At 52.8% G+C, this 140,339-nt stretch overlaps 2 protein-coding genes across 2 annotated transcripts; one reads left to right on the forward strand and one right to left on the reverse strand.

Annotated features, from left to right (window-relative positions):
* Positions 1 to 43,143: 43,143 nt before the first annotated feature.
* On the reverse strand, positions 43,144 to 55,058 carry LOC134154723 (transmembrane protein 209-like). Its single transcript, XM_062601402.1, has 14 exons — positions 54,922 to 55,058; positions 54,747 to 54,805; positions 53,875 to 54,006; positions 52,651 to 52,889; positions 52,031 to 52,239; positions 51,387 to 51,558; positions 50,362 to 50,433; positions 49,129 to 49,225; positions 47,441 to 47,566; positions 46,918 to 47,015; positions 44,882 to 44,996; positions 44,684 to 44,781; positions 43,790 to 43,863; positions 43,144 to 43,198 (listed from the first exon to the last, which is right to left on the reverse strand). Exons 1-14 carry the CDS (start codon positions 55,056 to 55,058, stop codon positions 43,144 to 43,146), a joined length of 1,683 nt encoding a protein of 560 aa, XP_062457386.1.
* Positions 55,059 to 56,734: 1,676 nt separating this feature from the next.
* LOC134154724 (transmembrane protein 209-like) lies at positions 56,735 to 107,468 on the forward strand. The gene is made up of 15 exons (XM_062601403.1): positions 56,735 to 56,894; positions 95,482 to 95,608; positions 95,725 to 95,783; positions 96,524 to 96,655; positions 97,641 to 97,879; positions 98,291 to 98,499; positions 98,972 to 99,143; positions 100,096 to 100,167; positions 101,305 to 101,401; positions 102,961 to 103,086; positions 103,523 to 103,620; positions 105,616 to 105,730; positions 105,831 to 105,928; positions 106,749 to 106,822; positions 107,414 to 107,468. Exons 1-15 carry the CDS (start codon positions 56,735 to 56,737, stop codon positions 107,466 to 107,468), a joined length of 1,833 nt encoding a protein of 610 aa, XP_062457387.1.
* Positions 107,469 to 140,339: the final 32,871 nt, after the last annotated feature.

Genomic DNA, 140,339 nt, shown 5'->3' on the forward strand with positions numbered 1-140,339 from the left:
GCAGGACCTCGGCAATCACCAGGCCCCTGGCTCTGGCTTGGCCTGGGCCCCCCGCTGGACAACGGCTGCTGCAGGCAGGGACTCTGCAGCCCCAGCTGCAGAAGAGCAAGGGGCTCCACAACATTCCCCAGCTACATCACAGCCTGAGCAGGGTTCCCTGCCTTTCCCATGGGATCAGTCTCCGATGTCTCCTGCTGCCAAATAAATTGTGGAGGGCATTGTCACTTCCAGGAGCAGCAAGTGCGGGCTTCAACATGGTGGTTTTCTTGAAGGGAAGGTTACTTACACTCTCCTTTGAACCTTGTTTTGAACCTTCCTGTCAGCATCCTTTTGCCCCAAAGGAAAGCTGAACAAGGCTGAATATCCCTTTCTTGTTTGCACCAAGCATCTCAATAATCACACAGCTAAGCAGAAACTGCCCATCTTCTATCACAGAAAGAACCAGAAATTCCACTGCCACCAGAAAGAGGACCCCAGTGGCTCTACAGGCGTGTTCATGGAGAGTGCAGCACGGAGAGATGCATTGTAAAACTAGAGCACCGCCTTTGAACTCAAAGCCCTGGACAAAGTCAGCCAGGGCTCAAAGAAGGGCACTGGAAGGGCTCTTGTACAACCAGCAACCACAGGACAATGCATTTGCAGAATGCAGGCTAGCACAAGAAGGACCCCAGTCAGGAACACTTACCACTCCTGTGTTCTGATGGCCTACATTCACAGGCTGTGTAGCACGTACCCTAGCTTCTGGACGTGGTTTCTTTCCACCTGCTGCTGCATTCTGTGCAGAGCACTGTGAGGAGACTGGGAATGGACTGCAAATATACACACGGGGAGGTGGTATGAGCACAGGGGGAGTAGGATCTCCACTCCCCCCTCACAAGCTGGGCACCTGCTTCTGCAGCAGAAGGCAGTGCTGCAGCAGAAGCACAGGGGTTCCACTGACTGCAGGTACATCAACAGCTGTGAAGACTACCCCCAAATAAAACACTCAGGGCTGCACATCATGCCCGAAAGAGAGCTCTAAGCTCGCCCACAGCATGACTTTCTCTCCATGCAGTGAGGATAGAAGCAGGGTCATCTACAGGACAGGCTTCAACTCATACCACTACCCCTGTCCTGCCACATGCATTAGCCACTGCTCCATGGCCCCAAAGACTCTGTGTTCAGGGATGGGCAATGGATGGTTGCTGGGCTCCCAGTGTCAAAGAAGGAGAAAGGCATCAAGGCAGTCAAGCACAAAGCTCTGAGCAGGTGGGAGCCAGCACAGAGCTCTGAAGAACCCTTCCCCACAGACAGAGCCCATATGAAGGCGGAGCATGCGTGCAGGTCACTGGGACTCAGCCGCTGGGAAGCCTTGCTCCCAAAGCACTTTCAGAGCAGCCTGCCCCAGCCCTGGCAATGCAGCCCTAACCAACCTGTGCTGGGTGGCTGCTCCCTTCATCAGGCAGGGGGAAAGAAGCAAGGCAAAGTACTCACGTTGGAAAAATACTTGGAAGAGGAGTAGAGGACAAAAAAGGAGCCGCTCTAGTGGCTGTGAACATTGATTCCCTCATCACCTTCATCTGCAAAGGTGAGAAAGAGAGGTGAGATGCTGCCAAGGAAAGGATCTTGCTGCTCACAAGGGCAGCCCATGTTTCCATGCTTCAGAGAAGAAGCTGCCTCTCAGAATTGCAGAAACAAGCCTTGCTCTTGCTCTGCAGCCCCTCCATTCTACACAACAACAGCTGTGGGGGAATAGGGGAGAATGGCTAAAAGCTCTGGCAGGCTTTTGTCGAGGGCAAGAGCCGAGAGTCTGAGTTAAGAGAGCAGTTCCTGCCTATAGAGAATTCAAGGGAGGGAAGCCCAGGGGAAGGCAGCTCACTAAACTCTAGGGAAATGTGTCGGTCAGCCTGCTAGGGAGGATGAGAGAGAGCAGTGGGGGCTGCAATACATCTGTTTTACCAGGAGGAAACGTTTTTCTCAGTCCCTGCGCTCATCCTTTCCCTAAACCTTCCTGTCAGCACCCTTTTGCTCTGAAAGGCAGTTGAGCAAGGCTGAACATCCCTTTCTTGTTCAGACCAAGCATCTGAATAATCACACAGCTGAGCAAAAACTCTCCATCTCGTATTACAGAAAGGCTCAGTGCTTCCATGGCCACCAGAAAGAGCAGTGTGTTCATGGAGAGTGCAGGAGTTACAGATATATTGTAAAACTAGTGCACAAGTGGCATTTCTGAAAGCAAAGCCCCAGGGAAAGTCCGACAAGGCTAAGCAGAACCCATGGGAAGGGCCCTTCTACAGCCAGTGCCCAGAGCACAATGCTTTGGCAGAAAGCAAGCTGGCAAAAGAAGGACCTCCATCAGGAGCACCTACCTCTGTTGACTTCTGATGGCCATGTACAGGCCACGCAGCTGCTGCTCGAGCTTCTGGCACTTGCGTCCTCCTGCCCAGTAATTCCTTCTTCGCAGAATGTGAGTGAATTCCTGGAAGCATGCTGCAAATACACACCGCGGGGATGTGTGCCACAGGACACTCAGGACTGCACAACATGCCCAAAAGAAAACTCGAGGAGCCCACAGTTGAGACTTTTTCTCCAGGCACCAAGGAGAGCAGCAGCGTCAGCTCCAAGGACAGGCTCCAGGACACACCATTACCCACTGTCCTGAGCACTCCAGTAGCCACTGCTGTGTAGCCCCCAAGGACAAGCTTTCTTGGAAGCTTCAGAAATGGAACCGGGAATAACTGCTCCGTCCCTTGCAGTCCTTCTCTCTTCAGGCACTTATGTCCCTCCTTCCCATCCTCTTCAAAGAGCCCAAACAACCTGTCCTTGCCTCTAAGGGCTGCCTGAGCCAAGGGCACATCCTCTCGAGCCTGCTGCTCACCACCCCTGACTGCTGCCTGGAAATGACCTTCCTTCCTCCTTGCTGCTGGCAGTCAAAGGAAGGGCATTGCCCAAGGGGAAACACCACAGCTTTGGGGAGATATTCACCCAAGGCATCCTCCCCTCCAGCAGCATTCCTTGCAGCCCTCTCTTCCACCTCACTCCTCTCTACTAGGCTGCTCACCACAGCTCTACATGCCTGGAGACATTGTTGGCAAAGGATTCTGTGGCAGCAGGCACAGAGGCTCTCTCTCACCTGAAACAGGGCCCTCCTGCCTCTTCCAGGCCCTGCATGTATGTGCACACACATAGACTCCCCTTTGCATTCACATCCACCAACTCTGCACAAGTGTGTGTCATGCTTCAGTGACACACAGAGATGCCAGCCAGTGGGGTGTAGTCACACTCTGTTGGTGCCAGCCACCAGAGGGGACTTCAAAGGAAGAAAAGGGCTCCTAGCTCCCAAAATTCATCCACAACGCTGCAAACAGCCTCTGCTCCTTGGCCTTGCTGCCAGCAGGGCTCCGATTTCACTTTGACATACAAAGCTCGATCCTGTCCTGGCCACAAAAGACATCCTCCGCCTTTCCTCCTGCCTAACTGCATACTCACAGGTCTGAGCAAACAACGCACACCCTGCGGCAAAGCTCACACCAACACCTCCCTCTTCACAAGGCTTGACAAGAGCATGCAGACTTTTCCTCAGCCTCCAAAATTGCCCTGAGACACCCAGCACTGCTCTCCGCAAATGAGCAGCATCCACATTTATTTCACCTACGCGCTAGGAGAAAAGGCCCTCCTCTTCCAAAAGGACCACTTACATTGACTTTCCCAAAGGTCTGGAAGCTGAAAGCAGAAGCAGCAGCGGAAAGAAGCCAAGAGCAGGCTCTGACAGGCACTTGCTCCGGGCTGCCCAGCCAGCAAGAGAGGCCTAGTCCTCATGGCAGAGTTTAAAAGGCATTCAGGCGGCACGGCTCCCTTCTGCCGGGGAGGGCGGCAGGGCTGTGTGAGCAGGGTGTGCGTGCAGCCAGGTGTGCCCAGGGCTGTGCCTGAGAGCAGTATCCTGGGAGGTCAGGGTGCCCAGGGCCATGCCTCTGCCACCTGCGATGGTCAGCACTCAGCCCGCCTGGGCAACTGCCTGCAGGGCTGCGGGGAGAAGCCGTGGGGGGAAGGAGCAGCCCACAAAAGGGCAGGATCACAGTGCCCCAGAGCGGGGGCTGCGTGGGGCAAGGCTGCTCAGAGCTGCTGCTCAGCCCCAGGAGCTTGCCCGGAGGAAAGTCAAGGCAGGGACGACTCCACAGGGAAAGAGGTTTCCCCAGTGTTTTCCCAGAGGTTTCCCCAGATAGGCACCAGCTCCACTCGGTGCCTATCAACAAAGTGTTCCCCTGGGGAGGCCAGAAGCAAAGGGTTAGTCATCTGTGGACACACTGGTGCTCCTTCAGCTGCTTCACAGGTCATGGAGCAGCAGCCACTTCACAGCAGGGTTTGCCTGAGCTAGCACGACCCAAGGAGGAAATGAACGGCACCACGGAGCACCCAGTCCTCTCTGCTATTAGTGGGTGATAGTGGCACCGTCTAGCCGAAAGCCGAAAGCATTCTAGTGTGAATGTCTAATTCAAACTGGGTCTGTGCCGGGGCCAATGCTGTGTTTTAGAGTGGATGTTTGAGCCGCAGCCCCTGGTTTTGAGGCGTTTCGCCCCCAAAAGTCTCACCTGTCACTGCAACATTTGAGCAGATTTGGGGATTTGTTCTCTGCCCCTAAAGCCTGTGGGACAGCAAAACAGAAAAGAAATGAGAGGGGAAGCAATGGGAGGGAGCTCCAATCTTGCACAGTCGACGGGGCGCTGCAGAAGGGAGGGACAGAGCAGACACCTTTCCAAAGGAGGCTCCTTCCCTTAGGGGACCAGGACTCCCAGGCCACCTCCCAGCCTTGCTGGTGACCCTTTCTCACGGCTGCTCCCATCCCCATCGAGTCAGTGCCATCAAGTGACAGCACAGCTAACTGCAGCCCTATCAGAGACCACCACCGCGCGGTGTGAACTGGCCATGGGAAATGCTGGAGCTACGGATGATGTTCCATGAGCACCTCTGACAGGGAGGAGACATACCATCACCTGGTTCAACCCATATGTCTTGCTGGGAACTCACTGCATTGGAGTTTTAAGCTAATTTCAGACAGTGTCATGGCAAAAACAGTCAATCGAGCTCATCACCCTTGGTTTGTTCTGCAGCAACCACACACATGCCAACATGGCTGCCCCAATAACACGCCAATGACACACACACGCCAACGACACGGCTGCCCCTTTCACAGGCAAAGACATGGACACGGCAGCCCCACGCACACGGCAGCCCCACGCACACCCATGTGCAGGGCAATTGGGACCAGTGGGACAACATCCCCCCTGCCCCCCTTACACCCCGGCGGCCCAGGTGTCCAGGCACCCCTCAGCCCCCCACCCTGGGGGGCATCCAAGACCCCGCTGGGCCCCACCACCCCAGGGACCCAGCATCCGGACACCCCACTGCCTCCCCCCACACCAGGCGTCCAGGCCTCCCGACACCCCTCTGCCCCCCTCACACGAGGGGTCCAGGCGTCCGGGCCCCTCCTTCCACGTGCCCAGGAAATCCCCATCCCTTCCCACGACAGGGGCCCAGGCGTCCGAGCACCCCCCCTTCCCCCCGCCCCCTGTTACCCGAGCGCCGTCTCGGACGCCTGGGCCCCTCGCCGCGCCCCCTTCCCTCCCCCAGGCCCAGCGATGCTGCTGCCGCCCCGCGCCGGGAACTGCAATCCCAGCAGGCAGCGCGGCCGCCGAGCCCCGCCCCCTCCCTGGCGCCTCCTCGAGCCCTGACAGAGGGGACGAGAGAGACACGGAGCTGCTGGAGAGAGGGCGGCGTGGGGCTGCGAAGGTGGTCGGGGGCTGGAGTAGCTGCCCTCCGAGGAACGGCTGCGAGAGCTGGGCCTGTTTAGCCTGGGGAGGAGAAGCCTGAGGAGGATCTTATCAGTGTGTCTAAGTACCTGAAGGGAGGGTGTCAAGGGGACGGGGCCAAACTCTTTTCAGTAGTGCCGTGCGACAGGACTAGAGGCAGCGGGCACAAACTGAACCAGCGGACGCTCCGCCTCAATATGAGGAGGAATTTCTTCACAGTGACAGTGACCGAGCACTGGGAGAGGTTACCCAGAGAGGTGGAGGAGTCTCCTTCCCTGGAGAGATTCAAGGCCTCTCTGGATGCAGTCCTGTCTACGATGGTCTAGGTGACCCTGCCTGAGCAGGGAGGTTGGACTAGATGATCTCCACAGGTCCCTTCCAACCTTCCTGATTCTGTGATTCTGCTGAGCCTCCTCGCCTCAAGGCCAGCTCTGGGCTCTGCTGCTCTCCTTCCTACCTGCCCTCGGTCTCTGCAACTCCACTAGTTCCCGGGTGCTACAGCCCAGGTGGCCATGGACTCTGCTGGCACCAAGCCTCCGGGGTGGCCGCTTCCCCTTCTGGCCCTGGGCACCCGCCTTCTTCCCCTCATGCCCGCAAAAGCCCAGCACTCAAGGGCACCCAAGACACACACAAGAGCTGGCAGTTCCCTCCCACCACGCAGCCAGCACTGGGCCCCAGCAAGGGGGGCCCAGGCTCAAGCACTTCCTCCCCTCAGAGGCGTACAGCAGCTTTTTCCTCCTCTCCCCACAGGCCCCCTGGCCCCAGGACATGCGTTGGCCATGGCAGGGCCCTCTCCACGCCTCTCCCCAGCACCAACAAGACGCAGCACACCCCTAGGCCACAGCCACCGCAGCTGCAGCCAAAGAGCCACAGCAGGACCGTGGCGGAGAGCTGCCCTGGCAGCAGCCCCCAAGCCCTGACTCCTCAGCTCTGCTCTTCAGGCCTCTCCAAAGTTCCCATGCTGCAAACAGATGATCTCACTGCACACCCAGCCAAGAGCCACCCGACTTGGGGCAGTTGGTTTAATTCAGCATCAGAGAACTTCCTGTGTGCTCGCATGGCTCACAAGCAGTGCTGCTGCTGCTGTTGCCGCCGTTGTCAGGCAGTTGCGCCGTTGGCGGTCAGCGCCACTGCTGGAGAGGGCCACTCTCCAGGCTCACAGCACTTGCTGCCCATTAAAACTCCAGCGAGCAGAAGAGGTTTGGGTGCAGGTAGATGGGTACCATGTCATGGTGAGCTAGTGGTAAATAGGTACCTTGCAAAGTCTTCCCCAAGACCTGGTCCCCTCCCACCTCTGCAACACTGAATATGGTGCAGTTCAAGTGTTGAAGACAGAATTAAGAAACTATGACAGAGGGAGAAAGCAGCCAGACATGTGCCCTGGCAACAGAGTGAGAACCTAACACCTTTCCTCTCTGCTTTGATCCTGCCTTAACACAACAGCGGTGTGGCTGTATTCCAGCTTAGGCTGTCCCTTGTAGGATGACCTCGTAAGGCCACCGGACCAAGGAAGACAGGCAGCAAACCATTGCCCATCCTGGAACAGAGTACCTGGGGCCACAGAGCAGTGGCTAATGTAGCTGGCAGCACAGTGCGTAATGCTGTGCCTCGGAGCCTGTCCTGCCAGATGACCCTGCTGCTCGCCTTCCTGCATGGAGAGAAATTTTCACTGTGGTTGTTTCTAGACCTCTCCTTCGGGCATGATCTGCAGCCCTGGGTGTTTTGTTAGGGGGTGATCCCCGTTCCTGTGGATTTGACCCCAGTCAGTGGGACCCATGTGCTTCTGCTACAGAACTGCCTTCTGTGGCAGAAGCAGGTGCCCAACTTGTCAGGCTGAAATGGGGACCCTACTCCCCCTGTGCTCATGCCACCTCCCCGCGGTGTGTATTTGCAGTCCATTCCTAGGCACCCCAGAGTGCTCTGCCCAGAAGGCAGTGCCAGGCGGGAGGAAGCCATCTTCAGAAGCTGGAGCACCTACTGAGTGGCTTGGGAATGAAGTGGACGAGAATGCCAGAGCAGTAAGTGTCACTGTTGGAGGCCCTTCTTCTGCCGGTGTGCATCCTGCAAAAGCCTTGTGCTATGGGTGCTGGCTCACAAGAGCCCTTCCCATGGGTTCACTGAGCCCTGCCCGACATCGCCCAGTCCTGCCTTCAAAGGCAGCAGTGGTGAATGTAGTTTTGGAATGCACACGCTGTTGCACCTTGCTCTCCGTGAACACACCAGCAGAGCCTCTGGGGCCCTCCTGCTGGTGGCACTGGAAGTGCTGGGCCTTTCTGTGATAGAAAGTGAAGAGTTTCTGCTCAGCTCTGTCATAATTCAGATGCCTGGTTCAAAGAGAATGGGATGTTCAGCCTTGCTGGGCTTCCCTTCAGGGTAAAAGGGTGCTGACAGGAAGGCTCCCGGGAAGGCTCAGAGCAGAGGCTGGGGAAGAACCTTCCCTTCTGCAAAATGGAGCTGCCATAGCCCCCCCCTACCCCCTCCTGTCCTCCCTAGCAGGACTGCCCTGCACATTGCCCTAGAGTTTAGTGAGCTGCCTTCCCCTGTGCTTGCCTCCCTTGACTCCATGCTCTTCTGGATCAGCCTTTTGGCTCTTCCCTTGACAAAAGCCTGCCAGAACATTTAGCTCTTTGCCCATATTCCCCTGCAGCTGCTCTTGTGTGGAATGGAGGGGCTGCTGTGAGCAAAAGCAATGGGTGTTTCTGCAGTTCTGAGAGGCAGCTTCTTCTCCGGAGCATGGAAACACGGGCTGCCCTTGCCAGGAGCAAGAGCCTTTACTTGGCAGCATCTCACCTCTCTTTCTCACCTTTGCAGATGAAAATACGCACGGATTCAATCCCGACAGCCACTAAAGCAGCTTCGATTGTGTCCCTTGAACCTCTTCCAAGTATTTTTCCAACGTGAGTACTTTCCCTTCCTTCTTTCCCCCTGCCTCAGAAAGGCAGCAGCCTCTCCGCACAGGTTTGTTAGGGCTGCAGTGCCAGGGCTGGGGGAGGCTGCTCTGAAAGTGCTTTGGGAACAAGTCTTCCCAGCGGCTGGGTCCCTCTTATAGTTAGATTCCCGGGGGCCATATGCCCAGGTTGGCAAGCCGGCACAAACTCACTCACACACACACACACACAAACACTCTTTAGGAGCAAGCAGTTTATTAGTAGATACTTACGAACAGACCGACCCAATGGTAATCTCGAGGACCACCTCAATGCTTGTCCCAATCATCTGCATGATGAGAGAGCGAGAATCGGCAGGTACAATCTTTTCGGATGTCCCCGAGGAGGCAACGTGGTCCTCTGTTGCGTAGCAGCCTCTCTCTCCTTCAGAAAAACTCCGGTATTTATGATTACTTGTGGTAGGCGGGAGTCCCGGCCCCTGGGGCCAGCAAGTGCAGGGAGTCTAGCCCAACTCCACCCCGGTTGCATAACCAGGCTATGATACTGCGCACGCGTGCAGACTTATTTCGGGGGCCACATTTGGCTTTGGGGGTCGCTATTTCACTACTCTTCAGCTTCTGACCTTCATGTTGACTGCTTCTCATGGTGATTCTGTAGCTGGAAGCCACCGAATCTACATGTAACCAACTACTGTTCTTTCTCACAGATTCCCAAGACCTTGTCAGTTACTTATTTGTATCCCGCTTAACACAGCGGTATTGTTCAGGCACTGAAAAGTTACAACACTAGACTATTCCCACCAAGTATCAGGTAGTACAGATACAAAAAGTTACAACACGGACCATTCCCATCAAGTGTCAGGTAGCAGGGATACAGTCGCAGTGACCTGCATGCATGCTCTGCCTACATCTGGGCTCTGAGGGTGGGGAGAGGGTTCTGCAGATGTCGTCCACCTGCTAAGGGCTTTGTGTGTAAATGCTTGATGCCTTTCTCCTTCTTTGACACTGGGTGCCCAGCAACAACCTATTGCCCACCCCTGAACACAGAGTCTTTGGGGCCACAGAGCAGTCTTGTGTAGTTGGCAGGACAGCAGGTAATGGTGTGCTTCAGAGCCTGTCCTGGCAGATGACCCTGCTGCTCTCCTCACTGCCTGGAGAGAGTCTCCCTTGGGCTCCTGGAGCTCTCCTTCAGGCATGACGTGCAGCCCCAGGTGTTTTGATGGGAGGTGATGCTCTGATGTGGCCCCAGTCAGTGGAAGCCCTGTGCTTCTGCTGCAGAATTGCCTTCTGCTGCAGGAGCAGGTGTGAAGCTGGTGAGGGCCAGGTGGGGACCCTACTCTCCCTGTGCTCATATCACCTCTCTGCGGTGTGTATTTGCAGGCCGGTGCCAGTCACCTCAGAGTGCTCTGCACAGAGTGCAGCAGCGGGCAGGAAGAAGGAACGGAGAGAAGCCCGAGCACTAGCTGCATGTCCTCTGAGCGAGGACCGTCAGAGGTCTGGAGTGGTAAGTGCTCCTCATTGAGGCCCTTCATGTGCCAGCCTGCTCTCTGCCCAGGCCTTGTGCTATGGGTGCTGGTTGTACAAGAGCCCTGCTGGGCCCTGGAAGGCTTTGCGCAGGGCTTTGTTTTCAGAGATGCCAGCTGTGCTCTACTTCTGCAATGTATCTGCCTCTCCAGCGCTCTCTGTGAGCAACCCAACAAAGCCTCTGGGGCTCTCTGCTTGGTGGCTGTTGAACTGCAGGGCGTTTCCACGCTAGAAGATGGAGAGTTTCTCTTCAGCTGTGTGATGAGTAAGATCTTTGGTGTGAACAAGCAAGGGATGTTCAGCCTTGCTGGGCTTCCCTTCAGGGCAGAAGGGTGCTGACAGGAAGGCTCACAGGAAGAGTTAGGGAACAGGCCTTTCCCTTGCGGGAAAAGAGACCGGCTCTGGCCCCCACTGCGCACCCCTGTCCTCCCTAGCAGGACGGCCTTGGCCTTTCTGCCGCAGGAGGGCACAGCCTGTTCCTTTCTGCCTCCTTCTCCAGGGGGAAGAAGAGCCATGGGAAGAGACAGGGACAAGCAGGAGAAAGAGCAGCAGCAGTGGCAGTGTCAGCGGCAGACCCGGTGGCAACAGAAGACAGAGCAGCAGTGGCAGGGGCAGTGGCAGCATCAGTGGCAGCCACAGTGCCGGCAGCAGCCCCACTGGCAGTGGCAGTGGGAGCCCCAGTGGCAGACACAGCGGCAGCCCCACCGGGAGCCCCAGTGGCACTGGGAAACCCACTGTCAGACAGAGCGACAGCCCCAGTGTCAGCAGCAGCCTCACTGGCAGTGGCAGTGGAAGCTCCAGCTGCAGGCACAGCGGCAGCTCCAGTGCCAGTGTCAGACAGAGTGGCAGCGGCAGTGGAAGCTCCAGTGGCGGGGACAGCAGCAGATCCACTGGCGGTGGCAGCAGCAGTGGAAGCCCCGGTGGCGGGCACAGCGGCAGCCCCAGGGGCAGGCGCAGTCGAAGACCACATGTCAGACAGAGGGGAAGCGGCAGTGGGAGCCCCGGGGGCAGCGGCGGTGGCCACAGCAGCAGCCACAACGGCGGCAGCGGCGGCAGCAGCAGCAGCAGCTCTGCTTGTGAGCCGCGCGAGCACCCAGGAAGTTCTTGTGTGCTGAATTAAACCAGCTGCCCCAGGCCGGGTGGCTCTTGGCGGGGTGTGCAGCGCGCTCGCCCGCCTGCAGCGCGGCAGCTCTGGGGAGGCCTGAGGAGCGGAGCGGAGCAGCCGGGGCTCGGGGCCAGGAAGGCTCCTCCTCACAGCGGCTGCTCCCGCGAGGCGCCAGGGAGGGGGCGGGGCTCGGCGGCCGCGCTGCCTGCTGGGATTGCAGTTCCCGGCGCGGGGCGGCAGCAGCATCGCTGGGCCTGGGGGAGGGAAGGGGGCGCGGCGAGGGGCCCAGGCGTCCGAGCCGGCGCTCAGGTAACGGGGGTGGGGGGAGGGTGCTCGGACGCCTGGGCCCCTGACGTGGGAAGGGATGGGGACTTCCTGGGCACGTGGAAGGAGGGGCCCAGACGCCTGGGCCCCTGGGGTAGGGGGAGGCAATGGGGTGTCCGGATGCCTGGACCCTGGAGTCAGGGCGGGGCAGAGGGATGCCCGTACGCCTGGGCCGCTCGCGTAGTGGGCAGAAGAGAGGTGCCCGGACACCTGGGCCCCTCGGGTAGAGGCGGGCAGGAGAATGCCCAGATGCCTGGGCCCCTGGGGTGCAGGGGGGCTGAGGGGTGCCTGGACCCCTGGGGTGGGGGGGAGCAGGGGGGATGTTGCCCCAGTGGTCCCCATTGCGCTGCATATGTGTGTGCGTGGGGCTGCCGTGTGTGTGTCTTTGCCTGTGAAAGGCCCAGCTGTGTCGTTGGCATGTGCGTGTCGGCGTGTTTGTGGGGCAGCCATGTTGACGTGTGCATGGTTGCTGCAGAACAAACCAAGGGTGATGAGCTCGATTGAACGTATTTGCCATGACACTGTCTGAAATTAGCTTAAAACTCCAATGCAGTGAGTTCCCAGCAAGACATACAGGTTGAACCAGGTGATGGTATGTCTCCTCCCTGTCAGAGGTGCTCATCGTACATCATCCATAGCTCCAGCATTTCCCATGGCCAGTTCACACTGCGCAGCTGTGGTGGTCTCTGATAGGGCTGTAATTAGCTGTGCTGTCACTTGATGGCACTGGCTCAGTGGAGATGGGAGCAGCCATGAGAAAGGGTCACCAGCAAGGCTGGGAGGTGGCCTGGGAGTCCTAGTCTCCTAAGGGAAGGAGCCTGCTTTGGAAAGGTGTCTGCTCTGTCCTTCCCTTCTGCAGCGCCCCATTGACCATTCAAGATTGGAGCTCCCTCCCATTGCTTCCCCTCTCATTTCTTTTCTGTTTTGCTGTCCCACAGGCTTTAGGGGCAGAGAACAAATCCCCAAAGAATCTGTTCAAATGTTGGCAGTGACAGGTGAGACTTTTGGGGGAAAATGCCTCAAAACCAGGGGCTGCGGCTCAAACACCCACTCTAAAACACAGCATTGGCCCCGGCACAGCCCCAGTTTGAATTAGACATTCACACGAGCCTCTGCTTTCGGCTAGATGCTGCCATCACCCACTAACAACAGAGAGGACTGGGTGCTCCGTGGTGCCGTTCATTTCCTCCTTGGGTCGTGCTAGCTCAGGCAAACCCCTCTCTGAAGTGGCTGCTGCTCCATGACCTGTGAAGCAGCTGAAAGAGCACCAGTGTGTCCACAGATGACTAACCCTTTGCTTCTGGCCTCCCCAGGGGAACACTTTGTTGATAGGCACCGAGTGGAGCTGACTGAACGCGTTGTAGAAGTGAAAGGTGTCCTGGACCTCCTGCTCGGGGACATTCTGGACTTTGAGCAATACCAAAGAATTCTGGCGGAGAAACCATCCCACACCATGATGCGTGAGCTGTTCAGGCTGATGCCGAGCTGGACTCCCTGGTGCAAGGATCGCCTGTACGAGGCCCTGAAGAAAAAGCCCCCACCCCTCGTTGAAGTCCTTGAGAAGTAATTTGCCGAGGCACTGACTGCTCTGTGATACAGAGGAGTTCTTCCATGGAGAAGCAAAGTTCCTCTAGGCAGCTCACAAGTGACTTCACAAATGGCAGCATCACCAAATCACTGAATCAACGCATTGCTGAAGTTGGAAAGCACCCCTGGAGAACATCTGCCTCCACCCTCTTTTCTTTTATACCTGGAGGTATACCTGGAGCATGCTGACTGAGACCGTGTCCAGTTGGGTTTTGAGCAGCAGCAAGGATGGAGACTCATAGTCCTGCTGAGCAACTTCGTCCAGTCTTCCATCGCTCTTGCAGTAGAAAGACTTTTCTTATATTTCAATGGAATTTCTTGTATTTCTACATGTGCCTGTTGCCTCCCATCCTGCCACTGGCTGTCACAGAAGAATCTGTCTCTGTCTTCTTTATGCCATGTCCCCATCAGGTACTTCTGTACATTCAAATTGCCCTGAGCCTTCTCCCCTTACACACTGAACAGGCCCAGCTATCTCTGTCTCTCCTCATACAGGAGATGCTCCAGGCCCTTAGTCTTCTTTGTGGTTGGACTCACTCCAGTAGGTCCATGTTTCTCTTGTGCTGGTGGACCAAGCTCTCCAGGTGCGGCCTCACCAGTGCTGAGCAGAGGGGAAGGATCACCTGCCTCCACCTGCTGGCAATGCTCTTCCTGATGCAGCCCAGGATACCATGGCTGCTCTTTGCCACCAGAGCACGTTGCTGGTTCATGGTCAGCTTGGTGCCCACCACAACCCCCAGGTCCTTCTCTGAAAAGCTCCTCTCCAGCACAGCCAGGTATCAGCACCCCTCCCTGGTTACTCACCAAGTCCCTGCTTCATCAGGACATTGATGAAGAAGCAATGGGAGACAGCGTGGAGCCCTCCTGGAGGCAGCTGCACAACACCTGCTGCTCTCCCCTCCGGCACTGAGCTTGCCAACACCCCTGCTGCCTCCGCAGGGTGGTTGCTCCTTCCCAGGCACTAACAGCAGCCTTGTGGCCACTGGTGGCCTCTCAGGTCTTGAGGCGCAAGTGAGCTCACTAGCAGAAGCAGCAGCAAGGTTCCTCCTCCTGGCTTCCAACTGGGTGTGGCTGGAATCACCTCCCTGTCAGCACTGACACCATTTTCCTGCTGCGAGGCTCCCGGGTGCAAGGCACAAGTGCCCTCACACTCAGCATCAAAGCCTTGTGCCTGCCAGTGGCCATGCTGGGCTGCACTGGAGGGTTTTCCAGTGCATGAGGACTGAAGTAGGGGACACAGAACAGATCCAGGAGCAATGTGCTCAGTGCTAAGAGAACGCTGAAAATGCTACATGTCTGTAGCAGGAAGAGAATGGAAGGGAGCAGAGGGACTGCTTTGGCTAAAAGGCAGCACCTGACTTGAGCAAGACCACACGTGTGCTTCCATACAAAATACTTAGGCAGCTCCATCAAGCTGCAGAAGAAAGGTTAGCCAGTTGGTTACTCGCACGAGAAGGGACATGGACTTTACTGTGCCAGACATGCTCCGTATCCCTGCAGGCTTGTTAGAGGGAAGTGCAGTGTGCCTGGCAGTTTTTGAAACCCCTTGGAGTTTAGGTTCAGACTGCTGCAAGGATTTCTCACAGCCAGACCACTTAGTGGGAAACCATTACCGTGCTGTGTAAAGCAAATATTTTTCACCAGCATTGCATTGTATTTTGTGCCGGTCACATCCTTTCTGCTCAGAATATCACAATGCCTCTGTATTGCCCTGGAAAGTGGCATTTGCTGCAGATCCTTCAGTAGATGCATGGAAGCCAACACATGTACTTCCAACTTCACCTGCACCTGGGAGAGGGGGAAAAAAAAACCCCAGTGTTAGTTTTTCAGCACACGTAGCCCAAAGCGTTTGTGGAAATAAATAGTACATGGGAGTGGACGGTGCAAAAATGTAGAGAGATGTAAAGCCCTCAGAGGAAATCAAAATGAAAGGGGCCCACACAGAGGAAGACATTTGATTTTTTGTGTTTGATTATCACTCAACATGCTCTTGAAAGAGAGTGAAGGAAATTCCACTGGATATCCCCATCAAAGGGATGGGGCCGAACTCTTTTCACTAGTGCCATGCAACAGGACAAGAGGCAACGGGCACAAACTGAACCAGCGGAAGCTCCGCCTCAATATGAGGAGGAATTTCTTCCCTGTGAGAGTGACCGAGCACTGGGAGAGGTTTCCCAGAGACATTGTGGAGTCTCCTCCTCTGGAGAGATTCAGACCCTGCCCAGATGCAACCCTGTCTAACATGATCGAGGTGACCCTGCTTGAGCAGGGAGGTTGGACTAGATGATCCCCTGAGGTCCCTTCCAACCTTACCCATTCTGTGATTCTGTGATATGCCCCACACGTTTTCAGAAAACCCACTGACCATATCTACTTACACCATTGGCCAACCTAGACCCCTGCAGGTCTCTCTGTCTCCAAGCGTCCCATCTTCCTTCACAGCTCAGAAAGGCAGTTTTATGGAGGACAAATCTTTTAGCCGCTTTCTGCTGAGCCTTCTCGATGGAGATGTATATGCATACACAAACACACACACGGGTACCACTTGCCCTGTCGAAACTTCCTTTTTTTCCAGGGAAACTCCTCTACAGGACTATGTAAACCAACCAAGAAGACCCTCAGTGTCTTCCTGCATCGAGCACAGTCAGATAAAGTCTCAGAAGCCAATAAATGACATTGCTGCCAGTCAGCATGGGATGACATTCAAAAATGCTAGTGTTAGGCAATAGGTTTGTGGACACGCCAGCAAATGTTGAAAGCTGTAGAGAAACAAATCACAGTGCTGGGTGAGGAAAAGATCCTGGAGCAAAAAGGACCTCTCTGATGATCTCCGTGCTTTGAAATAGGTCCTGTCACAAAGCAGGGACTCCAGAGGAACCAGTTTGCCCTCCTCCTCCGCCCATACCTTTCCTTTGTCAGAGCCTGGGAAGCACACTGCATACACGAGTGGAAGGCCCACATCTCCAGTGGATCTGAGGAGCTTTCCTTCTCTGACAATACCTATGCAGACTCTTCCTGGGCCCTTCTGCGAATGGAGCCATTAGGAGCCACAGTCATCTCAGTGTGGCCGGGGACACTGCTGGGGAGTTCTTGTTTTCTTCTTGAAATTGTATGAGTAAAGAGAAAAGCAAGAACTCAGCCCGTCCAGGAGAGCTCCTGCTGAAGGTGGCAGCCCAGCATGCCAAGAGGCCCAGTTGCCTTCTGAGGCCGTACTTGAAGACCAGGCTGAGAAAATTGTGGGTTTACCTGAGGACTTTGGCTCCCCAGTATGGCTTAAGGCCTTTGTGATGAGGAGTTCCCGTACCCTTTTCCGATCCAAATCATGCTCCCATACGGGCAGCTGACTCTCTGCTGTGACAAACGTGGTCTGGAGGAAAAAGCCAGCCCAAGATGTCTTTCTGCCTTGCTTGCTTCTGGTAGGGATCAATCTTTTCAAACAAACCAAAACCAGAACCACTCATTCCTCTCCATGTTTTAGGCTCCCCAAATAAGAGCTACAGAAGGACCAAAGCACAGGGAATGGCTGGGCAATAAAGTGCCAGAGGGTATTTGCTGCAGGAGGAGTAAGGCCTCTTGGGGAGTAAATGACCACATCTGAACTTTGCATGCACCGGGGCAGGCTGTGAGCTAACAGCTCTTGGTCAGGAAGGAGAGGCAAGAGAGAGGTCGCTGAAAGCCACATCTCCTTGCCCTGTGGAGGTGAGAAGAAGGCCAGCAGAAGTGCTTTGAAGAGGAAGAGAGAAGCCAAGCAAGGAGCCGCATCTGGCCCTGCCACAGGTTGGCGGTGTGCTTTCAGCCCAAGGTGGGGGTGCGCTTCTGGAAGGACCAAGCGGACAAAGGCTTTGTGGCTCCTGCCTCTGGCTGAGGAAGCTCCCAGGCCCCAGGCTGCTGGAAGAAGACCCTGTTGGGGCAATCAGTGCATTTTTGGCTGTTCTGCACCTACTTGCTGCTGTTCCAGCCTGTGCTAGAAAGACTGTGCTGAAGCACCAGCAGCTCTCAGAACACTGACCTCAAGCACTTAGTGAGCTGCAGTTTGCAAGCAGAACCTCTGTGTACTTGCTGCTGCTCCAGCCTTTGCAAGAGAGGCCTAGGCTGGAGTAACATCTCGTTGGAATCGGACTCTCTCCTAAGCCAGAGGTCTGTCTGCAGAGAAGGCAGTGCCTGGCCCGGCCCTGGGGCCTGTGGGGCAGAGGCTCTGCGGGCTGGCAGAGGCCATGTGGGGTTTTCTGGGAGGAAAACATCTGCACTGGAGGAGAAGAGAGCTAAATTCCCTAATTCTCCCTCCCACCGCACTTCTGTTCTGCCTTCCTCCCCTTCTCGCACCATGGCTCCACCGCCTGCTGCTTTTCCTGCCAGCACCAAATGCCCTCTCCCATGTCTATTGCCTGCCTTAGCCAACACACACCAGCCCACTTCTGGGGCACTTGGCTGTGCCCCAGAGAGCCCTCCCGGCAGCAGGGCACTGCCTTGGGGCACCCACCTCTTGGCAGGTGCCAAGGAGCAGCTGCCACAAAGGCTCCTGGGGCCAGCAGAGCTGCTGCTGCTGCTGCTGCTGTGCGTGGGCAGAGCAGGGGCAAAAGCACTTTCTGAGCTTCCCCACAGACCTGCTGACCCCTCAGCAGCCTCCCCAGTCTCCAGCTCTTCTCCAGCCTTGGCACCTCCTTTTCCCTTCCCCCAAAACAACAGCGTGGAACAGAAAGCCAACACTCAGGAAACCTCCTTCCCTGTGGAGTGGTCCCTGCCTTGACTTTCCTCCAGGCAAGCTCCTGGGGCTGAGCAGCAGCTCTGAGCAGCCTTGCCCCACACAGCCTCTGATCTGGGACAGCAAGATCCTGCCCTTCTGTGGGCTGCTACTTCCCACCATGGCTTCTCCACGCAGCGCTGCAGGCAGTTGCCCAGGCGGGCTGAGTGCTGACCAAGGCAGGTGGCAGAGGCATGGCCCTGGGCACCCTGACCTCCCAGGACACTGCTCTCAGCCACAGCCCTGGGCACACCTGGCTGCACGCACGCCCTGCTCGCACAGCCCTACACCCTCCCCGGCAGAAGGAAGCCGTGCCGCCCTGTCCCTCGGACACTGTGGCAGCAAGTCCCTGCCCTAAAGCACCAGCTGCTCCACCGAGAGAGCTCTCTGGAAAGATGGCCTCAACCATCACCTGCGCGAGGTCTCCAGGACCCCGCGAGCAGCTCAGCAGCACTGCCCTGCAGCCAGAGACTTCCCACTGGAAGGGCTCTGCCCATTTCTGCCAGAAGGAGCTCTCAGCTGCTGCCTCCCTCCTGAGCGTCCGGAGCTTCCCTCCGTTTTGTCTCAGCTCAGCTCAGCACGGGCAGGCAGTGCCCTCAGCACTGCGGCTCCTGGCAGAGGAGCTGCTCCTGCACCCAGCAGGGAAGTCATTTCCCCAGGCTTCTAGCAGTGAGTGAGCTGAGTCAGCCTGGGCCCCTCATTTCTTTGGGGAGAAGCCCTCCAGGTGGTGGGGCAGACACCTCCATCCCATGCACGCCACCAACCCCCAGGACGGTTGTGGGATTCATCCTGCTTAAGCTGCCGTGTGCCCAAAAGAGGTGCACAGAAGTGTGCGAGCTCCTTGTCCCCCCTCCCATTTCCAGTCCAAGGTGGTGGAAGGTGGGAGTCAGCTGCTGCCGTGGAAACACTGGGTGACACCAGAGGTGCCAGAGGTGATCCAGGGCATGCGCAAGCGCCTGCGAGCTCTCCCTGGGCAATGTGGAGAGACACAGACCCGTGTGTGGCATCATCTGGGGGCTCTGGGGGACATTCCCAGAGGCAGGATGCACCAGCTGCCCACGCCTGGCAGGAGGAAACTTCTGCTTCAGCACTGAGCCAGGGCTTTGCTGCCTGCCAAGGCCTTGCTGGAGGTTTCCCTGCCATCGGTCCGTTCTCAGCACTTCCTTGCACTGGGGGCAGCAGGAGCCGCAGCCTGTGCTGTGTCGCCATGGGTGGAGGCTGGTGCAGTGCCCCACTGCCCCCCTCCCCTCGCAGCCAGGTTTCCCGCATGGGGCCATGGCCTGGCTGAGTGCAGCCGCAGCACCCAGCCCAGCCGGTCCCCCGGTGGGGTTATCCCTGCCCCAGGACCTCCCCAGTGCAGGGGTCACGGCAGCCCCACAAGTGCCCCGTGCAGCCCCTCCCCACTGCAGGGCCAGCCCTGGCCGGGGGCCTCGGGGGTCCCGGTCCCCTCTGTGACATGGGCTGGCGTCACAGGGGACATCCCTGCCGGGTCACAGCCACCGCTGCCCTCTCCCGCCCGCCCACGCACCCTCCCCACTCGTCCCGCACAGCCCGCCGCAGCGCAGGCGCTGGGGCTGCTCTGGGCACCACTGTGCTGCCAGGAGCCGACGAGCCCCAGCGGGAGCTGGCGACGGGAGCCCGGGGCAGCGCGGGGCTGCGCTGAAGGGCGCAGCAGGAGTGTGGTAGGCGACACGGGGCGCTGCGGAAGATCACGGGATGTGACGTCCTGACGAGGCAGGGCTAAGACAGGAAAAGACAGTGCGAGCGCGTATATAAAGAATTATAACGACGCAATAAACGCCATTTGCCGCATCCTCCCTAGGGAGTCAGTGTGGTGTGGCCCAGGGGCGGGCGGGGTTGCGGGCTCCTGACCTCATCCTAACTCTGGGTATTGTTGCGACGGCAACAAAGTGGTGACCCCGACGTGATAGGGTGAGGGTGGTCGCCAGGGCGACGGGGGTGGCGCCAGACAGACGATGGAAGCAGTGATTAAGGTAATTCAAATGTGCGCGAAGGAATGGGGAACTTCTGTGAAGTCGAGCGCAATTTCGGCGTGTGTTGAACGCCTAATCCAGGAGGGTGCTGTGCAGCGCCCTGCTGACATTCTTATCTCATCAAATTGGCCTCGGTGCTCCGAGGTGTTAGCAGAGCGGACTATGTCCGGCCACTCGGGAAAAGACCTTAAGGCTTGGGGTGTTGTGCTTACCCTGCTTCGCCGAGCGCGGGAGGAGCAGGAGGCTTGGCAGGCAGCACGGGGCTTGCTGTATGACTCGCAGCCGCAGGGCACCCAAACGGGGGACCCATCGAACTCGCCGGGGGTATCCAAATCGGTGACGCGAGCGGCTGACAGCTCCAATGAGGACCATTTGTCCCCATTGGAGCCGCAAGTTCTGCCGGTGCAGCCCGTGTCGGCTGCAGCGCTGCAAACACGTAATCCTACATCTCCTGGTTATCCTTGGGGGGAGTTGCGAGCCGCCCATTACACTCCGAGCGAGGGAGGATTGCCTCCTGTCCGGGAAGAGCCTGAGAGTGAGGCAGACGCCTCGCGTCCATCGGCCCCCATCGACAGGCGTCCGGTGGTGCCTGCCGACGACTGGTTGCCGGGATGCTTGATTAAATATAATTGGGGAGCTGAGGGAGCACCGGGGGGAGAGAGGAGCAGGACAGAAGCTGATGCAGACATGCAGAAATTAACGGAGCAGTTACAGCGTATGCGCGGTCCATCAGCGGCTGCGCACTCGCCAGAGCGACAGGATGTGGGCACAACGAGGGCGGGGGGTGAAGGAAAATGGAAAGAACAACAGGACGTGGGGAGAGGTGGTAGTCAAGACAACCCAGGCAGTCAAGGCCACTCAGAACTTAGCTCAGACTTGCGCAAGGTGCTCAAGGTGCTGCAACGATTGGAGGAAGAAGTTGTGAGGCAGAAACGTATAGTGCAGCAAGGGGGTGGGAAGCGAAGCAGTGACACAATCCAGCTGCCCAATTGGGACCTTGTTGCTAAAGATGTGTTGCTATCTGGTTTGGCCATCCGCCCGGGAGCAGCAGTACAGATGTTCCCTGTGACTATAACTGCAGCGGGGATGGAGTGGCGGCCTTGGGATGCTAAAGTGATTGCACAATTGATTAAAACAAAGGCAGAACACGGCCTGAATCACCCGCTCACGCAGGCAATGCTTGATAACCTGTTGGGTGCAGGCCCAGCCACCCCGGCGGACTGTCGCCAATTAGCGCAGATGATTTTAACACCGACGGAGAATGTCCTGTGGAAAGAGCAGTGGGCGAGTAGGCTACATCAAACGTTGATACAGGCAACGCAAGATCCGCAGAGCCCCCTCAGGCACTCCACTTTGGGGCGCTTGAAAGGGTCTGATGCAGGGCTAACCGCCCAACAGCAAGCGGCCGGTCTACGGACTGCAGAATTGAACGCCACAGCGCGGGCAGCCCGTGAAGCGTTCAATGATCTGCAGCGTTATGTGAAACCCCCCGAACCATGGACACAGGTGAAGCAAGGACTAACGGAAAATTTTGCCGATTTTTGCAGCCGTTTGCAGGCCTCCCTAGAATCGGCAGCAACCTTGCCGGGGGAGGCCAAGAACGCAATTATGCTGGAGTGTATTCATCAGCAGGGCAATGAGCAGACTAAGAGCGCACTGCTCACGGCGCCAAAAGGAGCGTCGATAGGGGCAACCATAAAGCATGTCTTGGAGCATGCCCAGAATGTGCCGTCTGGAGTAACTTTTCCTCGCAAATGCATAGTGCATTTGTGCCCCACTCTAGTGTGCTAGCGGCCATGATAACGAAGATGCGGACGGCCGCTCTGCGTATGTTCGGTACCGAACCCTCCACTCTCTGGCTCCCGTATAAAACCCAGATTTTTGCTGGGAGGAGCAATTATGCAACCCAAAAAAAAAAAAAAAAAAAAAAAAAAAATAGTGCTAGCTTTAGAAGGATACCCTGGGAAGATACGATTTGGGCCAGCGCTCCAAGGTTGGACTCACTTGCGCATTATTCACCCATCCGCGTCAGTCCGAGTACTGACGCGACCTCAACCAGGCCTGACAGTCTTTACAGACGCCTCGTCACAAACGGGCCGAGCGGTAGTAGTATGGCAAGACAAGGGTGAATGGCAGTCTGTTTCTGCCCAAGATACCGCTCAATCAGTACAATTTTTGGAGGCAAAAGCCGTGTGCCTGGCTCTCGACTTACCGTATGAGGGCCATGTAAACATTGTCACAGATTCTATGTTTGTCTTTAAGCTCCTGGCCTCCATGGCCACGCCCGGCTGGGCGGGCACGGATATTGCCTGTATGCTTGAGAGCCATCTACAGGATCGCGGAAGTACTGTGTCCATATTACATGTAAAGAGCCATACCAATGTCCCTGGATACTACCAAAGGGGTAACGCAGTGGCAGACCAAGCCGCGACGCGGGTGTACACCCTTCAGGACGCGCGCGCACTCCATGACCACTTTCACATAGGTGCACGTGGACTAGCCAAATCGTGCAACATTTCCATCTCAGACGCAAGAGCAGTGGTAGCCACCTGCCCATACTGTCAACATAGCCCTTTGTGGGGGGCGGGAGTTAACCCTCGAGGTCTACAGCCTAACCAGATCTGGCAGACTGACTTTACCTGGTATGCGCCCTTCCAACCGCAAGCGTGGCTTGCCGTCACCATTGATACGGCCAGCACGTACCTTGTAGCTACCTGTCACCGTAAAGCAACCGCCAAAGCCGCACAATCTCATTGGGAAACAACAATCGCTGTCTTGGGACTTCCTGAGGTCATCAAAACAGACAATGGAGCCGCATTTGTTGCTCATAGTTCCCGGGAGTGGGCCAACAAATGGGGCATCCAATTAAAACAGGGAATTCCATGACAGCCAAGGTCAGGCCATAGTCGAACGTACCCATCAAGTTCTGAAGCAACGCTTACGGGCGCTTGGGGAGGGGGACGGATTGGGCATAGGTGGGAAGCGTGTCCCCTTACCCCTCCAGGCCAACCTTTTAGCTCGCGCAGTATTTGGCCTGAATCATTTTGTGCGCGGGGAAAATCGAAATGCTCCGGTCGACAAACATTGGGCCAAAGCAGCGGTGGAAGACGGCCCTCCAGTCAGGGTTCGAGATCCTGAGTCAGGGGTCTGGGAGGATGGTTGGACCTTTATAACAGGAGGAAGAGGATACGCGGCGATCCGCAAGGGAGAGGCAATACGCTGGGTACCAGCGCGGTGGATACGTCCTGATGTCCATCAATAATACTCACCTTAGTTCTCAAGTGTCTTTTGCAGGTTCCGTAAGGAGGAAATACGTTCTTGTGACCGGCTGATATCATGAGAGCAGCGTTGCGGGAAAGAGAATGATGCCGAGTTCACAAGGATTGGGAGTTGCTATGCACGCTTAGCTTTGCTTTAGGGCTTTCACACTGGCTTGAGAATTACAAGGCTGCAGCCCGCTTACAGCACTGGCATCCCTGGCTTTGCCGCATGTGTACGCAGCTTGCAGCATACAATTAATGAGTTACGGCGTCCTCACTCTGGGTATGAACGTCTCCTGATGATTCAAGAAACAACAACTGTATTGTAGCATGGAGAGGGGGACTTGTGGTAGGCGACACGGGGCGCTGCGGAAGATCACGGGATGTGACGTCCTGACGAGGCAGGGCTAAGACAGGAAAAGACAGTGCGAGCGCGTATATAAAGAATTATAACGACGCAATAAACGCCATTTGCCGCATCCTCCCTAGGGAGTCAGTGTGGTGTGGCCCAGGGGCGGGCGGGGTTGCGGGCTCCTGACCTCACCCTAACTCTGGGTATTGTTGCGACGGCAACACAGGAGCAGCCGAGCGGCCAGGAAGCCTTTGCAGGGACCCTCCCGCTGCGCGGCCAAGCCAGAGCACCCGGCACGGACATGGAGCTCCGGGACGCTGGCCGCGCCACGCAGCATGAGCAGCGGGTGCCCGTCATCCCCCCGCGGGGTAAGGCCTTCGCGACCTCCTTGCCCAGGATCGCTGTCGAGAGGCTGAGGACCAAGATGGGCTGTAGATGCCCGGGGGCTGTGGGGAGCCTGGGCAGTCTGGGGGTGCCCCAAGGGTCCTCCGCTGATGGTGCCTTGTAGTGCAGGGGGCATGACGTTTCTTTGCCTTGCTTTGCAGTGGCCGTGCCCATCTGGGAGGGTGTCTCCAACTACATCCAGGAGAAGCTGGTGCTGAACAAGGTGGATGTGCCATCCTCTCCCTCCCCTCCCATACCCATGCTGGCAGCAGCACTGACCCCTTGGGGCCATGGGCCACAATAGTCCTGCCCCTCCTCTCCAAGCAGAAGCAACCCCCCTGCAGAAGCATGCTGCAAATGACAGCTGTGCCCCAGACCGACTTCTCCCAAAAGAGAGGTGCCCAATGTGCAGTGCAGCTGTGGTTGCTGGAAGGGTGGGAGGCTTTCTGGGCCCTCTCTGGAGATCCTGGCAGAGTGCAAAGCCAGAAAGGGAGCCGTTCTGGGAAAGCCTTTTCTTCGTGTGCTGGAGGGGCAGCAACGTTGCCTTTGGAGGCTGAGGAGGAGGGGGAGGAAACTATGGGGAATGGCCTTCTCAGGGAGTTCTCCAGGGCTTCCGCCAAGCTTTCCACAAGGCTCTGTCTTGCCCCTTTGCATGCCAGCCATGGGCAGGGCACCTAGCACTGTGGCTATGCTTGGAGAACAACTCTCTCTTTGTCTGTCTCCCATGCTTCTAAGGCTTCTCTCTACTTCTCTGGCTGCAGGATGTGAGAATTATTCCCCTTGGCACCTTCAGTGTTGTTACAAAACAAGTCGTTGCTGGCAAGAACGGTCCTCTGACTGTTCAGAGACCCGCATTTCGCCTCTCAAGCAACCTTGTGGATGTTCATGGCCTCAGCCATGAGGAGGCCTCTGTTGCTGGTAAGAAGGCAGACTGAAACCTCGGCTTCCCCTGGGGACATCGCGGGGCTGTGGCTCTCTGCTGTTTCCCAGGGGCTGTTAGAAATTGAGACTTGCTGCCCCGGGTGCTGAGCAGAGCTTCAGGGTGTTTTGATTGTCACAACATTATAATGCAGAATCCAACGAGAGTCTCTCGGTGTGTCTCTCTCTTGCACTGGCTTGAACGCGTGGCTCCATAGTGGGGCTTTTGTGGCTGCTGCTTCCAGTGCCGTGTAGTTGCCACTGTTGTTCCCCGTTGATGCCACAGCAGCCGTCTGCTCAAAAGGACAAGTCCTTCCTATTGCTTCCTAACACCGATGGATTAAGAGGCAGCGTGGAAGGCTGTTGTGCAGCCCATGTGTTTTCCTCCTCCTTTGGAGCCAGCGTGACATGGCACAGCTAAGGCTCGTCAAAGCTGGCATGGCCTGAGTGCCGGCACCATTCCTCTGTGCACTGCCTTCTGCTGGCAGCTGGCCCCCTTGCTGCTCTGCTCGGCCTGCCCTCCTGCCTCCCGCTCCCAGGAGGTGGCCAGGGCTCGCTCTTGGTGTCTGTGCAGGGAAGGAAGCCCTGTGGTAGCCTTGGCCCAGGAGGCTGCAGAGTGCTTTGAATTTGGGCCAGGGAGGGCTGACAGGAGCCTCCTGTGGGGGCTTTTGTGGGGGTTAAAGCAGAGAGCTCTGCAGCTCCGTGCTGCCGCAAGACCTTCAGGCGCCCAGCACTGTGTGGGAGCCTGCTGAAGGGCTCTGTCCGTGACTGGGCTGCTCTTTGCTTGTTGCCTAGGGCGCAGGAAAGCTGAGACCCTCAAGTATCCTCACGTAGCCGTGGCCATCTCCGTGCCTTGGAAAACAGTGGCGGCCTGCGTGGAGGAGACCGTGTACCTTCTGTCTTGCTGCCTGGCCAATGGGAAGAACGTGGCCCTTCTTTTCAAGGGCATTGGTGTGCTTCTCATTGAAGGCAAAGAGGTGACAATGTGGTTTTACAGAGGCTTTCTGCGCAGGCTGAATGCCTCCCCACAGCTGCTCAAAGCTCTTCTGGATGTAAGTCTGCCTTTTTCCACAGCTCTCCTTCTCACCCCTTTGCAAGCCTGGCCAAGTCCAAAGCAACCGCTTTCCCCCCACTGCCGGGTCCTGGGAGTTCTTTCCTGCTAGGCTTCCTCCAGAAGTCTTCCAGAAAGTCAGCCTTTCCTTGGGGTCTTTGTGTTAGGATCCCATTTGTCTCCAGGCCTCCTCTGGCCATGTTTGGGATTGTGGGGCAGTGCGTCCAACAGCTGCTCCTCAAGTTGCAGAAGACTCTCGGAGTTTGTCACAGACAAAGTCATTGCAAGCCAGGGCCTTTTCCCAGGTCTCCAGTGCAGCCGTGTCATTCAGCCTGGGCTTTCTGGTGCAGAAGACCTCTGCTTGCCTCCCTTGACTTCTCCACTACGCAACAACTGCTCTCCTGCATCAGCCTCTTGGCTCTTGCCCTTGACAGAAGCCTGCCAGTGTTTCTGGCCATCTGCCTGTATTATTCCGCACCTGCTGGTCTGTAGAATGGAGGTGGGGGTGGCTGTGAGCAAGAGCGAGGGGTGTTTCCCTCTTTCTGAGTGGCAGCTTCTTCTCTGATTAGTGGAAACATGGTCTGCCCTTGTGGGCAGCAAGGTCCTTTTCTTCGTAGCATCTCACCCATGTCTCTGCCCTTTGCAGATGCCAGAGATGAGGCATTCAGTTCTCGCAAGCACCCAAACAGCGGCTTCCCTGATCCATTCTGGCTCTCTCATTGTCTTTCCAACGTGAGTACTTTGGTTTGCTCCTTTCCACCTGAGTTCCGGGCTCACCCAAAGAGCAGCTCCTCACTGCAGGTTTGGTCGAGGTGTGTTGCCAGAGCTAGTGAAGGCTGCTCAGGATGTGCTTGCAGAGCAAGTCTTCCGAGGAGTTGGATCCCCGTGTGCTGCAGCCATGCCCTGGCTTTGTTTGGGCTCTGTGTGGGGGTTCTGCTGAGCTCTGTGCTGGCTCCCACCTTGGGAAGGCCTTTGTTCCACTAGTGGCCCAGGAATGGAGGCTGTTCTTTGCAGATGCTCTGCCCTGAGCTTGGGAGGGATTGCAAGGGCTGTGGAGGTCTAGATTAGAATTTCCTAAGAGGGTGGAAAGCTGGAGGAAAGGGGCCTTGTCTGATGTGCCTGCACAGGAGCCTGCTCAGGAGCTGTCAGACAGGCTGCAGTGTTGACCTGGAGGGTTTGCTTTGGAAAGCTGAGAAGGAGCTCTCTCCCCAGGGGTAGAGGGAAGGCCTGGAGCAGTGTGAGGAGGAAGCTTGTGGCCCTGCAGGCAGGCATGCTGGGTCCCTGCACTTCCTGAGGGAGTCTTCCAGGAGATGAGACCTGTCCTGCATATTCCCCTTTGGGAAAGGCTGCTCTTCCTAGCAGCTGGGCCATGTGTCTGTGTGCCCAGAATTCACAGAAGCAGCAAAGGAAATGCGGGGCCCTTCCTTGCGAGTGGTGTCTTTTTCTGGTTTACAGGTATGTGCTTGAGAGTGCCCCTCCAAGACCATCTGTGGGAGCTGTGCAGCCCACGTGGGAAGAAGAGAAGGGACTAGATGTTGCCAGCAGCAAGGAAGGTAATGGAGTGGCTGATGCCTGGCTGGGCTTTGCACCTTCTCCTTTGTTGGTCCTTGGCAGGGCATTGGAGCCAAGGCTGCAGCACCGTGGCTCGCCTAGCATGAGGCACTAGAGGCAAGGCAGCTCAGCCCTGATGGGGAGTCGACAATCTGCTCACTTGTGCCAAGACTTCCTTCCACCTTCAAAGCAATTCGTTCTGCCCTTGCCTTCTGTGTTTCTCCTACACATTCCCAAAGCACAGCCTTTGGCTTGACTGTGTTTTCTTCCCTTCTGATTGCAGAGCATGTATCTGGCCAGCGCCTCCTCCAGCGAGAGAGGCAGCCTGAATCCAAAGTGGTGGCTACCAATGTGGAGGAAGGCACGGTGGAGGAAAAGCCTCGAGGCAGGTGAGACAATTGGGGGAATGGCAGAGGGTGACCCTGTAGCCTTGTGTGTCTTGGAGGGTGATGTTTCCCTTGGACACAAGGTCCCAACAAGCTCTGAATGCCTTTTAAGCTCTGCCACGAGGACTAGGCCTCCGTTGCTGGCTGGGCAGACAAGAGCAAGTGCCTGGCAGAGCCTGCTCTTGGCTTTCTGCCCCCGCTGCCTCTGCTTCCAGCTTCCAGACCTTTGGGCAACTCAATGTAATTGGTCCTTCGGGAAGAGGAGGGCCTTTTCCCCTAGCCCGTAGATGAAAGTAAGGAGAATGCTGCTCATCTGTGGAGAGCAGGGCTGGGTGTCTCAGGGCAATTTTGGAGGCTGAGGAAGAGTCTGCATGCCCTTGTCAAGCCTTGTGAGGAGCTAAGTGGAAAAGCTCAACTGGTGTGAGGTGGAAGAGAGGGCTGCAGGGAATGCTGCTGGAGGGGAGGATGCCTTGGGTGAATATCTCCCCAAAGCTGTGGTGTTTCCCCTTGGGCAGTGCCCTTCCTTTGACTGCCAGCAGCAAGGAGGAAGGAGGGTCATTTCCAGGCAGCAGTCAGGGGTGGCGAGCAGCAGGCTCGAGAGGGTGTGCCCTTGGCTCAGGCAGCCCTTAGAGGCAAGGGCGAGTTGTTTGGGCACTTGGAAGAGGATGGGAAGGAGGGACATGAGTGCCTGAAGACGGAAGGACTGCAAGGGACAGAGCAGTTATTCCCGGTTCCATTTCTGAAGCTTCCAAGAAAGCTTGTCCTTGGGGGCACACAGCAGTGGCTACTGGAGTGCTCAGGGCAGTGGGTAATGGTGTGTGCTGGAGCCTGTCCTTGGAGCTGACCCTGCTGCTCTCCTTGGTGCCTGGAGAAAAAGTCTTGATGTGGGCACCCAGAGCTTTCCCTCGGGCACGCTGTGCAGCCCTGGGTGGTTGGGTGGTGGAGAGTCTCTGTGTCACACTTCCCCACGGTGTGTATTTGCAGCATGCTGCCAGCAATTCAGCCTAGCTCTGCAAAGGAGGATTTACTGGGCTGGAGGAAGCAGCTGCCAGACGCCAGAGCGGGAGCTGGCTGGCCCGAGACTGGCTATCAGAATTCAAGAGAGGTAGGTGCTCCTGATGGAGGTCCTTCTTTTGCCAGCTTGCTTTCTGCCAAAGCATCGTGGTGTGGGCGCTGGCTGGACAAGAGCCCTTCCCATGGGTTCCTCTGGGCCCTGCCTGACTCTCCCCGGGGTTTGCTGTCAAAGGAGCTGCTTGTTCTCCACTTCTGCAATGCATCTCTCATGACTCCTTCACTCTCCATTAACGTCTCCCAGCAGAGCCTCTGGGGCCCTCGCTCTAGTGCCCGTGGAACTGCTAGGCCTTTCTGCTATAGCAGATGGAGAGTTATACAGAGGTGTGATTATTCAGATGCTTGGTTCAAACAGGAAAGGGATGTTCAGCGTTGCTGGGCTTCCCTTCAGGGTAAAAGAGCACTGACAGGGAAAGGTCAGAGCAGAGGCTGAGAAAGAACCTTCCCTTCTGGGAAAACAGAGCTGCCGTAACCCCCACTGCCCTCTCTCATCCTCCCTAGCAGGACTGCCCTGCACATTGCCCTAGAGTTCAGTGAACTGCCTTCCTCTGCGCTCGCCTGCCTTGACTCCCCAATGCTCTGCTGGATCAGACTCTTCATACTTGCCCTGGACATAATCCTGTGAGAGTTTTTTTTTTTTTTTTTTTTTTTTTTTTTAGACATTTGCCCATATTCCCCTGCAGCTGCTCTTGTGTAGAATGGAGGGTCTGCTGTGAGCAACAAAGATGGGTGTTTCTGAGTTTCTGAGAGGCAGCTTCCTCTCTGAGCCGTGCAAACATTGGCTGCCTTTGCCAGCAGCAAGATTCTTTCCTTGGCAGCATCTCACCGGTGTTTCTCACCTTTGCAGATGCTGGAGATTAGGGACTCAGTTCTCGCAGCCAGCCAGAGGAGTGAGACTGAGGCCCCTTGTGCTCTTCCAAGCATTTTTCCAACGTGAGTACTTTGCCTTGTTTCTTTCCGCTGCCTGACGAAGGCAGCAGCCTCTCAGCACAGATTTGTTAGGGCTGCATTGCCAGGGCTGGTGGAGGCTGCTCTGAAAGTGCTTTGGGAGCAAGACTTCCCAGCAGCTGCATCCCAGTGGCCTGCACGCATGCTCTGCCTTCATACAGGCTCTGTTGGAGGGCGTTGGCCAAGCTCTGTGCTGGCTCCCACCATGCAAGAGCTTTATTCTGGACTGCCTTCATGCCTTTCTCCTTCTCTGTTGCTGGGTGCCCAGCAGCAATCCATTGCCCATCCCGGAACACAGAGTCCTTGGGTCACGGGGCAGTGGCTAATGTAGTTGGCAGCGCAGCGCGTAATGCTGTGTCTTGGAGCCTGTCCTGGCAGATGACCCTGCTGCTCGCCTTCCTGCATGGAGAGAAATTTTCACTGTGGTTGTTTCTAGACCTCTCCTTCAGGCATGACGTGCAGCCCTGGGTGTTTTGTTAGGGGGTGATCCCCGTTCCTGTGGATGTGACCCCAGTCAGTGGGACCCACGTGCTTCTGCTACAGAACTGCCTTCTGCGGCAGAAGCAGGTGCCCAACTTGTCAGGCTGAAATGGAGACCCTACTGCCCCTGTGCTCATGCCACCTCCCCGCGGTGTGTATTTGCAGTCCATTCCTAGGCACCCCAGAGTGCTCTGCCCAGAAGGCAGTGCCAGGCGGGAGGAAGCCATCTTCAGAAGCTGGAGCACCTACTGAGTGGCCTGGGAATGAAGTGGACGAGAATGCCAGAGCGGTAAGTGTCACTGCTGGGGGCCCTTCTTTTCCAGCGTGCTTCCTGCAAAAGCCTTGTGCTATGGGCGCTGGCTCACAAGAGCCCTTCCCATGGGTTCACTGAGCCCTGCCCGACATCGCCCAGTCCTGCCTTCAAAGGCGCCGGTGGTGTAGTTTTGGAATGCACACGCTGTTGCACCTTGCTCTCCGTGAACACACCAGCAGAGCCTCTGGGGCCCTCCTGCTGGTGGCACTGGAAGTGCTGGGCCTTTCTGTGATAGAAAGTGAAGAGTTTCTGCTCAGCTCTGTGATAATTTGGATGCTTGGTTCAAAGAAGAAATGGATGTTCAGCCTTTCTGGGCTTCCGTTCAGGGTAAAAGGGTGCTGACAGGAAGGCTCCCGGGAAGGCTCAGAGCAGAGGCTGGGGAAGAACCTTCCCTTCTGGCAAAACGGAGCTGCCGTAGCCCCCACTGCCCCCTTCTGTCCTCCCTAGCAGGACTGCCCTGCACATTGCCCTAGAGTTTAGTGAGCTGCCTTCCCCTGCGCTTGCCTCCCTTGACTCCTTCATGCTCTTCTGGATCAGCCTTTTGGCTCTTCCCTTGACAAAAGCCTGCCAGAACATTTATCTCTTTGCCCATATTCACCTGCAGCTGCTCTTGTCTGGAATGGAGGGGCTACTGTGAGCAAGAACGATAGCTGTTTCTGCAGTTCTGAGAGGCAGCTTCTTCTCTGAAGCATGGAAACATGGGCTGCCCTTGCCAGCAGCAAGAGCCTTTCCTTGGCAGCATCTCACCTCTCTTTCTCACCTTTGCAGATGAAAATACACAGGGATTCAATCCCAACAGCTCCTAAAGCAGCTCCGATTGTGTCCCCTGCATCTCTTCCAAACATGTTCCTAAGGTGAGTACTTTCCCTTACTTCTTTTCCCCCTGCCTCAGAAAGGCAGCAGCCTCTCCGCCAGGGTTTGTTAGGGCTGCAGTGCCAGGGCTGGTGAAGGCTGCTCTGAAAGTGCTTTGGGAGCAAAAATTCCAAGCGGCTGGGTCCCAGTGACCTGCACGCATGCGCTGCCTTCATCTGGGCTCTGTGGGTGGGGAGAGGGTTCAGCAGAGCTCTGTGCTGCCTCCCACTATGCAAGAGCTTAATGCTTGACTGCCTTGATACCTTTCTCCTTCTTCGACACTGGGTGCCCAGCAACAACCTATTGCCCATCCCTGAACACAGAGTGTTCAGGTCTTATGTAGTTGGCAGGACAGCAGGTAATGATGTATTTTAGAGCCTGTCCTGGCAGATGACCCTGCTGCTCTCCTCACTGCCTGGAGAGAGTCTCCCTTGGGCTCCTGGAGCTCTCCTTCAGGCATGACGTGCAGCCCCAGGTGTTTTGGTGGGAGGTGATGCTCTGATGTGGCCACACTCAGTGGGAGCCCTGTGCTTCTGCTGCAGAACTGCCTTCTGCTGCAGGAGCAGGTGTGAAGCTGGTGAGGGCCAGCTGGGGACCCTACTCCCCCTGTGCTCATATCACCTCTCCGCGGTGTGTATTTGCAGGCCGGTGCCAGTCACCTCAGAGTGCTCTGCACAGAGTGCAGCAGCGGGCAGGAAGAAGAAACGGAGAGAACTAGCTGCATGTCCCCTGAGCGAGGGCCGTCAGAGGTCTGGCGTGGTAAGTGCTCCTCATTGAGGCCCTTCATGTGCCAGCCTGCTTTCTGCCCAGGCCTTGTGCTATGGGCGCTGTCTGTACAAGAGCCCTTCCCATGGGCTCTGCTGAGCCTTGCAAGACTTGGCCCGGGGCTTGCCTTCACAGGCACCGCTTGTGCTCCAGGTTTGCAGTATAGCTCTTGCTGCTGCGCCCTCCTTGAACACACCAGCAGAGGCACCGGGGCCCCGTTTTTGATTGCCTCTGAACTGCAGAGCCTTTCTGCAATAGAAAATTCAGTTTCTGCTCAGTTGTGTGATTAATGAGAATGGGATGTTCAGTGTCGCTAGTCTTTCCTTCAGGGCAGTAGGGTGTTTGCAGGAAGGCGCATGGGAAGGGTCAGAGCAGAGCCTGAGAAATAATCTTCCCTTCTGGGAAAAGAGACCTGCCGTAGCCCCCACTGCCCCCTCCTGTCCTCCCTGGCAGGACTGCCCTGCACATTGCCCTTGATCTTCGTCAGTGGCCCTCCCCTGCGCTGCCCTCCCTCAGTCTCTCCCTTAGGCAAGAACTGCTCTCCTGGATCAGCCTCTTGGCTCTTGCCCTTGACAAAAGCCTGCCAGAGCTTTTCCCCATTTGCCTGTATGTCCAGGGAGCAGCTATTGTGTAGAATGGAGGGGTTGCAGTGAGCAAGAGAGAAGGTTGTTTCTGCTGTTCTGAGAGGCAGCTTCTTCTCTGAACAGTGCAAACATTGGCTGCCCTTGTGAGCAGCAAGATCCTCTTCTTGGCAGCATCTCACCTGTGTTTCTCCCCTGTGCAGATGCTGGAGATGAGAGACTCGATCCTTGCAGCCACCAAAGCCCTCGATGTCCAGGCCCGTACTCCCCGCCACCATATGTTTCCAACGTGAGTATATTTGTTGGCTCCCTAGCCTCCAGTTTAGCAAGGGAGCATCTTCTCAGCACGGGTTTGTTAGGGCTGCAGTGCCAGGGCTGGTGGAGGCACTCTGAAAGTGCTTTGGGAGCAAGACTTCCCAGCGACAGCGTCCCTGTGACCTACGGGCATGCTCTGCCTTCATGTGGGCTTTGTGGGGGGCTTTGGCCAACTCTGTGCTGGCTCCCACCACACAAGGGCTTTATTCTGGGCTGCCTTCATGCCTTTCTCCTTCTCTGTTGCTGGGTGCCCAGCAGCAATCCATTGCCCATCCCTGAACACAGAGTCCTTGGGGCCACGGAGCAGTGGCTAATGCAGTTGACAGGACACAGGTAATGGTGTGAGTTGGAGGCTGTCCTTGTAGGGGACCCTGCTGCTCTCCTTGCTGCCTGGAGAGAAAGTCTTGCTGTGGGCACTCGGAGCTCTCCAGCGGGCACGTTGTGCAGCTGTGGGTGTTTTGGCGGGAGGTGATATCCGTGTCTGTGGATGTGATCCCCGTCAGTGGAACCCCCATGCTGCTGCTGCAGAACTGCCTTCTGCTGCAGAGGCAGGTGCCCCCCTTGGGAGCGCTGCGTGGAGTCCAAACTCCCCAGCTTCCCCGGGCTCATGCCACCTCCCTGGTGCCTATTCGCAGGATGTTTTCCACCACCCCAGAGTGTTTTGCCAAACGGCCGGCCCCAGGCGCCTGGGAACAACCGCCACGCGCTAGAGTGCGAGCTGTGTGGGCTGTGAATGAAAGCGCTCCAAAGGCAAGACGGGTAGGTGCTCCTCGCTGAGCTCCTTTGTCTGCAGAAGCATTCTTCTCTGGGACAAGAGCCCTTCCCATGGGCTCTGCTGAGCCCTGGCTGACTTGGCCCAGGGCTTGCCTTCAAAGGCACTGCTTGGGCTCTAGTTTTGCAATATAGCTCTTGCTGCTGCTCCCTCCTTGAACACTCCAGCAGAGCCCCTAGGGGCCTCTCTTTTTTTCTGGCCATGGTAGTGCTGGGGTTTTCAGTGAGAGACCATGGAGAGTTTCTGCTCAGCTGTGCGATTATTGAGATGCTTGGTGCGAATGAGAAGGGGATGTTCAGCGTGGCTGGTCTTCCCTTCAGGGCAATAGGGTGCTGGCAGGAAGGCTCAGGAGAAAGGTCACAAAGCCTGGGCCATGTTGCGGTGCCCCTTGCTCTTCTGCCGCTGGGGCTGCGGAGCCCCTGCCTGCAGCAGCCGTTGTCCGGCGGGGTGCCCCAGGCCAGGCCAGAGCCAGGGGCCTGGTGATTGCCAAGGTCCTGCAGTCCCCGGATGCTGGCGAGGAGCATGTGGAGAGCAGCGGAGTGGACTTGGAAGTGGGGCACATTGCACAGTGTGGAGTTGTCTTGCAGGTGCAGGAGGGTGCTGAGAATCTGGCTGAAGAAAAGCCCAGTATTCAGAAGATCGTCCAATACCAGCTGGGAGAAGACAAGCAAGTGACCCTGAAGGTCTACTTCTCCTGCCTAGAGGAAGAGGAGGAAGGGCTGGACAGTCAAGAGGGGCCTTGCAAGACAGGGCAGGTATGTGGCAGCTCCAGGAGAAGCCTGGCAGAACTGAGGGGCAGTGAGGCAGCAAGGGGTGCCACTTGTAATCCCGGAGCCACTGTGCTGCCTAGAGCGTGCTGTGACTTTTCCTGACATGAGATTTACGTGGCTTAAAGCGTGTCACTAAGTCCCTCCCTGCAGCCCCCAGCAAAAGCCCAGCACTGCTGTGGAGCTGAAGGGCTGTGGCTGCAAATGGGAGCGGGGTTGAGGGAGTAGGGGAGGATATAAGCAGGAGGGCTCTGAGGCCGAGTGAGAGAGACAAGGTGTCAGTGCGGCTGCAGCCCCATTGCCCCATGAGCAAGCCACAGGGCTGGCCTGGGCTCAGCCTTGCCTTCCAGCCAAGGGGCAGCTGTTGAGTGCTGAGAATGGCCTCCAACAGTGGCACCTGCAAGATCTGAGCAGCTGAGCGCAAAGGGATGCTTCCAGCGTTGGTGTGCCCCTTTGCAAAGCTCCCTCTGACTGCTGAAGCCAAGATGACACAGGTACCCGCCAGTCCTGGTACCAGCAGCCTCCACCACGGGCTGATGAGCTGTGTCCAAACAAGCTCCCATGTCCCATGACGGTGAGGCTGGCAACACCCTCAGAAGTTCCCGCAAACATCCCTGGCCCTCACGAGTCTGCAGTCTTACTGGGCTTTCTGGCAGGGCAGAACACAGCCTGTTCTTTCTGCCTCCTTGTGCAGGGGGAAGAAGAGCCGTGTGCAGAGACACAGGCAAGCAGAAGAAAGAGCAGCAGCAGTGGCAAAGAGACCAGCAGAGCCAGTTTTAGCAGAAGACGCAGCAGCAGTGGCAGGGGCAGTATCAGCGGCAGTGTCAGCGGGAGACCCAGAGGCAGCGGCAGTGGAAGCCCCACTGCAAAAGAGAACGGCAGCCCCAGTGTCAGTAGCAGGCAGCGTGGCAGTGGCAGCGGGAGCCCCGGTGGCAGGCAGAGCGGCAGCCCCAGTGTCAGCGGCAGGGGCAGTGGAAGCCCCACTGTCAGACCAAGTGGCAGCCCCAGTGCCAGTGCCGGACAGAGTGGCAGTGGCACTGGAAGCCCCAGTGGCAGACCAAGTGGCAGCGGCAGTGGCAGTGCCAGACACAGCGGCAGCAGCAGTGGAAGCCCCAGTGGCAGACGCAGCAGCAGATCCACTGGCGGTGGCAGCGTCACTGGAAGCCCCAGTGGCGGGCACAGCGGCAGCCCAAGTGCCAGCGGCAAACACAGCGGCAGTGACAGTGGGAGCTCCAATGTTGGACACAACGGCAGCCCCACTGGCAGTGGCAGCGGCACATGAAGACCCAGTGTCAGACAGAGCATCAGCGGCAGTGGGAGCCCCAGGGGCAGCGGCAGTGGCCACAGCAGCAGCCACAACGGCAGCAGCAGCAGCAGCAGCAGCAGCAGCTCTGCTTGTGAGCCACGCGAGCACCCAGGAAGTTCTCTGAAGCTGAATTAAACCAACTGCCCCAAGTCGAGTGCCTCTTGGCTGGGTGTGTGGTGAGCTCATGCGTTTGCAGTGTGGGAGCTTTGGGGAGTCCTGAAGAGCAGAGCTGAGGAGTCAGGGCTCAGGGGCTGCTGCCAGGGCAGCTCGCCGCCGCGGTCGTGCTGTAGCTCTTTGGCTGCAGCTGTGGTGGTTGTGGCCTAGGGGTGTGCTGCGTCTTGTTGGTGCCGGGGAGAGGCATGGAGAGGGCCCTGCCATGGCCAACGCATGTCCTGGGTTCAAGGGGCCTGTGGGGAGAGGAGGAAAAAGCTGCTGTACGCCTCTGAGGGGAGGAAGTGCTTGAGCCTGGGCCCCCCTTGCTGGGGCCCAGTGCTGGCTGCATGGTGGCAGGGAACTGCCAGCTCTTGTGTGTGTCTTGGGTGCCCTTGAGTGCTGGGCTTTTGCAGGCGTGAGGGAAAGAAGGCGGGTGCCCAGGGCCAGAAGGGGAAGCGGCCACCCCGGAGGCTTCGTGCCAGCAGAGTCCATGGCCACCTGGGCTGTAGCACCCGGGAACTAGTGGAGTTGCAGAGACCGAGGGCAGGTAGGAAGGAGGGCAGCAGAGCCCAGAGGCTGGCCTTGAGGCGAGCAGGCTTCCCCTTCTGCAGAGACCTGCTAGGGGGACGCCAGGGGAGGCAGCTCAGAAGGGCAAAGGAGCTCAAGAAAGCTGGCAGGCCTTTAAGCTGCTGAAGGAGAGCCTCCTCCAAGTGCCACTCTGCTCCACCTTCACACTCCAGCAAGCCCAAGTCAGGGCAAAGCCTACGGCCCCTCACTAGCAATGGCGATTCTGGAGGACCAGGCTTCATCGGTCCATCTGGTACGTGCGCATCTGCAAATGCAGGAGCTTTGCTTGAGAGCCTGCTCAGGGAGACTTTCATCAGCACTTCATGAGCATCGAGTCCCCTTCTCTCTGCAGACTGACAAGGCTCGGTAAGGATCTGCACCTCAGACCAGCTTCTAGCCTCTTTGTCCTCCACACATTTTCCATTACCCCCACAGCAGGAGCTGCGAGAGAAAGAGCACATCACAGAATCATCGAAGGATGGAGGTTGGAAGGGGCCTCTGGAGATCATCTCGTCCAGCCCCCCTGCTCAAGCAGGGTCACCTACAGCACACTGCACAGGATCACCACCAGGCAGCCTCTGAATGTCTCCAGAGAAGGAAACTCCACTACCTCTCTGGACAACCTTTCCAATGCTCGGTCACTCTCACCAGAAAGACGTTTTTCCTCAGAGTCAGGTGGAGCTCCCTGTGTTCTTGTTCGTGCCCACTGCCGCTTCTCCTAACACTTGGCACCACAGAAAAGAGCCCGCTCCCATCCTCTTGACACCCTCCCTTGAGGTATTTGTAGACATGGGTAAGATCTCCTCTCAGGCTTCTCTTCTGGAGGCTAAACAAGCGCAGCCCTTACAGCCTTTCCTCCTTAGAGAGATGACCCAGCCTTCTAACCATCTTCATAGCAGTACATAAACTCTGGCAAGTCCTGTGGAGAAGACTGCAGACATCCAAGATGCATGTGCCCATTTTCTCCACAAACATGGAGGTTCTGCTTGCAGACTGCAGCTCACGCAGTACTTGAGGCCAGGGTTCCGAGAGCTGCAGCCCGCAGTGGGAGAAGAGGCCTTTGCTGTCTTTGGGCTCATTCCTCAGCTCTGTGCTTGCGTCCTATTTTCTGCCAGATTCTGCTCTTGCACCTCCCATCCCTGAGGGGAAGACAAATGGAACAAGCCTGCCCTTCAAAGGTAGGACTCTGAGAGACAAAAAGAGGTTGCTCTTGCAAACAAAGCAGCAAGCGGAGGGAGCCAGAGCTCCTGTGCTGGGAAACACGAGGCATTAGACAGATCTCATCCAAAGCTGGTGTCCTTTGATGGCTTTGCCATGGATGCCGAGGGAGTGAAGAGGCTTAGGCCAACAGCTTTGCAGAGCAGGAGCAGAGAGCACTGGCTCCAATCACATGGTGTTTCAGCACAGGCTGCAGCAGCAGCAAGTAGGCACAGAACAGCAAAGAATGCACTGATTGCCCCAACAGGGTCTTCTTCCAGCAGCCTGGGGCCTGGGAGCTTCCTCAGCCAGAGGCAGGAGACACAAAGCCTTTGTCCGCTTGGTCCTTCCAGAAGCGCACCCCCACCTTGGGCTGAAAGCACACCGCCAACCTGTGGCAGGGCCAGATGCAGCTCCTTGCTTGGCTTCTCTCTTCCTCTTCAAAGCACTTCTGCTGGGCTTCTTCTCACCTCCGCACGGCAAGGAGATTTGGCTTTCAGCGACCTCTCTCTTGCCTCTCCTTCCTGACCAAGAGCTGTTAGCTCACAGCCTGCCCCGGTGCATGCAAAGTTCAGATGTGGTCATTTACTCCCCAAGAGGCCTTACTCCTCCTGCAGCAAATACCCTCTGGCACTTTATTGCCCAGCCATTCCCTGTGCTTTGGTCCTTCTGTAGCTCTTATTTGGGGAGCCTAAAACATGGAGAGGAATGAGTGGTTCTGGTTTTGGTTTGTTTGAAAAGATTGATCCCTACCAGAAGCAAGCAAGGCAGAAAGACATCTTGGGCTGGCCTTTTCCTCCAGACCTTGTTTGTCACAGCAGAGAGTCAGCTGCCCGTATGGGAGCATGATTTGGATCGGAAAAGGGTGCGGGAACTCCTCATCACAAAGGCCTTAAGCCATACTGGGGAGCCAAAGTCCTCAGCGAAAGCCCACAATTTTCTCAGCCCGGTCTTCAAGTATGGCCTCAGAAGGCAAGTGGGCCTCTTGGCATGCTGGGCTGCCACCTTCAGCAGGAGCTCTCCTGGACGGGCTGAGTTCTTGCTTTTCTCTTTACTCATACAATTTCAAGAAGAAAACAAGAACTCCCCAGCAGTGTCCCCGTCCACACTGAGACAACTGTGGCTCCTAAGGGCACCATTTGCAGAAGGGCCCAGGAAGAGTCTGCATAGGTATTGTCAGAGAAGGAAAGCTCCTCAGATCCACTGGAGATGTGGGCCTTCCACTCGTGTATGCAGTGTGCTTCCCAGGCTCTGACAAAGGAAAGTTATGGGCGGGGGAGGAGGGCAAACTGGTTCCTCTGGAGTCCCTGCTTTGTGACAGGACCTATTTCAAAGCACGGAGATCATCAGAGAGGTCCTTTTTGCTCTAGGATCTTTTCCTCACCCAGCCCTGTGATTTGTTTCTCTACAGCTTTTAACATTTGCTGGCGTGTCCACAAACCTATTGCCTAACACTAGCATTTTTGAATGTCATCCCGTACTGACTGGGAGCAATGTCATTTATTGGCTTCTGAGACTTTATCTGATTGTGCTCGATGCAGGAAGACACTGAGGGTCTTCTTGGTTGGTTTACATAGTCCTGTAGAGGAGTTTCCCTGGAAAAAAGGAAGTTTCGACAGGGCAAGTGGTACCCGTGTGTGTGTTTGTGTATGCATATACATCTCCATCGAGAAGGCTCAGCAGAAAGCGGCTAAAAGATTTGTCCTCCATAAAACTGCCTTTCTGAGCTGTGAAGGAAGATGGGACGCTCGGAGACAGAGAGACCTGCAGGGGTCCAGGTTGGCCAATGGTGTAAGTAGATATGGTCGGTGGGTTTTCTGAAAACGTGTGGGGCATATCACAGAATCACAGAATGGGTAAGGTTGGAAGGGACCTCAGGAGATCATCTAGTCCTACCTCCCTGCTTAAGCAGGGTCACCTCGACCATGTTAGACAGGGTTGCATCCGGGCAGGGTCTGAATCTCCCCAGAGAAGGAGACTCCACAACATCTCTGGGAAACCTCTCCCAGTGCTCAGTCACTCTCACAGGAAAGAAATTCCTCCTCATATTGAGGCGGAGCTTCCGCTGGTTCAGTTTGTGCCCGTTGCCTCTTGTCCTGTTGCATGGCACTAGTGAAAAGAGTTCGGCCCCATCCCTTTGACGGGTATATTCAGTGGAATTTCCTTCACTCTCTTTCAAGAGCATGTTGAGTGATAATCAAACACAAAAAATCAAATGTCTTCCTCTGTGTGGGCCCCTTTCATTTTGATTTCCTCTGAGGGCTTTACATCTCTCTACATTTTTGCACCGTCCAGTCTCATGTACTATTTATTTCCACAAACACTTTGGGCTACGTGTTCTGGAATACTAACACTGGATTTTTTTTCCCCCTCTCCCAGGTGCAGGTGAAGTTGGAAGTGCATGTGTTGGCCTCCAGGCATCTACTGAAGGATCTGCAGCAAATGCCACTTCCTAGGGTAATACAGAGGCATTGTGATATTCTGAGCAGAAAGGATGTGACCGGCACAAAAGACTATGCAAAGCTGGTGAAAAATATTTGCTTTACACAGCATGGTAATGGTTTCCCACTAAATGGTCTGGCTGTGAGAAATCCTTGCCACAGGCTGAACCTAAACTCCAAGGGGTTTCAAAAGTTGCCAGGCACACTGCACTTCCCTCTAACAAGCCTGCAGGGATACGGAGCTTGTCTGGCACCGTAAAGTCCATGTCCCTTCTACTGTGAGTAACCAACTGGCTAACCTTTCTTCTGCAGCTTGGTGGAGCTGCCTAAGTATTTTGTATGGAAGCACACGTGTGGTCTTGCTCAAGTCATGTGCTGCCTTTTAGCCAAAGCAGTCCCTCTGCTCCCTTCCATTCTCGTCCTGCTACAGACATGTAGCGTTTTCAGCGTTCTCTTAGCACTGAGCACATTGCTCCTGGATCTGTTCTGTGTCCCCTACTTCAGTCCTCCTGCAGTGGAAAACCCTGTAGTGCAGCCCAGCATGGCCACTGGCAGGCACAAGGCTTTGATGCTGAGTGTGAGGGCACTTGTGCCTTGCACCCGGGAGCCTCGCAGCAGGAAAATGGTGTCAGTGCTGACAGGGAGGTGATTCCAGCCACACCCACTTGGAAGCCAGGAGGAGGAACCTTGCTGCTGCTTCTGCTAGTGAGCTCACATGCGCCTCAAGACCTGAGAGGCCACCAGTGGCCACAAGGCTGCTGTTAGTGCCTAGGAGGGCACAACCAGCCCGAGGAAGCAGCAGGGGTGTTGGTGTTAGAGAAATACTGTGGGAAAAACCTTGCAAATAGTTAACAAGACTCAAGGACACGGGGGAGAGAAAAACAGTACTGCAAAGGATAACCAGCTCCGGCTAAATGACCTTCATGAAACCACAACGCTGTAAAGATTGTGAGGAGTAGGTAAGACAAAAAGATCAGAATAACCCAGAAGTGACCTTAGGTTCATTAAGGCTTATTAACATACTAAACTTCACACCCCTAAATGAATAATGAGATGGAAATGACATGATAATGATGTTACCGCCTCTTCTTTGCTTCCTGTGCTAATTAACAAGAATGTGAAAGCGCAAGCGCAGAGCGATTACCTGAGGTAATGAAACTGTAACCAATAGAAAGATTTGTATAAAATACTCCCTGAAAAGCGTGTGTAAATCAAGAATGAGAGGGGGAGGAGGTGTGTTAGATTTGTGGATTTACCACCTAGCCCCCATCTCTGCGCAGAAATGAAATAAACGAATATCTCGACCCTGTGTGTCTATTGGTTGCTTGCACACCGGGTAACAGAACCCAGATTTTGGGACAACAGTATCGCAGTTTTACCCCTCTGTTTAAAAAAATAAACCACACCAACTTCTAACGCCCTTTTTGATTTGCCTGAATTTGCAATGCATCCCCCCCTTAAAAAGCGGGGCCCGCTCTATGAAACAAAGGCAAGTGTTTTCCCCCAAAAGCCAATTCCGCAGAAGGGGAACGGCGGCACGTGCAGGCGTGGTGAGACGCTCGCGCAGGCGTCGTTCCGCAGCGGGGACGTTCCACTGCTGCCCGAGCTTTGAGACCGTCACTGCAACGGGAACCGCAGCTTGGCCGGCGGCCCCAGAGCTTGACTCGTTCCCGAGAAGCCGGAGGCTCTGGCCAGGCGGCGGCCGCTTGCCCCCAGGGGAAAAAAAGAGAAAAAAGCCATTTCTGGGCACGCTCTGGTGAGGCAGCAGGAACTTCGGGATGTTCCCCGAAGTTCCTGGGATGAGCCCACGCAGGTGTATCCACTCTGGTTTCATGTGGGGATGCTGAAGCCACAGGCCAGTCTGCAAAGCCCTAAAAGTAAGGAGCTGCTAGCAGAAAAGCTAATGTGAGAAATAAAAGAATTTTTAAAAAATTAAAAAGCAAAGGCAGGGTAACGTTCTAGTCGTACACAATCACCCACAACATCTTCTGTCTCGTAAGATGGTCACATTCGAATGGTATGGTTATTTTGTTTTGTTTTAAATCTATTTTAAAAATACCTACTGAAACCAGCAAGTCAAAAATTTTTCTCTTTCCCTTATATCTGCGGTGGAGACACCTGAAGCATCCAGAGAGGTCACAAAATCCAATTATTCCAATGAGCAGGGATAAAAGACAACGTCCTTTCAGATCGCATGTAATTAAATTAACCAAAAATCAGTGTAAGCGCTAACTTGGCGCCTGTTATACCCCTCTGGAATCTCTTGGATCTTGTGAATCCGGCAGTTGTCCGTGTTGCAGTAACTGTCTTTTCAAGGGACTGCTCACCAGCGAGCGGCTGGGTACAACTGCGGGAGACACGTCCCAGCTGCGCTGTTGCATTCCACCCTCAAACGCGGCAAGCGCGGGTTCATTGCTGAGCCCTGCGGTCAGTTAAGCTCTTTAGAGTGCTTGAAGAGTAAATGCAACAGAAATAGCAAGGGGGGTTTAAATACGATTTGTTAAGGTGAGGAGCCAAATAGAAAAGACCTGCCTGGAGTTCCTGTTTAGATACATTTCATCAGTAAAAAACAATACAACGTTTTACAGAGTATCCTCCCCAAAACTGTACAGAAATTACAAACATTTCCCCTCTGTCCATAAAGCAGAGTTTAAATTATCCCATTTCATAGTCCATATTCAAGGCAACAAGTGAAACGATGCTGCTCAGCTCGTCTTGTCGGAGAAGCAGGATCGTTCTTCTGAGCTGCAGTCCTGCTAGAGATGTTACTCTCCAAACACCCCTAGAACGTTGACTCCTGATGCACCAAAATTCACTCGCCTGCAAAAACAGCATTATAACGATAAGACACAAGTAAGTTAAAGCTCCTATTTAAAACAAATCTTCATTACAAGAAAAACTGCCAATCCCACACATTAGCATTTTAACATTTATGTAGGTATCGTGTTTCACCTCGAATTAAAGACAGCTCTTTCAGAACAAAAAAGTCCGGACATTGCTTTTATGTCAGTGCAGCTTTCACTGTGCACTCGAAACTCCTCTTGTTATGCCAAAAACAAGAGATTACAGCACTATGGCAGTGTCTGTCTCCTGTTTATAAATAGCACAGTACTTCTAGCAAGAAGGTAGCAACCTGGTTGTCTGGCCAAGGCCACTGTTCCGCAGCATGGACTCCACAGGATTTTTCAGCCAGGACAAGACCAAAGAAAAGCACAAAACATTTCCTGCACGCTCATGCACACAAAACTGACATGATTTTGTAAAAAGGCTGCCATTACTTAAAATGAGAAGAGCATTTTAATTCCATCAGTATCGTCCTATGATAGCAACTTCAGTTACGGTATTTCAAAACAGAAAGCTCCTGCTCGGATCTCGTGCGCAGCGCAATGATACGGAACGTCTGACACTTACCCAAGCATCCCAGATTCTTTTGTCTTTATGATGTACAGAAACATAAGCAATGTATGGAACATGTTGTTTCTGCCCTGAATACCACAGGAAGAGAAAAAAACTTGGAAATGAAATCACATGCAAACAACCATACTAATATCTTAGAATGTCTTATTTAAAACAACTGTCATCCCCTGTCCTGATCTTAGGTGGAGCAGCACAATTTTTCCTTCAAAACTTTTTGCAAGATACATATACTGCAGTGTGCGCCCTGTCGGCCTGTTATATCATCAGAGATGAGAAAAAACTATAACAGAGACCTCGCAAAATGGTATTACAGCTTAGACTGCTGGGGTTTTGCCTCAATTCTTATCTTTCAATTAGGCAAACACCACAAAAAGACCAAGCTTGTTTTCTAGATGGATTATCACCCTCAAATATTTTAAAATGCTTTTTAAAAGAGCTTTTCTGAAATCAGAAAATCAAGTCACAATCGGGGCTCAATAATAAAATCAAGATGTACAGGAAAAGTCTAGTATTTTGATATTGAGATTAGATGTTTCCCTCCAAAAACTCTTACAGACAAGCATCAGTCTCGTTGGCACTGAGGAATAGCAACACACCTCAGAGCTTACATAAATTAGGATTTTAGAATAAATCATCAGAAAATAAACAACAAGAGGAAGCTGCTGCCTGGGCACTGATGTACCTAAGTTAGGCACTGAAGCTATCATTCAGCAGCAGACTAAATACCACATGATGGTCAAAGATCATGGTAACATTTGCTTTCTGCACTGAGCCAGCCTACATATTCAATGGATGTGGCTAGTTCCAAAGGAAAAGGAAGAATGAAAAAGAAACCAATCAGGTCTGCTCAAGGTTTCCTGACAGCAGAAAAAACTAACACGATCATACCTCGGGCAGATTGTAGACCTGGCGGTGGTAGATCAGCTCATAGTGGGGTGGATTGATGTTGCTTTGGTAGATGCAAAATACATTTTCATTTGTAATGTCTGTGAATTAAAGTTTTAAAATAAGATAGGGATTTTAAGAGCGCTGATGGGATCCAAGCAGGAAACAGCAGCTAAACAAGCAGTCCAAGAATGCCAATACCTGGTTTATCTGGTGTTTGAACAAAGTGTTGGGCAGTGAAGGTTCTGCCATCGGGGTATTTGGGGCTAGGGGGCAGTCTGGCATCGAGGTAAGTGCAGAATATGTGCATAAGGATCTGTGCAAATAAAAACAAATCTCATTTTAGTATCATTAAGAAGACTGACAGGACAGCAGCTTTCTTTCCATAATCTCAGATATTAGTTAGGGTATTTGAGAGTCTGTTGCTGCATCATGGACTTAATTAATCCCACCATGTTTAGAAGCCCAAGGCAGCTTAACACTTAGAGCACTGAATTCAATGGTCCAGGGCACGCCACAGACATCAAGACAAGTTTATTCTTCCTGTAAATGAAACCCTTTCAGTCACAACACGTTAAAAAGGTGCTGCATGTGAACTGAACTCCTGACATACAAGTAACTATCTTCACATCTCACAGAATTTGCAAAGTCACAGATCTGAATAGCATGTATAGGACAAACTACAAGATACCTGATTTCATGATGGTTTCTACGCTAGCTGCAAAGATTTGGCTTAGAGAGGCCGATCCGATCTAATGACAACTTTTCCAAACACTACACTTACCCAGCAAGTTGCTCCTCTCTTGTCAAAAATGGCAAAACAAAATCAATGGACAAACTTGGACTGCTCATGAATCTTACCAGCTTTCAACATTTTGGAAGAAAGCCCTAGAACAAGTATCTTCTTAGCTAACAGCGAGAAAATCGCAGTACTGCATGTTGTATTTTAACTCTTACAGTAGAGTTCTCAACATTCTTTGGGTGCAGCGTGACCAAATTACTCTGTAGTATGATACCTCCTGCGTTCAACATAGGATTTGTTTGGCAGACAAAAGAATTTCTATGGGCTAAATGCCCAAAGCCTCCAGAGGTCTAGAGGAAATTATTGCTTTAAGTTGCATGCAATGAGACTAACATTACTGTTAAAAACTCTTCATTTGGCACTTATTGTCTTAAGTTAATGCCAAAGCTTCGAGACAAGTGTTCAATATTGATTCCATCTGTTATATCAGAACTTCTTTCCCAGAATCTTTACAAGTTTAGTACATTGTGCAGTACTATCTCTCTTAGCTGGTTTCATTAAAAGACAATGAATTCAGGGTGTGATGGTCTGTGTTACGCTTGTCATTCCCAAATATTTAGTCATCTTCACAACTAGAAAATCAAATCTTATTTCAAGACAGATTTTGCTCAGCTGAAGCTTCCAGCAATTCAATCTTGTTGCATCTTTGTCAGCAAGGTTGTAAAACTTGCATATGAATCTTCTTTCTGCTTCTCCCCAGGAACTGAACATCTATAGAGGGAATCAAATCACCTGAACTCTCCTTTCAAATACAGAGTTCAACTGAAGAGTCACACGTGAAGCTTGTTCTCCACTCCCTGGGTTATCTTGTGGCCTTTCTTTTATCTATTTCAGTTGAATTTTCAAGTCACTGTATTCACTGAAGTGCTTTCTCCTGACCTTTTGCATTAATTGGCTAAGCATGACTACAAGTCTGTTCTCAAGTAAGATAATGTAATGCCTGTGGATTTCTCAAGAAATTACTGAATTAAATAAACATGAAGACACGCCACTTAATCCGTTTGTTCTTCTAACCATTACAGCACAGGAAAATTTTAAGGTTCATCTTGCATGAGAAATTATGAGGTTTGGTTAAAGCAGACTTTTTTTTTTCTTTTTTTTTTTTTAATAAGGTAAGAATATTGCTCTAACAAATTCGCAACCTTCTGTCAGGTTGCTCCCAAAACAGTTACCTGACTGACATCTCAGATGAGTCTAAATAAGAGGCTGGCTTAAGACTAAGACATGAAATCGCATTTTTGTGATCTGCACAATGTCCAATCCCATTGGCATTATTCCTTGCATAATTTCACTGACTACAATGGGATTATCAGGATAGGGAGGCAAACAGGATTTTGACCATGTTCCTCAAAAGACTTAATTGCTACCACACACAAAAATCTACCCTGAAAGACACACTTTAGGAAGTTATATTAAGCCTTCTTTGAAAACTTACAGCACAGTCAGTGGGCAAGTCAGCATCCCACTTACGGCCCTTGAAATCTCCTCCTCTGTTCCATCGGAATGAGCTCATGTATCCTCCCTGAGAAAGCTCTGAAAAAACAAAATTTATTCAGCTACTGGAGGTTGAAGGTGCAAGAAGGACAATTTTGACACTAGCTTCAAGAACACTGCATGTATTTTCAGTGCACAAAATAGGAAAAATTAAACTAAGGAATATATAAAGTTAGCGGAGTGGAGTTTACAAGGTAATTTTTATTGGTAATTAATGAAGGGATTAAATAGGACACTTCACACCCCAAACTGAGAGAAGAAATGAAAACTTCCATGCCAAGTCCCACATCATTACATTGGTCTGAAAAGAGGAAGTTGCAAAAACTACCTCTGCTACTTGAAAAGCAGCTCTTCTCCCTGCTGTGACTGTAGTTCAAACCTCTTAATTGATGGGGTATCTGACACCGCCCACGCTTGACCCAGCTAACGGAAACGTTTTAAAGTCAGTATGGTAGACCACATACCTTTGACCCTTTCAACCAAATACTCTTGGTTCGCTGCAATATCCAAATACTGCATTATAGCGTACAGAGTTGGCATGACTGGAGCTTTAACAAGCGCTGCTTGTTTCAGATTGCTGATGCTGGCTTCTGCATGCAACAAGAGCCAGCACGACATCTGCATCCACGACAGAAATTTGAACATCCTCCCTTACAAGATGTTAACAAATGCAATGTTACAAGGAGGAACTGGCTTTTTTGTCTCACTATTTACTAAGGTAACTTACTAAGATAATTTACTAAGATTTATACAAAGTTAACAGCTTATCCAATACTCCAAATGTTTGTTTCCAATCCCAGTGAAGTACTAGCTGTCTCCCTTAAACCACAGAACATAAACGCTATGCAGCACTGTGCGGTCGCAAAAGACGACAGTTCCTTATCTGAAGGGCTTGCATTCCAAAAGAAAACAGAAACGTATAGTGTGAAAAAGGGAAGAAGTAACATCCATTTTACAGAGCAGTAGGAGGGCAGCAAGGTGGAGATGAGGTCAGTAAGTGATCAGTTTTTCACAGGCACCACAACAGATGCAGATCTTGAGGACAGACTACAAACAGGCCAAAAAAAAGTAGGCTTTGTTTAAATGAAGCCTATCAAATCCTGCTCTTGATTGAGGGGGATATGCATGTGATAGGGCAACGGAAGGAGTTCCTTCAGAGTTGCACTATGAAATTTTAGCTAGAATTCTAGCTCATCAAAATGCTTAAAAAGGAGGGGGGGGACCCCAAAACAGCAAAAATCAACTGCCCCAACCAAAAGATCTTTTCTTCTAATGCCCATAGCTCTCCAAAATCCACCTGAGATTATCCTCCCCAGCCCCACTTAGTGCTACACCTAGTACTTAAATAATCTTTAATGCATCTTAATCTTAAAATGATCTTAGATCTTAAATGCAAACGATTAATAGCCTATCTCTGATAACAGAACTATTCTAAGTTAAAATAAATAAATAAATAAACTTTAATGTATCTTAACCTTAAAATGATCTTAGATCTTAAATGCAAACGATTAATCGCCTGTGATAACAGAATTAATTTAAGTTAAAATAAATAAATAAATAAATACTTCCTAGGTCTATAGATTTATTATTATCACAGTCATAAGATGACTTCTCAGTTCTTAAACAATATTTGGATACAATGTATCACATCTAAGTTTTCATAAAACTTTTTGTGGCCTGTTTGCTTTCAGACAAGATAGCAGGTAACAATTTAAGGAAGTAACAGCAATAGGTTTTTCAGGAAGTAGCTGATTTTAAGGAAGTTTGGAAAGACACATACTAACGCAGACAGAGAGGGCTGACAGGCAACCATCCTTGCAACGTGTGATAGTTTTCTGACAGTTTAAGATACAAGGATGTTAATCTGAGCCTTTAACTCTCCAGGAATGAATTCAGAGGAAACAAGAGGCTTAAGAATTTTATGCTATTGCAGCATCAGCATGCCTTTATCAGTATTTCCAGAAATCCTATGAAGAATCCTTCCAGTTTAGTAAAATGCATTACATGAAGCAAAGATCACACCAATACAAACAGGAAACGGAACTGTAATTCTTAGCAGACTTGTTTTCTATACTACCTATGCAGTGCCCTGCTATGGGGTGGCCTGCTACCAACCACCACAGCGAACCCCCCAGTTACTCTATCATCATACCTCCAACCTGCATTTCTGGGTACCCCATTCTTCTCAGCTGACTGCTCACAGACTCAATCTCTTGTACAAGTGGCACTAAAATAGTCTCATTAATCCACTAGGAAAGAGAAATGCAAAAATTAAAAAGCTTAGAAGCAACAAGAATGTGACAAAAATGTTAGTTTACTCTCTAGTCAGCATCACTGTTACAATCACAAAGGAGTTTAACAACAGGAACTTTGAAGTCAACCAAGGAGGAAAAGTAATTAAGAGCATCAATTTAGATAGGGGTGATTGGCTCTATGAAGACCCTCTAAAATGCCAAAAATTCACTATAAAGGACTTGGGAAAACAAATCTCCAGACAGCAGTGATACTGATAAAGCTTTCCTGAACAATGAGAAAAGGGGTATTCTGAGGCACTGCATGACACTCATAGTGGTAATTTAAACTTTCATGGGCCCACTCCCTCTCAAAACCCTTTCAGGAAATGAAGAGCCTGATAAACACAATATGTGACACATGTATGTGACACAGTTTGGGAACTGAAGCCAAGCTGCCTGTAGGTTTATGAACAGATGCTTAGGAATCTGGTACAGAACAGTCATAATCCCACATCTCATAGAAATCTTTTACTTTTCACTCGTCCCACTACTTAGAAAAACTACATACGTGATAGTTGCTGACTGAAGGGGTAATTCAAAGTTAGGCTTACAAATTATTTTGTCATAGTATGTGATTGTATTTCCTTTGCCAAAGCAATTGCCTAAGACCAAAATTTTCTTTTTGTTTTCTTATTACACTCCTCAAGGCTGTTGGAAAAAGTCAACGGGCTATCATTTCCCATGCTTTATTTGAGTCCAGAAGGAGTTTGAAATACAGGAGAAAAAAAACAGAAAAAATTCAGAAATTTGGGTCGTAGAAAGAAAAAACAAGTCTTTTCACATCCACTGTGTGTTAAGATGCACGTGTCTTCATTCAAAGGTGGGTGAACTTTACAACTGTGAAGTTTTCAGAACAGAAAACACCTAGGCCAGCAAGTGCAAAAGTTCAGGTTGAAAATGTGTCTTAATACTTCTTTGTTACAAGCATGCTGTTTTAGTCTCCATGTCCAAGCCCACCCTAATCCTCAAATAGACTCAAATATGTAATTCTTCTCACTTCCTTAGGTATACAGGGAGCACTGAGGTACTTTTTCATTCTGCTGTACCTATTCTAACAGCAAGAACAGGCAGTTCACAGGGACTGGACTTACACTTCTGAACCTAGCGGTCCAGGAATCCAGGTAATCAAGCTGTCGTCGATTCACGATCACCCTTGCCCAAACCTATGGAAAGAACATTATTACCTACATACAGCAACCTAACAGAATACTAAAGAGTTTTTAGGCCCTAAGATGTTTTCTGACCGCAGCCACAGCACATAATTCAAATTGCATTTGTTCCAGAACTCTCATCTAATGGCTGTATCATGTGAATTCTACAGTAGCTTACCATACTACTCTCCTACTCTCTTTTCACAGTACACTAAATCTCCCGTGAGTCCAAACGCACAGTTTTGAGTTTCCTGCTCTGTTAGGATAAAATTGGTCCAAGTTGCAGGGTAGACTAAGTTAATGTACGACATAAAGAAAACAGATCAAATTTAATTAAAAGCTACGTTAATGACATTCTTTTGAATCAGACTTATTCCAGACACAAGTGTAAAGGAGAACAATTTTACACACCTTCAACTATTTCACTACATTAGGTACAGGTCAGTTTCCAGTCAATTTTTATGTCACAAGTTTATTTTATCCAGAGGACAAAATGGTAAACAAAAGTTCCGCAACCACCATTCTTGAGTTGAACTCAAAGTCTGTCTGTTCTCAGATCACACAGTAATATTAAACAACTTCAGATAAAATAATTCTGAACAGTTGGCCAAACCAACAGAAGTTTCCAGCTTTCCACCGTGGCCCACACGGTGAGTATTAGTTAATTACAAAGACCACAAAGCATGAAACCTGAAATTCTCTCAGGAGTCAGTTTTCCACCTAAACACAGGTACCTTGTTCACCAAGGAAGAAATCATTTTACAATTTTACAATTGTAAAATTTTACAGTCCGGAATTTGAAATGTATACCCCTTGTGGCAAAAAGTCTTACAAGCTGTATGAAGATGGTTAAATGCTATAGGATTTCTCCCTTTCTAGCACCGTTGACGGAGTTCACATTTGGATGGAGCCACATATTTTAGAGCCCTGTTTTTCTCTCTTGGCTCCTTTGGTGCTGAGCTTACTTCTTCTGCAGTCAGTGGAGAGCTCAGACGAGCTTCGTCCTTGTGTGCTGATGGAGCTTGGGGCATGCAAGCCACCTGATACTGGTACTTTCTCAGCACCTGTGCTTGCTCTACTAAGGAATGGCTGTAGTTCCAAAAGGTTGGGCTGCTGGAAGGAGAGCTGGAACATGAACTTGCTGAAATGACATTGAACAGCCATAAAATTATCACCAAGTAATCACAGAAGCAACACTGCAGGCAATAGGTCACTATATTAAGGCTTTGACAGGAGAGATGTGCTCATGAATTATCATAAATACATACACCAAAATCTGTCTGCATAAACACTGATTTCATCTTTATATTAATAAGGCACTGTCCCTATCCCAGACAAAAACTGCCTGCAGGTAATTCACCACCTTTAGCTAAACTGCCTTCTCCACAAAATATCCCTCTCATCGAGGTGATAAAGCCCTTCAACTCATTGTAGTCCACTATACACAACAAATGCTACAGAGATTATTAGTATATCTATAATATAGACTAGTACTTCAGCAGCTCTCTTTCTCTGCAGGAATCTTTTCCAACTTTTCTCATCCACTCCTCATCAATAAAACCAACATCCCCTCCTTGCCAAGCTTTTCAGGCTACATGAAGTTATTTACGTACCCAATTGAAGTCTACGCTGTTTCTCTTCTTCGCTTCGAAGGTACTTTTGCAGTGACTTGCGGTCTGTGATTTCATCATCTTGACTCATACGGGAATTATACCGCATTGGTGAAAAGTGGCAACGAGACCTTAGCCCGGTGCTTTCCACTGGCCCAACACTTGAGGCATATGGTGAACCAGTAGGAGAAGAGCTGAAGCTGGAAAGCTTTGGGAAACAAAAGCAAACAGTTGTGTCACATGAGGAAAGTGAGAGTTCCATTTTGACTTTATAAACTAAATGAATAGATCGACTCAACATAAGAATTGATTACTCTGCTGACTGCTGCTATAAAATATGCTCTCGTTTGGGGGAAGGTTTTTGCTATTTTGTAGTTACATTCTAGTTTCTTATTTTTGCTGTGCTCTGAAACAAACTAGCTACTCTAAAACAAATAAATTAACACCAGGGAAAGAGGATGAATACTGACAAGACAAATTTCATCTGCTTTGCAAACAAAGCGAACACACACACAGGACCCTCCACTGCCGGCCGCACACCTCCAATGGCTTACAGCACAACACAAGGACACGATAAGCAAAGCCAAACCGTTCCCCTTGAAGCCACCTTGGTCATTACCTTACTGTAGCTGCTGCTTGGTGAATAGGTTAAAGCACTGCTATAAGAAGCGCTGTTGCTTGACAGAGCCTGCCGCTGAGGGCTGTACCCTGAGATACAACCAGAAGTAAACTTTGGACTGGCCCTGAAGGGCCGGGATGGGCTGTAACTCAGCACAGTTTGACCCTGGACTCTAGGAGAAGGCGTAGAAGAAGGGACTTTCTTCGCTGCCAGCTCACGTGCTGGAATTATTTGTACTGCTGCAATAAGCAAAAAAAACCACAATCAGCACTGTACATGCAGCAGCCCAGAACTCTCCTCCTCACTTTAAATACACAGCAAAACACACATACACAACTCTCTTCCCTTAAGGAAATTCTAGGACACTAAAAAGACTATTCTAGTCTGACCCCTACAGGATTCAGCAGTCAACCCCAAAGACATAAAAATCAGAAAACTGGGACACGTGATCATAATTCAATACAAATTCTACAATTTAAAATTTCAGTTAAATTCTACCAAGCACCTTTGCATAGCCCGAGGCAATTATTTAACTTATTTGGTCAGCTACTCTACCTGCCTGCTTCATGTGTCTTTAGCACATCTAATGTCTCATTTACCTGTGCAAACCCAGATATTACACTCCTCAGCTGCGGTGATATAACCCTACTCCCGTATCTGCCGCTCTTTCTCTGGAGGCAGCCTAGTAGTATGTAACACATTGTACTAGCACCTTGCTTTTGCTGTATTTTCAAACTCTGCCAAGTTTTTCTATATTTTACAACATCACTCAGACGTTCAGAACTTTTCAGAGCAACTGCTCTCTAGCCTGTCATTTTCAGACTGCACACTAAGGTCTCTTTTCTCTTTCTAATTTGGCACTCTCCAGTCAGTATGATGATAGTAGGATACCAAATTTAAATACAAACCTATACACTCTGCCTTGTTCTCAATCCCATTTATAGGTTACAAATTCCTTGTCCAGCTTCATAAAGTTTAAGTCTCTCTCACTGCCATTTAACAGCCCACTCTCCTTTTCTCCTTTTGTATTGGTTGTTTCCTCTCCACTTCTCCCCTTAATTGCTCATCAATTTATCACTTTTATTTTGAATTTTTATAGGCTGCAGTTAGTTCATCTTACTGCTCTTGTCAGATGAGGTAACTGAGAACTCACTTCACTAAAGATTCATGGGCTTGAGAAAGATATCATCTTTAAAAAAAGTATTTATAATTTATAACACCTACCTGCATTCTGCATCCCTAGAAGGATCTGCTGTCTACGAGTCATGACCAAGGTAGTTGGTGCCATTGTGTACTTGAAGTACATCCAAAAATCAAATAAGGCATTCAGACTGAACAGGGATACAAGCGCAAGCTCTAGAACAAACACAAAGGTTTTTATCATGCTAGGCACCATAAACAGGAGTAACAGTAAATGATCTGAGAAAACAAGTTTATACACAAATCAAGAATAGTTTATTGTTAGGGCTACCAATAACTGCCAGTCTGAGCACGGATGTAAGACAACTTCTCCTTTTCATGCAAGAACCATTAGAGATAAATTTCCTTTCTATATTGAAATTCATTTCTGTTGCTACAATATGTATTTGTAAAAGCGAAAGGTATTTTCCAGACAGGAGACAAAGCACTGCAATGAAGTTTCATGCTATTTATCAAGTGTCTTCTGCCAAACCTTCTGTCACTCGTTACCTGACATTGCTCTCACTCTTCTTCCTTTTCATCCGCTAATAGTATTAGATACAATTACTTTTGAGCCTACTCATTTGAAACCAAATTTGATTATTTGGAAATGTCCTGCAGCCCTACAATACAACACAACGCTATTATTTCAACTATTCCCCAAAGCCTTATTGCACACATTAAACACATTTAAGGTAGGAAACCTGTTCTTCACACTCTTTCTTACTTGTCACTAAAATGATGAAATTCCAACAGCACCAAAAGGGATAAAGGAAAACAAAATGAAGCTTGGTTATTAAAAAACAACAACAACAACGAAAAACCCCAAACCTTAAAAATGCTTTCCCCAGCAAGAAGAATGAAGGCTGAAACCTTCCCTCCTCCCTAAAACTAATTCATATGCTGTGACAACTCACCAATATACCAGAGCGGCCAAAATGCGATGTTGTAATAGGAACTTATAAGTTTTCCAGTCCTAAAAAGAAAAGGAAGAAGCGATCAATTTAACAGTAACTGGGTCCTATGAAATATTTAAGCATATACAAAGTAGAATGCTTTACTTAGTTGAGTCAGATATAACAATCAACATACATGTCAGTATATATCATCCCCCCAACAGACATATTAAGGAGGCCCCAGGCCCAGACCACTTTCCGCTCTTCAGCCTCCCTCCTAATCTTCACAGTCCTGTCAAGGAGCGAAGCTGCAGAAATCTGTTCCGCCGCCATTGTCTGCAACAGGAAGCACACAAAGAAAGTTAAAGATTGAAAATTTATATACAGTTAGATTCTCACTCTGTACAAGACCTTTAAAAAAGTAAAAAAGCAAAAAGAAATTACATAAAAGGACTTCACATTGAGGTACCAAATCGTGTGTAGTGTTAAGAATGAGCTTCAGTGGTTTAAAAACAAAAAACAAAAACAAAAAACCCAAAACAATATTCCTCTTATAAACTGCATAAGCACTGTCACCTCTTCACAGTGAAACAGTTTCCATTTTCTCCACTGAGGTACAGAGGACAGAAAAGAGAGCCAGATTCCAACAGCGTTTTTGAGAAATAGCATTTTTCGGAATGCTGAGGCAACACTGCCTTCTCCAAGCAAGGAAAACAGACCAAGAAAACATCTTGCACAACCTGGCAGTTTTCCTACTGAAAACACCCACCTATCTCCTTCTGTCAGCTCAGGACAGCTCTGTACCCTCCCCACACCCTCCCCCCTTTACACCACAAAATGCCCTATGTAACAGAAATAACGCTTCCTACATATTCTACTCCTCTCATCACTCTAGCACACATCACGCCACACACACACACACACACGCGGGCGCGCTTGTCACCCGCCGGCAGCCCGCCGCACTCCCAGGCCTCGCTGCCAGGCCCTGAGTCGGCAGCGACACCGCCGCTCCGCTCCGCTCCGCCCCCGAGGGCGCCGCGGCCCAGGCCCAGGCCCAGGCCCCGCCCGCCGCCCCCACCGCAGCCGCCTCCAACGATTGGTCGCGCGGACGTGACGTCACCGGAATCAGTTCTGCGGGGGGGAGGGGCGGGGCGGGGGGGAACGCCGTTGCCGGGGAGATGCCGTTAACGGCGGGGGGGGAGGGGGGTGGGGGAGACGACTCCGCTTTTGAAAAACAACGTTCGTCCGTGCACAGCCCGGCAGCTTTCCTACTGAAAAGCCCCGCCCGTGTCCGTCTCCAGACCCTCCGCACACCCCCCCGCCTTTACGCCACAAAATGCCGCACACAACAGCAGTAACACTGGCCACTTTCCCTGCTCCTCCCATCAGCGCAGGAAACTGCCACGCCTTCCCCGGCCACAGGCTTCAAAACCTCTCAGCTACTTCGTCGCTGAACACAAACATACAAGAGTTACCTCAGAGAACACGCGGTTTAACTGAAATGACAGGATTTCACACGCACAGCCCTCTCCCACCTCCACCACCCTAGACCCTTCCCCACACCCCCCCCACTCTGGCACACACCACGACACGCACGGACACTTGTCACCTGCCAGCGGCCCGCCGTGCTCCCAGGCCTCGCTGACAGGCGTTGAGCGCACACGCCCCGGCTCCCCCGCAGCCAAACCCCGCCGACCACAAGCAGACTCGGCCCCGCAACGAGCAGGCGCCCCGGGAGGGCGGCGACACCGCCGCTCCGCTCCGCTCCGCCCCCGAGGGCGCCCAGGCCCCGCCCCAGGCCCTGGCTCCGCCCGCCGCCCTCACCGCAGCCGCCCTCAACGCAGCTGCCTCCAACGATTGGTCGCGCGGACCCGTGACGTCACTGGAGGCAGTTCCGCGGGGGCGGGGACGCCGTTGCCAGGGGGACGCCGATCCCAGCTGGATGCAGTTGCCAGGGGGACGCCGTTGCCAGGGGCACGCTCGTGCAGCCGCCCCGGACGCCCTGGCCGATGGCGCCTGCCCGACCCGGCCGCAAGCGGCGCCAGGCGCCATGGCGGCCCCAGCGCGGCGGCCGCGACGCCCCCCGCGCCCTGCCGCCCGCCTTGGCTGCCACCGGCCGTGCCCACACCCGGCCGTACTCTTCCCCTGCTCGGCTCCCACTACGGCCACGTGCGGGCACACCCCGCGGCTGCCCCACGCCAGAGCCTGGCCAAATGTGTTGCTCCTGCCTGCAAACCTCACCATGAGGAGCAGGGAGGAATAAAAGCACCGCTGGACGATGAAAGGGAGCACAACGAGTTACAGCAGACCGCTCTGTGAGCGCGGGCCAGCGGACAACCTCAGCTGCTCCAAAACCCTTCCTGCCTTTGCCTCAGATCCCAAGCACCAACCTGAAAGGAAGAAAGCCTAAAAAAGGAGATTAACTACAAGCCTAGACCGCACAGTTATCGATAAACACAGTGTCTAACGCTTGGCCACTCTGTGCAGTGTGCTGTAGGTGACCCTGCTTTAGCAGGGGGGGTTGGACGAGATGATCTCCAGAGGCCCCTTCCAACCTCCACCCTTCGATGATTCTGTGATGGGCGCTTTCTCTCGCAGCTCCTGCTGTGGGGGGAATGGAAAATGTGTGGAGGACAAAGAGGCTAGAAGCTGGTCTGAGGTGCGGATCCTTACCGAGGCTTGTCAGTCTGCAGAGAGAAGGGGACTCAATCCTCATGTAGTGCTGATGAAAGTCTCCCTGAGCAGGCGCTCAAGCAAAGCTCCTGCATTTGCAGATGCGCACGCACCAGATGGACCGATGAAGCCTGGTCCTCCAGAATCGCCATTGCTAGTGAGGGGCTGCAGGCTTTGCCCTGACTTGGGCTTGCTGGAGTGTCAAGGTGGAGCAGAGTGGCACTTGGAGGAGGCTCTCCTTCAGCAGCTTAAAGGCCTGCCAGCTTTCTTGAGCTCCTTTGCCCTTCTGAGCTGCCTCCCCTGGCGTCCCCCTAGCAGGTCTCTGCAGAAGGGGAAGCCTGCTCGCCTCAAGGCCAGCCTCTGGGCTCTGCTGCTCTCCTTCCTACCTGCCCTCGGTCTCTGCAACTCCACTAGTTCCCGGGTGCTACAGCCCAGGTGGCCATGGACGCTGCTGGCACCAAGCCTCCGGGGTGGCCGCTTCCCCTTCTGGCCCTGGGCACCCGCCTTCTTCCCCTCACACCTGCAAAAGCCCAGCACTCAAGGGCACCCAAGACACACACAAGAGCTGGCAGTTCCCTCCCACCACGCAGCCAGCACTGGGCCCCAGCAAGGGGGGCCCAGGCTCAAGCACTTCCTCCCCTCAGAGGCGTACAGCAGCTTTTTCCTCCTCTCCCCACAGGCCCCCTGGCCCCAGGACATGCGTTGGCCATGGCAGGGCCCTCTCCACGCCTCTCTCCGGCACCAACAAGACGCAGCACACCCCTAGGCCACAGCCACCTCAGCTGCAGCCAAAGAGCTACAGCATGACCACGGCAGAGAGCTGCCCTGGCAGCAGCCCCTGAGCCCTGACTCCTCAGCTCTGCTCTTCAGGCCTCTCCAAAATTCCCATGCTGCAAACGCACGAGCTCACTGCACACCCAGCCAAGAGCCACCCGACTTGGGGCAGTTGGTTTAATTCAGCTTCAGAGAACTTCCTGGGTGCTCGCGTGGCTCACAAGTAGTGCTGGTGCTGCTGCTGCTGCTCCTGCTGCTACTTGGCTGTGTCTCTGCACACAGCTCTTCTAACCCCTGGGAAGAAGGTAGAAATGAACAGGCTGTGTTCTGCCCCACTAGAAAGGCTGAGAAAGTCTGCAGAGTAGTGCAGGCTAGTGTTCGCTGATGGTTTTGCTATATTGACTGTCATGGGACTTGAGACCTTGTTTGGACACTGCTAATCTGTTGTGAACCAAGACTGGGGGGTACCTGTGTCCAGTATTCAGCAGTCAAGGAGAGCTTTGCAAAGGGGCACACCAACACTGGAAGCATCCCTTTGCGCTCAGCTACTCAGATTTTGCAGGTGCCACTGTTGGAGGCCATTCTCAGCACTCAACAGCTGCCCCCTTGGCTGGAAGGCAAGGCTGAGCCCAGGCCAGCCCTGTGGCTTGCTCATGGGGCAATGGGGTTGCACCTTGTCTCTCTCGCTCAGCCTCAGAGCCCTCCTGCTTCTCTCCTCCCCTACTCCCTCAACACTGCTCCCATTTGCAGAAACAGCCCTTCAGCTCGACAGCAGTGCTGGGCTTTTGCTGGGGGCTGCGGAGAGGGACTTAGTGACAGGCTTTAAGCCACATCAAGCCCATGTCAGGAAAAGTCACAGCACGCTCTAGGCAGCACAGTGGCTCCGGGATTACAAGTGGCACCCCTTGCTGCCTCACTGCCCCTCAGTTCTGCCAGGCTTCTCCTGGAGCTGCCACATACCTGCCCTGTCTTGCAAGGCCCCTCTTGACTGTCCAGCCCTTCCTCCTCTTCCTCTAGGCAGGAGAAGTAGACCTTCAGGGTCACTTGCTTCTCTTCTCCCAGCTGGTATTGGACGATCTTCTGAATACTGGGCTTTTCTTCAACCAGATTCTCAGCACCCTCCTGCACCTGCAAGACAACTCCACACTGTGCAATGTGCCCCACTTCCAAGTCCACTCCGCTGCTCTCCACATGCTCCTCGCCAGCATCCAGGGACTGCAGGACCTCGGCAATCACCAGGCCCCTGGCTCTGGCTTGGCCTGGGCCCCCCGCTGGACAACGGCTGCTGCAGGCAGGGACTCTGCAGCCCCAGCTGCAGAAGAGCAAGGGGCTCCACAACATTCCCCAGCTACATCACAGCCTGAGCAGGGTTCCCTGCCTTTCCCATGGGATCAGTCTCCGATGTCTCCTGCTGCCAAATAAATTGTGGAGGGCATTGTCACTTCCAGGAGCAGCAAGTGCGGGCTTCAACATGGTGGTTTTCTTGAAGGGAAGGTTACTTACACTCTCCTTTGAACCTTGTTTTGAACCTTCCTGTCAGCATCCTTTTGCCCCAAAGGAAAGCTGAACAAGGCTGAATATCCCTTTCTTGTTTGCACCAAGCATCTCAATAATCACGCAGCTAAGCAGAAACTGCCCATCTTCTATCACAGAAAGAACCAGAAATTCCACTGCCACCAGAAAGAGGACCCCAGTGGCTCTACAGGCGTGTTCATGGAGAGTGCAGCACGGAGAGATGCATTGTAAAACTAGAGCACCGCCTTTGAACTCAAAGCCCTGGACAAAGTCAGCCAGGGCTCAAAGAAGGGCACTGGAAGGGCTCTTGTACAACCAGCAACCACAGGACAATGCATTTGCAGAATGCAGGCTAGCACAAGAAGGACCCCAGTCAGGAACACTTACCACTCCTGTGTTCTGATGGCCTACATTCACAGGCTGTGTAGCACGTACCCTAGCTTCTGGACGTGGTTTCTTTCCACCTGCTGCTGCATTCTGTGCAGAGCACTGTGAGGAGACTGGGAATGGACTGCAAATATACACACGGGGAGGTGGTATGAGCACAGGGGGAGTAGGATCTCCACTCCCCCCTCACAAGCTGGGCATCTGCTTCTGCAGCAGAAGGCAGTGCTGCAGCAGAAGCACAGGGGTTCCACTGACTGCAGGTACATCAACAGCTGTGAAGACTACCCCCAAATAAAACACTCAGGGCTGCACATCATGCCCGAAAGAGAGCTCTAAGCTCGCCCACAGCATGACTTTCTCTCCATGCAGTGAGGATAGAAGCAGGGTCATCTACAAGACAGGCTTCAACTCATACCACTACCCCTGTCCTGCCACATGCATTAGCCACTGCTCCATGGCCCCAAAGACTCTGTGTTCAGGGATGGGCAATGGATGGTTGCTGGGCTCCCAGTGTCAAAGAAGGAGAAAGGCATCAAGGCAGTCAAGCACAAAGCTCTGAGCAGGTGGGAGCCAGCACAGAGCTCTGAAGAACCCTTCCCCACAGACAGAGCCCATATGAAGGCGGAGCATGCGTGCAGGTCACTGGGACTCAGCCGCTGGGAAGCCTTGCTCCCAAAGCACTTTCAGAGCAGCCTGCCCCAGCCCTGGCAATGCAGCCCTAACCAACCTGTGCTGGGTGGCTGCTCCCTTCATCAGGCAGGGGGAAAGAAGCAAGGCAAAGTACTCACGTTGGAAAAATACTTGGAAGAGGAGTAGAGGACAAAAAAGGAGCCGCTCTAGTGGCTGTGAACATTGATTCCCTCATCACCTTCATCTGCAAAGGTGAGAAAGAGAGGTGAGATGCTGCCAAGGAAAGGATCTTGCTGCTCACAAGGGCAGCCCATGTTTCCATGCTTCAGAGAAGAAGCTGCCTCTCAGAATTGCAGAAACAACCCTTGCTCTTGCTCTGCAGCCCCTCCATTCTACACAACAACAGCTGTGGGGGAATAGGGGAGAATGGCTAAAAGCTCTGGCAGGCTTTTGTCGAGGGCAAGAGCCGAGAGTCTGAGTTAAGAGAGCAGTTCCTGCCTATAGAGAATTCAAGGGAGGGAAGCCCAGGGGAAGGCAGCTCACTAAACTCTAGGGAAATGTGTCGGTCAGCCTGCTAGGGAGGATGAGAGAGAGCAGTGGGGGCTGCAATACATCTGTTTTACCAGGAGGAAACGTTTTTCTCAGTCCCTGCGCTCATCCTTTCCCTAAACCTTCCTGTCAGCACCCTTTTGCTCTGAAAGGCAGTTGAGCAAGGCTGAACATCCCTTTCTTGTTCAGACCAAGCATCTGAATAATCACACAGCTGAGCAAAAACTCTCCATCTCGTATTACAGAAAGGCTCAGTGCTTCCATGGCCACCAGAAAGAGCAGTGTGTTCATGGAGAGTGCAGGAGTTACAGATATATTGTAAAACTAGTGCACAAGTGGCATTTCTGAAAGCAAAGCCCCAGGGAAAGTCCGACAAGGCTAAGCAGAACCCATGGGAAGGGCCCTTCTACAGCCAGTGCCCAGAGCACAATGCTTTGGCAGAAAGCAAGCTGGCAAAAGAAGGACCTCCATCAGGAGCACCTACCTCTGTTGACTTCTGATGGCCAGGTACAGGCCACGCAGCTGCTGCTCGAGCTTCTGGCATTTGCGTCCTCCTGCCCAGTAATTCCTTCTTCGCAGAATGTGAGTGAATTCCTGGAAGCATGCTGCAAATACACACCGCGGGGATGTGTGCCACAGGACACTCAGGACTGCACAACATGCCCAAAAGAAAACTCGAGGAGCCCACAGTTGAGACTTTTTCTCCAGGCACCAAGGAGAGCAGCAGCGTCAGCTCCAAGGACAGGCTCCAGGACACACCATTACCCACTGTCCTGAGCACTCCAGTAGCCACTGCTGTGTAGCCCCCAAGGACAAGCTTTCTTGGAAGCTTCAGAAATGGAACCGGGAATAACTGCTCCGTCCCTTGCAGTCCTTCTCTCTTCAGGCACTTATGTCCCTCCTTCCCATCCTCTTCAAAGAGCCCAAACAACCTGTCCTTGCCTCTAAGGGCTGCCTGAGCCAAGGGCACATCCTCTCGAGCCTGCTGCTCGCCACCCCTGACTGCTGCCTGGAAATGACCTTCCTTCCTCCTTGCTGCTGGCAGTCAAAGGAAGGGCATTGCCCAAGGGGAAACACCACAGCTTTGGGGAGATATTCACCCAAGGCATCCTCCCCTCCAGCAGCATTCCTTGCAGCCCTCTCTTCCACCTCACTCCTCTCTACTAGGCTGCTCACCACAGCTCTACATGCCTGGAGACATTGTTGGCAAAGGATTCTGTGGCAGCAGGCACAGAGGCTCTCTCTCACCTGAAACAGGGCCCTCCTGCCTCTTCCAGGCCCTGCATGTATGTGCACACACATAGACTCCCCTTTGCATTCACATCCACCAACTCTGCACAAGTGTGTGTCATGCTTCAGTGACACACAGAGATGCCAGCCAGTGGGGTGTAGTCACACTCTGTTGGTGCCAGCCACCAGAGGGGACTTCAAAGGAAGAAAAGGGCTCCTAGCTCCCAAAATTCATCCACAACTCTGCAAACAGCCTCTGCTCCTTGGCCTTGCTGCCAGCAGGGCTCCGATTTCACTTTGACATACAAAGCTCGATCCTGTCCTGGCCACAAAAGACATCCTCCGCCTTTCCTCCTGCCTAACTGCATACTCACAGGTCTGAGCAAACAACGCACACCCTGCGGCAAAGCTCACACCAACACCTCCCTCTTCACAAGGCTTGACAAGAGCATGCAGACTTTTCCTCAGCCTCCAAAATTGCCCTGAGACACCCAGCACTGCTCTCCGCAAATGAGCAGCATCCACATTTATTTCACCTACGCGCTAGGAGAAAAGGCCCTCCTCTTCCAAAAGGACCACTTACATTGACTTTCCCAAAGGTCTGGAAGCTGAAAGCAGAAGCAGCAGCGGAAAGAAGCCAAGAGCAGGCTCTGACAGGCACTTGCTCCGGGCTGCCCAGCCAGCAAGAGAGGCCTAGTCCTCATGGCAGAGTTTAAAAGGCATTCAGGCGGCACGGCTCCCTTCTGCCGGGGAGGGCGGCAGGGCTGTGTGAGCAGGGTGAGCGTGCAGCCAGGTGTGCCCAGGGCTGTGCCTGAGAGCAGTGTCCTGGGAGGTCAGGGTGCCCAGGGCCATGCCTCTGCCACCTGCGATGGTCAGCACTCAGCCCGCCTGGGCAACTGCCTGCAGGGCTGTAGGGAGAAGCCGTGGGGGGAAGGAGCAGCCCACAAAAGGGCAGGATCACAGTGCCCCAGAGTGGGGGCTGCGTGGGGCAAGGCTGCTCAGAGCTGCTGCTCAGCCCCAGGAGCTTGCCCGGAGGAAAGTCAAGGCAGGGACGACTCCACAGGGAAAGAGGTTTCCTGAGTGTTGGCTTTCTGTTCCACGCTGTTTTTTGGGGGGAAGGGAAAAGGAGGTGCCAAGGCTGGAGAAGAGCTGGAGACTGGGGAGGCTGCTGAGGGGTCAGCAGGTCTGCGAGGAAGCTCAGAAAGTGCTTTTGCCCCTGCTCTGCCCATGCACAGCAGCAGCAGCAGCAGCTCTGCTGGCCCCAGGAGCCTATGTGGAGCTGCTCCTTGGCACCTGCCAAGAGGTGCGTGCCCCGAAGCAGTGCCCTGCTGCTGGGAGGGATCTCTGGGGCACAGACAAGTGCCCCAGAAGTGGGCTGGGGTCTGTTGGCTAAGGCAGGCAATGGACGCAGGAGAGGGCATTTGGTGCTGACAGGAAAAGCTGCAGGCGGTGGAGCCATGGTGCGAGAAGGGGAGGAAGGCAGAACAGAAGTGCGGTGGGAGGGAGAGTTAGGGAATTTAGCTCTCTTCCCCTCCAGTGCAGACGTTTTCTTCCCAGAAAACCCCACATGGCCTCTGCCAGCCCGCAGAGCCTCTGCCCCACAGGCCCCAGGGCAGGCACTACCTTCTCTGCAGACAGACCTCTGGCTGAGGAGAGGGTCTGACTCCAACGAGATGTTACTCCAGCCTAGGCCTCTCTTGCAAAGGCTGGAGCAGCAGCAAGTACACGGAGGTTCTGCTTGCAGACTGCAGCTCACTAAGTGCTTGAGGCCAGTGTTGCGAGAGCTGCTGGTGCTTCAGCACAGTCTTTCTAGCACAGGCTGGAACAGCAGCAAGTAAATGCAGAACCGCAAAGAATGCAGTGATTGCCCCAACAGGGTCTTCTTCCAGCAGCCTGGGGCCTGGGAGCTTCCTCAGCCAGACGCAGGAGCCACAAAGCCTTTGCCTGCTTGGTCCTTCCAGAAGCACACCCCCACCTTGGGCTGAAAGCACACCGTCAACCTGTGGCAGGGTCACATGCGCCTCCTTGCTTGGCTTCTCTCTTCCTCTTCAAAGCACTTCTGCTGGGCTTCTTCTCACCTCCACAGGGCAAGGAGATGTGGCTTTCAGCGACCTCTCTCTTGCCTCTCCTTCCTGACCAAGAGCTGTTAGCTCACAGCCTGCCCCCATGCATGCAAAGTTCAGATGTGGTCATTTTCTCCCCAACAGGCCTCACTCCTCCTGCAGCAAATACCCTCTGGCACTTTATTGCCCAGCCATTCCCTCTGCTTTGGTCCTTCTGTAGCTCTTATTTGGGGAGCCTAAAACATGGAGAGGAATGAGTGGTTCTGGTTTTGGTTTGTTTGAAAAGGTTGATCCCTACCAGAAGCAAGCAAGGCAGAAAGACATCTTGGGCTGGCGTTTTCCTCCAGACCACGATTGTCGCAGCAGAGAGTCAGCTGCCCGTATGGGAGCATGATTTGGATCGGAAAAGGGCACGGGAACTCCTCATCACAAAGGCCTTAAGCCATACTGGGGAGCCAAAGCGCTCAGGGAAAGCCCACAATTTTCTCAGTCCGGTCTTCAAGTATGGCCTCAGAAGGCAAGTGGGCCTCTTGGCATGCTGGGCTGCCACCTTCAGCAGGAGCGCTCCTGAAGGGGTTGAATTCTTGCTTTTCTCTTTACTCATACAGTTTCAAGAAGAAAAGAAGAACTCCCCGGCCTTGTCCCCTGCCACACTGAGATAACTGTGGCTCCTACAGACTCCATTTGCACAACCACCCAGGAAGAGTCTGCATAGGTATTGTCAGAGAAGGAAAGCTCCTCAGATCCACTGGAGATGTGGGCCTTCCACTTGTGTATGCAGTGTGCTTCCCAGGCTCCGACAAAGGAAAGGCAGACTTTATGCACCCTGAGAGCTCCTGGAGAGACAACACAGCAGGGCCAGCAAGCAGACGGGCTCTGCTGGACCTCCTACTTAAAAAGAAGGGAAGGCTGCATGCGGATATCAAGACTGGCAGCAACCTTGGCTGCAGTGGCCGTGAGAGTGTGGAGCTGAGGATCCTGAGAGGATGGAAGAGCACAAAATGTGGGATGCCAACACTAGACTGCAGCAGAGCAGACTTTGGCCTCTACAGGCAGCTGTCTAGGAGAACCCCATGCCAGTGGCTCCCAGAAGTAAGAGGGAAATCAAAGAAAGCTTCTTTGGAGTCCCGGAGTTCCTCCTCCAGGCTGTGTCCAATTCTGGGCTCCACAACACAAGAGAGACGTGGAGCTACCAGGTGGAGTCCTGCCCCAGAAGGGCTACTAAGATCAGGAAGGGAGTGCAGCATCTCTCCCACAGGGAACGGTGGAGAGAGCTGGGCCTGTTCAGCCTGGGGCAGAGAAGGCTGAGGGGGGGACTCTCAGCAATGTGTATAAGTATCTGCAGGGTGGGTGTCGAGAGGATGGGGCCAGGCTCTGTTCAGTGGAGCCCAGCGATAGGATGAGAGGCAACAGGCCAGAGTGAAACCCAGGAAGGTCCATCTGAAGACAAAGGAATAAGCCTTTTCCCTGGGAGGAGTGACAGAGCACTGGAACAGGTTGCCCAGAGAGGCTGTGGAGTCTCCATGCCCGGAGACAGTCAGAAGCCGTCTGGACAGGGTCCTAGGCAAGCTGCCCTAGGTGACCCTGCGTGAGCAGGGCAGGTGCACTAGAGGCTCTCCAGGTCCCTTCCAACCTCAAAGAGCTCTGTGATTCTGTGGTTCTGAGAGCTGAGGCCAGGTCCTGCACAGGGCCGTGCAGGGAGAGCTCCTGTCATGGCAGGGCTGGCTGAGTCTTGCCATGGCCCTGGCATCACTGCAGCTTCTGCTCACATGCTACATGGGATGGAAAGCAGAGAGAGCCTTTGTGGAGGCTCTGTGCAGGTGTTTGGGCTGCTTGATGGCCTGGTCAGGTTGCTGTGTCCACCTGTAGATGAGGTTGAGGTGAGACTTCAGCCCAGGCTTAGCCCAGGTAGAGCAGGGCTGCAGCCTGGGTCATTGCAGGCTGCTCAGGTGCTGTCCTGCCACTGGGGCCAGGCGTGGACCCTTGTCTCTGGCACGCAGCCCTCCCCGGCGAGGCCCATGCACAGCACCCACAAGCGGGCAGTGCCAGGCCAGCGTGCACCTGACACCTTCATGTTCACCATCAACCCAGCTGTCCCTGCCCTGCCTCGGGGCAGGGATCTCGCCCCAGGCACCGGGGCTGCAGCTCGGCCGCCTTCCCCTCAGCACGGTCACACGGCAGCTCCTGGCCTGGCAGCAGCGCCGGCAGCAGCCGCTCTCCCAGCCCCCGGGGCTCCGCACGCTCCAGCTGGGGAAAGACGTGGCTGCGTTTGCAGAGCTCGCGGGGCTTTAGTCTCCTGGGGCTCCAGCCAGAGATGTCTGTTCCCGAGGTGCTGGAGCAGGTCAGGCTGCTTCCCGCGGCAGGAAGCCCAGCTGCAGCTGGCTCCAGCGCTGCGCCTGGCACAGCTGCATCCCAGCCCGGGGCAGGAGCTGCCAGCAGCGGCGGTCTCAGCCACAGGGGCCTCAGCTCTCCCTGCCTACCCGTAGGGCATAGACAGCAGGAAAGCATAGCACAGGCACGTTCTGTGAATATGATAGTGCTTGATGTTTGCCACAGCTCTTATCCATTGCTAAGCACGAGCAGTACTGACCAGGCCAGAAGGTGGGCTTTCTTGAAGAAAAGCCGAGCAGTCTTTAAGCACTGCCAGCCCCCTTGGACATCTTCAGATACTGCAGGCTCTTGTAGATGGAAATTCATCATTCAAAGGTCATTTCTCCAGAGACTAATTCAACCTCTTTCACAACAATTGCTCCTCTGCAGTCCCTGCTTTGGGACAGGACTATTTCAAAGCAGCGAGCTCATCAGAGCAGTGCTTTTTGCTCCAGGATCTTTTGCTTGCCCAGCACTGAGCTGTTCTTCTACAGCTTTTGCCAGTTGCTGGAATGTCCACAAACCTATTGCCTAACGCTGGCATTTTTGAATGTCATCCCATGCAGTGTCATTTATTGGCCTCTGAGAATTTATCAGATCATGTGGGATGGAGGAAGACAGTGAGGGTCTTCGTGGTTGGTTTAAATACTCCTGTAGATGAGCTTTCCTGGAAGCAAGGCTGTTTCGACAGGGCAAGTTATATGTGTGTGTTCTAAGCTGACCAAGATGTTGTCTCTGGGTTTAAACAAAATGTGTGGTGCATATCCAGTGGAATTTCCTTCACTCAAGAGCCCATTGAGTGATAATCAAACACAAAAAATCAAATGTCTTCCTCTGTATGGGCCCCTTTCATTTTGAGTTCCTCTGAGGGCTTTACATCTCTCTACATTTTTGCACCATCCACTCCCAAGTACTATTTATTTCCACAAACGTTTTGGGCTGTGTGTGCTGAAAAACTAACATTGGATCTTTTTCCCCTCTCCCAGGTGCAGGTGAAGTTGGAAGTGCATGTGTTGGCCTCCACGCATCTACTGAAGGATCCGCAGCAAATGCAGATGTACCCCAGGACTCCACTTTCCAGGGCAATACAGAGGAATCGTGATATTCTGAGCAGAAAGGATGTGGCTTGCACAAAAGACTATGCAAAGCTGGTGAAAAATATTTGCTTTACACAGCACGGTAATGGTTTCCCACTAAGTGGTCTGGCTGTGAGAAATCCTTGCTGCAGGCTGAACCTAAACTCCAAGGGGTTTCAAAAGTTGCCAGGCACACTGCACTTCCCTCTAACAAGCCTGCAGGGATATGGAGCTTGTCTGGCACCGTAACGTCCATGTCCCTTCTCGTGCGAGTAACCAACTGGCTAACCTTTCTTCTGCAGCTTGATGGAGCTGCCTAAGTATTTTGTATGGAAGCACATGTGTGGTCTTGCTCAAGTCAGGTGCTGCCTTTTAGCCAAAGCAGTCCCTCTGCTCCCTTCCATTCTCGTCCTGCTACAGACATGTAGCGTTTTCAACGTTCTCTTAGCACTGAGCACATTGCTCTTGGATCTGTTCTGTGTCCCCTACTTCAGTCCTCATGCACTGGAAAACCCTGTAGTGAAGCCGAAAGCTTTCCGAGGGCTCAGCCGGCAGCGCTGGGCACTACAGATTGCTGCTGCTTCCGTGCGCCTCTGGAGGTGGCTGTAAAAGCACGGTCGAGTGAGAGGAGTGCCAAGACAACTACAGTGTGGTTTTGTTATACGAGTTTCACTACGCCACGTTGGTTTGGAGATACCTTAATGTTGCAGCTCTAGAGGCTTTCAGGCACTAGACTAACCACGCTGCCACTCCGGGGACACTTCCTCTGAGAAGAAGTCCAGGGATGTTAAGATACAGGTGTGTCTGTCCCCGCCTCCTCATTCCTCAATCCTTTCTAGAAGCTGGCCTGACAGATGAGCCAAGCTTTCGGTTACTGTGACTTGCTGGTCACGCCAGAGCTGTAGCCCTGCTGAAGGGCAGAGTAAAGGGTGTCTCAGTAACACGAGTTTCTCAGCGAGTTCTCTGCCGTCATCGAACACCTGCATTTGTCATCCCACAGCTGCACGCGTGCCCCTTGGAGGGCAGTGATCCCAGGCTGCTGGGACAGGGGAAGTTCCTTCCAAGGGCTGCTGAGGAAGAGCGGTTGTACTGCGGGGAAGAAAGAGCTCGGAAATTCTCTTCTACCTAGGATTTCTCAGTCCCTGAGAGGCAGGAGCCGTCACCTGGCTTCAGCGGTGCTTGGGAGGTGACTTGCGCCTCATCAGCTCCTAGGCCAGCAGCAGACACGTGGATTTCCTCCTGGTTCTGATGCCACTTCTCCCGAAGAACCACCAGCACCAGGCCCAGTGCCCCTTTGGGAGCTTCCGAGGTCACTTCTGGTAGGCCAGGAGCAGGCCCACTGCTGCTGCTCCACTTCAGGAGGTCACTTCTGCCTCAGGACCTGACAGGTCAGTGGCAGGCCCAGGATGGCAGTGCTGACTGCGAGGCCACTACTCCCTCAGGCCCGGAGAGACCAGTGGCAGGCAGAAGGCTTTGATGCTGAGTGTGAGGGCACTTGTGCCTTGCACCCGGGAGCCTCGCAGCAGGAAAATGGTGTCAGTGCTGACAGGGAGGTGATTCCAGCCACACCCACTTGGAAGCCAGGAGGAGGAACCTTGCTGCTGCTTCTGCTAGTGAGCTCACTTGCGCCTCAAGACCTGAGAGGCCACCAGTGGCCACAAGGCTGCTGTTAGTGCCTGGGAAGGAGCAACCAGCCTGGGGAGGCAGAAGGGGTGTTGGCAAGCTCAGTGCCGGAGGGGAGAGCAGCAGGTGTTGTGCAGCTGCCTCCAGGAGGGCTCCACGCTGTCTCCCATTGCTTCTTCATCAATGTCCTGATGAAGCAGGGACTTGGTGCGTAACCAGGGAGGGGTGCTGATACCTGGCTGTGCTGGAGAGGAGCTTTTCAGAGAAGGACCTGGGGGTTGTGGTGGGCACCAAGCTGACCATGAACCAGCAACGTGCTCTGGTGGCAAAGAGCAGCCATGGTATCCTGGGCTGCATCAGGAAGAGCATTGCCAGCAGGTGGAGGCAGGTGATCCTTCCCCTCTGCTCAGCACTGGTGAGGCCGCACCTGGAGAGCTTGGTCCACCAGCACAAGAGAAACATGGACCTACTGGAGTGAGTCCAACCACAAAGAAGACTAAGGGCCTGGAGCATCTCCTGTATGAGGAGAGACAGAGATAGCTGGGCCTGTTCAGTGTGTAAGGGGAGAAGGCTCAGGGCAATTTGAATGTACAGAAGTACCTGATGGGGACATGGCATAAAGAAGACAGAGACAGATTCTTCTGTGACAGCCAGTGGCAGGATGGGAGGCAACAGGCACATGTAGAAATACAAGAAATTCCATTGAAATATAAGAAAAGACTTTCTACTGCAAGAGCGATGGAAGACTGGACCAAGTTGCTCAGCAGGACTGTGAGTCTCCATCCTTGCTGCTGCTCAAAACCCAACTGGACACGGTCTCAGTCAGCATGCTCCAGGTATACCTCCAGGTATAAAAGAAAAGAGGGTGGAGGCAGATGTTCTCCAGGGGTGCTTTCCAACTTCAGCAATGCGTTGATTCAGTGATTTGGTGATGCTGCCATTTGTGAAGTCACTTGTGAGCTGCCTAGAGGAACTTTGCTTCTCCATGGAAGAACTCCTCTGTATCACAGAGCAGTCAGTGCCTCTGCAAATTACTTCTCAAGGGCTTCAACGAGGGGTGGGGGCTTTTTCTTCAGGGCCTCGTACAGGCGATCCTTGCACCAGGGAGTCCAGCTCAGCAACAGCCTGAACAGCTCACGCATCATGGTGTGGGATGTTTTCTCCGCCAGAATTCTTTGCTATTGCTCAAAGTCCAGAATGTCCCCGAGCAGGAGGTCCAGGACACCTTTCACTTCAACAACACATTCAATCAGCTCCACTCGGTGCCTATCGACAAAGTGTTCCCCTGGGGAAGACAGAAGCAAAGGGTTAGTCATCTGTGGACACACTGGTGCTCCTTCAGCTGCTTCACAGGTCATGGAGCAGCAGCCACTTCACAGCGGGGTTTGCCTGAGCTAGCACGACCCAAGGAGGAAATGAACGGCACCACGGAGCACCCAGTCCTCTCTGCTATTAGTGGGTGATGGCACCGTCTAGCCGAAAGCCGAAAGCATTCTAGTGTGAATGTCTAATTCAAACTGGGGCTGTGCCGGGGCCAATGCTGTGTTTTAGAGTGGGTGTTTGAGCCGCAGCCCCTGGTTTTGAGGCGTTTCGCCCCCAAAAGTCTCACCTGTCACTGCAACATTTGAGCAGATTTGGGGATTTGTTCTCTGCCCCTAAAGCCTGTGGGACAGCAAAACAGAAAAGAAATGAGAGGGGAAGCAATGGGAGGGAGCTCCAATCTTGCACAGTCGACGGGGCGCTGCAGAAGGGAGGGACAGAGCAGACACCTTTCCAAAGGAGGCTCCTTCCCTTAGGGGACCAGGACTCCCAGGCCACCTCCCAGCCTTGCTGGTGACCCTCTCTCACGGCTGCTCCCATCCCCATCGAGCCAGTGCCATCAAGTGACAGCACAGCTAACTGCAGCCCTATCAGAGACCACCACCGCGCGGTGTGAACTGGCCATGGGAAATGCTGGAGCTACGGATGATGTTCCATGAGCACCTCTGACAGGGAGGAGACATCCCATCACCTGGTTCAACCCGTATGTCTTGCTGGGAACTCACTGCATTGGAGTTTTAAGCTAATTTCAGACAGTGTCATGGCAAAAACAGTCAATCGAGCTCATCACCCTTGGTTTGTTCTGCAGCAACCACACACATGCCAACATGGCTGCCCCAATAACACGCCAATGACACACACACGCCAACGACACGGCTGCCCCTTTCACAGGCAAAGACATGGACACGGCAGCCCCACGCACACGGCAGCCCCACGCACACCCATGTGCAGGGCAATTGGGACCAGTGGAACAACATCCCCCCTGCCCCCCTTACACCCCGGGGGCCCAGGTGTCCAGGCACTACTCAGCCCCCCACCCTGGGGGGCATCCAAGACCCCGCTGGGCCCCACCACCCCAGGGACCCAGCATCCGGACACCCCACTGCCTCCCCCCACACCAGGCGTCCAGGCCTCCCGACACCCCTCTGCCCCCCTCACACGAGGGGTCCAGGCGTCCGGGCCCCTCCTTCCACGTGCCCAGGAAATCCCCATCCCTTCCCACGACAGGGGCCCAGGTGTCTGAGCACCCCCCCTTCCCCCCGCCCCCCGTTACCCGAGCGCCGGCTCGGACGCCTGGGCCCCTCGCCGCGCCCCCTTCCCTCCCCCAGGCCCAGCGATGCCGCTGCCGCCCCGCTCCGGGAACTGCAATCCCAGCAGGCAGCGCGGCCGCCGAGCCCCGCCCCCTCCCTGGCGCCTCCTCGAGCCCTGACAGAGGGGACGAGAGAGACACGGAGCTGCTGGAGAGAGGGCGGCGTGGGGCTGCGAAGGTGGTCGGGGGCTGGAGCAGCTGCCCTCCGAGGAACGGCTGCGAGAGCTGGGGCTGTTTAGCCTGCGGAGGAGAAGCCTGAGGGGGATCTTATCAGTGTGTCTAAGTACCTGAAGGGAGGGTGTCAAGGGGACGGGGCCAAACTCTTTTCAGTAGTGCCGTGCGACAGGACTAGAGGCAGCGGGCACAAACTGAACCAGCGGACGCTCCGCCTGAATATGAGGAGGAATTTCTTCACAGTGACAGTGACCGAGCACTGGGAGAGGTTACCCAGAGAGGTGGAGGAGTCTCCTTCCCTGGAGAGATTCAAGGCCTCTCTGGATGCAGTCCTGTCTACGATGGTCTAGGTGACCCTGCCTGAGCAGGGAGGTTGGACTAGATGATCTCCACAGGTCCCTTCCAACCTTCCTGATTCTGTGATTCTGCTGAGCCTGCTCACCTCAAGGCCAGCTCTGGGCTCTGCTGCTCTCCTTCCTACCTGCCCTCGGTCTCTGCAACTCCACTAGTTCCCGGGTGCTACAGCCCAGGTGGCCATGGACTCTGCTGGCACCAAGCCTCCGGGGTGGCCGCTTCCCCTTCTGGCCCTGGGCACCCGCCTTCTTCCCCTCATGCCCGCAAAAGCCCAGCACTCAAGGGCACCCAAGACACACACAAGAGCTGGCAGTTCCCTCCCACCACGCAGCCAGCACTGGGCCCCAGCAAGGGGGGCCCAGGCTCAAGCACTTCCTCCCCTCAGAGGCGTACAGCAGCTTTTTCCTCCTCTCCCCACAGGCCCCCTGGCCCCAGGACATGCGTTGGCCATGGCAGGGCCCTCTCCACACCTCTCCCCAGCACCAACAAGACGCAGCACACCCCTAGGCCACAGCCACCGCAGCTGCAGCCAAAGAGCCACAGCAGGACCGTGGCGGAGAGCTGCCCTGGCAGCAGCCCCCAAGCCCTGACTCCTCAGCTCTGCTCTTCAGGCCTCTCCAAAGTTCCCATGCTGCAAACAGATGATCTCACTGCACACCCAGCCAAGAGCCACCCGACTTGGGGCAGTTGGTTTAATTCAGCATCAGAGAACTTCCTGTGTGCTCGCATGGCTCACAAGCAGTGCTGCTGCTGCCGTTGCCGCCGTTGTCAGGCAGTTGCGCCGTTGCCGGTCAGCGCCACTGCTGGAGAGGGCCACTCTCCAGGCTCACAGCACTTGCTGCCCATTAAAGCTCCAGCGAGCAGAAGAGGTTTGGGTGCAGGTAGGTGGGTACCATGTCATGGTGAGCTAGTGGTAAATAGGTACCTTGCAAAGTCTTCCCCAAGATCTGGTCCCCTCCCACCTCTGCAACACTGAATATGGTGCAGTTCAAGTGTTGAAGACAGAATTAAGAAACTATGACAGAGGGAGAAAGCAGCCAGACATGTGCCCTGGCAACAGAGTGAGAACCTAACACCTTTCCTCTCTGCTTTGATCCTGCCTTAACACAACAGCGGTGTGGCTGTATTCCAGCTTAGGCTGTCCCTTGTAGGATGACCTCGTAAGGCCACCGGACCAAGGAAGACAGGCAGCAAACCATTGCCCATCCTGGAACAGAGTACCTGGGGCCACAGAGCAGTGGCTAATGTAGCTGGCAGCACAGTGCGTAATGCTGTGCCTCGGAGCCTATCCTGCCAGATGACCCTGCTGCTCGCCTTCCTGCATGGAGAGAAATTTTCACTATGGTTGTTTCCAGAGCTCTCCTTCGGGCATGATCTGCAGCCCTGGGTGTTTTGTTAGGGGGTGATCCCCGTTCCTGTGGATGTGACCCCAGTCAGTGGGACCCATGTGCTTCTGCTACAGAACTGCCTTCTGTGGCAAAAGCAGGTGCCCAACTTGTCAGGCTGAAATGGGGACCCTACTCCCCCTGTGCTCATGCCACCTCCCCGCGGTGTGTATTTGCAGTCCATTCCTAGGCACCCCAGAGTGCTCTGCCCAGAAGGCAGTGCCAGGCAGGAGGAAGCCATCTTCAAAAGCTGGAGCACCTACTGAGTGGCCTGGGAATGAAGTGGACGAGAATGCCAGAGCAGTAAGTGTCACTGTTGGAGGCCCTTCTTCTGCCGGTGTGCATCCTGCAAAAGCCTTGTGCTATGGGCGCTGGCTCACAAGAGCCCTTCCCATGGGTTCACTGAGCCCTGCCCGACATCGCCCAGTCCTGCCTTCAAAGGCGCCGGTGGTGAATGTAGTTTTGGAATGCACACACTGTTGCACCTTGCTCTCCGTGAACACACCAACAGAGCCTCTGGGGCCCTCCTGCTGGTGGCACTGGAAGTGCTGGGCCTTTCTGTGATAGAAAGTGAAGAGTTTCTGCTCAGCTCTGTCATAATTCAGATGCCTGGTTCAAAGAGAATGGGATGTTCAGCCTTTCTGGGCTTCCCTTCAGGGTAAAAGGGTGCTGACAGGAAGGCTCCCGGGAAGGCTCAGAGCAGAGGCTGGGGAAGAACCTTCCCTTCTGCAAAATGGAGCTGCCATAGCCCCCCCCTACCCCCTCCTGTCCTCCCTAGCAGGACTGCCCTGCACATTACCCTAGAGTTTAGTGAGCTGCCTTCCGCTGTGCTTGCCTCCCTTGACTCCATGCTCTTCTGGATCAGCCTTTTGGCTCTTCCCTTGACAAAAGCCTGCCAGAACATTTAGCTCTTTGCCCATATTCCCCTGCAGCTGCTCTTGTGTGGAATGGAGGGGCTGCTGTGAGCAAAAGCAATGGGTGTTTCTGCAGTTCTGAGAGGCAGCTTCTTCTCCGGAGCATGGAAACATGGGCTGCCCTTGCCAGGAGCAAGAGCCTTTACTTGGCAGCATCTCACCTCTCTTTCTCACCTTTGCAGATGAAAATACGCACGGATTCAATCCCGACAGCCACTAAAGCAGCTTCGATTGTGTCCCTTGAACCTCTTCCAAGTATTTTTCCAACGTGAGTACTTTGCCTTCCTTCTTTCCCCCTGCCTCAGAAAGGCAGCAGCCTCTCCGCACAGGTTTGTTAGGGCTGCAGTGCCAGGGCTGGGGGAGGCTGCTCTGAAAGTGCTTTGGGAACAAGTCTTCCCAGCGGCTGGGTCCCTCTTATAGTTAGATTCCCGGGGGCCATATGCCCAGTTTGGCAAGCCGGCACAAACTCACTCACACACACACACACACAAACACTCTTTAGGAGCAAGCAGTTTATTAGTAGATACTTACGAACAGACCGACCCAATGGTAATCTCGAGGACCACCTCAATGCTTGTCCCAATCATCTGCATGATGAGAGAGTGAGAATCGGCAGGTACAATCTTTTCGGATGTCCCCGAGGAGGCAACGTGGTCCTCTGTTGTGTAGCAGCCTCTCTCTCCTTCAGAAAAACTCCGGTATTTATGATTACTTGTGGTAGGCGGGAGTCCCGGCACCTGGGGCCAGCAAGTGCAGGGAGTCTAGCCCAACTCCACCCCGGTTGCATAACCAGGCTATGATACTGCGCACGCGTGCAGACTTATTTCGGGGGCCACATTTGGCTTTGGGGGTCGCTATTTCACTACTCTTCAGCTTCTGACCTTCATGTTGACTGCTTCTCATGGTGATTCTGTAGCTGGAAGCCACCGAATCTACATGTAACCAACCACTGTTCTTTCTCACAGATTCCCAAGACCTTGTCAGTTACTTATTTGTATCCCGCTTAACACAGCGGTATTGTTCAGGCACTGAAAAGTTACAACACTAGACTATTCCCACCAAGTATCAGGTAGTACAGATACAAAAAGTTACAACACGGACCATTCCCATCAAGTGTCAGGTAGCAGGGATACAGTCGCAGTGACCTGCATGCATGCTCTGCCTACATCTGGGCTCTGAGGGTGGGGAGAGGGTTCTGCAGAACTCTGTGATGTCGTCCACCTGCTAAGGGCTTTGTGTGTAAATGCTTGATGCCTTTCTCCTTCTTTGACACTGGGTGCCCAGCAACAACCTATTGCCCACCCCTGAACACAGAGTCTTTGGGGCCACAGAGCAGTCTTGTGTAGTTGGCAGGACAGCAGGTAATGGTGTGTTTCAGAGCCTGTCCTGGCAGATGACCCTACTGCTCTCCTCACTGCCTGGAGAGAGTCTCCCTTGGGCTCCTGGAGCTCTCCTTCAGGCATGACGTGCAGCCCCAGGTGTTTTGATGGGAGGTGATGCTCTGATGTGGCCCCAGTCAGTGGAAGCCCTGTGCTTCTGCTGCAGAATTGCCTTCTGCTGCAGGAGCAGGTGTGAAGCTGGTGAGGGCCAGGTGGGGACCCTACTCTCCCTGTGCTCATATCACCTCTCCGCGGTGTGTATTTGCAGGCCGGTGCCAGTCACCTCAGAGTGCTCTGCACAGAGTGCAGCAGTGGGCAGGAAGAAGGAACGGAGAGAAGCCCGAGCACTAGTGCATGTCCTCTGAGCGAGGACCGTCAGAGGTCTGGAGTGGTAAGTGCTCCTCATTGAGGCCCTTCATGTGCCAGCCTGCTCTCTGCCCAGGCCTTGTGCTATGGGTGCTGGCTGTACAAGAGCCCTGCTGGGCCCTGGAAGGCTTTGCGCAGGCCTTTGTTTTCAGAGATGCCAGCTGTGCTCTACTTCTGCAATGTATCTGCCTCTCCAGCGCTCTCTGTGAGCAACCCAACAAAGCCTCTGGGGCTCTCTGCTTGGTGGCTGTGGAACTGCAGGGCGTTTCCACGCTAGAAGATGGAGAGTTTCTCTTCAGCTGTGTGATGAGTAAGATCTTTGGCCTGAACAAGCAAGGGATGTTCAGCCTTGCTGGGCTTCCCTTCAGGGCAGAGGGGTGCTGACAGGAAGGCTCATGGGAAGAGTTAGGGAACAGGCCTTTCCCTTGCGGGAAAAGAGACCGGCTCTGGCCCCCACTGCGCACCCCTGTCCTCCCTAGCAGGACGGCCTTGGCCTTTCTGCCGCAGGAGGGCACAGCCTGTTCCTTTCTGCCTCCTTCTCCAGGGGGAAGAAGAGCCATGGGCGGAGACAGGGACAAGCAGGAGAAAGAGCAGCAGCAGTGGCAGTGTCAGCGGCAGACCCGGTGGCAACAGAAGACAGAGCAGCAGTGGCAGGGGCAGTGGCAGCATCAGTGGCAGCCACAGTGCCGGCAGCAGCCCCACTGGCAGTGGCAGTGGGAGCCCCAGTGGCAGACACAGTGGCAGCCCCACCGGGAGCCCCAGTGGCACTGGGAAACCCACTGTCAGACAGAGCGACAGCCCCAGTGTCAGCAGCAGCCTCACTGGCAGTGGCAGTGGAAGCTCCAGCTGCAGGCACAGCAGCAGCTCCAGTGCCAGTGTCAGACAGAGCGGCAGCGGCAGTGGAAGCTCCAGTGGCGGGGACAGCAGCAGATCCACTGGCGGTGGCAGCAGCAGTGGAAGCCCCGGTGGCGGGCACAGCGGCAGCCCCAGGGGCAGGCGCAGTCGAAGACCACATGTCAGACAGAGGGGAAGCGGCAGTGGGAGCCCCGGGGGCAGCGGCGGTGGCCACAGCAGCAGCCACAACGGCGGCAGCGGCGGCAGCAGCAGCAGCAGCTCTGCTTGTGAGCCGCGCGAGCACCCAGGAAGTTCTTGTGTGCTGAATTAAACCAGCTGCCCCAGGCCGGGTGGCTCTTGGCGGGGTGTGCGGCGCGCTCGCCCGCCTGCAGCGCGGCAGCTCTAGGGAGGCCTGAGGAGCGGAGCGGAGCAGCCCGGGCTCGGGGCCAGGAAGGCTCCTCCTCACAGCGGCTGCTCCCGCGAGGCGCCAGGGAGGGGGCGGGGCTCGGCGGCCGCGCTGCCTGCTGGGATTGCAGTTCCCGGCGCGGGGCGGCAGCGGCATCGCTGGGCCTGGGGGAGGGAGGGGGTGCGGGGAGGGGCCCAGGCGTCCGAGCCAGCGCTCAGGTAATGGGGGGCGGGGGGAAGGGGGGGTGCTCGGACGCCTGGGCCCCTGTCGTGGGAAGGGATGGGGATTTCCTGGGCACGTGGAAGGAGGGGCCCAGACGCCTGGACCCCTCGTGTGGGGGGGGCAGAGGGGTGTCGGGAGACCTGGACGCCTGGTGTGGGGGGAGGCAGTGGGGTGTCCGGATGCTGGGTCCCTGGGGTGGTGGGGCCCAGCGGGGTCTTGGATGCCCCCCAGGGTGGGGGGCTGAGGGGTGCCTGGACACCTGGGCCCCCGGGGTGTAAGGGGGGCAGGGGGGATGTTGTCCCACTGGTCCCAATTGCCCTGCACATGGGTGTGCGTGGGGCTGCTGTGTGCGTGGGGCTGCCGTGTCCATGTCTTTGCCTGTGAAAGGGGCAGCCGTGTCGTTGGCGTGTGTGTGTCATTGGCGTGTTATTGGGGCAGCCATGTTGGCATGTGTGTGGTTGCTGCAGAACAAACCAAGGGTGATGAGCTCGATTGACTGTTTTTGCCATGACACTGTCTGAAATTAGCTTAAAACTCCAATGCAGTGAGTTCCCAGCAAGACATATGGGTTGAACCAGGTGATGGGATGTCTCCTCCCTGTCAGAGGTGCTCATGGAACATCATCCGTAGCTCCAGCATTTCCCATGGCCAGTTCACACCGCGCGGTGGTGGTCTCTGATAGGGCTGCAGTTAGCTGTGCTGTCACTTGATGGCACTGGCTCGATGGGGATGGGAGCAGCCGTGAGAGAGGGTCACCAGCAAGGCTGGGAGGTGGCCTGGGAGTCCTGGTCTCCTAAGGGAAGGAGCCTCCTTTGGAAAGGTGTCTGCTCTGTCCCTCCCTTCTGCAGCGCCTCATCGACTGTGCAAGATTGGAGCTCCCTCCCATTGCTTCCCCTCTCATTTCTTTTCTGTTTTGCTGTCCCACAGGCTTTAGGGGCAGAGAACAAATCCCCAAATCTGCTCAAATGTTGCAGTGACAGGTGAGACTTTTGGGGGCGAAACGCCTCAAAACCAGGGGCTGCGGCTCAAACACCCACTCTAAAACACAGCATTGGCCCCGGCACAGCCCCAGTTTGAATTAGACATTCACACTAGAATGCTTTCGGCTTTCGGCTAGACGGTGCCATCACCCACTAATAGCAGAGAGGACTGGGTGCTCCGTGGTGCCGTTCATTTCCTCCTTGGGTCGTGCTAGCTCAGGCAAACCCCGCTGTGAAGTGGCTGCTGCTCCATGACCTGTGAAGCAGCTGAAGGAGCACCAGTGTGTCCACAGATGACTAACCCTTTGCTTCTGGCCTCCCCAGGGGAACACTTTGTTGATAGGCACCGAGTGGAGCTGATTGAACGTGTTGTTGAAGTGAAAGGTGTCCTGGACCTCCTGCTCGGGGACATTCTGGACTTTGAGCAATAGCAAAGAATTCTGGCGGAGAAAACATCCCACACCATGATGCGTGAGCTGTTCAGGCTGTTGCTGAGCTGGACTCCCTGGTGCAAGGATCGCCTGTACGAGGCCCTGAAGAAAAAGCCCCCACCCCTCGTTGAAGCCCTTGAGAAGTAATTTGCAGAGGCACTGACTGCTCTGTGATACAGAGGAGTTCTTCCATGGAGAAGCAAAGTTCCTCTAGGCAGCTCACAAGTGACTTCACAAATGGCAGCATCACCAAATCACTGAATCAACGCATTGCTGAAGTTGGAAAGCACCCCTGGAGAACATCTGCCTCCACCCTCTTTTCTTTTATACCTGGAGGTATACCTGGAGCATGCTGACTGAGACCGTGTCCAGTTGGGTTTTGAGCAGCAGCAAGGATGGAGACTCACAGTCCTGCTGAGCAACTTGGTCCAGTCTTCCATCGCTCTTGCAGTAGAAAGTCTTTTCTTATATTTCAATGGAATTTCTTGTATTTCTACATGTGCCTGTTGCCTCCCATCCTGCCACTGGCTGTCACAGAAGAATCTGTCTCTGTCTTCTTTATGCCATGTCCCCATCAGGTACTTCTGTACATTCAAATTGCCCTGAGCCTTCTCCCCTTACACACTGAACAGGCCCAGCTATCTCTGTCTCTCCTCATACAGGAGATGCTCCAGGCCCTTAGTCTTCTTTGTGGTTGGACTCACTCCAGTAGGTCCATGTTTCTCTTGTGCTGGTGGACCAAGCTCTCCAGGTGCGGCCTCACCAGTGCTGAGCAGAGGGGAAGGATCACCTGCCTCCACCTGCTGGCAATGCTCTTCCTGATGCAGCCCAGGATACCATGGCTGCTCTTTGCCACCAGAGCACGTTGCTGGTTCATGGTCAGCTTGGTGCCCACCACAACCCCCAGGTCCTTCTCTGAAAAGCTCCTCTCCAGCACAGCCAGGTATCAGCACCCCTCCCTGGTTACGCACCAAGTCCCTGCTTCATCAGGACATTGATGAAGAAGCAATGGGAGACAGCGTGGAGCCCTCCTGGAGGCAGCTGCACAACACCTGCTGCTCTCCCCTCCGGCACTGAGCTTGCCAACACCCCTGCTGCCTCCCCAGGCTGGTTGCTCCTTCCCAGGCACTAACAGCAGCCTTGTGGCCACTGGTGGCCTCTCAGGTCTTGAGGCGCAAGTGAGCTCACTAGCAGAAGCAGCAGCAAGGTTCCTCCTCCTGGCTTCCAAGTGGGTGTGGCTGGAATCACCTCCCTGTCAGCACTGACACCATTTTCCTGCTGCGAGGCTCCCGGGTGCAAGGCACAAGTGCCCTCACACTCAGCATCAAAGCCTTCTGCCTGCCACTGGTCTCTCCGGGCCTGAGGGAGTAGTGGCCTCGCAGTCAGCACTGCCATCCTGGGCCTGCCACTGACCTGTCAGGTCCTGAGGCAGAAGTGACCTCCTGAAGTGGAGCAGCAGCAGTGGGCCTGCTCCTGGCCTACCAGAAGTGACCTCGGAAGCTCCCAAAGGGGCACTGGACCTGGTGCTGGTGGTTCTTCGGGAGAAGTGGCATCAGAACCAGGAGGAAATCCACGTGCCTGCTGCTGGCCTAGGAGCTGATGAGGCGCAAGTCACCTCCCAAGCACCGCTGAAGCCAGGTGACGGCTCCTGCCTCTCAGGGACTGAGAAATCCTAGGTAGAAGAGAATTTCCGAGCTCTTTCTTCCCCGCAGTACAACCGCTCTTCCTCAGCAGCCCTTGGAAGGAACTTCCCCTGTCCCAGCAGCCTGGGATCACTGCCCTCCAAGGGGCACGCGTGCAGCTGTGGGATGACAAATGCAGGTGTTCGATGACGGCAGAGAACTCGCTGAGAAACTCGTGTTACTGAGACACCCTTTACTCTGCCCTTCAGCAGGGCTACAGCTCTGGCGTGACCAGCAAGTCACAGTAACTGAAAGCTTGGCTCATCTGTCAGGCCAGCTTCTAGAAAGGATTGAGGAATGAGGAGGCGGGGACAGACACACCTGTATCTTAACATCCCTGGACTTCTTCTCAGAGGAAGTGTCCCCGGAGTGGCAGCGTGGTTAGTCTAGTGCCTGAAAGCCTCTAGAGCTGCAACATTAAGGTATCTCCAAACCAACGTGGCGTAGTGAAACTCGTATAACAAAACCACACTGTAGTTGTCTTGGCACTCCTCTCACTCGACCGTGCTTTTACAGCCACCTCCAGAGGTGCAGAGAAGCAGTAGCAATCTGTAGTGCCCAGCGCTGCCGGCTGAGCCCTCGGAAAGCTTTCGGCTTCACTACAGGGTTTTCCAGTGCATGAGGACTGAAGTAGGGGACACAGAACAGATCCAAGAGCAATGTGCTCAGTGCTAAGAGAACGTTGAAAACGCTACATGTCTGTAGCAGGACGAGAATGGAAGGGAGCAGAGGGACTGCTGTGGCTAAAAGGCAGCACCTGACTTGAGCAAGACCACACATGTGCTTCCATACAAAATACTTAGGCAGCTCCATCAAGCTGCAGAAGAAAGGTTAGCCAGTTGGTTACTCACACGAGAAGGGACATGGACTTTACGGTGCCAGACAAGCTCCATATCCCTGCAGGCTTGTTAGAGGGAAGTGCAGTGTGCCTGGCAACTTTTGAAACCCCTTGGAGTTTAGGTTCAGCCTGCAGCAAGGATTTCTCACAGCCAGACCACTTAGTGGGAAACCATTACCGTGCTGTGTAAAGCAAATATTTTTCACCAGCTTTGCATAGTCTTTTGTGCAAGCCACATCCTTTCTGCTCAGAATATCACGATTCCTCTGTATTGCCCTGGAAAGTGGAGTCCTGGGGTACATCTGCATTTGCTGCGGATCCTTCAGTAGATGCGTGGAGGCCAACACATGCACTTCCAACTTCACCTGCACCTGGGAGAGGGGAAAAAGATCCAATGTTAGTTTTACAGCACACACAGCCCAAAACGTTTGTGGAAATAAATAGTACTTGGGAGTGGATGGTGCAAAAATGTAGAGAGATGTAAAGCCCTCAGAGGAACTCAAAATGAAAGGGGCCCATACAGAGGAAGACATTTGATTTTTTGTGTTTGATTATCACTCAATGGGCTCTTGAGTGAAGGAAATTCCACTGGATATGCACCACACATTTTGTTTAAACCCAGAGACAACATCTTCTTACGCCGTTGGTCAGCTTAGAACACACACACATAACTTGCCCTGTCGAAACAGCCTTGCTTCCAGGAAAGCTCATCTACAGGAGTATTTAAACCAACCACGAAGACCCTCACTGTCTTCCTCCATCCCACATGATCTGATAAATTCTCAGAGGCCAATAAATGACACTGCATGGGATGACATTCAAAAATGCCAGCGTTAGGCAATAGGTTTGTGGACATTCCAGCAACTGGCAAAAGCTGTAGAAGAACAGCTCAGTGCTGGGCAAGCAAAAGATCCTGGAGCAAAAAGCACTGCTCTGATGAGCTCGCTGCTTTGAAATAGTCCTGTCCCAAAGCAGGGACTGCAGAGGAGCAATTGTTGTGAAAGAGGTTGAATTAGTCTCTGGAGAAATGACCTTTGAATGATGAATTTCCATCTACAAGAGCCTGCAGTATCTGAAGATGTCCAAGGGGGCTGGCAGTGCTTAAAGACTGCTCGGCTTTTCTTCAAGAAAGCCCACCTTCTGGCCTGGTCAGTACTGCTCGTGCTTAGCAATGGATAAGAGCTGTGGCAAACATCAAGCACTATCATATTCACAGAACGTGCCTGTGCTATGCTTTCCTGCTGTCTATGCCCTACGGGTAGGCAGGGAGAGCTGAGGCCCCTGTGGCTGAGACCGCCGCTGCTGGCAGCTCCTGCCCCGGGCTGGGATGCAGCTGTGCCAGGCGCAGCGCTGGAGCCAGCTGCAGCTGGGCTTCCTGCCGCGGGAAGCAGCCTGACCTGCTCCAGCACCTCGGGAACAGACATCTCTGGCTGGAGCCCCAGGAGACTAAAGCCCCGCGAGCTCTGCAAACGCAGCCACGTCTTTCCCCAGCTGGAGCGTGCGGAGCCCCGGGGGCTGGGAGAGCGGCTGCTGCCGGCGCTGCTGCCAGGCCAGGAGCTGCCGTGTGACCGTGCTGAGGGGAAGGCGGCCGAGCTGCAGCCCCGGTGCCTGGGGCGAGATCCCTGCCCCGAGGCAGGGCAGGGACAGCTGGGTTGATGGTGAACATGAAGGTGTCAGGTGCACGCTGGCCTGGCACTGCCCGCTTGTGGGTGCTGTGCATGGGCCTCGCCGGGGAGGGCTGCGTGCCAGAGACAAGGGTCCACGCCTGGCCCCAGCAGCAGGACAGCACCTGAGCAGCCTGCAATGACCCAGGCTGCAGCCCTGCTCCACCTGGGCTGAGCCTGGGCTGAAGTCTCACCTCAACCTCATCTACAGGTGGACACAGCAACCTGACCAGGCCATCAAGCAGCCCAAACACCTGCACAGAGCCTCCACAAAGGCTCTCTCTGCTTTCCATCCCACGCAGCATGTGAGCAGAAGCTGCAGTGATGCCAGGGCCATGGCAAGACTCAGCCAGCCCTGCCATGACAGGAGCTCTCCCTGCACGGCCCTGTGCAGGACCTGGCCTCAGCTCTCAGAACCACAGAATCACAGAGCTCTTTGAGGTTGGAAGGGACCTGGAGAGCCTCTAGTGCACCTGCCCTGCTCACGCAGGGTCACCTAGGGCAGCTTGCCTAGGACCCTGTCCAGACGGCTTCTGACTGTCTCCGGGCATGGAGACTCCACAGCCTCTCTGGGCAACCTGTTCCAGTGCTCTGTCACTCCTCCCAGGGAAAAGGCTTATTCCTTTGTCTTCAGATGGACCTTCCTGGGTTTCACTCTGGCCTGTTGCCTCTCATCCTATCGCTGGGCTCCACTGAACAGAGTCTGGCCCCATCCTCTCGACACCCACCCTGCAGATACTTATACACATTGCTGAGATTCCCCCCCTCAGCCTTCTCTGCCCCAGGCTGAACAGGCCCAGCTCTCTCCACCGTTCCCTGTGGGAGAGATGCTGCACTCCCTTCCTGATCTTAGTAGCCCTTCTGGGGCAGGACTCCACCTGGTAGCTCCACGTCTCTCTTGTGTTGTGGAGCCCAGAATTGGACACAGCCTGGAGGAGGAACTCCGGGACTCCAAAGAAGCTTTCTTTGATTTCCCTCTTACTTCTGGGAGCCTCTGGCATGGGGTTCTCCTAGACAGCTGCCTGTAGAGGCCAAAGTCTGCTCTGCTGCAGTCTAGTGTTGGCATCCCACATTTTGTGCTCTTCCATCCTCTCAGGATCCTCAGCTCCACACTCTCACGGCCACTGCAGCCAAGGTTGCTGCCAGTCTTGATATCCGCATGCAGCCTTCCCTTCTTTTTAAGTAGGAGGTCCAGCAGAGCCCGTCTGCTTGCTGGCCCTGCTGTGTTGTCTCTCCAGGAGCTCTCAGGGTGCATAAAGTCTGCCTTTCCTTTGTCGGAGCCTGGGAAGCACACTGCATACACAAGTGGAAGGCCCACATCTCCAGTGGATCTGAGGAGCTTTCCTTCTCTGACAATACCTATGCAGACTCTTCCTGGGTGGTTGTGCAAATGGAGCCCATAGGAGCCACAGTTATCTCAGTGTGGCAGGGGACAAGGCCGGGGAGTTCTTGTTTTCTTCTTGAAACTGTATGAGTAAAGAGAAAAGCAAGAATTCAACCCCTTCAGGAGCGCTCCTGCTGAAGGTGGCAGCCCAGCATGCCAAGAGGCCCACTTGCCTTCTGAGGCCATACTTGAAGACCGGGCTGAGAAAATTGTGGGCTTTCCCTGAGCGCTTTGGCTCCCCAGTATGGCTTAAGGCCTTTGTGATGAGGAGATCCCGCGCCCTTTTCTGATCCAAATCATGCTCCCATACAGGCAGCTGACTCTCTGCTGCAACAATCGTGGTCTGGAGGAAAATGCCAGCCCAAGATGTCTTTCTGCCTTGCTTGTTTCTGGTAGGGATCAACCTTTTCAAACAAACCAAAACCAGAACCACTCATTCCTCTCCATGTTTTAGGCTCCCCAAATAAGAGCTACAGAAGGACCAAAGCAGAGGGAATGGCTGGGCAATAAAGTGCCAGAGGGTATTTGCTGCAGGAGGAGTGAGGCCTGTTGGGGAGAAAATGACCACATCTGAACTTTGCATGCATGGGGGCAGGCTGTGAGCTAACAGCTCTTGGTCAGGAAGGAGAGGCAAGAGAGAGGTCGCTGAAAGCCACATCTCCTTGCCCTGTGGAGGTGAGAAGAAGCCCAGCAGAAGTGCTTTGAAGAGGAAGAGAGAAGCCAAGCAAGGAGGCGCATGTGACCCTGCCACAGGTTGACGGTGTGCTTTCAGCCCAAGGTGGGGGTGTGCTTCTGGAAGGACCAAGCAGGCAAAGGCTTTGTGGCTCCTGCGTCTGGCTGAGGAAGCTCCCAGGCCCCAGGCTGCTGGAAGAAGACCCTGTTGGGGCAATCACTGCATTCTTTGCGGTTCTGCATTTACTTGCTGCTGTTCCAGCCTGTGCTAGAAAGACTGTGCTGAAGCACCAGCAGCTCTCGCAACACTGGCCTCAAGCACTTAGTGAGCTGCAGTCTGCAAGCAGAACCTCCGTGTACTTGCTGCTGCTCCAGCCTTTGCAAGAGAGGCCTAGGCTGGAGTAACATCTCGTTGGAGTCAGACCCTCTCCTCAGCCAGAGGTCTGTCTGCAGAGAAGGTAGTGCCTGCCCTGGGGCCTGTGGGGCAGAGGCTCTGCGGGCTGGCAGAGGCCATGTGGGGTTTTCTGGGAAGAAAACGTCTGCACTGGAGGAGAAGAGAGCTAAATTCCCTAACTCTCCCTCCCACCGCACTTCTGTTCTGCCTTCCTCCCCTTCTCGCACCATGGCTCCACCGCCTGCAGCTTTTCCTGTCAGCACCAAATGCCCTCTCCTGCGTCCATTGCCTGCCTTAGCCAACAGACCCCAGCCCACTTCTGGGGCACTTGTCTGTGCCCCAGAGATCCCTCCCAGCAGCAGGGCACTGCTTCGGGGCACGCACCTCTTGGCAGGTGCCAAGGAGCAGCTCCACAAAGGCTCCTGGGGCCAGCAGAGCTGCTGCTGCTGCTGCTGTGCATGGGCAGAGCAGGGGCAAAAGCACTTTCTGAGCTTCCTCGCAGACCTGCTGACCCCTCAGCAGCCTCCCCAGTCTCCAGCTCTTCTCCAGCCTTGGCACCTCCTTTTCCCTTCCCCCCAAAAAACAGCGTGGAACAGAAAGCCAACACTGGGGAAACCTCTTTCCCTGTGGAGTCGTCCCTGCCTTGACTTTCCTCCGGGCAAGCTCCTGGGGCTGAGCAGCAGCTCTGAGCAGCCTTGCCCCACGCAGCCCCCACTCTGGGGCACTGTGATCCTGCCCTTTTGTGGGCTGCTCCTTCCCCCCACGGCTTCTCCCTACAGCCCTGCAGGCAGTTGCCCAGGCGGGCTGAGTGCTGACCATCGCAGGTGGCAGAGGCATGGCCCTGGGCACCCTGACCTCCCAGGACACTGCTCTCAGGCACAGCCCTGGGCGCACCTGGCTGCACGCACACCCTGCTCACACAGCCCTGCCGCCCTCCCCGGCAGAAGGGAGCCGTGCCGCCTGAATGCCTTTTAAACTCTGCCATGAGGACTAGGCCTCTCTTGCTGGCTGGGCAGCCCGGAGCAAGTGCCTGTCAGAGCCTGCTCTTGGCTTCTTTCCGCTGCTGCTTCTGCTTTCAGCTTCCAGACCTTTGGGAAAGTCAATGTAAGTGGTCCTTTTGGAAGAGGAGGGCCTTTTCTCCTAGCGCGTAGGTGAAATAAATGTGGATGCTGCTCATTTGCGGAGAGCAGTGCTGGGTGTCTCAGGGCAATTTTGGAGGCTGAGGAAAAGTCTGCATGCTCTTGTCAAGCCTTGTGAAGAGGGAGGTGTTGGTGTGAGCTTTGCCGCAGGGTGTGCGTTGTTTGCTCAGACCTGTGAGTATGCAGTTAGGCAGGAGGAAAGGCGGAGGATGTCTTTTGTGGCCAGGACAGGATCGAGCTTTGTATGTCAAAGTGAAATCGGAGCCCTGCTGGCAGCAAGGCCAAGGAGCAGAGGCTGTTTGCAGAGTTGTGGATGAATTTTGGGAGCTAGGAGCCCTTTTCTTCCTTTGAAGTCCCCTCTGGTGGCTGGCACCAACAGAGTGTGACTACACCCCACTGGCTGGCATCTCTGTGTGTCACTGAAGCATGACACACACTTGTGCAGAGTTGGTGGATGTGAATGCAAAGGGGAGTCTATGTGTGTGCACATACATGCAGGGCCTGGAAGAGGCAGGAGGGCCCTGTTTCAGGTGAGAGAGAGCCTCTGTGCCTGCTGCCACAGAATCCTTTGCCAACAATGTCTCCAGGCATGTAGAGCTGTGGTGAGCAGCCTAGTAGAGAGGAGTGAGGTGGAAGAGAGGGCTGCAAGGAATGCTGCTGGAGGGGAGGATGCCTTGGGTGAATATCTCCCCAAAGCTGTGGTGTTTCCCCTTGGGCAATGCCCTTCCTTTGACTGCCAGCAGCAAGGAGGAAGGAAGGTCATTTCCAGGCAGCAGTCAGGGGTGGCGAGCAGCAGGCTCGAGAGGATGTGCCCTTGGCTCAGGCAGCCCTTAGAGGCAAGGACAGGTTGTTTGGGCTCTTTGAAGAGGATGGGAAGGAGGGACATAAGTGCCTGAAGAGAGAAGGACTGCAAGGGACGGAGCAGTTATTCCCGGTTCCATTTCTGAAGCTTCCAAGAAAGCTTGTCCTTGGGGGCTACACAGCAGTGGCTACTGGAGTGCTCAGGACAGTGGGTAATGGTGTGTCCTGGAGCCTGTCCTTGGAGCTGACGCTGCTGCTCTCCTTGGTGCCTGGAGAAAAAGTCTCAACTGTGGGCTCCTCGAGTTTTCTTTTGGGCATGTTGTGCAGTCCTGAGTGTCCTGTGGCACACATCCCCGCGGTGTGTATTTGCAGCATGCTTCCAGGAATTCACTCACATTCTGCGAAGAAGGAATTACTGGGCAGGAGGACGCAAATGCCAGAAGCTCGAGCAGCAGCTGCGTGGCCTGTACATGGCCATCAGAAGTCAACAGAGGTAGGTGCTCCTGATGGAGGTCCTTCTTTTGCCAGCTTGCTTTCTGCCAAAGCATTGTGCTCTGGGCACTGGCTGTAGAAGGGCCCTTCCCATGGGTTCTGCTTAGCCTTGTCGGACTTTCCCTGGGGCTTTGCTTTCAGAAATGCCACTTGTGCACTAGTTTTACAATATATCTGTAACTCCTGCACTCTCCATGAACACACTGCTCTTTCTGGTGGCCATGGAAGCACTGAGCCTTTCTGTAATACGAGATGGAGAGTTTTTGCTCAGCTGTGTGATTATTCAGATGCTTGGTCTGAACAAGAAAGGGATGTTCAGCCTTGCTCAACTGCCTTTCAGAGCAAAAGGGTGCTGACAGGAAGGTTTAGGGAAAGGATGAGCGCAGGGACTGAGAAAAACGTTTCCTCCTGGTAAAACAGATGTATTGCAGCCCCCACTGCTCTCTCTCATCCTCCCTAGCAGGCTGACCGACACATTTCCCTAGAGTTTAGTGAGCTGCCTTCCCCTGGGCTTCCCTCCCTTGAATTCTCTATAGGCAGGAACTGCTCTCTTAACTCAGACTCTCGGCTCTTGCCCTCGACAAAAGCCTGCCAGAGCTTTTAGCCATTCTCCCCTATTCCCCCACAGCTGTTGTTGTGTAGAATGGAGGGGCTGCAGAGCAAGAGCAAGGGTTGTTTCTGCAATTCTGAGAGGCAGCTTCTTCTCTGAAGCATGGAAACATGGGCTGCCCTTGTGAGCAGCAAGATCCTTTCCTTGGCAGCATCTCACCTCTCTTTCTCACCTTTGCAGATGAAGGTGATGAGGGAATCAATGTTCACAGCCACTAGAGCGGCTCCTTTTTTGTCCTCTACTCCTCTTCCAAGTATTTTTCCAACGTGAGTACTTTGCCTTGCTTCTTTCCCCCTGCCTGATGAAGGGAGCAGCCACCCAGCACAGGTTGGTTAGGGCTGCATTGCCAGGGCTGGGGCAGGCTGCTCTGAAAGTGCTTTGGGAGCAAGGCTTCCCAGCGGCTGAGTCCCAGTGACCTGCACGCATGCTCCGCCTTCATATGGGCTCTGTCTGTGGGGAAGGGTTCTTCAGAGCTCTGTGCTGGCTCCCACCTGCTCAGAGCTTTGTGCTTGACTGCCTTGATGCCTTTCTCCTTCTTTGACACTGGGAGCCCAGCAACCATCCATTGCCCATCCCTGAACACAGAGTCTTTGGGGCCATGGAGCAGTGGCTAATGCATGTGGCAGGACAGGGGTAGTGGTATGAGTTGAAGCCTGTCCTGTAGATGACCCTGCTTCTATCCTCACTGCATGGAGAGAAAGTCATGCTGTGGGCGAGCTTAGAGCTCTCTTTCGGGCATGATGTGCAGCCCTGAGTGTTTTATTTGGGGGTAGTCTTCACAGCTGTTGATGTACCTGCAGTCAGTGGAACCCCTGTGCTTCTGCTGCAGCACTGCCTTCTGCTGCAGAAGCAGATGCCCAGCTTGTGAGGGGGGAGTGGAGATCCTACTCCCCCTGTGCTCATACCACCTCCCCGTGTGTATATTTGCAGTCCATTCCCAGTCTCCTCACAGTGCTCTGCACAGAATGCAGCAGCAGGTGGAAAGAAACCACGTCCAGAAGCTAGGGTACGTGCTACACAGCCTGTGAATGTAGGCCATCAGAACACAGGAGTGGTAAGTGTTCCTGACTGGGGTCCTTCTTGTGCTAGCCTGCATTCTGCAAATGCATTGTCCTGTGGTTGCTGGTTGTACAAGAGCCCTTCCAGTGCCCTTCTTTGAGCCCTGGCTGACTTTGTCCAGGGCTTTGAGTTCAAAGGCGGTGCTCTAGTTTTACAATGCATCTCTCAGTGCTGCACTCTCCATGAACACGCCTGTAGAGCCACTGGGGTCCTCTTTCTGGTGGCAGTGGAATTTCTGGTTCTTTCTGTGATAGAAGATGGGCAGTTTCTGCTTAGCTGCGTGATTATTGAGATGCTTGGTGCAAACAAGAAAGGGATATTCAGCCTTGTTCAGCTTTCCTTTGGGGCAAAAGGATGCTGACAGGAAGGTTCAAAACAAGGTTCAAAGGAGAGTGTAAGTAACCTTCCCTTCAAGAAAACCACCATGTTGAAGCCCGCACTTGCTGCTCCTGGAAGTGACAATGCCCTCCACAATTTATTTGGCAGCAGGAGACATCGGAGACTGATCCCATGGGAAAGGCAGGGAACCCTGCTCAGGCTGTGATGTAGCTGGGGAATGTTGTGGAGCCCCTTGCTCTTCTGCAGCTGGGGCTGCAGAGTCCCTGCCTGCAGCAGCCGTTGTCCAGCGGGGGGCCCAGGCCAAGCCAGAGCCAGGGGCCTGGTGATTGCCGAGGTCCTGCAGTCCCTGGATGCTGGCGAGGAGCATGTGGAGAGCAGCGGAGTGGACTTGGAAGTGGGGCACATTGCACAGTGTGGAGTTGTCTTGCAGGTGCAGGAGGGTGCTGAGAATCTGGTTGAAGAAAAGCCCAGTATTCAGAAGATCGTCCAATACCAGCTGGGAGAAGAGAAGCAAGTGACCCTGAAGGTCTACTTCTCCTGCCTAGAGGAAGAGGAGGAAGGGCTGGACAGTCAAGAGGGGCCTTGCAAGACAGGGCAGGTATGTGGCAGCTCCAGGAGAAGCCTGGCAGAACTGAGGGGCAGTGAGGCAGCAAGGGGTGCCACTTGTAATCCCGGAGCCACTGTGCTGCCTAGAGCGTGCTGTGACTTTTCCTGACATGGGCTTGATGTGGCTTAAAGCCTGTCACTAAGTCCCTCTCCGCAGCCCCCAGCAAAAGCCCAGCACTGCTGTCGAGCTGAAGGGCTGTTTCTGCAAATGGGAGCAGTGTTGAGGGAGTAGGGGAGGAGAGAAGCAGGAGGGCTCTGAGGCTGAGCGAGAGAGACAAGGTGCAACCCCATTGCCCCATGAGCAAGCCACAGGGCTGGCCTGGGCTCAGCCTTGCCTTCCAGCCAAGGGGGCAGCTGTTGAGTGCTGAGAATGGCCTCCAACAGTGGCACCTGCAAAATCTGAGTAGCTGAGCGCAAAGGGATGCTTCCAGTGTTGGTGTGCCCCTTTGCAAAGCTCTCCTTGACTGCTGAATACTGGACACAGGTACCCCCCAGTCTTGGTTCACAACAGATTAGCAGTGTCCAAACAAGGTCTCAAGTCCCATGACAGTCAATATAGCAAAACCATCAGCGAACACTAGCCTGCACTACTCTGCAGACTTTCTCAGCCTTTCTAGTGGGGCAGAACACAGCCTGTTCATTTCTACCTTCTTCCCAGGGGTTAGAAGAGCTGTGTGCAGAGACACAGCCAAGTAGCAGCAGGAGCAGCAGCAGCAGCACCAGCACTACTTGTGAGCCACGCGAGCACCCAGGAAGTTCTCTGAAGCTAAATTAAACCAACTGCCCCAAGTCGGGTGGCTCTTGGCTGGGTGTGCAGTGAGCTCGTGCGTTTGCAGCATGGGAATTTTGGAGAGGCCTGAAGAGCAGAGCTGAGGAGTCAGGGCTCAGGGGCTGCTGCCAGGGCAGCTCTCTGCCGTGGTCATGCTGTAGCTCTTTGGCTGCAGCTGAGGTGGCTGTGGCCTAGGGGTGTGCTGCGTCTTGTTGGTGCCGGAGAGAGGCGTGGAGAGGGCCCTGCCATGGCCAACGCATGTCCTGGGGGCAGGGGGCCTGTGGGGAGAGGAGGAAAAAGCTGCTGTACGCCTCTGAGGGGAGGAAGTGCTTGAGCCTGGGCCCCCCTTGCTGGGGCCCAGTGCTGGCTGCGTGGTGGGAGGGAACTGCCAGCTCTTGTGTGTGTCTTGGGTGCCCTTGAGTGCTGGGCTTTTGCAGGTGTGAGGGGAAGAAGGCGGGTGCCCAGGGCCAGAAGGGGAAGCGGCCACCCCGGAGGCTTGGTGCCAGCAGCGTCCATGGCCACCTGGGCTGTAGCACCCGGGAACTAGTGGAGTTGCAGAGACCGAGGGCAGGTAGGAAGGAGAGCAGCAGAGCCCAGAGGCTGGCCTTGAGGCGAGCAGGCTTCCCCTTCTGCAGAGACCTGCTAGGGGGACGCCAGGGGAGGCAGCTCAGAAGGGCAAAGGAGCTCAAGAAAGCTGGCAGGCCTTTAAGCTGCTGAAGGAGAGCCTCCTCCAAGTGCCACTCTGCTCCACCTTGACATTCCAGCAAGCCCAAGTCAGGGCAAAGCCTGCGGCCCCTCACTAGCAATGGCGATTCTGGAGGACCAGGCTTCATCGTTCCATCTGGTGCGTGCGCATCTGCAAATGCAGGAGCTTTGCTTGAGCGCCTGCTCAGGGAGACTTTCATCAGCACTTCATGAGCATTGAGTCCCCTTCTCTCTGCAGACTGACAAGCCTCGGTAAGGATCCGCACCTCAGACCAGCTTCTAGCCTCTTTGTCCTCCACGCATTTTCCATTCCCCCCACAGCAGGAGCTGCGAGAGAAAGCGCCCATCACAGAATCATCGAAGGGTGGAGGTTGGAAGGGGCCTCTGGAGATCATCTCGTCCAACCCCCCCTGCTAAAGCAGGGTCACCTACAGCACACTGCACAGAGTGGCCAAGCGTTAGACACTGTGTTTATCGATAACTGTGCGGTCTAGGCTTGTAGTTAATCTCCTTTTTTAGGCTTTCTTCCTTTCAGGTTGGTGCTTAGGATCTGAGGCAAAGGCAGGAAGGGTTTTGGAGCAGCTGAGGTTGTCCGCTGGCCCGCGCTCACAGAGCGGTCTGCTGTAACTCGTTGTGCTCCCTTTCATCGGCCAGCGGTGCTTTTATTCCTCCCTGCTCCTCATGGTGAGGTTTGCAGGCAGGAGCAACACATTTGGCCAGGCTCTGGCGTGGGGCAGCCGCGGGGTGTGCCCGCACGTGGCCGTAGTGGGAGCCGAGCAGGGGAAGAGTACGGCCGGGTGTGGGCACGGCCGGTGGCGGCCAAGGCGGGCGGCAGGGCGCGGGGGGCGTCGCGGCCGCCGCGCTGGGGCCGCCATGGCGCCTGGCGCCGCTTGCGGCCGGGTTGGGCAGGCGCCATCGGCCAGGGCATCCGGGGTGGCTGCGCGAGCGTCCCCCTGGCAACGGCATCCCCCTGGCAACGGCGTCCCCCTGGCAACTGCATCTGGCTGGGATCGGCGTTCCCCTGGCAATGGCGTCCCCCTGGCAACGGCGTCCCCGCCCCCGCGGAACTGCCTCCAGTGACGTCACGGGTCCGCGCGACCAATCGTTGGAGGCAGCTGCGTTGAGGGCGGCTGCGGTGAGGGCGGCGGGCGGAGCCAGGGCCTGGGGCGGGGCCTGGGCGCCCTCGGGGGCGGAGCGGAGCGGAGCGGCGGTGTCGCCGCCCTCCCGGGGCGCCTGCTCGTTGCGGGGCCGAGTCTGCTTGTGGTCGGCGGGGTTTGGCTGCGGGGGAGCCGGGGCGTGCGCGCTCAGGGCCTGTCAGCGAGGCCTGGGAGCGCGGCGGGCCGCTGGCAGGTGACAAGTGTCCGTGCGTGTCGTGGTGTGTGCCAGAGTGGGGGGGGTGTGGGGAAGGGTCTAGGGTGGTGGAGGTGGGAGAGGGCTGTGCGTGTGAAATCCTGTCATTTCAGTTAAACCGCGTGTTCTCTGAGGTAACTCTTGTATGTTTGTGTTCAGCGACGAAGTAGCTGAGAGGTTTTGAAGCCTGTGGCCGGGGGAGGCGTGGCAGTTTCCTGCGCTGATGGGAGGAGCAGGGAAAGTGGCCAGTGTTACTGCTGTTGTGTGCGGCATTTTGTGGCGTAAAGGCGGGGGGGTGTGCGGAGGGTCTGGAGACGGACACGGGCGGGGGTTTTTAGTAGGAAAGCTGCCGGGCTGTGCACGGGCGAACGTTGTTTTTCAAAAGCGGCGTCGTCTCCCCCGCCCCCCTCCCCCCACCCCGCCGTTAACGGCATCTCCCCAGCAACGGCGTTCCCCCCCCGCCCCGCCCCTCCCCCCCGCAGAACTGCTCCGGTGACGTCACGTCCGCGCGACCAATCGTTGGAGGCGGCTGCGGTGGGGGCGGCAGGCGGGCCTGGGCCTGGGCCTGGGCCGCGGCGCCCTCGGGGGCGGAGCGGAGCGGAGCGGCGGTGTCGCTGCCGACTCAGGGCCTGGCAGCGAGGCCTGGGAGTGCGGCGGGCTGCCGGCGGGTGACAAGCGTGCCCGCGTGTGTGTGTGTGTGTGTGGCGTGGTGTGTGCTAGAGTGATGAGAGGAGTAGAATATGTAGGAAGCGTTATTTCTGTTACATAGGGCATTTTGTGGTGTAAAGGGGGGAGGGTGTGGGGAGGGTACAGAGCTGTCCTGAGCTGACAGAAGGAGATAGGTGGGTGTTTTCAGTAGGAAAACTGCCAGGTTGTGCAAGATGTTTTCTTGGTCTGTTTTCCTTGCTTGGAGAAGGCAGTGTTGCCTCAGCATTCCGAAAAATGCTATTTCTCAAAAACGCTGTTGGAATCTGGCTCTCTTTTCTGTCCTCTGTACCTCAGTGGAGAAAATGGAAACTGTTTCACTGTGAAGAGGTGACAGTGCTTATGCAGTTTATAAGAGGAATATTGTTTTGGGTTTTTTGTTTTTGTTTTTTGTTTTTAAACCACTGAAGCTCATTCTTAACACTACACACGATTTGGTACCTCAATGTGAAGTCCTTTTATGTAATTTCTTTTTGCTTTTTTACTTTTTTAAAGGTCTTGTACAGAGTGAGAATCTAACTGTATATAAATTTTCAATCTTTAACTTTCTTTGTGTGCTTCCTGTTGCAGACAATGGCGGCAGAACAGATTTCTGCAGCTTCGCTCCTTGACAGGACTGTGAAGATTAGGAGGGAGGCTGAAGAGCGGAAAGTGGTCTGGGCCTGGGGCCTCCTTAATATGTCTGTTGGGGGAATGATATATACTGACATGTATGTTGATTGTTATATCTGACTCAACTAAGTAAAGCATTCTACTTTGTATATGCTTAAATATTTCATAGGACCCAGTTACTGTTAAATTGATCGCTTCTTCCTTTTCTTTTTAGGACTGGAAAACTTATAAGTTCCTATTACAACATCGCATTTTGGCCGCTCTGGTATATTGGTGAGTTGTCACAGCATATGAATTAGTTTTAGGGAGGAGGGAAGGTTTCAGCCTTCATTCTTCTTGCTGGGGAAAGCATTTTTAAGGTTTGGGGTTTTTCGTTGTTGTTGTTGTTTTTTAATAACCAAGCTTCATTTTGTTTTCCTTTATCCCTTTTGGTGCTGTTGGAATTTCATCATTTTAGTGACAAGTAAGAAAGAGTGTGAAGAACAGGTTTCCTACCTTAAATGTGTTTAATGTGTGCAATAAGGCTTTGGGGAATAGTTGAAATAATAGCGTTGTGTTGTATTGTAGGGCTGCAGGACATTTCCAAATAATCAAATTTGGTTTCAAATGAGTAGGCTCAAAAGTAATTGTATCTAATACTATTAGCGGATGAAAAGGAAGAAGAGTGAGAGCAATGTCAGGTAACGAGTGACAGAAGGTTTGGCAGAAGACACTTGATAAATAGCATGAAACATCATTGCAGTGCTTTGTATCCTGTCTGGAAAATACCTTTCGCTTTTACAAATACATATTGTAGCAACAGAAATGAATTTCAATATAGAAAGGAAATTTATCTCTAATGGTTCTTGCATGAAAAGGAGAAGTTGTCTTACATCCGTGCTCAGACTGGCAGTTATTGGTAGCCCTAACAATAAACTATTCTTGATTTGTGTATAAACTTGTTTTCTCAGATCATTTACTGTTACTCCTGTTTATGGTGCCTAGCATGATAAAAACCTTTGTGTTTGTTCTAGAGCTTGCGCTTGTATCCCTGTTCAGTCTGAATGCCTTATTTGATTTTTGGATGTACTTCAAGTACACAATGGCACCAACTACCTTGGTCATGACTCGTAGACAGCAGATCCTTCTAGGGATGCAGAATGCAGGTAGGTGTTATAAATTATAAATACTTTTTTTAAAGATGATATCTTTCTCAAGCCCACGAATCTTTAGTGAAGTGAGTTCTCAGTTACCTCATCTGACAAGAGCAGTAAGATGAACTAACTGCAGCCTATAAAAATTCAAAATAAAAGTGATAAATTGATGAGCAATTAAGGGGAGAAGTGGAGAGGAAACAACCAATACAAAAGGAGAAAAGGAGAGTGGGCTGTTAAAGGGCAGTGAGAGAGACTTAAACTTTATGAAGCTGGACAAGGAATTTGTAACCTATAAATGGGATTGAGAACAAGGCAGAGTGTATAGGTTTGTATTTAAATTTGGTATCCTACTATCATCATACTGACTGGAGAGCACCAAATTAGAAAGAGAAAAGAGACCTTAGTGTGCAGTCTGAAAATGACAGGCTAGAGAGCAGTTGCTCTGAAAAGTTCTGAACGTCTAAGTGATGTTGTAAAATATAGAAAAACTTGGCAGAGTTTGAAAATACAGCAAAAGCAAGGTGCTAGTACAATGTGTTACATACTACTAGGCTGCCTCCAGAGAAAGAGCGGCAGATACGGGAGTAGGGTTATATCACCGCAGCTGAGGAGTGTAATATCTGGGTTTGCACAGGTAAATGAGACATTAGATGTGCTAAAGACACATGAAGCAGGCAGGTAGAGTAGCTGACCAAATAAGTTAAATAATTGCCTCGGGCTATGCAAAGGTGCATGGTAGAATTTAACTGAAATTTTAAATTGTAGAATTTGTATTGAATTATGATCACGTGTCCCAGTTTTCTGATTTTTATGTCTTTGGGGTTGACTGCTGAATCGTGTAGGGGTCAGACTAGAATAGTCTTTTTAGTGTCCTAGAATTTCCTTAAGGGAAGAGAGTTGTGTATGTGTGTTTTGCTGTGTATTTAAAGTGAGGAGGAGAGTTCTGGGCTGCTGCATGTACAGTGCTGATTGTGGTTTTTTTTGCTTATTGCAGCGGTACAAATAATTCCAGCACATGAGCTGGCAGCGAAGAAAGTCCCTTCTTCTACGCCTTCTCCTAGAGTCCAGGGTCAAACTGTGCTGAGTTACAGCCCATCCCGGCCCTTCAGGGCCAGTCCAAAGTTTACTTCTGGTTGTATCTCAGGGTACAGCCCTCAGCGGCAGGCTCTGTCAAGCAACAGCGCTTCTTATAGCAGTGCTTTAACCTATTTACCAAGCAGCAGCTACAGTAAGGTAATGACCAAGGTGGCTTCAAGGGGAACGGTTTGGCTTTGCTTATCGTGTCCTTGTGTTGTGCTGTAAGCCATTGGAGGTGTGCGGCCGGCAGTGGAGGGTCCTGTGTGTGTGTTCGCTTTGTTTGCAAAGCAGATGAAATTTGTCTTGTCAGTATTCATCCTCTTTCCCTGGTGTTAATTTATTTGTTTTAGAGTAGCTAGTTTGTTTCAGAGCACAGCAAAAATAAGAAACTAGAATGTAACTACAAAATAGCAAAAACCTTCCCCCAAACGAGAGCATATTTTATAGCAGCAATCAGCAGAGTAATCAATTCTTATGTTGAGTCGATCTATTCATTTAGTTTATAAAGTCAAAATGGAACTCTCACTTTCCTCATGTGACACAACTGTTTGCTTTTGTTTCCCAAAGCTTTCCAGCTTCAGCTCTTCTCCTACTGGTTCACCATATGCCTCAAGTGTTGGGCCAGTGGAAAGCACCGGGCTAAGGTCTCGTTGCCACTTTTCACCAATGCGGTATAATTCCCGTATGAGTCAAGATGATGAAATCACAGACCGCAAGTCACTGCAAAAGTACCTTCGAAGCGAAGAAGAGAAACAGCGTAGACTTCAATTGGGTACGTAAATAACTTCATGTAGCCTGAAAAGCTTGGCAAGGAGGGGATGTTGGTTTTATTGATGAGGAGTTGATGAGAAAAGTTGGAAAAGATTCCTGCAGAGAAAGAGAGCTGCTGAAGTACTAGTCTATATTATAGATATACTAATAATCTCTGTAGCATTTGTTGTGTATAGTGGACTACAATGAGTTGAAGGGCTTTATCACCTCGATGGGAGGGATATTTTGTGGAGAAGGCAGTTTAGCTAAAGGTGGTGAATTACCTGCAGGCAGTTTTTGTCTGGGATAGGGACAGTGCCTTATTAATATAAAGATGAAATCAGTGTTTATGCAGACAGATTTTGGTGTATGTATTTATGATAATTCATGAGCACATCTCTCCTGTCAAAGCCTTAATATAGTGACCTATTGCCTGCAGTGTTGCTTCTGTGATTACTTGGTGATAATTTTATGGCTGTTCAATGTCATTTCAGCAAGTTCATGTTCCAGCTCTCCTTCCAGCAGCCCAACCTTTTGGAACTACAGCCGTTCCTTAGTAGAGCAAGCACAGGTGCTGAGAAAGTACCAGTATCAGGTGGCTTGCATGCCCCAGGCTCCATCAGCACACAAGGACGAAGCTCGTCTGAGCTCTCCACTGACTGCAGAAGAAGTAAGCTCAGCACCAAAGGAGCCAAGAGAGAAAAACAGGGCTCTAAAATATGTGGCTCCATCCAAATGTGAACTCCGTCAACGGTGCTAGAAAGGGAGAAATCCTATAGCATTTAACCATCTTCATACAGCTTGTAAGACTTTTTGCCACAAGGGGTATACATTTCAAATTCCGGACTGTAAAATTTTACAATTGTAAAATTGTAAAATGATTTCTTCCTTGGTGAACAAGGTACCTGTGTTTAGGTGGAAAACTGACTCCTGAGAGAATTTCAGGTTTCATGCTTTGTGGTCTTTGTAATTAACTAATACTCACCGTGTGGGCCACGGTGGAAAGCTGGAAACTTCTGTTGGTTTGGCCAACTCTTCAGAATTATTTTATCTGAAGTTGTTTAATATTACTGTGTGTCTGAGAACAGACAGACTTTGAGTTCAACTCAAGAATGGTGGTTGCGGAACTTTTGTTTACCATTTTGTACTCTGGATAAAATAAACTTGTGACATAAAAATTGACTGGAAACTGACCTGTACCTAATGTAGTGAAATAGTTGAAGGTGTGTAAAATTGTTCTCCTTTACATTTGTGTCTGGAATAAGTCTGATTCAAAAGAATGTCATTAACGTAGCTTTTAATTAAATTTGATCTGTTTTCTTTATGTCGTACATTAACTTAGTCTACCCTGCAACTTGGACCAATTTTATCCTAACAGAGCAGGAAACTCAAAACTGTGCGTTTGGACTCACGGGAGATTTAGTGTACTGTGAAAAGAGAGTAGGAGAGTAGTATGGTAAGCTACTGTAGAATTCACATGATACAGCCATTAGATGAGAGTTCTGGAACAAATGCAATTTGAATTATGTGCTGTGGCTGCAGTCAGAAAACATCTTAGGGCCTAAAAACTCTTTAGTATTCTGTTAGGTTGCTGTATGTAGGTAATAATGTTCTTTCCATAGGTTTGGGCAAGGGTGATCGTGAATCGACGACAGCTTGATTACCTGGATTCCTGGACCGCTAGGTTCAGAAGTGTAAGTCCAGTCCCTGTGAACTGCCTGTTCTTGCTGTTAGAATAGGTACAGCAGAATGAAAAAGTACCTCAGTGCTCCCTGTATACCTAAGGAAGTGAGAAGAATTACATATTTGAGTCTATTTGAGGATTAGGGTGGGCTTGGACATGGAGACTAAAACAGCATGCTTGTAACAAAGAAGTATTAAGACACATTTTCAACCTGAACTTTTGCACTTGCTGGCCTAGGTGTTTTCTGTTCTGAAAACTTCACAGTTGCAAAGTTCACCCACCTTTGAATGAAGACACGTGCATCTTAACACACAGTGGATGTGAAAAGACTTGTTTTTTCTTTCTACGACCCAAATTTCTGAATTTTTTCTGTTTTTTTTCTCCTGTATTTCAAACTCCTTCTGGACTCAAATAAAGCATGGGAAATGCCAGCCTGTTGACTTTTTCCAACAGCCTTGAGGAGTGTAATAAGAAAACAAAAAGAAAATTTTGGTCTTAGGCTATTGCTTTGGCAAAGGAAATACAATCACATACTATGACAAAATAATTTGTAAGCCTAACTTTGAATTACCCCTTCAGTCAGCAACTATCACGTATGTAGTTCTTCTAAGTAGTGGGACGAGTGAAAAGTAAAAGATTTCTATGAGATGTGGGATTATGACTGTTCTGTACCAGATTCCTAAGCATCTGTTCATAAACCTACAGGCAGCTTGGCTTCAGTTCCCAAACTGTGTCACATACAAGTGTCACATACTGTGTTTATCAGGCCCTTCATTTCCTGAAAGGGTTTTGAGAGGGAGTGGGCCCATGAAAGTTTAAATTACCACTATGAGTGTCGTGCAGTGCCTCAGAATACCCCTTTTCTCATTGTTCAGGAAAGCTTTATCAGTATCACTGCTGTCTGGAGATTTGTTTTCCCAAGTCCTCTATAGTGAATTTTTGGCATTTTAGAGGGTCTTTCTAGAGCCAATCACCCCTATCTAAATTGATACTCTTTAATTACTTTTCCTCCTTGGTTGACTTCAAAGTTCCTGTTGTTAAACTCCTTTGTGATTGTAACAGTGATGCTGACTAGAGAGTAAACTAACATTTTTGTCACATTCTTGTAGCTTCTAAGCTTTTTAATTTTTGCATTTCTCTTTCCTAGTGGATTAATGAGACTATTTTAGTGCCACTTGTACAAGAGACTGAGTCTGTGAGCAGTCAGCTGAGAAGAATGGGGTACCCAGAAATGCAGGTTGGAGGTATGATGATAGAGTAACTGGGGGGTTCGCTGTGGTGGTTGGTAGCAGGCCACCCCATAGCAGGGCACTGCATAGGTAGTATAGAAAACAAGTCTGCTAAGAATTACAGTTCCGTTTCCTGTTTGTATTGGTGTGATCTTTGCTTCATGTAATGCATTTTACTAAACTGGAAGGATTCTTCATAGGATTTCTGGAAATACTGATAAAGGCATGCTGATGCTGCAATAGCATAAAATTCTTAAGCCTCTTGTTTCCTCTGAATTCATTCCTGGAGAGTTAAAGGCTCAGATTAACATCCTTGTATCTTAAACTGCCAGAAAACTATCACACGTTGCAAGGATGGTTGCCTGTCAGCCCTCTCTGTCTACGTTAGTATGTGTCTTTCCAAACTTCCTTAAAATCAGCTACTTCCTGAAAAACCTATTGCTGTTACTTCCTTAAATTGTTACCTGCTATCTTGTCTGAAAGCAAACAGGCCACAAAAAGTTTTATGAAAACTTAGATGTGATACATTGTATCCAAATATTGTTTAAGAACTGAGAAGTCATCTTATGACTGTGATAATAATAAATCTATAGACCTAGGAATTATTTATTTATTTATTTATTTTAACTTAAATTAATTCTGTTATCACAGGCGATTAATCGTTTGCATTTAAGATCTAAGATCATTTTAAGGTTAAGATACATTAAATTTTATTTATTTATTTATTTTAACTTAGAATAGTTCTGTTATCAGAGATAGGCTATTAATCGTTTGCATTTAAGATCTAAGATCATTTTAAGATTAAGATGCATTAAAGATTATTTAAGTACTAGGTGTAGCACTAAGTGGGGCTGGGGAGGATAATCTCAGGTGTATTTTGGAGAGCTATGGGCATTAGAAGAAAAGATCTTTTGGTTGGGGCAGTTGGTTTTTGCTGTTTTGGGGTCCCCCCCCTCCTTTTTAAGCATTTTGATGAGCTAGAATTCTAGCTAAAATTTCATAGTGCAACTCTGAAGGAACTCCTTCCATTACCCTATCACATGCATATCCCCCTCAATCAAGAGCAGGATTTGATATGCTTCATTTAAACAAAGCCTACTTTTTTTTGGCCTGTTTGTAGTCTGTCCTCAAGATCTGCATCTGTTGTGGTGCCTGTGAAAAACTGATCACTTACTGACCTCATCTCCACCTTGCTGCTCTCCTACTGCTCTTTAAAATGGATGTTACTTCTTCCCTTTTTCACACCATATGTTTCTGTTTTCTTATGGAATGCAAGCCCTTCAGATAAGGGACTGTCGTCTTTTGCGACCGCACAGTGCTGCATAGCGTTTATGTTGTGTGGTTTAAGGGAGACAGCTAGTACTTCACTGGGATTGGAAACAAACATTTGGAGTATTGGATAAGCTGTTAACTTTGTGTAAATCTTAGTAAATTATCTTAGTAAGTTACCTTAGTAAAGAGTGAGACAAAAAAGCCAGTTCCTCCTTGTAACATTGCATTTGTTAACGTCTTGTAAGGGAGAATGTTCAAATTTCTGTCGTGGATGCAGATGTGCTGGCTCTTGTTGCATGCAGAAGCCAGCATCAGCAATCTGAAACAAGCAGCGCTTGTTAAAGCTCCAGTCATGCCAACTCTGTACGCTATAATGCAGTATTTGGATATTGCAGCGAACCAAGAGTATTTGGTTGAAAGGATCAAAGGTATGTGGTCTACCATACTGACTTTAAAACGTTTCCGTTAGCTGGGTCAAGCGTCGGCGGTGTCAGATACCCCGTCAATTAAGAGGTTTGAACTACAGTCACAGCAGGGAGAAGAGCTGCTTTTCAAGTAGCAGAGATAGTTTTTGCAACTTCCTCTTTTCAGACCGATGTAATGATGTGGGACTTGGCATGGAAGTTTTTATTTCTTCTCTCAGTTTGGGGTGTGAAGTGTCCTATTTAATCCCTTCATTAATTACCAATAAAAAATACCTTGTAAACTCCACTCCCCTAACTTTATATCTTTATAAGCACTTCCTTAGTTTAATTTTTCCTATTTTGTGCACTGAAAATACATGCAGTGTTCTTGAAGCTAGTGTCAAATATGTCCTTCTTGCACCTTCAACCTCCAGTAGCTGAATAAATTTTGTTTTTTCAGAGCTTTCTCAGGGAGGATACATGAGCTCATTCCGATGGAACAGAGGAGGAGATTTCAAGGGCCGTAAGTGGGATGCTGACTTGCCCACTGACTGTGCTGTAAGTTTTCAAAGAAGGCTTAATATAACTTCCTAAAGTGTGTCTTTCAGGGTAGATTTTTGTGTGTGGTAGCAATTAAGTCTTTTGAGGAACATGGTCAAAATCCTGTTTGCCTCCCTATCCTGATAATCCCATTGTAGTCAGTGAAATTATGCAAGGAATAATGCCAATGGGATTGGACATTGTGCAGATCACAAAAATGCGATTTCATGTCTTAGTCTTAAGCCAGCCTCTTATTTAGACTCATCTGAGATGTCAGTCAGGTAACTGTTTTGGGAGCAACCTGACAGAAGGTTGCGGATTTGTTAGAGCAATATTCTTACCTTATTAAAAAAAAAAAAAAAAAAAAGAAAAGAAAAAAAGTCTGCTTTAACCAAACCTCATAATTTCTCATGCAAGATGAACCTTAAAATTTTCCTGTGCTGTAATGGTTAGAAGAACGAACGGATTAAGTGGCGTGTCTTCATGTTTATTTAATTCAGTAATATTTCTTGAGAGATCCACAGGGATTACATTATCTTACTTGAGAACAGACTTGTAGTCATGCTTAGCCAATTAATGCAAAAGGTCAGGAGAAAGCACTTCAGTGAATACAGTGACTTGAAAATTCAACTGAAATAGTTAAAAGAAAGGCCACAAGATAATCCAGGGAGTGGAGAACAAGCTTCACGTGTGACTCTTCAGTTGAACTCTGTATTTGAAAGGAGAGTTCAGGTGATTTGATTCCCTCTATAGATGTTCAGTTCCTGGGGAGAAGCAGAAAGAAGATTCATATGCAAGTTTTACAACCTTGCTGACAAAGATGCAACAAGATTGAATTGCTGGAAGCTAAAGCTGAGCAAAATCTGTCTTGAAATAAGATTTGATTTTCTAGTTGTGAAGATGACTAAATATTTGGGACTGACAAGCTGGGAAGCAGCTCTGGCTATCTTGGTAGACTGCAAGCTGAGCAGTTTGAAAGTATTAAAGACCGTAACACAGACCATCACACCCTGAATTCATTGTCTTTTAATGAAACCAGCTAAGAGAGATAGTACTGCACAATGTACTAAACTTGTAAAGATTCTGGGAAAGAAGTTCTGATATAACAGATGGAATTAATATTGAACACTTGTCTCGAAGCTTTGGCATTAACTTAAGACAATAAGTGCCAAATGAAGAGTTTTTAACAGTAATGTTAGTCTCATTGCGTGCAACTTAAAGCAATAATTTCCGCTAGACCTCTTGAGGCTTTGGGCATTTATCCCATAGAAATTCTTCTGTCTGCCAAACAAATCCTATGTTGAACACAGGAGGTATCATACTACAGAGTAATTTGGTCACGCTGCACCCAAAGAATGTTGAGAAGTCTACTGTAAGAGTTAAAACACAACATGCAGTACTGCGATTTTCTCGCTGTTAGCTAAGAAGATACTTGTTCTAGGACTTTCTTCCAAAATGTTGAGAGCTGGTAAGATTCATGAGCAGTCCAAGTTTGTCCATTGATTTTGTTTTGCCATTTTTGACAAGAGAGGAGCAACTTGCTGGGTAAGTGTAGTGTTTGGAAAAGTTGTCATTAGATCGGATCGGCCTCTCTAAGCCAAATCTTTGCAGCTAGCGTAGAAACCATCATGAAATCAGGTATCTTGTAGTTTGTCCTATACATGCTATTCAGATCTGTGACTTTGCAAATTCTGTGAGATGTGAAGATAGTTACTTGTATGTCAGGAGTTCAGTTCACATGCAGCACCTTTTTAACGTGTTGTGACTGAAAGGGTTTCATTTACAGGAAGAATAAACTTGTCTTGACATCTGTGGCGTGCCCTGGACCATTGAATTCAGTGCTCTAAGTGTTAAGCTGCCTTGGGCTTCTAAACATAGTGGGATTAATTAAGTCCATGATGCAGCAACAGACTCTCAAATACCCTAACTAATATCTGAGATTATGGAAAGAAAGCTGCTGTCCTGTCAGTCTTCTTAATGATACTAAAATGAGATTTGTTTTTGTTTGCACAGATCCTTATGCACATATTCTGCACTTACCTCGATGCCAGACTGCCCCCTAGCCCCAAATACCCCGATGGCAGAACCTTCACTGCCCAACACTTTGTGCAAACACCAGATAAACCAGGTATTGGCATTCTTGGACTGCTTGTTTAGCTGCTGTTTCCTGCTTGGATCCCATCAGCGCTCTTAAAATCCCTATCTTATTTTAAAACTTTAATTCACAGACATTACAAATGAAAATGTATTTTGCATCTACCAAAGCAACATCAATCCACCCCACTATGAGCTGATCTACCACCGCCAGGTCTACAATCTGCCCGAGGTATGATCGTGTTAGTTTTTTCTGCTGTCAGGAAACCTTGAGCAGACCTGATCTGTTTCTTTTTCATTCTTCCTTTTCCTTTGGAACTAGCCACATCTATTGAATATGTAGGCTGGCTCGGTGCAGAAAGCAAATGTTACCACGATCTTTGACCATCGTGTGGTATTTAGTCTGCTGCTGAATGATAGCTTCAGTGCCTAACTTAGGTACATCAGTGCCCAGGCAGCAGCTTCCTCTTGTTGTTTATTTTCTGATGATTTATTCTAAAATCCTAATTTATGTAAGCTCTGAGGTGTGTTGCTATTCCTCAGTGCCAACGAGACTGATGCTTGTCTGTACGAGTTTTTGGAGGGAAACATCTAATCTCAATATCAAAATACTAGACTTTTCCTGTACATCTTGATTTTATGATTAACCCCCTATTGTGACTTGATTTTCTGATTTCAGAAAAGCTCTTTTAAAAAGCATTTTAAAATATTTGAGGGTGATAATCCATCTAGAAAACAAGCTTGGTCTTTTTCTGTTGTTTGCCTAATTGAAAGATAAGAATTGAGGCAAAACCCCAGCAGTCTAAGCTGTAATACCATTTCGCGAGGTCTCTGTTATAGTTTTTTCTCATCTCTGATGATGTAACAGGCCGACAGGGCGCACACTGCAGTATATGTATCTTGCAAAACGTTTTGAAGGAAAAATTGTGCTGCTCCACCTAAGATCAGGACAGGGGATGACAGTTGTTTTAAATAAGACATTCTAAGATATTAGTGTGGTTGTTTGCATGTGATTTCATTTCCAAGTTTTTTTCTCTTCCCGTGGTATTCAGGGCAGAAACAACATGTTCCATACATTGCTTATGTTTCTGTACATCATAAAGACAAAAGAATCTGGGATGCTTGGGTAAGTGTCAAACGTTCCGTATCATTGCGCTGCGCACGAGATCTGAGCAGGAGCTTTCTGTTTTGAAATACCGTAACTGAAGTTGCTATCATAGGACGATACTGATGGAATTAAAATGCTCTTCTCATTTTAAGTAATGGCTGCCTTTTTACAAAATCATGTAAGTTTTGTGTGCACGAGCATGCAGGAAATGTTTTGTGCTTTTCTTTGGTCTTGTGCTGGCTGAAAAATCCTGTGGAGTCCATGCTGCGGAATAGTGGCCTTGGCCAGACAACCAGGTTGCTACCTTCTTGCTAGAAGTACTGTGCTATTTATAAACAGGAGACAGACACTGCCATAGTGCTGTAATCTCTTGGTTTTGGCATAACAAGAGGAGTTTCGAGTGCACAGTGAAAGCTGCACTGACATAAAAGCAATGTCCGGACTTTTTTGTTCTGAAAGAGCTGTCTTTAATTCGAGGTGAAACACGATACCTACATAAATGTTAAAATGCTGATGTGTGGGATTGGCAGTTTTTCTTGTAATGAAGATTTGTTTTAAATAGGAGCTTTAACTTACTTGTGTCTTATCGTTATAATGCTGTTTTTGCAGGCAAGTGAATTTTGGTGCATCAGGAGTCAATGTTCTAGGGGTGTTTGGAGAGTAACATCTCTAGCAGGACTGCAGCTCAGAAGAACGATCCTGCTTCTCCGACAAGACGAGCTGAGCAGCATCGTTTCACTTGTTGCCTTGAATATGGACTATGAAATGGGATAATTTAAACTCTGCTTTATGGACAGAGGGGAAATGTTTGTAATTTCTGTACAGTTTTGGGGAGGATACTCTGTAAAACGTTGTATTGTTTTTTACTGATGAAATGTATCTAAACAGGAACTCCAGGCAGGTCTTTTCTATTTGGCTCCTCACCTTAACAAATCATATTTAAAACCCCCTTGCTATTTCTCTTGCATTTACTCTTCAAGCACTCTAAAGAGCTTAACTGACCGCAGGGCTCAGCAATGAACCCGCGCTTGCCGCGTTTGAGGGTGGAATGCAGCAGCGCAGCTGGGACGTGTCTCCCGCAGTTGTACCCAGCCGCTCGCTGGCGAGCAGTCCCTTGAAAAGACAGTTACTGCAACGCGGCCAACTGCCGGATTCACAAGATCCAAGAGATTCCAGACGGGCATAACAGGCGCCAAGTTAGCGCTTACACCGATTTTTGGTTAATTTAATTAGATGCGATCTGAAAGGACGTTGTCTTTTATCCCTGCTCATTGGAATAATTGGATTTTGTGACCTCTCTGGATGCTTCAGGTGTCTCCACCGCAGATATAAGGGAAAGAGAAAATTTTTTGACTTGCTGGTTTCAGTAGGTATTTTTAAAATAGATTTAAAACAAAACAAAATAACCATACCATTCAAATGTGACCATCTTACGAGACAGAAGATGTTGTGGGTGATTGAGTATGACTAGAACATTACCCTGCCTTTGCTTTTTAATTTTTTAAAAATTCTTTTATTTCTCACATTAGCTTTTCTGCTAGCAGCTCCTTACTTTTAGGGCCTTGCAGACTGGCATGTGGCTTCAGCATCCCTGCATGAAACCAGAGTGGATACACCTGCGTGGGCTCATCCCAGGAACTTAGGGGAACATCCCGAAGTTCCTGCTGCCTTGCCAGAGCGTGCCCAGAAATGGCTTTTTTCTCTTTTTTTCCCCTGGGGGCGAGCGGCCGCCGCCTGGCCAGAGCCTCCGGCTTCTCGGGAACGAGTCAAGCTCTGGGGCCGCCGGCCAAGCTGCAGTTCCCGTTGCAGTGACGGTCTCAAAGCTCGGGCAGCAGTGGAACGTCCCCGCTGCGGAACGACGCCTGCGCGAGCGTCTCACCACGCCTGCACGTGCCGCCGTTCCCCTTCTGCGGAATTGTCTTTTGGGGGAAAACACTTGCCTTTGTTTCAAAGAGCGGGCCCTGCTTTTTAAGGGGGGGGATATTTCTCTAAGAATTCCCCCCTCTGAGACTTGTTAATATCACTTATCTAGCAAGTCTCATTTAAACAACTTCAATTATTCTTACATGAATGTTAAGTTAATTCTAAGTATTTCCCATGGCATGGGTAATCCAGGAGATTTGGGGAATAGAGAAGCAAGCAGTAATCTGAGTCACTTTTTCTGAAGGCCCGTATAAGCTACAAAATCAGGTTAGCTGTACCAATGAGCGTGCATAACAAAGTTAACAATGTCCTCATTTTCCATCTTAACTCTATAGCAAACAAATTAAATTAAACAAATCAATATTCTTGTAAATCAGCTCTATCTATAATTAACAATACTATCAGAATGCAAAATAACACCTAATAACACTTAAGAGCACTCTATTTCCATATAAAAGAGTTCAATTTTCCAAGTGCAGTTCATCACTTTTGTAACTTCTGTGTTCTTCTCTTGGGAGCTATCTTGTGGGTGTGGCAGTCCACGAGTCATTCAAAGGTGCCTTCTTTATTCGGGAATAGTGGGTCCAGGAACTTATTCCCTCCACCTTTACTGCAGTAGGAGTTGTCAGAAGCACCAGGTAAGGTCCTTTCCACTTTTCTCTAAGTGGTTCTTCTTTCCATGTCCAAATATGAACTAGATGCCCAGGCTTGAAGTCATGCACAGGGGAGTCCAATGGAAGGGGGGTACGTTGATTAAGGTACCTATGTAAAGATGTTAGTACCCGAGACAAAGACAATAAATACTCTCTCAACATTTCTTCCCCTCTTACATGCCTTTGATCACTTCGTCCCCCTATTTCATTAATTGGGTAAGGTTTCCCGTAAAGTGTTTCAAAAGGGCTTACTCCCTTTTTTATTCTTGGGGTTATTCTTATTCTCATCAAGGCCATTGGTAATACATCTACCCATTTAAGATGGGTTTCCTGACACAGTCTTGAAATATGTCTTTTAAGTGTTTGGTTCATTTTTTCTACCTTACCGCTAGACTGGGGTCTCCACGGAGTGTGTAATTCCCATTTCATCTGTAAAAATCTGGATGTTCCTTGAACCACCTCTGAAATAAAATGAGGTCCATTATCTGAGGATATACCTTCAGGAATCACAAATCGAGGAACTATCTCTTTTAGTAAAATCTTAATTACCTCTTTTGCACGATTGGTGGAGCATGGGAAGGCTTCTGGCCAACCAGAAAATGTATCTACCAAAACAAGTAAATATTTAAACCGACCACATTTAGGCAATTGAGAGAAATCGATCTGCCAGTGTTCCCCTGGGGTTAATCCTCTTCTTAGTTCTCCCATAGGTGGTTTCTTCTGAATTTTGGGGTTAGTTGCACAACAGGTGGGGCATCTCCTTACAATAAGGTCAGCATTTGATAGCATCTTTGATCCCACAGCGTATCTTTTTTACGCTGCTTATCATAGCATCTGCTCCCATGTGAGTTTCTTCATGCAGTCTCTTGAGGAGCACTTCCATCATTTTGGCTGTAGTTAAAACTTGTCCATTTGGGGTGACTCACCACCCTTTAGCATTTTTTGTACATTCTAGCATTTATGCCAACTGATTTTCTTTGTCTGAATATTCAGGAGGTCTCACCTGTATTTTTCTACTGGGTAATAAAGCCCCAATCACCTGTCCTGCTAGTGCTGCCTTTTTGGCTGCCATATCTGCTCTCCTGTTTCTTTGTGCCACTTCACTATTTCCCTTCTGGTGGGCTTTGCAATGCATTATAGCTACTTCTTTGAGTTCCACTATTGCTTTGAACAATCTTAATATCTCTTGTCCATACTTGATATTACTTCCTCGAGAATTTAAGAGCCCTCGTTCTTTCCAAATCGCTCCATGAGCGTGAACTACCCCAAAAGCATACTTTGAGTCAGTATCTATATTTACTCTTTGGCCCTTTCCGATTTCAAGGGCTAGTAAAAGGGCTATGATTTCAGCCTCTTGTGCTGAGGTGTTTTGTGGCAATGGTTTAGCTTCTACTTCTTTCCACTGAGTCACTACTGCATATCCAGCCTTTCTCTCTCCATTCTGTACAAAGCTGCTACCCACAGTCAATGTGCGGGCCTCTTGTATTAATAAAGACGGTGGCTGCTATAGCCCGGAGGCAGGCCGGCCATCCTTTACTTACTTTGTCTAATTGTTTAGAAAGATATGCCACCGGTCTTTTCCGGCTCCCAAGCATTTGGGTCATTACTCCCGAGGCCACCTGCTGCCGCTCATGCACATACAATTGAAAGGGTTTAGCCATATCTGGGAGTCCCAGTGCTGGAGCTTCCATCAATTTCTTTTTTATTTCATCGAAACTAGCACGGCATTCTAGGGTCCGCTCTAACCATTCTCCCGGACCCTTTAGGGCTGCATATAAAGGTTTAGTTATCAGCACAAAATTAGGGATCCATATACGGCAAAATCCTGCCATTCCCAAGAATCCCCTCAGTTGTCTTTTTGTGCGGGGTCCTGCAATTCGGCATATAGCCTCTTTTCTTTCCGCTCCTAGTGCACGTTCTCCTTTTGATATTTTAAATCCAAGATATTGGACTTCCTTCTTCGCAATCTGAGCCTTTTTCTTTGAAACACGATACCTGGCAAGTCCCAAAAAATAGAACAGACTCACTGTCGCCTCTAAGCATATTTGCTCTGAATCCGCTCCACTCAAAATGTCATCCACGTGCTGTAAAAGAGTGACATTTTTGTTACCTTCCTGCCATTGGGCTAGTTCTTTGGCCAAGATCTCACCAAACACGGTAGGGCTGTCCTTGAATCCTTGAGGAAGGACCATCCAGCATAACTGCTCCTTCCTCCTCGTAGTGGGACTTTCCCATTCAAAGGTGAAAATTGTCTGGCTTTGTTCTTCTATAGGAATACAGAAAAAGGCATCTTTTAAATCTAGCACTGTAAAACAACTGTTAGTCTCAGGCAACGAAGCTAAAAGAGTATATGGGTTTGGCACGCTTGGATGGATATCTTTTGTTATTTGGTTCACTGCCCTCAGGTCCTGGACCAGTTGATATTCTTGGGAGCGTGGTTTCCTTACCGGCAGGATTGGTGTATTGAATTCAGACTGACACTCTCTAAGCAAGCCATATTGCAAGAAGGCATTAATTAGGGGTTCCAATCCTCTACGTGCTTCTAGCTTGATACGGTACTGATGCACCCTAACTGGCTTCGCTCCTGGTTGCAGCTCTATTTTGACCGGAGTCGCGTTTTTTGCTTTGCCTGGCTTTGTTGAGGCCCAAACCAAGGGAATCACCGCATCCAATACACTTGAAGGGATACTTGCACTGTTATCGTCTGGAGCGGATCCCATCAAAAGGCAGATTTGTGCTCTCCATGCCGATTCTGGAGGGCTGTGGAGCCGCATGGAACTCTCAGAAAAGGTCACCTGCGCATTCAGTTTGCATAGGAAATCCTGTCCTAATAAAGGGAGGGGACATTCTGGCTTATAGAGAAATTCGTGAGTCAATTTAGTACCTCTAATCGTGCACTCCATTGGTTGCAAAAATGGCCTCAAAGCTTTCCTTCCCGTAGCCCCAACAATGGTGGTAGCAGTCTTACTTAAGGGTCCTTTACAACTAGTTATCACTGAATGAGTGGCTCCACTATCTAATAAAAAATCTATAGTTTCATTCCCCAGCTTTACTGGAACCAGGGGATCAGCTGAGGAAATTCTGATTTTCTCCCCCGGAGCCCTTCATTCCATATCTGACTCCTCTAACATAATTAGGTTGGTGTTTGCTGGGCTCTGTAGCTTTGTTATCCTTCTTCGATTGGGACATTCATCTTTCCAGTGCCCTTCCTGCCTACAAACTGCACATTGATTTGGACCCAAAGCGGGTCTAGGGAGGCCTCCTCCTGGCCTCCCTCCCCTTCCACCTCTTCCTCCTCTGTTACCTCTCCTGCTTCCCCTGCCCCTGCCTTGGGATTCATTCCTCTGGACAGCTGCCAGGAGAGAAGCCTGCAGTTTCATTTGATTTTGTGTTTCTCTTGTTCTCTTTTCATCTCGATTATTCTATACCTTATACGCTATTTCTATCAGCTGTGGAATAGACATTCCCCCAGCTCCATCTACCTTCTGCAGCTTCTTTCTAATATCCTGAGCTGACTGGCCAATGAAGAGCATATTAAACAGCCTTTGATTCGCTTCCTCATTTGGATCCAGGTCTGTCCATTTTCTGGCTCTTTCGCATAATCTTTCATAAAAGGCCGAGGGATTTTCTTCAGGCCCTTGCTTTACTTCATACAATTTTGACACAGTCTTTGGTTTCGGAACCCCGTACTGAACCTTATATAAAAATAGCTATTGATACTGCTTCAATAGCTCCCTACCCTCGCTCCTATTTGGATCCCACTCTGGATCCTTTCTGGTGCGTAAATAGACCTCAGGTTCCCCCTTTCTGTCCCTTCTCTCACCCTCTTCTTTTGCCTTAGCAATTACCAGCCTCCTTTCTTCTCCCGTCAGGAAAGCATTCAACAGCGCCTGCACATCTCCCCAGTTAGGATTATGAGTTATCATAATAGTCTCCAAAAGCTGATGCAGCTTCTCAGGATTTTCCCTATATGATCCAACAGACTGCTTCCAGTTTAGTAAATCCGAGGTTGTAAAAGGAACATGTACAAATACTGGCAGCCCTTCTGGTCCCACCGCTTGTCTCAAAGGAGCCTGTAGAACAGGTTGTTTCCGTCTCCTAGTTCGGCCAGAAATAGGGCTGGACTCTTGGCTTTCTAGCGGGGGGGGGCGATGCTTCAACTGCGGTGGAATCGTTTCCACAAGAGGGGGGCACTGTCAGTAGTTGTACATCCTCCTGCTCCTCTCCATTCAGAATTTGTCTGTTAGCACAATACCTGCTCTCTTCCTTCTTTCCTACTGCAACCATTACAGATTCCTCCTTACTTATAGGTTCACATTCCCTCTGAATTTCTGCTTCCCTATATAGCGACACAAAAGCCTCCACATAGGGTATTTCATCCCACTTCCCCTTCCGGCAACAAAACAGCAGTAACTGTAATATAGTGTTATAGTTCAAGGTCCCATTTTTTGGCCATTGCTCATCACATTCCAGCTTATACATTGGCCACCATTGATTACAACATCTTTTCATTCTTTTTTTTGTCATCCGATCTCCTCCAAAAATATTCTAGTGTTTCAAAATACAACCCAAAGGGCTACAGGGAGGAATCGTGGATTGGCTTGATCCCATGTTAATTACCGAGAAATACCAACCTTATTACTTAGAAATAACTTTTTTCCCGTACCTTTGTGCGCACTCCGCTCTGACCCCTCTGGCCAATTTAAGGCAACCTTTGCCGAGCGTCTACGTGCGACGTAATTCAACATAGTCTTCCACATAAGTAAGTAAATTTGATACTCACCAATCCAAAGATTCACCCCCCTTTCGCCCTGGCACAAATATCTCTGGTCGGCGTTGCACCTTTGAGCCTCTTGTCATCCCAACTTCGGAGGGAGGTCAGAGGACTCCCCGATCAACAGGTCGGTGCATCCTGGAGCTCGATCCGATCCAGTCCGCTGTCGGGAACGGCAAGATGATCCAGGCAAGGCCTTCTGGCAAGTCCCACCTGGGTCGCCAAACTGTTGTCCCAAAATCTGGGTGCTGTTACCCGGTGTGCAAGCAACCAATAGACATAAAGGGTCGAGATATTTGTTGATTTCATTTCTGCGCAGAGATGGGGGCTAGGTGGTAAATCCACAGAGCTAGCACACCTCCTCCCCCTCTCATTCTTTGTTTATACACGCTTTTCAAAGAGTACTTCATGCAAGTTTTCCTATTGGTTACAGTTTCGTTAACTCAGGTAATTGCTCTGCGCTTGCGCTTTCACATTCTTATTAATTAGCATAGGAAGTGAAGAAGAGGCGGTAACATCATTATCATGTCATTTCCATCTCATTATTCATTTAGGGGTGTGAAGTTTAATATGTTAATAAGCCTTAATGAACCTGAGGTCACTTCTGGGTTATTCTGCTGTGTTTGTCTTATCTACCCCTCGCAATCTTCAAAGCGTTGTGGTTTCATCAAGGTTACTTAGCCGGAGCTGGTTATCCTTTGCAGTACTGTTTTTCTCTCCCCCGTGTCCTTGAGTCTTGTTAACTATTTGCAAGGTTTTTCCCACAGTATTTCTCTAACACCAACACCCCTGCTGCTTCCTCAGGCTGGTTGTGCCCTCCTAGGCACTAACAGCAGCCTTGTGGCCACTGGTGGCCTCTCAGGTCTTGAGGCGCAAGTGAGCTCACTAGCAGAAGCAGCAGCAAGGTTCTTCCTCCTGGCTTCCAGGTGGGTGGGGCTGGAATCACCTCCCTGTCAGCACTGACACCATTTTCCTGCCGCGACGCTCCCGGGTGCAAGGCACAAGTGCCCTCACACTCAGCATCAAAGCCTTGTGCCTGCCAGTGGCCATGCTGGGCTGCACTGGAGGGTTTTCCAGTGCATGAGGACTGAAGTAGGGGACACAGAACAGATCCAAGAGCAATGTGCTCAGTGCTAAGAGAACGCTGAAAACGCTACATGTCTGTAGCCGGAAGAGAATGGAAGGGAGCAGAGGGACTGCTTTGGCTAAAAGGCAGCGCCTGCCTGGAGCAAGACCACACGTGTGCTTCCATACAAAATGTTTAGGCAGCTCCACCAAGCTGCAGAAGAAAGGTTAGCCAGTTGGTTACTCGCACGAGAAGGGACATGGACTTTACGGTGCCAGACAAGCTCCGTATCCCTGCAGGCTTGGTAGGGGGAAGTGCAGTGTGCCTGGCAGTTTTTGAAACCCCTTGGAGTTTAGGTTCAGCCTGCAGCAAGGATTTCTCACAGCCAGACCATTTAGTGGGAAACCATTACCGTGCTGTGTAAAGCAAATATTTTTCACCAGCTTTGCATAGTGTTTTGTTCCAGTCACATCCTTTCTGCTCAGAATATCACAATGCCTCTGTATTGTCTGGGAAAGTGGAGTCGTGGGGTACATGTGCATTTGCTGCAGATCCTTCAGTAGATGCATGGAGGCCAACACATGCACTTCCAACTTCACTTGCACCTGGGAGAGGGGAAAAAAAATCCAGTGTTAGTTTTACAGCACATGTAGCCCAAAACATTTGTCGAAATAAATAGTACCTGGGAGTGGATGGTGCAAAAATGTAGAGAGATGTAAAGCCCTCAGAGGAACTCAAAATGAAAGGGGCCCACACAGAGGAAGACATTTGATTTTTTGTGTTTGATTATCACTCAACGGGCTCCTGAAAGAGAGTGAAGGAAATTCCACTGGATATCCTCGTCAAAGGGATGGGGCCGAACTCTTTTCACTAGTGCCACGCAACAGGACAAGAGGCAACGGGCACAAACTGAACCAGTGGAAGCTCCGCCTCAATATGAGGAGGAATTTCTTTCCTGTGAGAGTGACCGAGCACTGGCAGAGGTTTCCCAGAGACATTGTGGAGTCTCCTCCTCTGGAGAGATTCAGACCCTGCCCGGATGCAACCCTGTCTAACATGGTCTAGGTGACCCTGCCTGAGCAGGGAGGTAGGACTAGATGATCCCCTGAGGTCCCTTCCAACCTTACCCATTCTGTGATTCTGTGATATGCCCCACACGTTTTCAGAAAACCCACCGACCATATCTACTTACACCACTGCCCAACCTGGACTCCTGCAGGTTGGACTCCTGTCTCCAAGCGTCCCATCTTCCTTCACAGCTCAGAAAGGCAGTTTTATGGAGGACAAATCTTTTAGCCGCTTTCTGCTGAGCCTTCTCGATGGAGATGTATGTGCATACACAAACACACACACGGGTACCACTTGCCCTGTCGAAACTTCGTTTTTTTCCAGGGAAGCTCCTCTACAGGACTATGTAAAACAACCAAGAAGACCCTCACTGTCTTCCTGCATTGAGCACAATCAGATAAAGTCTCAGAAGCCAATAAATGACACTGCTCCCAGTCAGCATGGGATGACATTCAAAAATGCTAGTGTTAGGCAAGAGGTTTGTGGACACGCCAGCAAGTGTTGAAAGCTGTAGAGAAACAAATCACAGTGCTGGGTGAGGAAAAGATCCTGGAGCAAAAAGGACCTCTCTGAGAGCTCTGTGCTTTGAAATAGGTCCTGTCACAAAGCAGGGACTCCAGAGGAACCAGTTTGCCCTCCTCCTCCGCCCATACCTTTCCTTTGTCAGAGCCTGGGAAGCACACTGCATACATGAGTGGAAGGCCCACATCTCCAGTGGATCTGAGGAGCTTTCCTTCTCTGACAATACCTATGCAGACTCTTCCTGGGCCCTTCTGCGAATGGAGCCATTAGGAGCCACAGTCATCTCAGTGTGGCCGGGGACACTGCTGGGGAGTTCTTGTTTTCTTCTTGAAATTGTATGAGTAAAGAGAAAAGCAAGAACTCAGTCCGTCCAGGAGAGCTCCTGCTGAAGGTGGCAGCCCAGCATGCCAAGAGGCCCACTTGCCTTCTGAGGCCATACTTGAAGACCAGGCTGAGAAATTGTGGGCTTTCGCTGAGGACTTTGGCTCCCCAGTATGACTTAAGGCCTTTGTGATGAGTTCCCGTGCCCTTTTCCGATCCAAATCATGCTCCATACGTGCCCCATACAGGCAGCTGACTCTCTGCTGTGACAATCGTGGTCTGGAGGAAAAAGCCAGCCCAAGATGTCTTTCTGCCTTGCTTGCTTCTGGTAGGGATCAATCTTTTCAAACAAACCAAAACCAGAACCTCTCATTCCTCTCCATGTTATAGGCTCCCCAAATAAGAGCTACAGAAGGACCAAAGCACAGGGAATGGCTGGGCAATAAAGTGCCAGAGGGTATTTGCTGCAGGAGGAGTGAGGCCCCTTGGGGAGAAAATGACCACATCTGAACTTTGCATGCACCGGGGCAGGCTGTGAGCGAACAGCTCTTGGTCAGGAAGGAGAGGCAAGAGAGAGGTCGCTGAAAGCCGCATCTCCTTGCCCTGCAGAGGTGAGAAGAAGCCCAGCAGAAGTGCTTTGAAGAGGAAGAGAGAAGCCAAGCAAGGAGCCGCATGTGACCCTGCCACAGGTTGACGGTGTGCTTTCAGCCCAAGGTGGGGGTGCGCTTCTAAAAGGACCAAGCAGGCAAAGGCTTTGTGTCTCCTGCCTCTGGCTGACGAAGCTCCCAGGCCCCAGGCTGCTGGAAGAAGACCCTGTTGGGGCAATCAGTGCATTCTTGGCTGTTCTGCACCTACTTGCTGCTGTTCCAGCCTGTGCTGAAACACCATGTGACTGGAGCCAGTGCTCTCTGTTCCTGCTCTGCAAAGCTGTTGGCCTAAGCCTCTTCACTCCCTCGGCATCCATGGCAAAGCCATCAAAGGACGCCAGCTTCGGATGAGATCTGTCTAATGCCTCGTGTTTCCCAGCACAGGAGCTCTGGCTTCCTCCGCTTGCTGCTTTGTTTGCAAGAGCAACCTCTTTTTGTCTCTCAGAGTCCTACCTTTGAAGGGCAGGCTTGTTCCATTTGTCTTCCCCTCAGGGATGGGAGGTGCAAGAGCAGAATCTGGCAGAAAATAGGACGCAAGCACAGAGCTGAGGAATGAGCCCAAAGACAGCAAAGGCCTCTTCTCCCACTGCGGGCTGCAGCTCTCGGAACCCTGGCCTCAAGTACTGCGTGAGCTGCAGTCTGCAAGCAGAACCTCCGTGTTTGTGGAGAAAATGGGCACAGGCATCTTGGATGTCTGCAGTCTTCTCCACGGGACTTGCCAGAGTTGATGTACTGCTATGAAGATGGTTAGAAGGCTGGGTCATCACTCTAAGGAGGAAAGGCTGTAAGGGCTGTGCTTGTTTAGCCTCCAGAAGAGAAGCCTGAGAGGGGATCTTACCCATGTCTACAAATACCTCAAGGGAGGGTGTCAAGAGGATGGGAGCGGGCTCTTTTCTGTGGTGCCAAGTGCTAGGAGAAGAGGCAGTGCACACGAACAAGAACACAGGGAGCTCCACCTGACTCTGAGGAAAAACTTCTTTCTGGTGAGAGTGACCGAGCATTGGGACAGGTTGTCCAGAGAGGTAGTGGAGTTTCCTTCTCTGGAGACATTCAGAGGCTGCCTGGTGTGATCCTGTGCAGTGTGCTGTAGGTGACCCTGCTTGAGCAGGGGGGCTGGACGAGATGATCTCCAGAGGCCCCTTCCAACCTCCACCCTTCGATGATTCTGTGATGGGCGCTTTCTCTCGCAGCTCCTGCTGTGGGGGGAATGGAAAATGTGTGGAGGACAAAGAGGCTAGAAGCTGGTCTGAGGTGCGGATCCTTACCGAGGCTTGTCAGTCTGCAGAGAGAAGGGGACTCAATGCTCATGAAGTGCTGATGAAAGTCTCCCTGAGCAGGCGCTCAAGCAAAGCTCCTGCATTTGCAGATGCGCACGTACCAGATGGAACGATGAAGCCTGGTCCTCCAGAATCGCCATTGCTAGTGAGGGGCCGCAGGCTTTGCCCTGACTTGGGCTTGCTGGAGTGTCAAGGTGGAGCAGAGTGGCACTTGGAGGAGGCTCTCCTTCAGCAGCTTAAAGGCCTGCCAGCTTTCCTGAGCTCCTTTGCCCTTATGAGCTGCCTCCCCTGGCGTCCCCCTAGCAGGTCTCTGCAGAAGGGGAAGCCTGCTCGCCTCAAGGCCAGCCTCTGGGCTCTGCTGCCCTCCTTCCTACCTGCCCTCCGGCTCTGCAACTCCACTAGTTCCTGGGTGCTACAGCCCAGGTGGCCATGGATTCTGCTGGCACGAAGCCTCCGGGGTGGCCGCTTCCCCTTCTGGCCCTGGGCACCCACCTTCTTCCCCTCACACCTGCAAAAGCCCAGCACTCAAGGGCACCCAAGACACACACAAGAGCTGGCAGTTCCCTCCCACCATGCAGCCAGCACTGGGCCCCAGCAAGGGGGCCCAGGCTCAAGCACTTCCTCCCCTCAGAGGCATAAAGCAGCTTTTTCCTCCTCTCCCCACAGGCCCCCTGCCCCCAGGACATGCGTTGGCCATGGCACGGCCTTCTCCATGCCTCTCTCCAGCACCAACAAGACGCAGCACACCCCTAGGCCACAGCCACCGCAGCTGCAGCCAAAGAGCCACAGCACGACCGCGGCGGCGAGCTGCCCTGGCAGCAGCCCCTGAGCCCTGACTCCTCAGCTCTGCTCTTCAGGCCTCCCCAAAGCTCCCACGCTGCAAACGGACGAGCTCACCACACACCCAGCCAAGAGCCACCCAACTTGGGGCAGTTGGTTTAATTCAGCTTCAGAGAACTTCCTGGGTGCTCACGTGGCTCACAAGCAGTGCTGCTGCTGCTGCTGCTGCTGCTGTTGTGGCTGCTGCTGTGGCCACTGCCGCTGCCCCTGGGGCTCCCACTGCCGTTGATGCTCTGTCTGACACTGGGTCTTCGTGTGCCGCTGCCACTGCCAGTGGGGCTGCCGTTGTGTCCAGCATTGGATCTTCCACTGCCACTGTTGCTACGAGCAGGTTTCTCGCTGTGTCCAACATTGCAGCTCCCACTGTCACTGCCGCTGTGTTTGCCGCTGGCACTTGGGCTGCCGCTGTGCCCGCCACTGGGGCTTCCAGTGACGCTGCCACCGCCAGTGGATCTGCTGCTGCGTCTGCCACTGGGGCTTCCAGTTCCGCTGCCGCTGTGTCCGGCACTGCCACTGCCGCTGCCACTTGGTCTGACAGTGGGGCTTCCAGTGCCACTGCCATTGACACTGGGGCTGCCGCTGTCTCTGACAGTGGGGCTTCCAGTGCCACTGCCACTCTGTCCGGCACTGGCACTTGGGCTGCTGCTTGGTCTGACAGTGGGGCTTCCACTGCCCCTGCCGCTGACACTGGGGCTGCCGCTCTGCCTGCCACCGGGGCTCCCGCTGCCACTGCCACGCTGCCTGCTACTGACACTGGGGCTGCCGTTCTCTTTTGCAGTGGGGCTTCCACTGCCGCTGCCTCTGGGTCTCCCGCTGACACTGCCGCTGATACTGCCCCTGCCACTGCTGCTGCGTCTTCTGCTGAAACTGGCTCTGCTGGGCTCTTTGTCACTGCTGCTGCGTCTTCTGCTAAAACTGGCTCTGCTGGTCTCTTTGCCACTGCTGCTGCTCTTTCTTCTGCTTGCCTGTGTCTCTGCACACGGCTCTTCTTCCCCCTGCACAAGGAGGCAGAAAGAACAGGCTGTGTTCTGCCCTGCCAGAAAGCCCAGGAAGACTGCAGACTCGTGAGGGCCAGGGATGTTTGCGGGAGCTTCTGAGGGTGTTGCCAGCCTCACCGTCATGGGACAGGGGAGCTTGTTTGGACACAGCTCATCAGCCCGTGGCGGAGGCTGCTGGTACCAGGACTGGCAGGTACCTGTGTCGTCTTGGCTTCAGCAGTCAGGGAGAGCTTTGCAAAGGGGCACACCAATGCTGGAAGCATCCCTTTGCGCTCAGCTGCTCAGATCTTGCAGGTGCCACTGTTGGAGGCCATTCTCAGCACTCAACAGCTGCCCCTTGGCTGGAAGGCAAGGCTGAGCCCAGGCCAGCCCTGTGGCTTGCTCATGGGGCAATGGGGCTGCAGCCGCACTGACACCTTGTCTCTCTCACTCGGCCTCAGAGCCCTCCTGCTTCTCTCCTCCTCTACTCCCTCAACCCTGCTCCCATTTGCAGCCACAGCCTTTCAGCTCCACAGCAGTGCTGGGCATTTGCTGAGTGCTGCAAGGAGGGACTTAGTGACAAGCTTTAAGCCACGTAAATCTCATGTCAGAAAAAGTCACAGCACGCTCTAGGCAGCACAGTGGCTCCGGGATTACAAGTGGCACCCCTTGCTGCCTCACTGCCCCTCAGTTCTGCCAGGCTTCTCCTGGAGCTGCCACATACCTGCCCTGTCTTGCAAGGCCCCTCTTGACTGTCCAGCCCCTCCTCCTCTTCCTCTAGGCAGGAGAAGTAGACCTTCAGGGTCACTTGCTTGTCTTCTCCCAGCTGGTATTGGACGATCTTCTGAATACTGGGCTTTTCTTCAGCCAGATTCTCAGCACCCTGCTGCACCTGCAAGACAACTCCACACTGTGCAATGTGCCCCACTTCCAAGTCCACTCCGCTGCTCTCCACATGCTCCTCACCAGCATCCAGGGACTGCAGGACCTTGGCAATCACCAGGCCCCTGGCTCTGACCTGGCCTGGGGCACCCGCCGGACAACGGCTGCTGCCGCCCCAGCAGCAGAAGAGCAAGGGGCACCGCAACATGTCCCAGGCTTTGTGACCTTCTCCTGAGCCTTCCTGCCAGCACCCTATTGCCCTGAAGGGAAGACCAGCCATGCTGAACATCCCCTTCTCATTCGCACCAAGCATCTCAATAATCACACAGCTGAGCAGAAACTCTCCATGGTCTCTCACTGAATACCCCAGCACTACCATGGCCAGAAAAAAAGAGAGGGTCCCAGGGGCTCTGCTGGAGTGTTCGAGGAGGGCGCAGCAGCAAGAGCTATATTGCAAAACTAGAGCCCAAGCAGTGCCTTTGAAGGCAAGCCCTGGGCCAAGTCAGCCAGGGCTCAGCAGAGCCCATGGGAAGGGCTCTTGTCCCAGAGAAGAATGCTTCTGCAGACAAAGGAGCTCAGTGAGGAGCACCTACCTGTCTTGCCTTCGGAGCGCTCTCATTCACAGCCCACACAGCTCGCACTCTAGCGCGTGGCGGTTGTTGCCAGGCGCCTGGGGCCGGCCATTTGGCAAAACACTCTGGGGTGGTGGAAAACATCCTGCAAATAGGCACCAGGGAGGTGGCATGAGCCCGGGGAAGCTGGGGAGTTTGGACTCCACGCAGCGCTCCCAAGGGGGGCACCTGCCTCTGCAGCAGAAGGCAGTTCTGCAGCAGCAGCACAGGGGTTCCACTGACGGGGATCACATCCACAGACACGGAAATCACCTCCCGCCAAAACACCCACAGCTACACAATGTGCCCGCTGGAGAGCTCTGGGTGCCCACAGCGAGACTTTCTCTCCAGGCAGCAAGGAGAGCAGCAGGGTCCCCTACAAGGACAGCCTCCAACTCACACCATTACCTGTGTCCTGTCAACTGCATTAGCCACTGCTCCGTGGCCCCAAGGACTCGGTGTTCCGGGATGGGCAATGGATTGCTGCTGGGCACCCAGCAACAGAGAAGGAGAAAGGCATGAAGGCAGCCCAGAATAAAGCCCTTGTGTGGTGGGAGCCAGCACAGAGTTGGCCAAAGCCCCCCACAGAGCCCATATGAAGGCAGAGCATGCCCGGAGGTCACAGGGACACTGTCGCTGGGAAGTCTTGCTCCCAAAGCACTTTCAGACCAGCCTTTGCCAGCCCTGGCACTGCAGCCCTAACAAACCTGGGCCGAGAAGATGCTCTCTTGCTAAACTGGAGGCTAGGGAGCCAACAAATATACTCACGTTGGAAACATATGGCGGCGGGGAGTACGGGCCTGGACATCGAGGACTTTGGTGGCTGCAAGGATCGAGTCTCTCATCTCCAGCATCTGCACAGGGGAGAAACACAGGTGAGATGCTGCCAAGAAGAGGATCTTGCTGCTCACAAGGGCAGCCAATGTTTGCACTGTTCAGAGAAGAAGCTGCCTCTCAGAACAGCAGAAACAACCTTCTCTCTTGCTCACTGCAACCCCTCCATTCTACACAATAGCTGCTCCCTGGACATACAGGCAAATGGGAAAAAGCTCTGGCAGGCTTTTGTCCAGGGCAAGAGCCAAGAGGCTGATCCAGGAGAGCAGTTCTTGCCTAGGGGAGAGACTGAGGGAGGGCAGCGCAGGGGAGGGCCGCTGACTAAGATCAAGGGCAATGTGCACGGCAGTCCTGCTAGGGAGGACAGGAGGGTACAGTGGGGGCTGCAGCAGGTCTCTTTTCCCAGAAGGGAAAATTATTTCTCAGCCTCTGCTCTGACCCTTCCCATGCGCCTTCCTACAAACACCCTACTGCCCTGAAGGAAAGACCAGTCACACTGAACATCCCGTTCTCATTTGCACTCAGCATCTCAATAATCACACAACTGAGCAGAAACTGAATTTTCTATCGCAGAAAGGCTCTGTAGTTCAGAGGCAATCAAAAAACGGGACCCCGGTGCCTCTGCTGGTGTGTTCAAGGAGGGCGCAGCAGCAAGAGCTATATTGCAAACCTGGAGCACAAGCGGTGCCTGTGAAGGCAAGCCCCGGGCCAAGTCTTGAAAGGCTCAGCAGAGCCCATGGGAAGGGCTCTTGTACAGCCAGCGCCCATAGCACAAGGCCTGGGCAGAGAGCAGGCTGGCACATGAAGGGCCTGACTCAATGAGGAGCACTTACCACGCCAGACCTCTGACGGCCCTCGCTCAGAGGACATGCAGCTAGTGCTCGGGCTTCTCTCCGTTCCTTCTTCCTGCCCACTGCTGCTCCACTCTGTGCAAAGCACTCAGAGGTGACTGGCACTGGCCTGCAAATACACACCGCGGAGAGGTGATATGAGCACAGGGAGAGTAGGGTCCCCACCTGGCCCTCACCAGCTTCACACCTGCTCCTGCAGCAGAAGGCAATTCTGCAGCAGAAGCACAGGGCTTCCACTGACTGCGGCCACATCAGAGCATCACCTCCCACCAAAACACCTGGGGCTGCACGTCATGCCTGAAGGAGAGCTCCAGGAGCCCAAGGGAGACTCTCTCCAGGCAGTGAGGAGAGCAGCAGGGTCATCTGCCAGGACAGGCTCCAAGGCACAGCATTACCTGCTGCACTGCCAGCTACATAAGACCTGAACACTCTGTGTTCAGGGATGGGCAATAGGTTGTTGCTGGGCTCCCAGTGTCGAAGAAGGAGAAAGATATCAAGGCAGTCAAGCATAAAGCTCTTGAATAGTGGGAGGCAGCTCTGCAGAACCCTCTCCCCACCCACAGAGCCCAGATGAAGGCAGAGCATGCGTGCAGGTCACTGGGACCCAGCCGCTTGGAATTTTTGCTCCCAAAGCACTTTCAGAGCAGCCTGCCCCAGCCCTGGCAATGCAGCCCTAACAAACCTGTGCGGAGAGGCTGCTGCCTTTGTCAGGAAGAGGGGAAAGAAGGAAGGCAAAGTACTCACCTTAGGAACATGTTTGGAAGAGGTGCAGGGGACACAATCGGAGCTGCTTTAGGAGCTGTCGGGATTGAATCCCTGTGTATTTTCATCTGCAAAGGTGAGAAAGAGAGGTGAGATGCTTCCAAGGAAAGGATCTTGCTGCTGGCAAGGGCAGCCCATGTTTCCATGCTTCAGAGAAGAAGCTGCCTCTCAGAATTGCAGAAACAGCCGTTGACCCTTTGCTCTTGCTCACAGCAGCCCCTCCATTCCACACAAGAGCAGCTGCAGGGGAATATGGGCAAAGAGCTAAATGTTCTGGCAAGGTTTTGGTCCAGGGAAGAGCCAAAAGGCTGATCCAGGACAGAACGGAGACATCAAGGGAGGCAAGCGCAGGGGAAGCCAGCTCAGAAGCTTCTCCAGAAGGGAAGGTTCTTCCCCAGCCTCTGCTCTGAGCCTTCCCGGGAGCCTTCCTGTCAGCACCCTTTTACCCTGAAGGGAAGCCCAGAAAGGCTGAACATCCCTTTCCTGCTTGAAAGAAGCATCTGAATTATCACAGAGCTGAGCAGAAACTCTTCACTTTCTATCACAGAAAGGCCCAGCACTTCCAGTGCCACCAGCAGGAGGGCCCCAGAGGCTCTGCTGGTGTGTTCACGGAGAGCAAGGTGCAACAGCATGTGCATTCCAAAACTACATTCACCACCGATGCCTTTGAAGGCAGGACTGGGCGATGTCGGGCAGGGCTCAGTGAACCCATGGGAAGGGCTCTTGCAAGCCAGCGCCCATAGCACAAGGAGTTTGCAGGAAGCAAGCTGGAAAAGAAGGGCCCCCAGCAGTGACACTTACCGCTCTGGCATTCTCGTCCACTTCATTCCCAGGCCACTCAGTAGGTGCTCCACCTTCTGATGATGGCTTCCTCCCGCCTGGCACTGCCTTCTGGGCAGAGCACTCTGGGGTGCCTAGGAATGGACTGCAAATACACACCGCGGGGAGGTGGCATGAGCACAGGGGGAGTAGGGTCCCCATTTCAGCCTGACAAGTTGGGCACCTGCTTCTACCACAGAAGGCAGTTCTGTAGCAGAAGCACGTGGGTCCCCCTCACTGGGGTCACATCAACAGAAACGGGGATCACCCCCTAACAAAACACCCAGGGCTGCAGATCATGCCTGAAGGAGAGCTCTGGACACAACCACAGTGAAAATTTCTCTCCATGCAGGAAGGCGAGCAGCAGGGTCATCTGGCAGGACAGGCTCCAAGGCACAGCATTACACGCTGTGCTGCCGACTACATTAGCCACTGCCCCGTGGCCCCAAGGACTCTGTGTTCCGGGATGGGCAATGGATTGCTGCTGGGCACCCAGTGACAAAGGAGGAGAAAGGCATGAAGGCAGTCCAGAATAAAGCTCTTGCGTGGTGGGAGACAGCATAAATCTTGGCTTAGGGCCTCCAACAGACCCTGTATGAAGGCAGAGCATGCGTGCAGGCCACTGGGATGCAGCCGCTGGGAAGTCTTGCTCCCAAAGCACTTTCAGAGCAGCCTCCCCCAGCCCTGGCACTGCAGCCCTATCAAACCTGTGCTGAGAGGCTGCTGCCTTCGTCAGTCAGGGGAAAAGAAGCAAGGCAAAGTACTCACGTTGGAAAAATGCTTGGAAGAGCACAAGGGGCCTTAGTCTCACTCCTCTGGCTGGCTTCGAGGACTGAGTCCCTCATCTCCAGCATCTGCAAAGGTGAGAAACACCGGTGAGATGCTGCCAAGGAAAGAATCTTGCTGCTGGCAAAGGCAGCTAAAGTTTCCACTACTCAGAAAAGAAGAAGCTGCCTCTCAGAAACTCTGAAATACCCATCATTGTTGCTCACAGCAGCCCCTCCATTCCACACAAGACCAGCTGTAGGAGAATATAGGCAAAAGTCTAAAAGCTCTGGCAGGATTATGTCCAGGGCAAGCACAAAGAGGCTAATCCAGCAGAGCATTGGGAAGTCAAGGCAGGCAAGTGCAGGGGAAGGCAGCTCACTAAACTCTAGGGCAATGTGCAGGGCAGTCCTGCTAGGGAGGATGAGAGAGGGCAGTGGGGGTTACGGCAGCTCTGTTTTCCCAGAAGGGAAGGTTCTTTCTCAGCCTCTGCTCTGACCCTTCCCTGTCAGTGCTCTTTTACCCTGAAGGGAAGCCCAGCAACGCTGAACATCCCTTTCCTGTTTGAACCAAGCATCTGAATAATCACACCGCTGAACAGAATCTCTCCATCTGCTATAGCAGAAAGGCCCAGCAGTTCCACGGCCACTAGAGCGAGGGCCCCAGAGGCTCTGCTGGGAGACGTTAATGGAGAGTGAAGGAGTCATGAGAGATGCATTGCAGAAGTAGAGCACAAGCAGCGCCTTTGACAGCAAACCCCGGGGACAGTCACGCAGGGCCCAGAGCAACCCATGGGAAGGGCTCTTGTCCACCCAGTGCCCACACCACGATGCTTTGGCAGAAAGCAAGCTGCCAAAAGAAGGACCTCCATCAGGAGCACCTACCTCTCTTGACTTCTGATAGCCAGTCTCGGGCCAGCCAGCTCCTGCTCTGGCTTCTGGCAGCTGCTTCCTCCAGCCCAGTAAATCCTCCTTTTCAGAGCTAGGCTGAATTGCTGGCAGCATGCTGCAAATACATACCGTGGGGAAGTGTGACACAGAGACTCCCCACCACCCAACCACCCAGGGCTGCACAGCGTGCCCGAGGGAAAGCTCTGGGTGCCCACATCAAGACTTTTTCTCCAGGCACCAAGGAGAGCAGCAGCGTCAGCTCCAAGGACAGGCTCCAGCACACACCATTACCCACTGTCCTGAGCACTCCAGTAGCCACTGCTGTGTAGCCCCCAAGGACAAGCTTTCTTGGAAGCTTCAGAAATGGAACCGGGAATAACTGCTCTGTCCCTTGCAGTCCTTCCTTCTTCAGGCACTCATGTCCCTCCTTCCCATCCTCTTCCAAGTGCCCAAACAACTCGCCCTTGCCTCTAAGGGCTGCCTGAGCCAAGGGCACACCCTCTCGAGCCTGCTGCTCGCCACCCCTGACTGCTGCCTGGAAATGACCCTCCTTCCTCCTTGCTGCTGGCAGTCAAAGGAATGGCACTGCCCAAGGGGAAACACCACAGCTTTGGGGAGATATTCACCCAAGGCATCCTCCCTTCCAGCAGCATTCCCTGCACACCCCTCTTGCACCTCGCACCAGTTGAGCTTTTCCACTTAGCTCCTCACAAGGCCTGACAAGGGCATGCAGACTCTTCCTCAGCCTCCAAAATTGCCCTGAGACACCCAGCCCTGCTCTCCACAGATGAGCAGCATTCTCCTTACTTTCATCTATGGGCTAGGGGAAAAGGCCCTCCTCTTCCCGAAGGACCAATTACATTGAGTTGCCCAAAGATCTGGAAGCTGGAAGCAGAGGCAGCGGGGGCAGAAAGCCAAGAGCAGGCTCTGCCAGGCACTTGCTCTTGTCTGCCCAACCAGCGAGGGAGGCCTAGTCCTCGTGGCAGAGCTTAAAAGGCATTCAGAGCTTGTTGGGACCTTGTGTCCAAGGGAAACATCACCCTCCAAGACACACAAGGCTACAGGGTCACCCTCCGCCATTCCCCCAATTGTCTCACCTGCCTCGAGGCTCTTCCTCCACCATGCCTTCCTCCACATTGGTAGCCACCACTTTGGATTCAGGCTGCCTCTCTCGCTGGAGGAGGCGCTGGCCAGATACATGCTCTGCAATCAGAAGGGAAGAAAACACACAGTCAAGCCAAAGGCTGTGCTTTGGGAATGTGTAGGAGAAACACAGAAGGCAAGGGCAGAACGAATTGCTTTGAAGGTGGAAGGAAGTCTTGGCACAAGTGAGCAGATTGTCGACTCCCCATCAGGGCTGAGCTGCCTTGCCTCTAGTGCCTCATGCTAGGCGAGCCACGGTGCTGCAGCCTTGGCTCCAATGCCCTGCCAAGGACCAACAAAAGAGAAGGTGCAAAGCCCAGGCAGGCATCAGCCACTCCATTACCTTCCTTGCTGCTGGCAACATCTAGTCCCTTCTCTTCTTCCCACGTGGGCTGCACAGCTCCCACAGATGGTCTTGGAGGGGCACTCTCCAGCACATACCTGTAAACCAGAAAAAGACACCACTCGCAAGGAAGGGCCCCGTGTGTCCTTTGCTGCTTCTGTGAATTCTGGGCGTGCAGGCACATTGCGAAGCTGATACAAACAGCAGCCTTTCCCAAAGGGGGAATATGCAGGACAGGTCATCTCCTGCAGGACTCCCTCAGGAAGTGCAGGGACCCAGCATGCCTGCCTGCAGGGCCACCAGCTTCCTCCTCACACTGCTCCAGGCCTTCCCTCTACCCCTGGGGAGAGAGCTCCTTCTCAGCTTTCCAAAGCAAACCCTCCAGGTCAACACTGCAGCCTGTCTGACAGCTCCTGAGCAGGCTCCTGTGCAGGCACATCAGACAAGGCCCCTTTCCTCCAGCTTTCCACCCTCTTAGGAAATTCTAATCTAGACCTCCACAGCCCTTGCAATCCCTCCCAAGCTCAGGGCAGAGCATCTGCAAAGAACAGCCTCCATTCCTGGGCCACTAGTGCAACAAAGGCCTTCACAAGGTGGGAGCCAGCACAGAGCTCAGCAGAACCCCCACACAGAGCCCAAGCAAAGCCAGGGCATGGCTGAAGCACACGGGGATCCAACTCCTCAGAAGACTTGCTCTGCAAGCACATCCTGAGCAGCCTTCACTAGCTCTGGCAACACACCTCGACCAAACCTGCAGTGAGGAGCTGCTCTTTGGGTGAGCCAGGAAATCAGGTGGAAAGGAGCAAACCAAAGTACTCACGTTGGAAAGACAATGAGAGAGCCAGAATGGATCAGGGAAGCCGCTGTTTGGGTGCTTGCGAGAACTGAATGCCTCATCTCTGGCATCTGCAAAGGGCAGAGACATGGGTGAGATGCTACGAAGAAAAGGAGCTTGCTGTGCACAAGGGCAGACCATGTTTCCACTAATCAGAGAAGAAGCTGCCACTCAGAAAGAGGGAAACACCCCTCGCTCTTGCTCACAGCCACCCCCACCTCCATTCTACAGACCAGCAGGTGCGGAATAATACAGGCAGATGGCCAGAAACACTGGCAGGCTTCTGTCAAGGGCAAGAGCCAAGAGGCTGATGCGGGAGAGCACTTGTTGCGTAGTGGAGAAGTCAAGGGAGGCAAGCAGAGGCCTTCTGCACCAGAAAGCCCAGGCTGAATGACACGGCTGCACTGGAGACCTGGGCAAAGGCCCTGGCTTGCAATGACTTTGTCTGTGACAAACCCCGAGAGTCTTCTGCAACTTGAGGAGCAGCTGTTGGACGCACTGCCCCACAATCCCAAACATGGCCAGAGGAGGCCTGGAGACAAATGGGATCCTAACACAAAGACCCCAAGGAAAGGCTGACTTTCTGGAAGACTTCTGGAGGAAGCCTAGCAGGAAAGAACTCCCAGGACCCGGCAGTGGGGGGAAAGCGGTTGCTTTGGACTTGGCCAGGCTTGCAAAGGGGTGAGAAGGAGAGCTGTGGAAAAAGGCAGACTTACATCCAGAAGAGCTTTGAGCAGCTGTGGGGAGGCATTCAGCCTGCGCAGAAAGCCTCTGTAAAACCACATTGTCACCTCTTTGCCTTCAATGAGAAGCACGCCAATGCCCTTGAAAAGAAGGGCCACGTTCTTCCCATTGGCCAGGCAGCAAGACAGAAGGTACACGGTCTCCTCCACGCAGGCCGCCACTGTTTTCCAAGGCACGGAGATGGCCACGGCTACGTGAGGATACTTGAGGGTCTCAGCTTTCCTGCGCCCTAGGCAACAAGCAAAGAGCAGCCCAGTCACGGACAGAGCCCTTCAGCAGGCTCCCACACAGTGCTGGGCGCCTGAAGGTCTTGCGGCAGCACGGAGCTGCAGAGCTCTCTGCTTTAACCCCCACAAAAGCCCCCACAGGAGGCTCCTGTCAGCCCTCCCTGGCCCAAATTCAAAGCACTCTGCAGCCTCCTGGGCCAAGGTTACCGCAGGGCTTCCTTCCCTGCACAGACACCAAGAGCAAGCCCTGGCCACCTCCTGGGAGCGGGAGGCAGGAGGGCAGGCCAAGCAGAGCAGCAAGGGGGCCAGCTGCCAGCAGAAGGCAGTGCACAGAGGAACGGTGCCGGCACTCAGGCCATGCTTTGACGAGCCTTAGCTGTGCCATGTCACGCTGGCTCCAAAGGAGGAGGAAAACACATGGGCTGCACAACAGCCTTCCACGCTGCCTCTTAATCCATCGGTGTTAGGAAGCAATAGGAAGGACTTGTCCTTTTGAGCAGACGGCTGCTGTGGCATCAACGGGGAACAACAGTGGCAACTACACGGCACTGGAAGCAGCAGCCACAAAAGCCCCACTATGGAGCCACGCGTTCGAGCCAGTGCAAGAGAGAGACACACCGAGAGACTCTCGTTGGATTCTGCATTATAATGTTGTGACAATCAAAACACCCTGAAGCTCTGCTCAGCACCCGGGGCAGCAAGTCTCAATTTCTAACAGCCCCTGGGAAACAGCAGAGAGCCACAGCCCCGCGAGGTCCCCAGGGGAAGCCGAGGTTTCAGTCTGCCTTCTTACCAGCAACAGAGGCCTCCTCGTGGCTGAGGCCATGAAGATCCACAAGGTTGCTTGAGAGGCGAAATGCGGGTCTCTGAACAGTCAGAGGACCGTTCTTGCCAGCAACGACTTGTTTTGTAGCAACACTGAAGGTGCCAAGGGGAATAATTCTCACATCCTGCAGCCAGAGAAGTAGAGAGAAGCCTTAGAAGCATGGGAGACAGACAAAGAAAGAGCTGTTCTCCAAGCATGGCCACGGTGCTAGGTGCCCTGCCCATGGCTGGCATGCAAAGGGGCAAGACAGAGCCTTGTGGAAAGCTTGGCGGAAGCCCTGGAGAACTCCCTGAGAAGGCCATTCCCCATAGTTTCCTCCCCCTGCTCCTCAGCCTCCAAAGGCAACGCTGCCGCCCCTCCAGCACACGAAGAAAAGGCTTTCCCAGAACAGCTCCCTTTCTGGCCTTGCACTCTGCCAGGATCTCCAGAGAGGGCCCAGAAAGCCTCCCACCCTTCCAGCAACCGCAGCTGCACTGCACATTGGGCACCTCCCTTTTGGGAGAAGTCGGTCTGGGGCACAGCTGTCATTTGCAGCATGCTTCTGCAGGGAGGTTGCTTCTGCTTGGAGAGGAGGGGCAGGACTATTGCGGCCCATGGCCCCGAGGGGTCAGTGCTGCTGCCAGCATGGGTATGGGAGGGGAGGGAGAGGATGGCACATCCACCTTGTTCAGCACCAGCTTCTCCTGGATGTAGTTGGAGACACCCTCCCAGATGGGCACGGCCACTGCAAAGCAAGGCAAAGAAACGTCATGCCCCCTGCACCACAAGGCACCATCAGCGGAGGACCCTTGGGGCACCCCCAGACTGCCCAGGCTCCCCAAAGCCCCCAGGCATCTACAGCCCATCTTGGCGCTCAGCCTCTCGACAGCGATCCTGGGCAAGGAGGTCGCGAAGGCCTTACCCTGCGGGGGGATGGTGGGCACCCGCTGCTCACGCTGCGTGGCGCGGCCAGCGTCCCAGAGCTCCATGTCTGTGCCGGGCGCTCTGGCTTGGCCGCGCAGCGGGAGGGCCATGGCAAAGGCCTCCTGGCCGCTCGGCTGCTCCTGCTGCGCCCTTCAGCACAGCCCCGCGCTGCCCCGGGCTCCCGTCGCCGGCTCCCGCTGGGGCTCGTCGGCTCCTGGCAGCACAGCGGTGCCCAGAGCAGCCCCAGCGCCTGCGCTGCGGCGGGCTGTGCGGGACGAGTGGGGAGGGTGCGTGGGCGGGCGGGAGAGGGCAGCGGTGGCTGTGACCCGGCAGGGATGTCCCCTGTGACGCCAGCCTGTGTCACAGAGGGGACCAGGACCCCCGCAGCCCCGGGGCCCCCGGCCAGGGCTGGCCCTGCAGTGGGGAGGGGCTGCACGGGGCACTTGTGGGGCTGCCGTGACCCCCCGCACTGGGGAGGTCCTTGGGCAGGGATAACCCCACCGGGGGACCGGCTGGGCTGGGCGCTGCGGCTGCGCTCAGCCAGGCCATGGCCCCATGCGGGAAACCTGGCTGCGAGGGGAGGGGGGCAGTGGGGCACTGCACCAGCCTCCACCCATGGCGACACAGCACAGGCTGCGGCTCCTGCTGCCCCCAGTGCAAGGAAGTGCTGAGAACGGACCGATGGCAGGGAAACCTCCAGCAAGGCCTTGGCAGGCAGCAAAGCCCTGGCTCAGTGCTGAAGCAGAAGTTTCCTCCTGCCAGGCGTGGGCAGCTGGTGCATCCTGCCTCTGGGAATGTCCCCCAGAGCCCCCAGATGATGCCACACACGGGTCTGTGTCTCTCCACATTGCCCAGGGAGAGCTCGCAGGCGCTTGCGCATGCCCTGGATCACCTCTGGCACCTCTGGTGTCACCCAGTGTTTCCATGGCAGCAGCTGACTCCCACCTTCCACCACCTTGGACTGGAAATGGGAGGGGGGACAAGGAGCTCGCACACTTCTGTGCACCTCTTTTGGGCACACGGCAGCTTAAGCAGGATGAATCCCACAACCGTCCTGGGGGTTGGTGGCGTGCATGGGATGGAGGTGTCTGCCCCACCACCTGGAGGGCTTCTCCCCAAAGAAATGAGGGGCCCAGGCTGACTCAGCTCACTCACTCCCCGAAGCCTGGGGAAACGACTTCCCTGCTGGGTGCAGGAGCAGCTCCTCTGCCAGGAGCCGCAGTGCTGAGGGCACTGCCTGCCCGTGCTGAGCTGAGCTGAGACAAAACGGAGGGAAGCTCCGGACGCTCAGGAGGGAGGCAGCAGCTGAGAGCTCCTTCTGGCAGAAATGGGCAGAGCCCTTCCAGTGGGAAGTCTCTGGCTGCAGGGCAGTGCTGCTGAGCTGCTCGCGGGGTCCTGGAGACCTCGCGCAGGTGATGGTTGAGACCATCTTTCCAGAGAGCTCTCTCGGTGGAGCAGCTGGTGCTTTAGGGCAGGGACTTGCTGCCACAGTGTCCGAGGGACAGGGCGGCACGGCTTCCTTCTACCGGGGAGGGCGGCAGGGCTGTGCGAGCAGGGCGTGCGTGCAGCCAGGTGTGTCCAGGGCTGTGCCTGAGAGCAGTGTCCTGGGAGGTCAGGGTGCCCAGGGCCATGCCTCTGCCACCTGCGATGGTCAGCACTCAGCCCACCTGGGCAACTGCCTGCAGCGCTGCGTGGAGAAGCCATGGTGGGAAGTAGCAGCCCACAGAAGGGCAGGATCTTGCTGTCCCAGATCAGAGGCTGTGTGGGGCAAGGCTGCTCAGAGCTGCTGCTCAGCCCCAGGAGCTTGCCCGGAGGAAAGTCAAGGCAGGGACCACTCCACAGGGAAGGAGGTTTCCTGAGTGTTGGCTTTCTGTTCCATGCTGTTGTTTTGGGGGAAGAGAAAAGGAGGTGCCAAGGCTGGAGAAGAGCTGGAGACTGGGGAGGCTGCTGAGGGGTCAGCAGGTCTGTGGGGAAGCTCAGAAAGTGCTTTTGCCCCTGCTCTGCCCACGCACAGCAGCAGCAGCAGCAGCAGCTCTGCTGGCCCCAGGAGCCTTTGTGGCAGCTGCTCCTTGGCACCTGCCAAGAGGTGGGTGCCCCAAGGCAGTGCCCTGCTGCCGGGAGGGCTCTCTGGGGCACAGCCAAGTGCCCCAGAAGTGGGCTGGTGTGTGTTGGCTAAGGCAGGCAATAGACATGGGAGAGGGCATTTGGTGCTGGCAGGAAAAGCAGCAGGCGGTGGAGCCATGGTGCGAGAAGGGGAGGAAGGCAGAACAGAAGTGCGGTGGGAGGGAGAATTAGGGAATTTAGCTCTCTTCTCCTCCAGTGCAGATGTTTTCCTCCCAGAAAACCCCACATGGCCTCTGCCAGCCCGCAGAGCCTCTGCCCCACAGGCCCCAGGGCCAGGCCAGGCACTGCCTTCTCTGCAGACAGACCTCTGGCTTAGGAGAGAGTCCGATTCCAACGAGATGTTACTCCAGCCTAGGCCTCTCTTGCAAAGGCTGGAGCAGCAGCAAGTACACGGAGGTTCTGCTTGCAAACTGCAGCTCACTAAGTGCTTGAGGTCAGTGTTCTGAGAGCTGCTGGTGCTTCAGCACAGTCTTTCTAGCACAGGCTGGAACAGCAGCAAGTAGGTGCAGAACAGCCAAAAATGCACTGATTGCCCCAACAGGGTCTTCTTCCAGCAGCCTGGGGCCTGGGAGCTTCCTCAGCCAGAGGCAGGAGCCACAAAGCCTTTGTCCGCTTGGTCCTTCCAGAAGCACACCCCCACCTTGGGCTGAAAGCACACCGTCAATGTGTGGCAGGGCCAGATGCGCCTCCTTGCTTGGCTTCTCTCTTCCTCTTCAAAGCACTTCTGCTGGGCTTCTTCTCACCTCTGCAGGGCAAGGAGATACGGCTTTCAGCGACCTCTCTCTTGCCTCTCCTTCCTGACCAAGAGCTGTTAGCTCACAGCCTGCCCCGGTGCATGCAAAGTTCAGATGTGGTCATTTACTCCCCAAGAGGCCTCACTCCTCCTGCAGCAAATACCCTCTGGCACTTTATTGCCCAGCCATTCCCTGTGCTTTGGTCCTTCTGTAGCTCTTATTTGGGGAGCCTAAAACATGGAGAGGAATGAGAGGTTCTGGTTTTGGTTTGTTTGAAAAGATTGATCCCTACCAGAAGCAAGCAAGGCAGAAAGACATCTTGGGCTGGCTTTTTCCTCCAGACCACGTTTGTCACAGCAGAGAGTCAGCTGCCCGTATGGGAGCATGATTTGGATCGGAAAAGGGTGCGGGAACTCCTCATCACAAAGGCCTTAAGCCATACTGGGGAGCCAAAGTCCTCAGGGAAAGCCCACAATTTTCTCAGCCTGGTCTTCAAGTACGGCCTCAGAACACAAGTGGGCCTCTTGGCATGCTGGGCTGCCACCTTCAGCAGGAGCTCTCCTGGACGGGCTGAGTTCTTGCTTTTCTCTTTACTCATACAATTTCAAGAAGAAAACAAGAACTCCCCAGCAGTGTCCCCGGCCACACTGAGATGACTGTGGCTCCTAATGGCTCCATTCGCAGAAGGGCCCAGGAAGAGTCTGCATAGGTATTGTCAGAGAAGGAAAGCTCCTCAGATCCATTGGAGATGTGGGCCTTCCACTCGTGTATGCAGTGTGCTTCCCAGGCTCTGACAAAGGAAAGGTATGGGCGGAGGAGGAGGGCAAACTGGTTCCTCTGGAGTCCCTGCTTTGTGACAGGACCTATTTCAAAGCACAGAGCTCATCAGAGAGGTCCTTTTTGCTCCAGGATCTTTTCCTCACCCAGCACTGTGATTTGTTTCTCTACAGCTTTCAACATTTGCTGGCGTGTCCACAAACCTCTTGCCTAACACTAGCATTTTTGAATGTCATCCCGTGCTGACTGGCAGCAATGTCATTTATTGGCTTCTGAGACTTTATCTGATTGTGCTCGATGCAGGAAGACACTGAGGGTCTTCTTGGTTGGTTTACATAGTCCTGTAGAGGAGTTTCCCTGGAAAAAAAGGAAGTTTCGACAGGGCAAGTGGTACCCGTGTGTGTGTTTGTGTATGCATATACATCTCCATCGAGAAGGCTCAGCAGAAAGCGGCTAAAAGATTTGTCCTCCATAAAACTGCCTTTCTGAGCTGTGAAAGAAGATGGGACGCTTGGAGACAGAGAGACCTGCAGGGGTCCAAGTTGGCCAATGGTGTAAGTAGATATGGTCGGTGGGTTTTCTGAAAACGTGTGGTGCATATCACAGAATCACAGAATGGGTAAGGTTGGAAGGGGCCTCAGGAGATCATCTAGTCCTACTTCCCTGCTCAGGCAGGGTCACTTAGACCATGTTAGACAGGGTTGCATCCGGGCAGGGTCTGAATCTCCCCAGAGAAGGAGACTCCACAATGTCTCTGGGAAACCTCTGCCAGTGCTCGGTCACTCTCACAGGAAAGAAATTCCTCCTCATATTGAGGCGGAGCTTCCACTGGTTCTGTTTGTGCCTGTTGCCTCTTGTCCTGTTGCATGGCACTAGTGAAAAGAGTTCGGCCCCATCCCTTTGACGAGGATATCCAGTGGAATTTCCTTCACTCTCTTTCAAGAGCCCGTTGAGTGATAATCAAACACAAAAAATCAAATGTCTTCCTCTGTGTGGGTCCCCTTCATTTTGATTTCCTCTGAGGGCTTTACATCTCTCTACATTTTTGCACCGTCCAGTCCCATGTACTATTTATTTCCACAAACGCTTTGGGCTACGTGTGCTGTAAAACTAACACTGGATATTTTCCCCTCTCCCAGGTGCAGGTGAAGTTGGAAGTGCATGTGTTGGCCTCCACGCATCTACTGAAGAATCTGCAGCAAATGCAGATACACCCCATGACTCCACTTTCCAGGGCAATACAGAGGCATTGTGATATTCTAAACAAAAAGGATGTGACTGGCACAAAACACTACACAGAGCTGGTGAAAAATATTTGCTTTACACAGCACGGTAATGGTTTCCCACTAAATGGTCTGGCTGTGAGAAATCCTTGCCGCAGGCTGAACCTAAACTCCAAGGGATTTCAAAAATTGCCAGGCTCACTGCACTTCCCTCTAACAAGCCTGCAGGGATATGGAGCATGTCTGGCGCCGTAAAGTCCATGTCCCTTCTCGTGCGAGTAACCAACTGGCTAACCTTTCTTCTGCGGCTTGGTGGAGCTGCCTAAGTATTTTGTATGGAAGCACATGTGTGGTCTTGCTCAAGTCAGGTGCTGCCTTTTAGCCACAGCAGTCCCTCTGCTCCCTTCCATTCTCGTCCTGCTACAGACATGTAGCGTTTTCAGCGTTCTCTTAGCACTGAGCACATTGCTCTTGGATCTGTTCTGTGTCCCCTACTTCAGTCCTCATGCACTGGAAAACCCTGTAGTGAAGCCGAAAGCTTTCCGAGGGCTCAGCCGGCAGCGCTGGGCACTACAGATTGCTGCTGCTTCCGTGCGCCTCTGGAGGTGGCTGTAAAAGCACGGTCGAGTGAGAGGAGTGCCAAGACAACTACAGTGTGGTTTTGTTATACGAGTTTCACTACGCCACGTTGGTTTGGAGATACCTTAATGTTGCAGCTCTAGAGGCTTTCAGGCACTAGACTAACCACGCTGCCACTCCGGGGACACTTCCTCTGAGAAGTCCAGGGATGTTAAGATACAGGTGTGTCTGTCCCCGCCTCCTCATTCCTCAATCCTTTCTAGAAGCTGGCCTGACAGACGAGCCAAGCTTTCGGTTACTGTGACTTGCTGGTCACGCCAGAGCTGTAGCCCTGCTGAAGGGCAGAGTAAAGGGTGTCTCAGTAACACGAGTTTCTCAGCGAGTTCTCTGCCGTCATCGAACACCTGCATTTGTCATCCCACAGCTGCACGCGTGCCCCTTGGAGGGCAGTGATCCCAGGCTGCTGGGACAGGGGAAGTTCCTTCCAAGGGCTGCTGAGGAAGAGCGGTTGTACTGCGGGGAAGAAAGAGCTCGGAAATTCTCTTCTACCTAGGATTTCTCAGTCCCTGAGAGGCAGGAGCCGTCACCTGGCTTCAGCGGTGCTTGGGAGGTGACTTGCGCCTCATCAGCTCCTAGGCCAGCAGCAGGCACGTGGATTTCCTCCTGGTTCTGATGCCACTTCTCCCGAAGAACCACCAGCACCAGGCCCAGTGCCCCTTTGGGAGCTTCCGAGGTCACTTCTGGTAGGCCAGGAGCAGGCCCACTGCTGCTGCTCCACTTCAGGAGGTCACTTCTGCCTCAGGACCTGACAGGTCAGTGGCAGGCCCAGGATGGCAGTGCTGACTGCGAGGCCACTACTCCCTCAGGCCCGGAGAGACCAGTGGCAGGCACAAGGCTATGATGCTGAGTGTGAGGGCACTTGTGCTTGCACCCGGGAGCCTCGCAGCAGGAAAATGGTGTCAGTGCTGACAGGGAGGTGATTCCAGCCCCACCCACTTGGAAGCCAGGAGGAGGAACCTTGCTGCTGCTTCTGCTAGTGAGCTCACTTGCGCCTCAAGACCTGAGAGGCCACCAGTGGCCACAAGGCTGCTGTTAGTGCCTGGGAAGGAGCAACCACCCTGCGGAGGCAGCAGGGGTGTTGGCAAGCTCAGTGCCGGAGGGGAGAGCAGCAGGTGTTGTGCAGCTGCTTCCAGGAGGGCTCCACGCTGTCTCCCATTGCTTCTTCATCAATGTCCTGATGAAGCAGGGACTTGGTGAGTAACCAGGGAGGGGTGCTGATACCTGGCTGTGCTGGAAAGGAGCTTTTCAGAGAAGGACCTGGGGGCTGTGGTGGGCACCAAGCTGACCATGAACCAGCAATGTGCTCTGGTGGCAAAGAGCAGCCATGGTATCCTGGGCTGCATCAGGAAGAGCATTGCCAGCAGGTGGAGGCAGGTAATCCTTCCCCTCTGCTCAGCACTGGTGAGGCCGCACCTGGAGAGCTTGGTCCACCAGCACAAGAGAAACATGGACCTACTGGAGTGAGTCCAACCACAAAGAAGACTAAGGGCCTGGAGCATCTCCTGTATGAGGAGAGACAGAGATAGCTGGGCCTGTTCAGTGTATAAGGGGAGAAGGCTCAGAGCAATTTGAATGTACAGAAGTACCTGATGGGGACATGGCATAAAGAAGACAGAGACAGATTCTTCTGTGAAAGCCAGTGGCAGGATGGGAGGCAACAGGCACATGTAGAAATACAAGAAATTCCATTGAAATATAAGAAAAGACTTTCCACTGCAAGAGCGATGGAACACCAGACCAAGTTGCTCAGCAGGACTGTGAGTCTCCATCCTTGCTGCTGCTCAAAACCCAACTGGACACAGTCTCAGTCAGCATGCTCCAGGTATACCTCCAGGTATAAAAGAAAAGAGGGTGGAGGCAGATGTTTTCTTCCAGGGGTGCTTTCCAACTTCAGCAATGCGTTGATTCAGTGATTTGGTGATGCTGCCATTTGTGAAGTTACTTGTGAGCTGCCTAGAGGAACTTTGCTTCTCCATGGAAGAACTCCTCTGTATCACAGAGCAGTCAGTGCCTCTGCAAATTACTTCTCAAGGGCTTCAACGAGGGGTGGGGGTTTTTTCTTCAGGGCCTCGTACAGGCGATCCTTGCACCAGGGAGTCCAGCTCGGCATCAGCCTGAACAGCTCACACATCATGGTGTGGGATGTTCTCTCCACCAAAATTATTTGGTATTGCTCAAAGTCCAGAACGTTCCTGAGCAGGAGGTCCAGGACACCTTTCACTTCAACAACGCATTCAATGAGCTCCACTCGGTGCCTATCGACAAAGTGTTCCCCTGGGGAGGCCAGAAGCAAAGGGTTAGTCATCTGTGGACACACTGGTGCTCTTTCAGCTGCTTCACAGGTCATGGAGCAGCAGCCACTTCACAGCGGGGTTTGCCTGAGCTAGCACGACCCAAGGAGGAAATGAATGGCACCACGGAGCACCCAGTCCTCTCTGTTATTAGTGAGTGATGGCACCGTCTAGCCGAAAGCTGAAAGCATTCTAGTGTGAATGTCTAATTCAAACTGGGGCTGTGCCGGGGCCAATGCTGTGT

This window comes from Rhea pennata, unplaced genomic scaffold, assembly GCF_028389875.1.
Source record: "Rhea pennata isolate bPtePen1 unplaced genomic scaffold, bPtePen1.pri scaffold_33, whole genome shotgun sequence".
Lineage (NCBI taxonomy): Eukaryota > Metazoa > Chordata > Aves > Rheiformes > Rheidae > Rhea > Rhea pennata.

What these genes read in the sequence shown, in the direction of transcription:
- LOC134154723 (XM_062601402.1), bottom strand. Translation starts at nt 55,058, where the DNA reads ATGGCGGCGGAACAGATTTCTGCAGCTTCGCTCCTTGACAGGACTGTG. An exon ending in GGACCGCTAGGTTCAGAAGT is followed by an intron (nt 49,226 to 50,361) that starts GTAAGTCCAGTC and finishes TCTCTTTCCTAG; the next exon opens with TGGATTAATGAGACTATTTT. An exon ending in TTTGGTTGAAAGGGTCAAAG is followed by an intron (nt 47,016 to 47,440) that starts GTATGTGGTCTA and finishes TTGTTTTTTCAG; the next exon opens with AGCTTTCTCAGGGAGGATAC.
- LOC134154724 (XM_062601403.1), top strand. Translation starts at nt 56,735, where the DNA reads ATGGCGCCTGCCCGACCCGGCCGCAAGCGGCGCCAGGCGCCATGGCGG. An exon ending in CAAGCAGCAGCTACAGTAAG is followed by an intron (nt 97,880 to 98,290) that starts GTAATGACCAAG and finishes TGTTTCCCAAAG; the next exon opens with CTTTCCAGCTTCAGCTCTTC. An exon ending in CCCAGAAATGCAGGTTGGAG is followed by an intron (nt 101,402 to 102,960) that starts GTATGATGATAG and finishes TGTTGCATGCAG; the next exon opens with AAGCCAGCATCAGCAATCTG.